Source organism: Diabrotica virgifera, chromosome 1 (assembly GCF_917563875.1).
Source record: "Diabrotica virgifera virgifera chromosome 1, PGI_DIABVI_V3a".
Classification (NCBI taxonomy): domain Eukaryota; kingdom Metazoa; phylum Arthropoda; class Insecta; order Coleoptera; family Chrysomelidae; genus Diabrotica; species Diabrotica virgifera.
In genome coordinates, this window is record NC_065443.1 from 132,168,614 (window position 1) to 132,301,115 (window position 132,502).

Below are 132,502 nucleotides of genomic sequence, written 5' to 3' on the forward strand. Positions count from 1 at the left end.
TACGTATACGGAGATGCGTACGTTACGTAGCAACAAAAACTCCCTTTTGTTGCTACGTAACGTACGCATCTCCGTATACGTAAAGCAACTAACGTGTCGTAGAGGATGAATGTTAAAATAAGGTAGTTTTTGTAACTGCCTTAACGTAACGTAAAGCAAATCGTAAAGTCATTTTTAAATTCCGTTGACATTTAAAAAAATAAAACAATGTTCACACAATATACGATTAATATACAAATGTAAAAAAAGATAAATGAATGATGAAATTGTATGGTTTTAATTGCTTCTATTTAAATATAAAAATATTATTTTTCCTTAGGTTAAAATTGTTTTATTTTTGTTTATACCTACTTTTTAGTTGTAAATTATTATATACCTACATCAGAATTCCAGTAGGTATAATGTAAATAGTGTGGTAATATTTATTTGAAAATTTTACTGAAACTAGGTCATTTGTTTATCTAGTTATTAATTGTGGTGATCACTGTATTTCTTAAATTAATACAAGATTTGTTTGTTTTGCTTTATTAATAGACAATTTAAAAACAATAAAATTTTAAATCTATTATGAAGCTCCAATTTCCAATTACAAACACAGAATAATTTTACTCAAATAGACTAAACCAGTAACCAATATAACCTTAAAATGTTTATAAACAGGTAGTACGCTGATGAAATGTTCATTTGGTAGGTAATCGGGCAAGATCCTCGTGTGCATTCGGTGACTTTCGGCTCGATAGGGATGCGTATGAACCTAACGTACCAGCCCGTAACCTTAGGTAATACGTATCGCGATACGGGAGTTCAACCATTAATGCGCAAGCGTATATGTCAAAAAGATGCGTTACGTTTACGTATTTGTGTGCACAAAAACTCCCTATTCTGGACATTACTACGGTTGCCTAAATCGACTAACCAATGAACATTAAGGGTGAGATTACGTCACGAGAGTTTACTGTTATTTGAATCGTAATATGATTTTTTTCGAATCCTGAGAAAACCAAGTATTTTAGACGGAGGATGCAAGATTACATTATTACCGAGGGCGGAAAGCCCTTTAGAATAAACAAGCAGATTTTATTGAATGAAATATTTGAAATTAAATATCGCACTTCTCTTTTATTTTCAGCCCTGTAACTTATTAAAATAAACATTATAGAAGTTTTCAGGGTCTTTCAGCCCTCGGTAATAATGTAGTCTTTCATTCTGAGTTTAAATTTTTCAAAAATATTTATTAGTTTTCTCAGGATTTGAAAAAAATGAATACAATTAAAACACATTGAGAATTTTGACATGCGTCAAAATTTTGCATTAACTCAATGTAAAATTCCGAACTGTTGAATTCCAGCTTCCCTTATAATTATTTTACATCAAAAGACATTAGAAACTATTTGTAGAGGATTGAAATCTGTATTGGAAATAACTGTTAAAATTGGTCTACGTAATTAAACATATTCCAAAATTTTGTAAAAATGTAATACATTTTAGTTTTCAGCCCAAACTTAGGCCACACACAATGCAATAATGTTCACATTTTTGAACTGTCAATATTTTTATTTTATCATCTATTGTTTAAAAACAATACAGTTGATAAGATACCCTCAGTTGCGGAGAAAGGATTAATAATAAAGATTTTTTATTCAGTCAATGGTGTGAGCACTATCAGTTAAATATATAGTAACGTGTGGCCTTACTTTTACACGCATACCTATTGTGGCAAATGTATCATATTTTTCAAAATTTTGGAATGCATTTAAATCGTAGAACAATTTTAATACAGATTTTAATTCTCTACAAGTATTCTCTCATGACTTTTGATGTAAAATAATTAGGGAAGCAGGAATTCAACAATTTAGAATTTTACATTGAGTTTCCTATGGCCCTTTTTACGATTCACCACCCGGTATAAGATAAAAATGTGCACTATTTGTCTTATTATTTCATAATATCACAAATAATACACATATATACACAATAACACACATTCAATGATCGAAAATCATTTAAAAATATGGGAATGTAAACTCTTGTGACGTAAAGTCAAAAATATAAGTCTCCCCACCACCGTCGGACAAGACAACCGTAATAAAGTCTAATAACCGTGAGACATAATATTCTTTACCTGCCATATCCGCGACGGAGGTTGGCAATCATCAATGCTATTCTGTTAGATGGTGCTGCTCTGAATAGTTCGGTTTAGATTGGCAACTCACTGTAAAAATTTGGTTCCTTTCGCCATTTGCGACCGGTGTGTTAAAACAGTTAAAACTAATCACCATTTGGCGGGAAATTCAAATGGACAAGCCTCACCCTCACCTATATTATATATTATTAAAATAAAATACCAGGACTTACTATAAGCTTGCTAAAGTATTTTATTTAAATAATAAGTAATACTCATAAATTATTCGGAATTCTCAAGTTACAAAATATGTTATTTTTGCGGTATCTCTCATTACGCATAACCTTCGCATAACATGGCCCAGGTGCAGCTTTGGTGCCTTGATTGTTTTCCAATATTTCCAGTCTTTTGTTGACTCTTCTCCTGACTTCGTTGTTTGTTACATGCTCGGTCTATGATATCTTCAGAATTCTTCGAAAAAATTCTTCAGGATTTTGCGAAATTGGCCGTCGCATGTCGTGTTAATTATACAGCAATGACGGTTATGCGTGAGTAGACAAACGAAGGTAGGGAACACGTTTATTTTATATTCTAAGAGGAACACGAAGAAGACTAAGTACCCTTTCAGACTAAAAGACACTGGTGTCTGAAATCGGTGTCCGCCACCGCCAGCAAAGCATTATTTTAAATGAACGACTACAGACGAGCCACTTTGATGAGACGTGTGGCTGATTTTAGTGCCTTATAACAATGCTTTGCTACAATCAAACAACGGCGTCTTGAAAGAACACTAACGGCCGGTTTCACAAAGTAAAGTTAACTTGTGGTTAAGAGATAACCTCAAAATTACCCCAAAATATGCGTTTCAGTTTCATAATTGTTACCCTTCTGGGTATACCCATAAGGGTAACCCACTCCAACCTCTGGTTAAAAATTCTGTGAGTTAACCATACTTCGCCGTTGACCTGAAACTAAAACGCATATTTTGACGTAACTTCTGGTTATCTCTTAACCACAAGTTAACTTTACTTTGTGAAACCGGCCGTAAATGGTTAACCGAGTCATACCACAAAGCGTCAAAATAGGCGCTTTAGAATTAATGGCTCATGCAAGATCCTTTTGCTACTACGCGTCAAAATTGCTGCTCAATGGTTTAGAGTAGAAAGTAGACCTCTGTTACTAAGCGTAAATTGTACCGTCGTATTCGAACTTTTGGACTGGTTTCATTTCGCCCACGACTAGTGTTTTCTTTGACTGCGAAACACTGTCATCAACATTTGAATTCATGCAGAGAACGGAAGCACTGGGCAGCAGAATGGGATGATAAGACACCGCCGTGAAGGGCGACTAGATATATCGGGTTTGCAGGACAGTTGGAGTTGGAGTATTAATTTGAGGGGCTATATGTATCTATTACCTATGGTAGCTGGATGACCACTATATGTGTTTATTCGAGGCAGTATGACAGCTGCGTGTTCTGTTGGTGACAACTTACAAACCACTGCTTACCTTATCTAGACAGCCGTTGGTACATACATTCTTTTTCTGCAAGATAACGCACGTCCCCATATTGATCGTCAAACTATGGACTTGTTCCAATAAACTGGAGTTAATGTTTTGCCGTGGCCACCCCGTTCACCGGATTGAAATCCTATCGAATATGTGTTGGATATAATGGGAAGGAGTCTGTCCACTTTGCACGATCCTCCACAGACTCTGGCACAGTTAATCCAAGAAGTTTAAGTTGCTTGGAACAATGTGCTACAAGTATTTAGACATCGATTATCTCATTTTGTCAATGCCTAGACATGTACAGGAGTGTATTCAGCTACGGGGTCGCCAACACATTATTTTTTTTGATATTACCCAAAATTCTTGTCCAAGTTATCGTTTCATAATTGATGTAAATTTAGGGCTTTTCAACGCTTCTGTCATATATGTCGTATAATCCGTGTATATTAGTATTATACACAGATTATACAACATATGACAGAGGCTCGAAACAAATGACAATCGTTGAAAAGTTATTATTCCTTCTGGGTGTAAAGTCGACTTTACACTACGTGATTTATCATATGATTTGACCCATCACGAGCCACAGACAGTGTCTATGACAAAACGAGCCGCATGCTAATGCTTACTTATGACAAATCACACAGTGTAAACATGTATGTACATTTCATTCCATGGCCAAATCATATGACAAAATCACCTGATAAATCATGTAAATTCGACTTAACACTTCTAATGTCACTAAGTGTACTATCACTAGTTCAGGAGAGTTACATAGATGTGTAGTGTTTGTGCTGAGTAAAAATCTTGATACTTAGTAAAGTCATTGTCTTTACAAAGAGACGCTTATTGAATCCGAACACCTGCAGTCCCTCATGTGAGTACCGATCCCACAAGAATAGCAATTATTTTCATTTATTAAATTTTTTAGTAAAGAAAAATTTACTACCCGCGGAGAGGTTGAAATAAGGAAATAATTTACACAAACTAATGATTATACTTATACAAAATTTATTTTCTGAAAATTTGTACATGCCACATACCAAACGCTAAATTTAAAAATCAAAATATATAAGGAATTTACAAGGCGATAAATCTTTTTACAACTAAGTATGTACATTCAGTCACATTTAAAGATGCGTACACATTTCGCAGAGTACTTCTTACACGGCCTGAATAAAAATATGTATATGTATTAACAAAATGTCGAAACCCAAAAGACTCCATTTTCAAACAAATAAATGTTTAAAAATAATAAAATCTTTGGATTTCTTAGTTCGGAAACAGATTCTCTCTTATACCTATTCCCATCCTTCTAAAAATTGCAAGGAAAAGGGTAATGAATGTATAGACATGGGGAGTCTACATAGTTGCACTCCACAACATATCAATTCACCGATGAGGTAAAGATCAACAAATCTGCTTCCTAGTACTCGATACGTGAGTAAAACCGTGGGTAGATAAAAGGCATTATATTTAATTTCGATTCAGAGATCACTACCATCTTTCTATGGACCATTTCGAACTCTTTTGTTCTCATCAGGAAAGCAACTGTAATGATGCTCTATATAATAAATATAATGACTTTTATCTATATATGTGTAAAAATAAAACTATGCTTATTTTTAATAAAACAACATTTCGATAATTTAGGGTATTTGTAGTTTTAGGAGGCATGACTCTATAATTGTAGTTTGTAGTTTGACTGACGTTTTGTAAATTATTTGATAGTTGTCAAAAACTCATAAGAAATAGCATTGTTCTTGATTCTCTTTTTTAGGTTTGTATTTTTAAGTTATTTTAGTTATATTAATGTTTTTAATCTATCTTGTACATATTGTAAATAAACTCTTTTTTAGATGAATTCATACAGCTATCTCTTACAAGAATAAGAGTATGAAACTACTCTTATAAATCAAGAACTTAAGCTTACCAAGCGAAAATAGTGATAACAATAGATTTTCAAGCCGTTATATGGACAAATTAAGGATGAATACTACATCGATGAAAATTTGTATTGCTGTAGAAGCAAGCTGTAGTGATAGTGAGAAGAATGTGTATAAATTTAAGTGGCTGCAGCCAACAGGGTCCCCTTTTTATTATAAACTGCCTGCTGAAAATCAACTTCAAGATGATCATTCTGAACTATTCCGTTTGAAAAAAGTTAAAAACATTTTAGCGTCTATGAAATCAAGTGGATGCTTTCGAATCTGTACCATTGCATTAGATGATAATTTGAAATTGATTTATTTTGATTCAGATGGTGATGTGTTTTATCAAAATGAGTACCTACAGCAGACCTTATTACCAGAGTATGAGAAGACAGAAGCGATTGAACAATCTCCAGCATTAGTCCAGTTGCCCCAAAATAGTAAAACAGGTATACTTAAAGTTGAAAAGAAAAACTATAAAAAAATAAAAGATGATTTTGTACTTCGAAATTTTAATGGGAAAGATGTTCCAATGAATTCATGGCTTAATACCTTCGAATCAGAATGTTCGCGATGTGAAGTGGATGCTGAAAAAGACAAGATTTTGATTCTACGTCTGTTTCTTGATGGAATAGCAAAGGAATGGTTTGAATCAAAAATAATAACATTAGGCTTAGATAACAGTTTTGAGGTATGGAAAATTAATTTTTTAGATAGTTTTTGTGAAACAGGTTGGCATAACCATAGGAAAGCGTATTCTTTTAAGTATATAGATGGTAGTCTTGTTGATTATGCATTTCGTAAAGAAAATTTATTGCTAAATGTCAAAAATGATTTTCCTAGTGATATACTAATCGATTTAATTGTGACAAATTTGCCAATTCATATACAAAATAATATTAATAGAGCTGACGTTACAACAATGGAAAAATTGATAGGTGAATTACGAAAATTGGAAAGTTCAGTTATAAGAAAGAAAGATAAATCACAGACAAAACCAAATTTTCAACAAATTTCAGAAGAAAAAAAAAGTTGTCAATATTGTGATAAAAAAGGATTCTCTGGGAGGTTTCACCCAGAGGCAATGTGCCGTTTAAAGCAAAAAGATATGAAAACAATACAAAAAAACAAATCAAATGATATTAAATATGTTACTAATATTGCTATACAGGAGACATTAAATGAAACGATAACCGACCAAAAAAACTGAATTTGCTGCCATTGATCAAATTAAAAGTATTCCTAAATAATAGAGAATTATGTGGAATCTATGACCCAGGTTCAAATGTTACTCTTCTGAATTCGAAGGTAGCAGGTAAGTTGGGATTAGTTATTCAGGAAGATAGGAATATGTTTAAAACGGTAAATGGCAGAACAAATTTTACAGGAAAACTAACTGCAAAAATGAAAATTAATAAGATCGAGAAAAATGTTAATCTTTTTGTAATTAATGATGAGTATTTCGAGTATGATATTCTACTTGGATTAGATTCTATTTTGAATTTTCAAATGAAACAAGATTTTGATTTAGAAATTTATCAAAGATTAGATGAAAATATTGAAGAGAAGATTGAAAAATTTAATCACAATATTAATATGACTGAATATACAATAAACTTTAATGAAGGAATTCCCACAGAGCTTTTTGAAGCAAAATTAGAACATGTACAGCCAGATCAGAAAAGTAAAATAGAAATATTACTAAATAAATATGACAATATTTTTGCAAGACATAAATTTGATATTGGGCAAGTTCAAAATAATGAAGCTCAAATTAAACTTTTAGAACATAAATTTGTCGCAAAGAAGCCATATAGATGCTCAATAGAGGATCAAAAAGAGATAGAATTTCAAATAGGACAATTGTTAAAAGCAAATTTAATAGAAGAATCATCTTCGCCCTTTGCAGCACCTGTTACATTGGCTCTTAAAAAAGATGAAGGATCTAAAACAAGATTATGCATCGATTTTCGTGAATTAAACAAATTAATTGTTCCCGAACCACAACATTTTCCATTAATTGACGAGATTTTGACCAAAACACGGAATGCTAAATTCTTTACTACTTTAGATATAAATTCTGCTTTTTGGTGTATTCCAGTTCGGAATAAAGATAAATATAAGACAGCCTTCGTTACACAAGATGGTCATTGGCAATGGAAATGCTTACCTTTTGGGCTTAAAACATCACCAGCAATATTTCAAAGAATTTTAAATAATATTATCAGAAAACATAATTTAAATTGATTTTGTATAAATTACATAGACGATATTTTAATATTTTCATTATCATTTGAAGAACACTTAGAGCACATTGAAAGACTCATGGAAGCCATTTTAGAAGAGGGATTTAGGCTCAAACTTCTAAAGTGTAATTTTGCAAGAAAAGAGGTAAAATATTTAGGACACATTGTGGGAAACAATTTAGTTCGTCCTTTACATGATAATTTAATATCGATCAGAAATTTTCCAGCACCAGATACCAGGAAAAAAATACGACAGTTTTTGGGAAAAGTTAATTTTTATCACAAATATATAAAAGATTCAGCCAGATTATTAGAACCATTACATAATTTACTTAGAAAAGATATTAAATTCCACTGGTCTTTAAACTGCCAAGCAGCCTTTAATAAGGTAAAGAGTATTCTCTGCTCTGAACCTATTCTAGCTATTTTTGACCCAAATGCTCCTACAATTATATATACCGATGCTAGTATTTTAGGAGTTGGTGCAGTTCTCAAACAAAAACAAGAAGATGGAGAAATGAAACCTGTGGCTTACTTTTCAAAAAAATTGAACAAATATCAGAAAAACAAAAAAGCAATTTTTTTAGAGTGCCTGGCAATTAAAGAAGCATTAAAATTTTGGCAATACTGGCTAATGGGAAGAAAATTTGTAGTTATTACTGATCATAAGCCCCTTGAGGGAAGAGAACTTCGTACAAGACCAGATGAAGAATTAGGAGATATGACTCATTTTCTTTCACAATTTGACTTCGACATTAAATATGAACCCGGAAAAGGAAATGTAGAAGCAGATTGCCTTTCTAGAAACCCAGTTTTGGAAAATATAGAAAATGCAGAAACATTTATAAAAACAGTGAACCTAGTGACATTAACTGAGATAAAACAAGACCAGAATAATAATCGACAAGCTATAGATAAAATGATAGGAACAATTTTCAACCAAGATGTATTCTATAAATTGAGGAAGAACCAGAAAAAAATAATATTATCCAAGGATTTTGGAGTGGAGTTAGTAACAAAAATTCACAAATTTTATGGTCATATTTGTGCTGGTAAAGTAATTAACAAAATTAGGAATTTTTACTACATTAAGAATTTGGATTTACTGGCAAAGGATATCTGCCAGAAATGCGAGATCTGCTGGAAAAATAAAACAAGAGTAGGTCCAAAATGTGGTCTCTTGTCACAATTAGGTCCGGCAAAAGAACCTTTCGAGATTATGTCTCTAGATACAATAGGAGGATTTGCTGGCAATCGTTCAACAAAAAAATACCTCCACTTACTTGTAGATCATTTTACCAGATATGCATTTGCAGTTACTTCCAAAAATCAGACGACAGATGATTTCATTAAACTAATCTCTAAAATTCAAGATAAACACCCCATAAAAACATTATTAACAGATCAGTATCCGGGAATTAATTCCAAAATATTTAGAAATAATATGAAACAGTTAAATATTCAACTGGTTTTTACAGCAGTGGACTGCCCATTTTCAAATGGTTTAAATGAAAGACTTAATCAAACATTAGTTAATAGGATAAGATGCAAATTAAATGAAACTAGAAGTAGAGCATGGACAAAAATAGCTGAAGAATGTATAGATGAATATAATAGAACAGATCATTCCGTAACCGGATACAGCCCAGAATATTTGATTTTTGGAAAAGCGGATCCGATTGTTCCCGAGGAACTTTGTGAAACAAGAAATTTGTCAAAAGATAAGCAAATAGCTTATAAAAATTCAGTACGACATCATGAATATAACAAAAAACTGTATGACAAAAATAGAAAATTCTATGAATTTAAAGAAGGAGATTGGGCATATGTGGAAAATAAATCCAAGCTAAATAGAAAAAAGCTTGATGAAATAAGACTAGGCCCGTTTCAAATAAAGAAACGAATTTCAAATACGTTATATGAAATAGATATTGGATACAAAAGGAACGATATGAATTATTTTCACATCTCAAAATTGATGCCTTGTGACCAACCATAGACTTTAATGGTTTGTCATACCTGTTGGTGGGGGGATGTAAAAATAAAACTATGCTTATTTTTAATAAAACAACATTTCGATAATTTAGGGTATTTGTAGTTTTAGGAGGCATGACTCTATAATTGTAGTTTGTAGTTTGACTGACGTTTTGTAAATTATTTGATAGTTGTCAAAAACTCATAAGAAATAGCATTGTTCTTGATTCTCTTTTTTAGGTTTGTATTTTTAAGTTATTTTAGTTATATTAATGTTTTTAATCTATCTTGTACATATTGTAAATAAACTCTTTTTTAGATGAATTCATACAGCGATCTCTTACAAGAATAAGAGTATGAAACTACTCTTATACAGTAAGTAAATCGTTCTGCTGGACATAGGGAATATACATCGAGATCATTGTGGCAACTGCGCTAAGCTGTGTTAGTTGAAACTTCTGTTCGAGTACGAGTTTCTGGTGCAATAGAGCTGTTATAATGAATAAAATGAGTGCTTTTGAATGCAAGGCAGTCCATAAATAAATCAAAAACGAAGATTATGACTTATGAATTAATAATTATTTTACTTTAATTTTTAAAATATCTTTTATTTAAAAATTAATTTTCAAATTAGACAGACACAGTTTTCCCATTAGATCAAAAATACTTCTACTACAATGTCATGTTTTGACGTTTATTTGTGTCACCCGAAATTAATTGTCAATTTTGAGGTTAATGCCCCTTAATGCTAACAACTATATTGTCATTGGGAGAGCGAAGTTGCCACAATTATCTCAATATAATACAATGTAAGTATTTATGTATTTAAATGTATACAATGTATGTTCCCTATGTCCAGCTGAACGATTTACGCACTGTATATGTATTAGTTGTAAAAGCGCGTCAATGCGATACATGCGAACGTGCCCTTAATATGTTACTTTTCTTACAATTTGTTGAAAATATAAAGAGGTTGATATGTGTCATTTGATGCAAATGTAACTCGTCTGCACCCCCTCACCCGAGAATTAAAATAAATATAAATTTAAATATTTGCATGTCTATGGCACTCCTCAAAAGTAGAAAACTGCCTTAATAGGCTACAGTAGCGATCAACAGGTAGCAACAAACGCGTTCCAGATTGCGGCTCAAATTCTGAATATTTTGTCGAGATATTTCGCACACATATTAGTAATAAAATAAAGAATGGCGGTACAGAGCCCAATTTCAGAAATATGTTAGTACGTGGAAATTACTCTATAACTAAATAAAATATTGAAAAAAGGAGCCTGTACCGCCATTAAGAAGAAAAAAAAACTTTCTTCAAATAAACTTTTTTATCCCATGCCTAGATTTTGTGTAATCTTGGAACTACTAAAATTTTTTTATTTCTAACAAGAAATCGAACATATTATAACTAAATAACTAATTAGGCAACATAGAGAAATTATCACTGTCAGTTTGACAAACCTGCGTCAGATTTTCTCTAATCTGTTCTGTCATCTTTATCGATATCTGTTCCATGCCCCGCTCACTCTAATAAAAAACGCTGTGTCTAGGTACACGCTAACGTGTACGCAAATAAAAAAGTTAGGTACACGCGAAACGTCATCAATTCAGTGACGTCACTATTTAGCGTGCACTGTTACTGGTTTTTTACATACACGTTAACTTGAGCCGCGAGCCACGAGTAAAGAGATTCTTATTTTTTATTTGTTTAGTGTTTTTTTAAATTAACTATGGAATGTGAACAATTATTTAGTTATTTTAATGAGTTTAACATTATTTTAAAACAGTATGAAAAAGATAGACAAAGACAAAAATTCATGATTAACGGTAGCAGAAGTATTAAGATAAAAGATACAGGCCGATTGATTAGTGTGATAAAGCTCAGTAGACCCGCTATAGTAATGGATAGCAATAAAAGTTAATAACAAAAATTGTAGCAAACTTCGAGCTTCATATTACAAAATTAGTTAAAATGTTACAGGGCGTTCGATAACATAGTGGCAGACCAAACTTATGTTTTTTTTTTAATGGAACACTCTATATTTTATTTTATGTTCGAAATCTTCTTAACTTCCCCATCACAAAAATATAAAGGTTTATTATGTTATATAGGGTATTTACAATGTTATAACATATTTTCTATGAAAATCGTAACAAGTTCAATTCCCTGTATAAATAGAAATAAACACAACAGCATTGGTTTATAGTTTATAAACTGGTATAATTAACTTACGTAGTAAACAAATCTTTAACAATATTTTGTACATTTCATGTCAACTAAAATTTATTTCGCTAACGTGAATATAATACTTTTATATACACATTGATTTATTACATTATTAAGTTTGAAACATCTGAATAGTCCTGCTTCCCTTCCCCTCTCCTTAATAATAAATATTTTTCTATCAAACAAACAATAAACATATCAAAATAGCGTGTACCAAAATATAAAGTCACTACGTATGCTAAATAATGACGTCACTGGCTTGATGAAGTTTAATTCGCGTGTACCTAACTTTTTTATTTGCGTACACGTTAGCGTGTACCTAGACACAGCGAATAAAAAACATGTAATCGTATTTATTTTCCTTCCATTTAGTCAGAGGCGCTGATGTCGGCCTTGTGATTGGTGGAACATGACTTTTGACAAATCCTGCGCTATCTGTGAATCTGTAATCTGTGTTCGTGTTCGTTCGTTCGTTGTCGTTCACTTATTTTATATGGTCGGTTATGTGATGTGTTTGTGTCACCATAAAAAGCTGATATTCAGTCTGTTTTTTGATATTTTTGTTATTTCATAATCGAGTACCTTTTTAAAGGTAAGTTTTTCTGATTGTAGGTACTGTTTATCCAACAGTTTTAAAATACACATTTTATTTCACGCTTTGTTGTTAGGTCTAATGGCTCCGTTCAGCTGTTGTGTGCAGACGGTGGAAAAATTCGACAAGTAAACATTTATTTAATCCAAATTACTCATATTTCTATGTAAAATGTCACATTATTGTTTAAATAAATAAGTAAGAAACAAAAGTTGTTTGTGTTTTACCTTTATTGTCCACATGAATAAATAAAATATTAAATATTGGAAGTACCGTATGGAGGCTATGATGTACATGATGTACCTAGCATGGAGGCTAGATTATACCACTCTTCCTATCCAATCGACAGCAAGAATGTTTAAAATTTCACACCTATCATGTAGAAGCTACAGACCACTTATGTGGAGGCCAGATTTGTAGTATCCTTCCAATTAAACAGGTGCTGAAATACGTGACATATTTTTTGAAGGGTAAGATCGCATTCTACCAAATCACACAACACTTTTTTCTATGATCTGTTCAGTGCAGTAGTGTGTTAATTTAAGAATTCGTTTTGTTGTTTCATAGGAAAGTAGTGTTTATTGATAGTTCATTTATTATATATTTGTTGTTGTTGTATAAGTTGTTGGCCTCTTTGAAAGAATAGATTGTTGTTAATTGTGAGTTTTAGTTATATGTAGGTAGGTATAGTATTTTTACTACAAAATGTGACTTTACATTATTGCCATGTTTATTATAAACATGGCAATAATCACATTCTAATGTTTTGAGAGTTCTCTTACGTCAAAAATTTTGACCTACGTAATATCGCTTTTGTAGTAAAAATACTATAAGTATATTTTACGTAAAAATATTTCGAATTCTAATCCGAGTAGGTATATAAAGTTTTAGGAGGATTTTTTATTATAAAAATATTATCAATAGTTTAACAAAATGAAAAAAGTAAATCAAACCAAAGAATAAAGTGAAACCTTCCAAGAAAAAGTCCATTAAAAACCGTGCCAAAATTATGCGAAAATCGAAATTTGTTTCGCTTCACAACAAAAAATGATTATTTATTATTTTCTTACTATTATATATTTCATGCAAATACCTTTCTAAATACCTATCTTAACATAAAATTTTCACCCATTTTGGTTTATTTTTATAAATATCTATTTATTAATAATAAAATCGTTTTCTATTACTTCCATTTAGCGCGACTATGATATTGTCAAAATATTAATCTTATGTCAAAGATTACCACAGTTGCCAAAGTTTATGATACTATCTCCCGAAGTTATATTTTATTGCTACCTGTTGATCGCTACTGTTTACTCTTAAAGCTCACCATCTTAACCCTAATTCTTAAATTAAAATCCCCCCCCACCACCCGATTCAGACACAATCTAAGTGTATTTATTGAAATTCAATTATATTTGGCATTTCTTAAGCTGGGTACACACATATGAGAGCGGAACTGTTTGCGAACTGCTCGCGCGTACAGTTAGTTGAAAATATTTTACAACGAACTCATCACAATCCATGGAAAGCGAATAATCAACTACGAACCAACAATTGTACAAAGTTTATGTAAATGATTCATTTCATTTGTAATTTTATCTCAAAGTCACGTTCTAAATGTAAATAAAGACAGTAATTATTTGTTTATCACTGTAAAATAAAAATTGATTATATTGTGTCCAACTCTGAATCAAATAAAAACAAAAACTGCCTTTATCTTTTTCATCTTAACTCAGATTTGAGTACCTGAAACTGTCTTTCGGTCCTTTTCCTAGACGAAAAGAAGGTAAATACGTGGCCAGTGTCCTTTATTTGCTTTCTTGTATATTCGTCGTCTCTTGTGCTTATATATTGTAAAAGCCGGAGATACAGGATGCAGCCAGAAAGCAGTTTCTTAACGAAAAGTCTTGTATTTAACATATTGTTTCTTATTTTTATTTCAATTATTCTAATTGTTTAAATGTAGTAAACTTTGTATCTAGGGCTTTTCGTCTTCCTCGTATTACGAGAGATGTCGCTGTTTTGCGTCTCAAAAGGTGGAATCATTTCATCGCGACGTTTTCCCTTAAATAGGCAGGGTAAACTCTTGGTTTAGAGTTGTGACTGCATAGCTCCACTGATGACGCATAGATGATGAAATAGCTATGTGGAGATGGTGATCCAACTCTGAATCAAATAAAAACAAAAACTGCCTTTATCTCTCTGATTATATTTCTCACATTTCTTATCTCTAGGAATAGGAACACCTCGTTCATACAATCTCGATTCAACAAAACGAACAAGATATTATCGCTATGTACGCGGTCAAAACTGAACTGCGAATACTCTTTGTGTTCGTCTTAAAAACCGACAGGCCATGGTTCGACACACGCGACGAACAGCTCCGAAAGGGTTAGTTCAGTTCGAAATTATACGAATATAACGTTCGCATACAGCTCGGCTCGCATATGTGTACCAAGCTTTACAATTACTTTAAAATATATGAGACACATGTAACGTAACAGGACCTCGATTTTTGACCCTTCGCTTCGTTATCGAACGTATTCGCTTAGTATGTTTAGTGTACAGATAGAGAATGATCGATAACGAAGCGAAGGGTCAAAAATCGAGCTTCAGGAGCTTTGAACTCACTACTTTGGTCAAAAACCATATCAAAAGAAAAGATAACACAGCTATATAATAGCATCTTTAAAAGCGTGGTACTATATGGATGTGAAACCTGGCAACTGAATAACTGAAGAAGTCCAACAAAAACAACTGTGTTGGTATGGATATGTACAAAGAATGGAGGAACATCGACTCCCAAAGCTAATAATGGAATGGCAACCTCCGGAAAGAAGGAAAAAGGGCAGACTGAAAACAACCTGGATAAGTGGAATCCAGAAAGCCATGTCTGGGAGAGATCTCCGACCAGGAAAATTGGACAGATCGATGCGGCTGGAGCCTAGGAACCGGAAAGCACAGGAGGCTATAAACCGGTGTTATATATACCGGGTGGTGAATTGGAAAACGGGCCATAGGAAATTCAATGTAAAATTCTAAACTGTTGAATTCCTGCTTCCCTAATTAATTTACATCAAAGGACATTAGAAACTATTTGTAGAGGATTGAAATCTGTATTGAAAAAATAACTGTTGAAATTGTTCTAACATATTTCAAAATTTTGTAAAAATGTAATACATTTTTTAGTTTTTCAGCCCAAAATTAGGCCACACACAGTGCAATAATGTGTCACAATGAAGTTATTATTTTCACATTTCTGAACTGTCAATATTTTTATCATTTATTGTTCAAAAACAATACAGTTGATAAGATACCCTCAGTTGAGGAGAAAATATTAATAATAAAGATTTTTTATTCAGTCAATGGTGTGAGCACTGTCAGTTAAATAGTAACGTGTAGCCTAACTTTTACACACATACCTACTGTGGCAAATGTATTATAATTTTCAAAATTTTGGAATGCGTTTAAATCGTAGAACAATTTTAACTTTTGATTTTAATATAGATTTCAATTCTCTACAAATATTCTCTCATGACTTTTGATGTAAAATAATTAGGGAAGCACGAATTCAACAGTTTAGAATTTTACATTGAGTTTCCTATGGCCCGTTTTACGATTCACCACCCGGTATTCGCGGTGTGCAAGTACTTGGAAGGGAATTGAGAAACGATCGTGCGCGAATAGCGGAGAAATATTGCAACTTTCTTAAATAATTCATATTGTCAATTGAAATTGTCAAATTGACATACATTTCATATCTACTGTCATTGAAGAAAAAAAATTATATGTTGCTCCACAATATTGATATGATATGCAATTATTATATAAAGGTAAATTTAATTAATTGTATTTTGCTCGCAGTACTGCATTTTAATAACTAATTTTATTTACTACATACAATTGTTTACGTTTTAATAACATAACCTGAATCTTATTTTTTCTTCTTATTATTTTTTTGGACTATGGCCTTGACAATTATCCAGTAACCAGACCTAATATAATTGGCCAATATAATTAAAAGTGCGAATAAAGTTGCAGAACGTAGAAATAGGTGTCGCTTTGCCGAACTTGCACGGTCCCAATATATGTAACGTAACATTGTCTGAATACCGGAGAGACAAAACACTCTCCGTCATAATTTCTACAATCATCAAATTTAGAATTTGGCCTTTAAACTCAGATCAACGCTGTTTCAATTCTGCTCCGTGTGCTTAAATATAGAGTAAGCGTCACGCTAGTAGACACACGGGCACCTAATTGCTAGGCTTGGGCTAATCCGGTCCGTTCTCACCTGTTACTTTCATGTCTATCATGTCATGTGACTGCTATGAAACTATTCAAAATAATTGTTTTTTCATACAAAAAATACTTTAATTAATAGTATTGTTACTCTGCTTTAAAACATTTTTATTCGAACACTAATAACAATACTACAATACTTTTATAATTTTACAATTTTATAATTTTACAATATATTTATAATTTTTACAGCACAATGTCAATTATAAACTTCAAATACAACTGTTCTATAAACGTATAAACTGTTAGCTTTCTATGTTTATATTGGTTTCTATAGATTTTATGACGTTCTAGATGTCACTAGACAGGCGCGGATCTAAAAATTCATAATAGGGGGGGGGGACAGACTTACCTCAAATACAGCGATGCCACAGTCACCGATTTTTCGGTAGCTCTACCAAATACCTGTCAAATCTACCGATCTACCTAATTCTCCTATTCTGCTATTCTCTTATTTTCTACCGAAAAATCAAAATTCTTAATTTTCAAATTAATCTGCCGATTTTTTTTTCTACCGAAAAATCAAAATTATTAGAAAATTTTTTTAGCGGATAGATTTGGCAACGGAGTTTGGTCAATTTTCAAGAATTCATTACTTTTACTAGCTTGTGACACAATGTGCTAACCACGGATACGGATTTACCGATATTAATTTTATAACCAGTCCTTTGTCCTTTTATATTATGATTTTGGGAGTAAAATGTATCTACCTGAATCTGAATAGTGAATACTGAAGGATTGTGGCTTATTTTGATATAGAAGATAATTCCAAACTAAAAATAGTATTTATATTAAAATCTTAAAACAGGAGAAATTTATTTTGCACCTTTTTAACTTACAGTATTTCTACATACTTAAAGCACATTAAAACATTTTCTCGTTCTCAATTGCTTCAATATCCGACATTGTTTTGTTTTTAAACGATTATAAAGTGTAAAAAATCATGTTTTTGCCTATAAAACATTCCTTGTAGATTTTAGAGAAAAATGTTTCAAATAAATATTCTAGATCTTAATAGTTTCTAATTTTAAATACATAAACAATTGGAGATAATTGCAAAAATCCCTTATTTTTGCAGTAATTTATAAATGTTAATAACTTATAACTATTATTTATTATAACAAAAATTTCAACCGGGTTCCACCGGTACCCAAACAAATGCGCCTGCAGATTATTTTTCAGAGAAGGGTGTTTTATTAGATTTTATGGCTTCTTTCGATTCTTTGGAAGCGGTTTTCATGTAATTTAGTGTTGTACTGATGGCTTAAAGCTTAGAGCTAACAGAAAAAAATAATAGATAATAAAAAAATACTTATAGACTAAATACAATAGGGGGGTCCATGGACCCGTTGACCCCCCCGTATCCGCGCCTGTCACTAGACATAAAAGTAAACAAGTGAAGGGTCCATGACTGTCTTAGATCAATGTACCCGTTGTCTAGTAGCGTGGCTGTTACTGCATATTAGATAATTATTAAAATGTACCGTGAGTATATTTAACATGATTTCTTAAAGTATGAGGTCGTTTTGTCTTAAAAGAACACATTTTGCACTTGTACAATTGCATTTTCGATGAATCCGCATGTTTAACCATATGCTGCTTGAGATTCATTTTTCTAATAGTTTTATATTCCCAATTGGCACAATAAAAGAATTCCTGTTGTTTCATATGAATTCTGGTATGTAAAATGAATTTGCATTTGTTGTAACTTTTATATTTGCATGAATAACACATGTAGACCTTCATTTCACCTTGCTGATGGACATGATACAGATGACTAACTAGACTAACTTTAAAACGATAAACTTTTGCGCAAATTTCACATACATATTCTTTCTTTTTCGGCTCTTCTTGAAAATGCTTGGCCTAAAAACATTAATTAATAAAGATTTTGATAGAAAGGAACGATTTTTTTTCGTTAAAGTAACGATTGCCCAATCAAATCATCAATAGCTCCTCACATTATCGAGATACTGGGCGATTAGCCCAGTATCGACAGGGTTACAGATCTTCTTTATTAAGAAAAATTTTAAAAAACTTTATAGGAACTTTTAATAGATATATTATGGACGGATTCAGTGACGTACAAAAAACTTTTTTAGGGGGTCTCGCTAAGGAAATATAAACCATACTTATGTTTTTTTAAATGGGACACCCTGCATATTTTGACATTTTTCGTTTACCTTTTTAATTCTCTTTCATCTGATATGACATATCATATATCTATTTTCAGTTGTTGGAGCTACCGTGCAAATAAATTGTTTATAGTTGACGTCAGGTTAAAGGCACTTAAAAATAAAACACTCGGTAACGTATTTTAACATTTTAATATTAGGGTACCAATCCTTGACAGTTTTATTAAATTTATTTATTATAAATAAAATCAGTACCTACCTAACTTGAAAATAAAGTAAATACTTAACTGCTTATTATTGGTTCAAACTGAATTTTTATTTTTAAATTGTTGATTCCATATTTTATAAATAAAATTATCACGAAATAGAATACATTGTATTTTATTACCTTTTTCGTTTCCATTTATAATTTTTTTACCCAATATATTATTATTGCCTTGTATACTTTCTATCTAAAATGACATATTGTTACAACTTATAAGAATGTTCATTTCATCAAGTAGGCTTTGGTAATGTTGGCATGGAAAATAAAACAAAACATGTGTCATCTGTGTTATTTGTCAGAATTAATATTGCCACCTAAAGTACTGTCAACAAAAACATGAATTTTGAAAATTATGTTAAATACGATATGCATTTAGCATATATTGAATGTCAAAAGAATGTTATTTCTGCACCTGAATTATATTTTCAACAATATCCAGAAAGAAGGCAACCAGACAAGAGAATTTTTAAAAGTCAAATTTATTACAGTATGGATGTTTCGTAAAACCACGGCGTCAGTATGAAAAAAATAATGAAGCGAGAGTTTTAAATACGTTGGGTAACTAACCTGACGTTAACTACATATAAACAATTTATTTGAACGGTAGCTCCAACAACTGAAAATAGATATATGATATGTCATATCAGATTAAAGAGAACTAAAAAGGTAAACGAAAAATGTCAAAATATACAGGGTGTCCCATTTAAAAAAAACATAAGTATGATTTACATTTCCTTAGCAAGCCCCCTAAAAAAAGTTTTTTGTACGCCACTAAATCCATCCATAATATATCTATCAAAAATTCCTATAAAGTTTTTAAAAATTTTTCTTAATAAAAAAGATCTGTAACCCTGTCGTTTTCGATATTTTTCAATAATTGTCCAGTATCTCGATAATGTGAGGAGCTATTGATGGTTTGATTGGGCAATCGTTACTTTAACGAAAAAAGAAGTCATGACATCTTAACTACTTTTCTCTCCTCTAGTTTTCGGTATACACTGCAAAACATACCAATTTGGGACACCCTGTACACTCTGTTCCAACGAAAATTTGACCCCCCCCCCCCCCCGGAAACTCAGAAAGTAAGAATTTCTTAAAAATTAAAAAAAAACACTTCAATTTGTATTTGGAGGGGGACGAATTTTCATGCAAAATTCACGCCCTCACATGTAACCCCCTACTGTCCCGCATCAACCGCTAGTTTTTTTAATATAGCAAGTGTGGTGGAGTAGCACATCATTTGAAAGGTATTTTTTTCTCTACACGACACTGTATTTTTTTAAATGTACGGAATAACTTTGAAGATAATTTTGGATTTAACTAATTTATTGGTATAATTTATCAGTAAAATAGGAGGTGATTTCAATGCACATGTGGGCCAAGCCAAGGCAGGATACGAAGCAATACATGGGGGATTAGGCTTTGGAACTACAAATGAAGCTGAAGATGATTTGCTTGAATTAACAACAGCACTACATATGGCGATTGTTAACACATTCTTTAAAAAGAGAGAAACTCAACTTATTTGTTACAAAAGTGGACAACATCAATCCCAAATAGACTACTTCATGATAAGGAAAGAACACATACGTGAATGCAAGGACTGCAAGGTAATAGTTAGTGAGACAGTAAGCTAACAACATAAGCTGCTTGTTCTGGACATCGAAGTAAAAAGTGAAACTAAACCAAAATATCGGAGAGGACCACAAAAAATCAAGTGGTGGATGCTAAAAGATGAGAAAGGTCTATTCAGGGAAAGAATAGTAGAGAAAATATGTTGGAACATGAAAGGAAACCCTACTACAATTTGGAGAAAAATGGCCAGTAGTATTAGAGAAACTATTGAAATACCGGGGAAAACGCCAGTAAAAAAGTTTGAGGATAAAGAGACTTGGTGGTGGTCAAACGAAGTTCAAGGAAAAATAAAAGGGAAGGGAAAATTATATAAAAAGTGGCAAGAAACCAGATCCAACACAGAGTTTCAAAACTATATGGTCGCGAAAGTAGCAGTAGCAAAAGCTAAAGTAGAAGCGTATTCAAACCTATACGATCAACTTGATACCAGGGAAGGCGAAACGAAGATATATAAAATAGCCAAACAGAGAGCAAAGAAAGCAAAAGATTTTAATCAGATTAGATGTATCCGAGATGAAAATAAAAAAATACTAGTTCACGAAAAGGATGTCAAAAAGAGATGGAGAAAGTACTTTGACAGCTTATTAAATGAAGAATTTGACAGACAGCCTGTAGAGTCAACGGAGACAGTAGCAGCAGTGGTCACCAAAATAACAATCGAGGAAGTGGCTCAAGCGTTTCAAAAAATTAAGAAAGGAAAAGCGGTAGGACCAGATGACATTCCTGGGGAAGTATGGAAAGCATTGGGAGAGACAGGAACAAGGTGGCTAGCAGGTTTATTTAATATAATTATGGAAGTTGGACAAATGCCAGATGAATGGAGAAGCAGTATACTAGTACCTCTCTACAAAAACAAGGGAGATATACAGCAGTGTACAAACTACAGGGCTATAAAACTGCTTAGCCACACCATGAAAATATGGGAGAGAGTAATTGATAGACGGATACGTGAAGAGACCGACATATCCGAGAATCAATTTGGCTTTATGCAGGGCAGATCAACAACAGACGCAATTTTCGTTATAAGGCAGTTGATGGAAAAATACAGGAGTAAAGAAACAAACGCTCATATGGTATTCATTGATCTTGAGAAAGCATATGATAAAGTTCCTCGAGAGATTCTGTGGTGGGCACTCAATAAGAAAGGAGTCCCTGGTGCATATGTAAAGATTGTGAGGGATATGTATGAGGGAGTAACGACTAGTGTTAGGACAGGTGTGGGAGAGACTGATAAATTTCATGTGAAAGTAGGATTGCACCAAGGCTCGGTGCTTAGTCCGTATTTATTCTCATTAGTTTTGGACCAGATAACAGCGAAACTACAGGGTAACATTCCATGGTGCTTAATGTATGCTGATGATGTCGTGGTAGTAGGAAATAGTGAAAGAGACTTAGAACAAAAACTGGAACAGTGGACACGAGCTCTGGAGGAAAAAGGTTTAAAACTTAGTAGGACAAAGACAGAGTATTTGGAATGTCCATTTAAAGATGGAGTTATTACAAATAAAATGGTATCTTTGGATGGTGAACTGATTGTAAAAAGCGATAGTTTTAAACTACCTGGGATCGGTATTACAGAGTAATGGAGAAATAGATGGAGATGCATGCGGTAGAATTAGGGCTGGAATGCTGGATGGATGAAGTGGAAGGAAGCGAGTGGTGTGTTGTGTGACAGAAAAGTTCCAATGAAGCTGAAAGGAAAATTCTATAAAACAGCCATAAGACCGGCTATGATGTACGGAACTGAATGTTGGGCAGTGAAAAAGAAAGAGGAACAACGAAAGAGATGAGAATGCTTAGATGGATGAGTGGAGTGACAAGAAAGGATAAAATTAAAAATGAGTATATTAGGGGAAGTCTAGGTGAGGCACCAATTGATGCCAAAATGAGAGAGCATAGGTTGAGATGGTTTGGTCATGTTCAACGTCGAGACGTTAATCATCCAATACGAAGAGTAGCTGAATTGCAGATTCCTGGAAGGAGTAGGAGAGGAAGACCAAAAAAGACGTGGGGGGAGACGATTAGGCAGGACATGTTGGTAAATTGGATTAATATTGATATGACCCAGGATAGAAATGTGTGGAGAAATGCAATTAGGGAAGCCGACCCCGCATAGGGATAAGGCAAAGAGAATGATGATGATTGGTATAATTGATCAGTAATAACAAAAAACATAAAATTTCATCAAATTAATCAATTAAATGTTCGAAATGACCTCCTTTGACCTCCATACAATAATACAGTCTATTTTTAAAGACTCTTCGTACATTTGCAAATCAATTCGGTGTCAATAATCGTCATAATCGGCATTCTGCCACAATTCCTTTGTCGTAACTCTGCAGTATATGCAGGCGAAGTGACGTATATTTTTGATTTTAGGTATCCAAAAAAAAAATCCAAAGGCGGAAAACCCGGTGATCCGGCCGGCCACTAGATTTTGAATCTACGTTTTCCAGGGCGTTGGATTGGCAGAAGGGATCGAATAGAGTGGTCGGCCCGATCACCGGATCTTCCGCCTTTGGATTTTTTTGGGATACGGATACCTAAAATCAAAAATATACGCCATTCCACCTGCAGATCTTGCAGAGTTGCGACAAAGAATTGTGACAGAATACCGATTACCACCGGATTGATTTGCAAATGTAGGAAGAGTCTTTGAAAATACACTGTATTATTATATGGAGGTCATTTCGAACATTTAATTGGTTTTGTTCTGAAGCTATTTCCTTGTGGCATTTTTATAATGAACTATTTTAAATGGGAAATAAGCCACAATTTTACCAAAAAAAAAATTAATTTATTAACGTTTCGACGCCCAAGTCGGGTGTCGTTGTCAAAATACAATATATATAGTGGTTTGAAGTTTCAGCAAATTTCACAACTATAACATAGTACGGTCGAAAATATTTGTACAAAATATATATATATATATATATATATATATATATATATATATATATATATATATATATATATATATATATATATATAACAAGGAGAGGTTAGCGCGAGTTAATAGATATCGGCATGGCTCGCAATAAGTATGAAAAACAAAATATGCACAAGATGGAATGCAACCATAGACACGTGTTTCTGACTTATTAGTCGTCATCAGTATGATATAGCTAAACAGGAGCAATGCAACCAATTTGTGGCTGTAATGTTAGAAGACCCTCAGGATTCGAGAGCAACAACTAACAAATCCACGGAGGAAGCTACAGCTACCTGAGGCAAGGAATGCCAAACGTTTAGAACGTTTTAAACAATCAAACAAGGAGAGGTTAGCGCGAGTTAATAGATATCGGCATGGCTCGCAATAAGTATGAAAAACAAAATATGCACAAGATGGAATGCAACCATAGACACGTGTTTCTGACTTATTAGTCGTCATCAGTATGATATAGCTAAACAGGAGCAATGCAACCAATTTGTGGCTGTAATGTTAGAAGACCCTCAGGATTCGAGAGCAACAACTAACAAATCCACGGAGGAAGCTACAGCTACCTGAGGCAAGGAATGCCAAACGTTTAGAACGTTTTAAACAATCAAACAAGGAGAGGTTAGCGCGAGTTAATAGATATCGGCATGGCTCGCAATAAGTATGAAAAACAAAATATGCACAAGATGGAATGCAACCATAGACACGTGTTTCTGACTTATTAGTCGTCATCAGTATGATATAGCTAAACAGGAGCAATGCAACCAATTTGTGGCTGTAATGTTAGAAGACCCTCAGGATTCGAGAGCAACAACTAACAAATCCACGGAGGAAGCTACAGCTACCTGAGGCAAGGAATGCCAAACGTTTAGAACGTTTTAAACAATCAAACAAGGAGAGGTTAGCGCGAGTTAATAGATATCGGCATGGCTCGCTATATCATACTGATGACGACTAATAAGTCAGAAACACGTGTCTATGGTTGCATTCCATCTTGTGCATATTTTGTTTTTTATACTTATTGCGAGCCATGCCGATATCTATTAACTCGCGCTAACCTCTCCTTGTTTGATTGTTTAAAACGTTCTAAACGTTTGGCATTCCTTGCCTCAGGTAGCTGTAGCTTCCTCCGTGGATTTGTTAGTTGTTGCTCTCGAATCCTGAGGGTCTTCTAACATTACAGCCACAAATTGGTTGCATTGCTCCTGTTTAGCTATATCATACTGATGACGACCAATAAGTCAGAAACACGTGTCTATGGTTGCATTCCATCTTGTGCATATTTTGTTTTTCATACTTATTGCGAGCCATGCCGATATCTATTAACTCGCGCTAACCTCTCCTTGTTTGATTGTTTAAAACGTTCTAAACGTTTGGCATTCCTTGCCTCAGGTAGCTGTAGCTTCCTCCGTGGATTTGTTAGTTGTTGCTCTCGAATCCTGAGGGTCTTCTAACATTACAGCCACAAATTGGTTGCATTGCTCCTGTTTAGCTATATCATACTGATGACGACTAATAAGTCAGAAACACGTGTCTATGGTTGCATTCCATCTTGTGCATATTTTGTTTTTCATACTTATTGCGAGCCATGCCGATATCTATTAACTCGCGCTAACCTCTCCTTGTTTGATTGTTTAAAACGTTCTAAACGTTTGGCATTCCTTGCCTCAGGTAGCTGTAGCTTCCTCCGTGGATTTGTTAGTTGTTGCTCTCGAATCCTGAGGGTCTTCTAACATTACAGCCACAAATTGGTTGCATTGCTCCTGTTTAGCTATATCATACTGATGACGACTAATAAGTCAGAAACACGTGTCTATGGTTGCATTCCATCTTGTGCATATTTTGTTTTTCATACTTATTGCGAGCCATGCCGATATCTATTAACTCGCGCTAACCTCTCCTTGTTTGATTGTTTAAAACGTTCTAAACGTTTGGCATTCCTTGCCTCAGGTAGCTGTAGCTTCCTCCGTGGATTTGTTAGTTGTTGCTCTCGAATCCTGAGGGTCTTCTAACATTACAGCCACAAATTGGTTGCATTGCTCCTGTTTAGCTATATCATACTGATGACGACTAATAAGTCAGAAACACGTGTCTATGGTTGCATTCCATCTTGTGCATATTTTGTTTTTCATACTTATTGCGAGCCATGCCGATATCTATTAACTCGCGCTAACCTCTCCTTGTTTGATTGTTTAAAACGTTCTAAACGTTTGGCATTCCTTGCCTCAGGTAGCTGTAGCTTCCTCCGTGGATTTGTTAGTTGTTGCTCTCGAATCCTGAGGGTCTTCTAACATTACAGCCACAAATTGGTTGCATTGCTCCTGTTTAGCTATATCATACTGATGACGACTAATAAGTCAGAAACACGTGTCTATGGTGCATTCCATCTTGTGCATATTTTGTTATATATATATATATATATATATATATATATATATATATATATATATATATATATATATATATATATATATATATATATTGATGCACGTTAAGTTGTGACTTCCGGTATACAGAAGAGGCTGTCCGACTTCCACCTTTTCTACTAGGAATTATTTTTTAAAAATTGTGTATTTGGTAAAAGGGGGGCTTATAAAATGGGTCTACCTATTGAGGGGAAAGGATTTACCTCCTATTTTGAGCGTAATGTGTGATCTTTTGAAACTTTTACTGTGAATACAGTTGTCTGTGTTTTAAAGTTGTCTATTTAAATTAAAATATTGATATTCTTTTGATTATACAGGTTTACAAAAAAATACATTTCGGACTATTTGACGAAACCATATGACTAGGGGGGTTTTTGGGGTCGCTGGTTACGAATCCGGGGTTCGCTAACCTCTATCACGTCAGGTAAAGGATATTTCAAGGACAAATCAAGATAAATCGACAGTCGCTCTGAAAAAGTATATTAGGAGGGTTTTGGGGTCGCTTATAACGAATCCCGGATCCGCTGACCTCTATCACGTGTAGCTGAAGGTCATTTCGAGGTCAAATCAAGATAAATCAACACAATCGCTGTGAAAAAGTATATTAGGGTGTTTTTGGGGTCCCTGATCACAAAACTGGGGCCCGTTGAGCTCAACCACGTCAGGTAAAGGCCATTTCAAGGTCAAATCAATTTTGTTAACTCCTCCTGATTTGAACTTGAAATGACCTTTACATGACGTAGTAGAGCTCAACGGACCGCAGTTTTCATGATCAGCGACCCCAAAACTCCCTATACTTTCAGAGCAATTGTGTCAATTTATGTTGATTTGACCTTAAAATGACGTTGAACTAGACGAGATAGAGGTCAGCGGACTCCGGATTAATCTTCAGCGACCCCAAGAACCCCCTAATATACTTTTTCAGAGCGACTGTCGATTTATCTTGATTTGACCTTGAAATGACCTTTACCTGACGCGATAGAGGTGAGCAGACCCCGGATTTGTGATCAGCCACTCCAAAAACCCCCTTGTCATATGGTTTCGTCAAATTGTCCGAAATTTAGTTTTTTTTGTAAACCTGTGTTATTTATGATAATATGATTGATATTTATTTTAACAAAAATACTAATATATTATTATTGCTGTAAAATGGATTTATTGGAATTAATTAAAAAAGTGTTAATAGTAAGTCATTTATTTATGAAAATTATATCAAAAATGTTAATAAATAAATTTGAACTTATAGAAAATTTTAATATTTTAGATTTTATTACAGGCACCGTCCTTTTAATTTTTGATGTACCAATAATAATATGTAATAAAAAATTAAATGGCTAAACCCTCCAGGTGGGGATTACCCGCTAAAAAGCTATCTAGATCCATCTTTTTCGAGCAGATTTTTCCCAATCTGCTACTCGATACTATTGACTATGCTTCTCCATTTCTTTCTATCCTCTTTTGTTTTTCTACTAGTCTCTAATTCCTGCCCTATATAAATCTTCCTTTAATTCCTGTAACCATTTATTCTAGTTCCTCCGCGTCTCCTTCTAACTCCGGGTCTCCATTGTAAAATTGAGTTTATAGTTGTTGCGCTACCTGCTCTCCATATATGCCCCAACAATCCAACTCTGTGCCCAAATCTGAAAATCTGGAATAATATCTACCCGGGTCGAAACATTTTTTTTTTAATATATGAAAATAGTTATTTATGAAACGGAGTGAGTGCTATACATCGCGTAAGTTCGCAAAAAGTACTTCACGCACAATTTCATACAATATTTTATCTACGATAAACAAATAAAAATACTGTAACTCTTCGTCACTGGAATTCATTTCTATTCTACAATTCTTAGAACTGTGACATATAAAAATTCTAATTTCTTTCAAACCACAAAACTGTCAAATTTTTTTTTTGTAATTTATTGCTCATTATGTCATCACCTCTCTTGTGCTCTGCACAAGAGATCTAAGGTTAGAGCTAAGAATAAGGTTGGCTAGGTGCTACGTTTTCTCGACTCTGTTTTACGGAATGGAAGCTTGGACCTTGAATGCGGCATCAATGGAAAAACTGGAATCATTCGAGATGTGGGTATATAGAAGAATTCTAAAAATATCATGGACAGAACACGTCACAAACAAAGAGGTTCTGAGAAAGGTGAATAAAGAACTGGAAGTCTTAAATACAATTAAAACCAGAAAATTGGAATATCTCGGACATATTACACGTGGAGAGAGATACAACTTGCTCCAACTCATTATGCAGGGAAAGATTCAAGGAAAAAGAAGCATAGGGAGACGCAGAATATCGTGGTTGCGCAACCTGAGAGAATGGTACGGATGTACATCAAACGAACTTTTCAGAGCAGCCGTCTCCAAGGTCCGAATAGCTATGATGATTGCCGACCTCCTTCGCGGAGATGGCACTTGAAGAAAAAGAAGATGTCATCACCATGAAACGCGAAAGTTAAGAAAGAATATTTAATTATACGAAAGTGTGTCAAAAACAGTGAGAAAAAGTAAATCCCATTTAAAATACATTGTTACTTCATGCTTACTTTAAAGCACTGCTATCTATAATGACAGTTTTCACAAACTAAAAATTTATATATTATAATATGACATAGAGTAGATAAAAGTCATTTATTAATTATTAATTGATTATAGTCAGAAGAAAATTAGATCATGCACCCCTTGTTTTTTATAATTGTTAACATACTAAATTACATATCCAATAATTATTGTTATCCATTAAATAGATCGATGCAGATCGGCCTTATATCGGATCCTCTTCTATTAGTCCGTTCGCTGACGGTAAAATATTGCAAAACCCATAAATTTTAAAAAACCACTTAAGATTGACATGAAATTTGGCATACACATAGGTAACATATCAAAGAAGAAAACTGATTTTGTGCCGATGTTTTCTTTTGCCAAGCAGACATTCCGTTAACATTTTTAGTCACAACATAATATCAATGTTAAAGTATTATTAGAGCAACGCGTTATGGTGTCACATTTCTTTTAATGACCGACACACAAAATATTTTAATGACGGATCCCACACTAGAACCAGATTTTTATTACCTACTGCTGATAAGGTAAAGAGTTATCAAATATCATTCGTTGTCATCTCTGTGTTAATTTGAAATAATAAAATATAAATATTGTAGTTTTGTATTCTAAAATATTTGGAAAAAATATCTATGTATTTTTTTTTTCATTTAGGTACACATCATTTTAAGGGATTGTCCGGAAGAGTACAGGCTCAGTATATCGGCAAATGAATTTTGTTTTAAATACCGTCCGTATAGAGGAGGTGCTCGTTGGGGATAGGCGCAAAATTTTAGTCCAGTGCTAATTAAATGCATTAATTTTTTTCGAATTCTGAGAAAACTAATAAGTATTTTTGAAAAATTTAATCGCAGAATGGAAGCTTACATTATTACCGAGGGCAGAAAGTCCCTGAAAACTTATATAATGTTTATTTTAATAACTTATATACCTAATATATGTTTATTTTAATAAAGATAATGGGATGAAAAAACAAGAGAAAAGTTAGTGTGATTTTTAATTTCGAATATTTCATTCAAAAGAAACTTTTTTTTATTCTAAGGGACTTTCGGTCCCCTGTAATAATGTTATCTTTCATTCTGGGTGTATGTTTTAAAAAATATTTATTAGTTTTCTCAGGATTCGAAAAAAATAAATGTATTTAAATAGCATTGGACAGAGATTTTGCGCCTACCCCCTTAAGAGAGAGTTTACTGTATTTTATATTATTACTAGAATTTATTACTTTAAACTTTTTATCGCTCTTGATTCATTTTATCGTGTATTTAATTCCATTCAATTGTAATTGTACATTCAATTTTTTTGTAATTTTTACACGTTTTATTACTTTCGAAATAACAATAACTATAAAATCAATTTTTCAGCCTACTTGGGTCAAAAAAATACACAATTTTCGGAAATTTCGTTAAATGAGAACATTTACCTACATTTCTTGTATTTAAGCTTTTAATAAGATTTTTAAAAATAATTTAGATTATTTAATAGATACATTCACCGGCACGAAAAACGGGCACCCCAAAAAATGGGTCATTTTTGATGGCTCGTATCTCCTAAACCTATTCTCCGATTTAAGTATTTCTTTAATATGTTATAGCCTTATTCTTTAACTATATCGCTGTAATAATATTGTTTCTAGACAGGTAAATTATCATTGTATACTGGGCGTACCAATCAAACTGGTTTTTTTTTTTTCAATTTTCACAACACTCTGTGGAATATTCTAGCCTTTATACAATATTGAAATTAAAACCCAACTATAGCCCCAGGTTTTCTTAATGTTCTGTTTGTTATTCATTCGCTTATGTTGGATAATAAAAAAGTTAGGGACTTTAACAATTAAACATGTTCTTTATCAATACATGGTGTTTCTAAATAAGTGCGACAAACTTTAAGGGGTAATTCTGCATGAAAAAATAATGATCGTTTACTTGATAAAGCTATGTCCGCAAATGCTTGCAAATATAAAATTATTTTGCCAAACGATCATTATTTTTTCATGCAGAAATTACCCCTTAAAATTTGTCGCACTTATATTTAGAAACACCTGTATCGATAAAGAACATGGCTAGTTGTTAAAGTCCTTAACTTTTTTATTATCCAACGTAAGCGAATGAATAAAAAAACAGAATGTTAATAAAACCTGGAGCTATAGTTAGGCTTTAATTTAAATATTTTATAAAGGCTAGAATATTCCACAGGGTGTTGTGAAAATTGAGAAAAAAACCCAGTTTGATTGGTACACCCGGTATACAATGAAAATTTACCTGTCTATCAACAATGTTATCATAGCTATATTGTTAAATAATAAGGCTATAACATATTAAAAACATTACTTAAATCGGACCAAAGGTTTGGGAGATACGAGACATCAAAAATTACCCATTTTTTTAGGGTGCCCGTTTTTCGTGCCGGTGAGTGTAGATTAAATTAGAAGTTCATTGTAAAAAAGGAAGTAAACAAAAACACGAGAAAAATGAATTTATATAAGTAAATAGGTAAGTAAATATTATAGATTGAAATAAGTACAGAAAATATATAATTATAGAGATATATAATCACTTATTGTACCTTCATTTAAGGCTAACTTTAAAAGTAAAGCAGATCTGCTATTATTCATGTTTAAAAACAAAAGGCACACAAAACACTAAGTACGATTAGGACCGCGAATCTACAACAGATAAATGTCTGGAAACCGTTACACAGGGTTGCCAAAAAACGGAAGTCACACCGAGCGGTGTGGTATACGGAAGACGCTACGCGTTGTGTACATAACCTGTATAGTAGCACGGGAGCGACACTAGCGCTGGTGATATACCGTCGAACTAAAATCTGATCTTATGAGTATGTTAGATACGATATGACTTCCAGCGAAATTTTTAATATAAGCCTTCTGATCCCATCTAGTAGCCAAATTCGTAAAAATATAGGCAAAACGTTGTGACTTCCGAAATCGGAAGTCATAACGGTATATATGAAGTAACAACGTATTACGAGAATCTACTTTGGAAGTCACATGGATACATGTATCAATATATATATATATATATATATATATATATATATATATATATATATAAAAAAGTACTGAGATAACAGCTGGGAAAACCCTGGTACTGAGGAAGCAATGAAAGACTGGTGCTTCAAAGTGAGTGCCTTTTATTATATATATATATATATATATATATATATATATATATATATATATATATATATATATTAATTAAACGAAAAGATCCGCTACGGAAAAGATTTCTTCTGTATACCAGAGAAATCTTTTCGTTTAATTAATATAGATGTCGTACCAAGTGTACTGAAGTCTGGTTATTTTATTATTACCAGAAAGGCCAAAAGCATTTTCTTACACCTCGACCATCCACCTAGATGTTCCTGACGAGAGCTTGACATGAGCTCGAAACACGTCGTGTAGAATATCGGTGGTGGTCGAAGTGAAATAAAATGCAATTGCCGTTTCCTTTCATATATATATATATATATATATATATATATATATATATATATATATATATATATATATACAGTCGAACCCGCTTATTAGAGTACCGGTTATAGGAATATCCTGGTTTATGGAATATAAATTCGAGGTCCAGAAACGCTTCCATTTACTCCTTAATAAATTTATCCGTTTATTGGCATACGTATTCATAAGACAATACCGTTTAGTAGAATAATATTTCAGGTCAACGAATAAATTTTTACCTATAATTTTGAAATTCCTAAAAATTTAAATTTTTAGCCAAGATTGACTGTAATACAATTTTTAAGAAACAGTTCGCCCATCCTAATACCCTGTAAAATTATAAAACGTTTTCGGGGTGGCCAAACCATTGTAAATTTTTCTAATTTTTAAAATTCAGAGCAACAAAAGTGACTAGTATTTTATGTAACAAGAAAACAAGCTACAATTACCGATTATTTTTCAAGACTAAATAAGTAATTTTCTTATTAAGTATATTATGTATTTTAATACGAAAATATTTACATAATCTATATATTGCATACATTTCATATTAATTACTGTATGCATCAACATAATATAATAATGTAATTTGGTTTTTTAATAAATACGTTACGCCATTGTATTATTGACATAAAAAGACCTAAAACCATATACATGTACATATTAACATAGTATGTACTATTATTACGTATATTCGCTACACTTATTACGGCCAGCCACCAATGATCGGTTATTAGAATATCCCGGTTATAAGAATATTTTTGCTTGGCACGAAGGCTATTCCAATAAGCGGGTTCGACTGTATATCCAATCCTGTTACTCCGTGAAGGAACATAGGGCATCCACGAAGCTTCTCCATTCTCCTCTATTTCTGGCCATGGTTGCTATTTCTCCCCAGGTTTTCTTCATACTTTTGTGGTCTTCTTCAACGGTACTCCTCCATGTTTTGGTCGGGCGTCCTCTGCTTCTTCGTCCTACTGCATTCCATTTGAGTGCCTGTTTTGTTATGTCTGCATTTTCTTTCCTCAGTGTGTGTCCCAGCCAGTTCCATCTTTTCCTCTTTATTGTTGTTCTGATGGGTTCTTGTTTGGTTTTTTTCCATTGTGCTACATTTGTTATGATATTGGGCCAGTATACCTTTAGAATTTTACGTAGACATCTATTTACAAAAACTTGGATTTTATTTACATTTCCGTCAGTTATTGCCCATGTTTCACTCCCATAAAGTAGCACAGTTTTCACGTTACTATTAAATAGCCTTATTTTAGTATTTTGGCTGATCTGTGTTGATCTCCATATATTTGCGAGGTTTCCAAAGGCTTGTTGTGCTGTTCGTATTCTTTGTTTAATATCTGATTGAGCTCCACCTTTTGCACTGATTATACTGCCTAGGTAGCAAAATTCTTGAACCAGTTTTATTTCTTGTTGGTTGATGTATAGTTTGTCACAGTTAGTTACTCCTATTCTCATCTCTACTGTCTTGTTCGTGTTGATTTTAAGACCCACTTCTGCCGATTTCACCTCTAGCTTCCTTAACATGCTCTTCATATCATCTATTGTGTTCGCTATGAAACAGATATCATCTGCATATTCCATATCTGCTAGTTTCTTGTTCTGAAGGTAGTTCCAAGGGATCCCATTTTTTCTTTCAATTGTTTTTTCCAGTATATGATTAAGACATATATTGAAGAGCAAAGGTGACAGTATGCAACCTTGTTTTAAATCTACTTCAATTGGTATTTTATCTGTCATTTGCCCTTTATGCAATACCTGACATGTTGTTTGCTGATACATCATTTTGATTATTCCAATGATCTTTGGAGGTAATCTATTTAGTCTTAAGATTTTCCACAGGGCTGTATGTTTTATGCTGGGAAATAAGCCATAATTTTACCAAAAAAAAATGAATTTATTAACGTTTCGACGCCCAAGTCGGGTGTCGTTGTCAAAATACAAAATAATACTAAATAAACAAAAATGTTGTTGCTTAGTAAAAAATTCTTCTAATAATTTATTTAATCTGACTCATTTATATCGGCAATTCAGGCATGTATTATACATTTTAAAGTAGAAGACTTTAAAATGATATTGCCAATATTGATGAGTTGCGTTCCTGGGACGACTTTACTAAAAGATAGTTCATTCCATTACATGAAATCAACCCCAACTCAATAATATCCGCCACAAAAAATCATAGCATGTGATCTGTCTTTAAAAAGACAACAAATGCAACGATGGCAGTAAAATTCTCGCGCTAGAGATTCCATAGTAAATCACGAGGGAAAACCAGGAAAAAAAACCTCGTGATACTATCAACGACATATATATACAACCACACCCGACTTGGGCGTCGAAACGTTAATAAATTCATTTTTTTGGTAAAATTGTGGCTTATTTCCCATTTAAAATAGTTCATTTAATTGGTTAATTTGATGAAATTTTATGTTTTTTGTTATTACTGATGTTCAACCAATAAATTAGCTAATTCCAAAATTATTTTAAAAATTATTCCGTAAATTAAAAAAAAATTCAGTGTCGTGTAGAGAGAAAAAAATTACCTTTATAATAAGGGGCACTCGACCACACTTGTTATTTAAAAAAACTGAGGGTTGCGCGGGGCAGTACGGGATTACATTTGAGGGCATGAATTTTGCATGAAAATTCGTCCCCCTCCCAATACAAATTGAACACACTGTATGTATATTATACAGTATGGTGCAAATGTTTTGGAATAAATTCGGTATTTCGTAAGCTGGCGACTACAAGGAAAAATCTTGAAACAGGTCGATTTTTATTTTAAAATTATGAGTTTTTGGCACATATACCATACTAGTGACGTCATCCATCGGTGTGTGATGACGTAATATATTATTTTTTTAATGAGCATAGGGGTCGAGTGCTAGCTTATTTGAAAGGTTATTCAATTTTCTGTTCAGCAATACAAACATTAACACAATTAATTTTAAATTAAAATTTTTTTTTAAATTAAATTAATTCACATAAAAAGAAGAATATGTGTAATTTATTTAATTCAAAATAAACTTTATTGCTACCAGAGAACAGAAACATGTTTATTTTACAAATAAACATTACTTTTCATTTAAATTTAATGTTCAAGCTAACACCTGCCTCTTGGCAGTTTGAACATTTAATTTAAGCGAAAAGCAATGTTTATTTGTGAAATAAATACTTTTTTCTGTTCTCTGACAGCAGTAAAATATATTTGGAATTAAATAAATTACATACATACGTTCTTCTGTTTTGTGCCGATGAATGTAATTACAAAAAAGTTTTTTTTCGGACATCCTGTAAAAATAATTATGTTAATGTTTACATTACAATACCGGATGTCCACTTATATTTTCCACCATTTTAACTGCCTATAACTTCTAAACGGCTCAAGATAGAAATATGCGGTTTTCGCTGAAATGTTTTATTTTAGTAAAAGTTTTGTCTGAATGGATTGAATTTATTATATCGCTTTCAAATACGAAAAGAAAAATGGCGGATTTTTGAAAAAACGTTGTTGACTTTTTTTAATGGAACACCCAGTATATTTTTTGTAAATTGAAAGAAAGGACATTCACCTATCCAGATATATAAAGTTTTTCAAAATCGGTTGTCAATTCACTGAGTAATTAATTTTTAAAATGAGAGGTGCAACGTGGATTTCACATACCTAAATAGCATAACTAAGCAAATTGATATTATGTTATGTGATTTCCACATTGCATCTCTCATTTTAAAAATTAATTGCTCAGTCATTTGACAACCGATTTTAAAAATTTTTATATTGTTGGATGGTAAATGACCGTTTTTTCAAGTTTTTAGGTAAATGACCATTTTTTATATCGCTTTTAAATGAAAAATGGCGGGTTTTTGAAAAAAAAACGTTGTTGACTTTTTTATTGAAACGCCCAGTATATTTTTTTGTAGTTTGAAAAAACGGTCATTTACCTATCCAGCGATATAAATTTTTTTAAAATCGGTTGTCAAATGACTGAGCAAATAATTTTTAAAATGAGAGATACAATGTGGAAATCACATAACATAATATCATTTTGCTTAGTTATGTTATTTAGGTATGTGATATCCACGTTGCACCGCTCATTTTAAAAATTAATTACTCAATGATTTATCCACCGATTTTGAAAAACTTTATATGGCTGGATAGGTGAATGACCTTTCTTTCAATTTACAAAAAAACATACTGGGTGTTCCATTAAAAAAAGTCAACAACGTTTTTTTCCAAAAATCCGCCATTTTTTTTTCGTATTTGAAAGTGATATAAAAAATTCAATACATTCAGACAAAACTTTTACTAAAATAAAACATTTCAGCGAAAACCGCATTTTTCTATCTTTAAGCCGTTTAGAAGTTATAGGCAGTTAAAATGGGGGAAAATATAAGTGTACACCCGGTATTATAGAGAATAGGGATGTTCACTAATTTTTAAATATAGTTAAATTCAATAGATTACAAGGTATATAAAAACGTAACAATCATAAAACTGTTTAAAAATGTATATTTTTTAAGATAAATGAGTTCATAATGTTGATTTCCTTGGAGGCTAGAAAAACGGTACCCTGCAGCGAGGCTACGGTCTGTGACGTCAGCAGTCGTAACGTATTTGATCGACGGCTAGTTTTGTATACTTATTTACTCAGTGTATTTGAATGTGCGCCGTTTTTTACGTATTTAATTATACAAATAAAGCCAAATAAGTGGTGTTTTGTTCCTGGGTGTGTAAATACATCAAAAAACAGTTCTGACAAGATTTTTATTACCGTTCCAGCCAATTTAAAACAGAAAAAGAAATGGTTTGTTGCAGCTAGAACTTAAAATAACTAACTTAATAAAATAAACATTATAGAAGTTTTCCAGAGACTTTCGGCCCTTGGTAATAATGTAATTGTTCTTTCTGCATTTACATTTTTCAAAAATACTTATTAGTTTTCTCAGGATTCGAAAAAAATGAATGAATTTAAATAGCATTGGACCAAGATTTTGCACCTACCCCCTTAAAGAGTAAATGAAAAAGTATCGGGACCTCAAATTTGTATTCCTTAAACTGGGATATTCCTAAAAACGGGATTTTAATAATACATACAGTAAAAGTAAACCTTGAAATAACTACATGTGGATGTAGGTATGACTTTATATTATATTAAAATCATTAATAATTTAGTGAAAAGATTGGTTGAAATGAAAATGTATAATACCCAAGTTCAAAAATATTTTTTACCTTGGAACAGTTGTCAACTCGAAATACGAAACAACCGAAATAAGATCTAGAGTTGAAAAGGACATAGCAACATTTAACAACATGCATGAGAAATATTTTCACCCATTGCGACATAATATCTCTCCCACTAAAAATGCGGCTGCTAAAATGTTATTATTTCCGGTCTTGCTATATGGCGCAGAGGCCTGGACAATATTGGAAACATTAATGAAAAAGCTAGAGGCATTCGAGATGTGGGTGTACCCACGTATCCTCAAAATATACTGGGCGACCCACACCAACGTACAGGTATTGCGTCGAATGGGAAAACAAAAAGAAATCTCTTTTACAATTAAGAAACGAAATCTTAAATATTTCGGTCATATCATGAGGCATGATAAATATCGTATACTCCAACTGATAACGCAAGGTAAAATAGATAGCAAACGCGGACCCGGAAGAAAAGACACTCATGACTTAAAAACTTACGCCAATGATTTGGACAAAAATCGATCGAGTTATTCAGAAACGCCTCAAATGAAATTAAAATTGCCATGATGATAGCCAACGTCCACAACGGACAAGCCACATGAAGAAAAATAACAATATTTTTAATACACCTAACCAAGGTAAAGTAATAATCAGCCAATGTATGTATACAATATGCATGCGTACAATGCATGCATACAACTTTCTCTATTTTTTTTGTGGAGTATTAAGCATTTATTTTTTTAGCTTAAAGAAGACATGGAAAATTATATGGAATATACACTCAGTAAAGCTGTGGTAGATTTATTTTTTTACAAGATGCCAATAAATCATACACCACTGTTACATCTACACTACAGTCGGTAGTTTATACGAATCGGCTTTCTGAAAACCTTCTTCCATTTTATTTGTTTATTTTTGTAAAACCCAAAATATGTCCTTACAAACAGTCTATCTACTTTAAACTAAACAAATTCACTATAAAACTCCACTTTAACCCTGATAAAACAAGAAGAGAACAAAATAAAATGACCTGAAACGTCAAACAGGTAAACAGTAACACTATGAGAATGGCGCGCGCTTGGGGTATGCAACTAGTGACGTCAGGCCAATAGAGAAGCGTTCTTGAAATTTAAAATAATGCTAGATTTCTAATAAAGATTTTTTATAGAAAGGATTTTTCAATTTTGTTGAAATTTTGGACAATTATTCCTAGGGTGTTTCTTAATCGTTTTACATGTTTGAAATGACTTTTTAATTTTTTGTGAACATCCCTATTGAAGCTATCTCTTTGTGGCATTTATGTAGTTCACTATTCTAATTAAGTTAAAGTTGATTTCATGTAATCGAATGATCTATCATAAAGTCGTCCCAGGAATGCAACTTATAAATATTGGCAATATCATTTTTTTAAAGTCTTCTACTTTTAAATGTATATGTCTGAATTGCCAATATGAATGAGTCAGATTTAAATTATTAGAAGAATTTGTTACCCAGCAACAAAATTTGTTTAATTTATTAATATTTTGTATTTCGACAACGACCTCCGAAGTGGAAACGTCAATAAAATCATTTTTCAATTTAAATTGTGACTTATTTCCCAAATAGAATAGTAAATTAGAGAATTAAATAACCTTTCAAATGAGCTAGCATACGACTCCTATTCCCATTAAAAAAAAATCATCGATTAGGTCATCACGCCCAGATGACGGCGTCACTAGTATGCAATATATGGCAAACAATCGTATTTAAAAATAAAAATCGACGGTTTCGGGATTTTTCCTTAGCCGCCACACGTCACACTACTGTGGCATATTAGTTCAGAGAAATAAGGAAAAAAAAATATCCTGTTGGTGACACAACCCCCTCCAGGCCGAAACCAAATTTTTTGAGTAGCATGGACATCTATAATAATAACCTATATGTTTCCTGCAGTCGATTTTGATGATATACATAGTTATAAACAAATGAAGATCAAAAAACCGTAAATTTTCGCTTTTTTCGTCTATTATCAAAAAGATAAGCGTTTTAAACAAATTTGAGAGTAAGAAACTCATAAATCGTATAAAAAACTTCAATATGGCGTTCGCTGAATATGTCTATCCTTATTGGTTGCTTAGAAAATTGCAAAATAAATCATAAATTTTGAGTTTTTATAAATATTCATAACTTATGTAAAAATTAACTTAGAACGTTCTTATTACACGGAATGCTGAGACTTCTGGTGCTTAAATCATACCCTAAATTTCAAAACAATTGGTCAAATAGTTTAAAAGGTATTTAATTTGTTTATTTCAAATTAATTTTTTTTTGCAACGCTATAAGTCAGAAAATGATGAAGTTACACAAATACTTTGAATAGTTTATGAAAGAAGAAAATTTATACTATTAATTTAATTAAAAAAAATGACAAAAAATAATTCTAAATACTGCAAAATTATTTTGCAAAAACATGTGAATTAAAAAAGAGGGGGGGCTAACTTCGTCCCTAATTTTCCTAGGACAATTGAAATTCTTTCTAAATATGTATAAAAATTCAGTCTTTCCAAATATTAAAAAATAATTTTTCTACGGGTAACGGTTAAAAAGTTATTCTAATTGTTTATAAGTAAGCAAAAAATCGACGTGTTTTTGCAAAATAATTTTACACTCTTTAAAATTACTTTTTGTCATTTTTTTTTTAATTAAGTCAATAGTATGAATGTTCTTCTTCCATAAACTGTCAGAAGTCTTACTGTAACCTCATAATTTTCTGACTTGTAGTGTTGCAAAAAAAATGAATTTGGGATAAATAAATTAAATATCTTTTAAGCTATTTGACCAATTGCTTTGAAATTTAAAATATAATTTAAGCACCAGAAATCTCAGAAATTCGCGTAATAAGAAGGTTTTAAGTTAATTTTTACATAAGTTATGAATTTTTATAAAAACTCAAAATTTATAATTTATTTGGCAATTTTCTAAGCAACCAATAAGGATAGACATATTCAGCGAACGCCATATTGAAATTTTTTAGACGATTTATGAGTTTCTTACTTTCAAATTTATTAAAAATGCTTAACTTTTTGGTTATAAACGAAAAAAGCGAAAATTTACCGTTTTTTGATCTTCATTTGTTTATAACTATGTATATCATCAAAATCTGCTGCAGGAAACATAAAGGTTATTAATACAGATGTCCATACTACTCAAAAATTTTGGTTTCGGCCTGGAGGGGGATGTGTCACGAGAAAAATCTTATTTCTCTGGACTATATGCATTGATAAAATGATTAATCATGAAGAATTATTACACAACAATTATATTGGCAAAATGTTTTCTTTCTTTATACTTACTCAGCATATTCAATCTATGTTTATTTAATTGTTAAAATGTACCGTGAGTATATTTAACATGATTTCTTAGGGTATGAGGTCGTTTTGTCTTAAAAGAACACAATTTGCACTTGTGCAATTGCATTTTCGATGAATCCGCATGTTTAACCATATGCTGCATCAGATTAATTTTTCTAATAGTTTTATATTCGCAATTGGCGCAATATAAGAACTCCTGTTTTATATGCACTTTCGTATGTGCAATGAATTTGGTTCTGTTGGAACTTTTATATTTGCATGAATAACACATGTAGACCTTCAAGTCACCTTGCTGATGGGCGCAATACAGATGTTGTATTAAAGCAGGTTTAAAAGTATAAACTTTTGCACATATTTCACACACATAGTGTTTCTTTTCCGGCTTTTCTTGAAAATGCCTGGCCTAAAAGTATTAATTAATTAATAAAGATCAGAACAATTAATCACATGCTAATACAAATTCATTTTGATATTGTACTGAAGCTATTTTCTTGTCGCATCTTACTGCAATTTACTATTTTAGTTGAAAATAAGCACAAGTTTACTTTTAAATTGAGTTTATTTGACCTTTCGATTCTCCCTTCGCAAACCGTTATCAAAATATAAAATATTAATAAATTAAACAAATTTTGTTTTTGCTGGGAGTGAAAATGTTCATTTTTCATATTTGGTTACATATCTTCTTGCATATTTATTAATCAGCAGTACAACGGAACGGGGCGACACCGGTGACGTGCGCCGTCTATTGTTCTACGGCACGTGCCATCTACGTCCCTTCGTAAGATAAATTGGGCTTAAGAGTGTAGGCGCAAATATTTCACGGCTATCCCTACTTTTTCTTTCTTTACACAGCAAATTACGTGTAGTACAATTCTGACTGGTATGGAGATGTAAATATTATTTGACAATGAATAAATTACATACATTCTTACTTTTGTGTCAATTAATTTAATTCAAAAATTTTTTTTTGGGCACCCTTTATAAATAATTATATAAATGTTTATATTAGTGAATAGAGCATTGAATAAACTTTCGAGTGAGATATCACACGAATCCTATTATCATTTAATAAAAATCATCGATTACGTCATCATGCCCGCCCATTCTCGAGAAAATGTAATGTTGTTGTAATATATTCGTGGGTACATTTTTTTTCAATTTATCTAACAATAAAACACTGAAAACGTGTGTTTTCTATACGTCCACAAAATTTTCAATTTTCAATTTTGTGTGACATATTTACAATTTTTAATTTTATTACCTAAGCCTATTTAAAATCTAAATTTACTGGACGTTACATATTCGTACAGACAATTTAACGTCTGCTTATTGTTTGAAAAAATAATTTCATTTAAATTAATAGGTAATGGACAATTTAGATCAACTAACTTTTCATACATTATTTTAATATTAACACTCCAATATGAGGTGCTGTAGATCTCCAATTCCACCACAGTCGCAATATGGGTTATCATTGATATTGTCCTTTTCATGAGCATTTTTCAGTGCGAAACAAATGATAGGAAAAAGGGTAAGTCCGTGATAATCCACATTTATGACATTTATTCTAACATGACATTTTAGTTAAATCTGACAGTTGTCACATTTTATTTTCAATTTGGAATAAAAACAAATCAAATGTGTTTCTTGCATTTATAAAATGGTATTTTCTTTGATTTGTATAGTCTTATAAATTATACAGATTATATTTGTAATATTATTATCTAATTAAAAAAATATTTTTTTTATTATGGCGCCATCTATCGACAACTAGAATAACCACCAAACTAGAATAATTACCAAAGTAATCACCGACGTGCCTTTTTTTCTGTCACATACAATTAATTGCGTTAGAAAGAAATCGAAAAACTGTGACGCACTGAAAGATGATCATGAGAAAAAGAATACTTATGCTGTGTTTGTATGCTGGGGTTAGTCCGTGATTTGATCTTATTCTATTTATTGTTTTTATAAATAACCTATTTGTCTCATGTTCAAACCATCTCTCATTGGGAATTAGTGGTTGGCAATTTCTAAAATTTAATCCCTTTGGACTTTGGTTGTATAAACGTTGCCAATTTTGTTTGCAATTATTTTTACTGATATTATCTATATCGGTTACTGGTAGGAGTACGTTGTTTATGTTATGTGTGCTTAAAACTGCAGATTTGCTAATTTGTCGACTTCTTCATTTCCTAATATTCCAGAATGTCCTCTAACCCAACAAATAATCATTAAACCGCCCGCGCCCGAGGATGTAATATCATAATATAGACTCTTAATTTCTATCTCAATGTGATTTAGGTTTTTGTTGATCCAATAGAAGTGAGTTTGTCCACAACGCTTCTACAATCGGTGAAAATGATATAACTATCCATACCAATAGAGGCTATATATATTTTAACGCAAGTACTAAAGCTGATAATTCAGCAGTATATATTGAAGCTTCATTAGGCAGTCGAAATGATTCTTTGTATTCAGAATTCCAGTGATATATTGCACAACCCGTTTTATTTTGAATTTTGGAGCCGTCAGTAAAAATATATTGAAACATAGGCCACCTGTCTTTAATTATTTTGTTGATAATACTGCCTGGAAGATTTGAATCCATTTAATATGTTTCCATTACCCTGGAAAAGGGAGTATATTTGTAAATTGGTGGTATTTTATTTTGTACATTTGGTCTTCATACATTGTCAATTTCCTGTAGCTTTCAAGGTATATGGGAGGTTTTTTAGTACACCGATATTTGTGGCTTAAATCTAATATATTCAAGTTACGAATATTTCTTAAGTAGCTGAAGTTTTTTGAGATAGTTCTAGCTACAAACCTTAGTTATATTTGGATCTATACCATATTCCTCGCAATAGATCATACTATCTTGTTGTGTCCTGTCGTCCTCAAACAATTCTTGAACGTATTCTCTCCATCTGTTTAGTTTGTCTTTGATATCAAACATTATTTTACCATTCGTATCAACCAGGGTGTTACTATTGTTGGATCGTCTTATACCTGCTAATTCTTAAATTTTTTTGTTCAATTCAAAACTATATGATTTCTCTGTAGTTCTTCTTTCTGAACATTTATCGTTGTACGACTTCTCTTCAGCTGCCCGTATTTTTATTCTGATCTCTTTGTGTGTGGTTTTGTATTCGTTTACATTTTTGTGTAATCTTATTTTGTCCATTAGTTGCCGGATCTCGTCTGTCATCCATGGAGTCTTAGCTTCATCGATTTTGTGATTACTCAGCGTTTCTTTAATTGTCCTCATTAATGGGTTCTTAAATGTTTCCCATTTTTCGTTGGAATACTCATTTTTAATGAGCATTTTTTTGCTTAACTCCTCGTTAATTTTCGACGTTAGTTCTTCTTTTATATTCGGGTGTTTTAGCAAAGTGCTTATTTGTTCTGCCTTTTGTTGGTTTTTTATTTTCTTTAAATGGATTCGAATTTTATGATTACGGGATTGTGATCTGTTGACACATCTGTTCCTTGATATGTTTTGCCGATTTGATGGAGTTACGGCATCTCTTATTGATAAGGATATAATCTATCTGGTTTCTGATACCACCACTATAACTTATTAGAATACACATTGTAGAAGTTTTCAGGGCCTTTCACTCTCGGTAATGATGTAATCTTTCATTCTGCGTTTAAATTTTTCAAAAATACTTATTAGTTTTCTCAGGATTCTAAAAAAATAAATGCTATAAAAGGTAAGCTCCACATAGGGTGCTAATTATTATAAAATATACAGCGCCACGATGGGTTCAAATTATAAAAGGTACAAGTGAGCAATAGATGACGAACTTATTACATAAATATATTGGGTAGCCGAATACATGTATGTAATGTTACTAATAATAATTAATCTCAGGTTTAGGGTTGTTTACAATGAAAATCATGATAATCGATCGAGCTGTGTATTTCGTTTTTACGATACAAAATCTGAATTAGTCCAACCATTTTTAATTGAAGGCGACTCATCTACAAATTGAGCTGAGAACTATCGGCAACAATGTTAAATTTTAAAACTAAATTTATACCGGGGGCATTTTTATTGGGTATGCCTTGCCAATGTGCATAAGGGAAAAAGGAAGATGATTTCATAAAATTTGCCCCGGTAACAATATACCTCCGGTCTATGGGTCATATTTACGAGCGACTAAGTTGAACAAATTCCTTGAACACTGTGAATCATTGGTAACCTTATCAATACTTCGATGGTCTATATATTTACGTCCAAGGAAGGGTGAGAATCCAAGAAATATTTTACTCGTCAACAGGTGTCCTTATCTGCATGGACGTAGACGTTGGGTGTTTTTTTCTTGTGACATGGGATCAAGCCACAATTTAAGTTTTAAATTAAACGTATTTGACGTTTCAATTTCCAACTTGGAAATCACTATCAAAATACAAAACTTTAATAATTTAATCAAATTTTGTTTTTGATGCTTGGTAAAAAAATCCATTAATATTGACAATTCAGACATAATATTTATATGTATGTACATTTTAAAGTAGATTTATTTAGTAAATCTTAATCTTAGATTCATTGTCTTCACTCTTGTTCGTATTCTCGTTTTTTCTTTCTTTTACTTGATTAAAAAAAACTCCACCATGTTTTTATTTTTAATAGGCGTGTAAATTGGAAATACCGGGTGTCCACTTATATTTTCCCCCATTTTAACTGCCTATAACTTCTAAACGGCTCAAGATAAAAATATGAGGTTTTCGCTGAAATGTTTTATTTTAGTAAAAGTTTTGTCTGAATGGATTGAATTTTTTATATCGCTTTCAAATACGAAAACAAAAATGGCGGATTTTTGAAAAAAACGTTGTTGCCTTTTTTTAAATGGAACACCCAGTATATCTTTTTTGTATACTGAAAGAAATGTCATTCACCTATCCAGCGATATAAAGTCTTTCAAAATCGGTTGCCAAATCACTGAGTAATTAATTTTTAAAATGAGAGGTGCAACGTGGATATCACATACCTAAATACAATACTAAGCAAATTGATATTATGTTATGCGATTTCCACATTTGACAACCGATTTTAAAATTTTTTATATCTCTGGATAGGAAAATGACCATTTTTTCAAGTTACAAAAAAAATATACTGGGTGTTTTAATAAAAAAAGTCAACAAAGTTTTTTTTTCAAAAATCCGCCATTTTTATTTAAAAGCGATATAAAACTTCAAAAAACGGTCATTTACCTATCCAACGATATAAAAAATTTTAAAATCGGTTGTCAAATTACTGAGCAATTAATTTTTAAAATGAGAGATGCAATGTGGAAATCACATAACATAATATCAATTTGCTTAGTTATGTTATTTAGGTATGTGATTGTGATATCCATGTTGCACCTCTCATTTTAAAAATTAATTACTCAGTGATTTGACAACCGATTTTAAAAAACTTTATATCGCTGGATAGGTAAATGACCTTTCTTTCCATTTACAAAAAAATATACTGGGTCTTCCATTAAAAAAAAGTCAACAACGTTTTTTTTTCAAAAATCCGCCATTTTTGTTTTCGTACTTAAAAGCGATATAAACAATTCAATCCATTCAGACAAAACTTTTACTAAAATATTACATTTCAGCGAAAACCGCATATTTCTATCTTGAGCCGTTTAGAAGTTATAGGTAGTTAAAATGGGGGAAAATATAAGTGGACACTCGGTATTTTCTGATCTTTTTAAAACTTTGGAGCAAAAATTGCAGCGAGTTTGTTCTTAGTTCATTAAAATGAAACCAAACATTGCTTTTTGTTGGTGCCATTTGCCATTATTCTTTCACGTTTTAATATCTGCAAAATAATATTCACGCGGTTCCCAAAGATCAAGGATAGTAAATAAAACTCAATACTTATTATAAACACACATCATAATGATAATTTGAAGTGAAAACTGACCTTGAAATACTGTATACTGCCGTGCTAAGCCCAAAGGCGGGAACTGATTTTTTATCGAAAATGAGATTTTTGTATTTTTAGGTAGAATAGGGTATTTAGTATATATTCATAAAATTTTTGGAGTTGTAGAAGCATTATATTTTAAATAAAATTGCAATTTTGTTAGCGGTATCTACACTTTTTAGTTAAAATACTAAGCCATTTGGCGGCAAATGTTAAATACTATGGCGTTTTGACGGTATCTGCTACAGTTGCCGTCCATATACCTTAGGATATTGCACTTACCGCTAATTTACTTTCAAGAATGCTACGCCTACATTTAGAAACCGCCAAATCGCCTTAGTATTACATAGTGAATTCGGCCTAACTTTACAAGGTTAAATTATTAAAAGAGTTGTGTTAGTAAAAGAAATAACTAGCGAGGATGGTAAGAACTTCTCGAGGGCCGATTTCGCAATTTTCAAAATTTTCAATCGCTTATATAACAAAAACTATTAACTTAAGAGAAAAATCACTAAAGACGTTTTCTGTTTAGAATGTATCAAAAAACCTAAAAAAAATTGTTCGATGCAAAAAGAATAATTTTAGGAAACACCCCTAATCTTTCCCCTCGCCTGGCAAGGTCTTATGCTCTTCAGAATCGCGTGTCATTGTACACATTTCTTCTAAATGGCTTACGCAAACACATAATTAAATTTAAACCTTACAGGAGAAAGTTTATTTTACCCCCTAAATTTGCACTTTTCGATTCACCTGGTAGATACACGTTCACCGCTGAGGCCTGCCAGGTCATGGTTTTTAGCCTTGGTGTACTATGAATTATCACTAGAAAGATTTCTAGCCTTACAGGACGACCGTTAGTCGGAGGGTTCACTAGCTCTTAGACTATAAGAGTTGTGACACACGAGGTGAAACCACTGAAGACAATATTGTAGAAAGAGAAAAATTTATTGTAAAGCAATTACAAGAGGTGGAAAAAAGTTATGTTTAGCCTGTACAGGCGCAAGGTTTGTTTCATTCTTAAAGTTGTCTGTATGTTTAAACCCTTTCTTGGTCGTACATGGGATTAGCAGTCCCATTGATTGCATTTTTTTTGTTTAAATACAAGCTATTATCATTGTTTAACTAGACAATGTCTAGCAGTCTAGTTATACAATGCTGATATAGATACGGGATTGTAGATTTGCGATATCTTTACTTAATCTTTTGAGAATCCTTTACTAAGTTTTATACAAAAATGCTGGTTTTATTTCTTTATAAATTTTCTAAGAATGCGTCAGGTAGGCACCTGGATAATGATCCAAAAATTTGTTTGCATATTTTAAAAATCTTTATATACCATAATTAGGTATTTTTCGGTCTAAAAGACAATGCCATCATATTTTAATCATAATATATAACTAGTTCGTACAACTAATAAAATGTTAGAATTTGCCCTAATTACTGTAAGTAATGGTTTTTTCCGAATATAATATTGTGAAATACCCAATAATATAACAATGCATAATAATATTAGGGTAAGTGTCGGCCTAAAAAGTGTCATAAAAAATCTTTAAGCTGTATAATACCATATCGTAAAATAGCAAGCCTTTGTCGCTAAGAAAGAAAATAAAAATAGCTGAGAAAGTCAAAAGTATGGTTTACAATCACATTCACAGTTGAAGAATTCTTTAAAACGCTTAACATCAAGATGTTTAAACATCTATAACAATCTGAATGGATTCTGTTTTTTCGTATTATAAGTACAGTTCTGCCCAAATTATTAGACGCACTACAAAATATTGTATAAAAAATGTAATTATGAGGTAATACCATTGTAATACTAAATAGGTTTTGTGTATGTACCAGACACAAGGTATGTTGTTCGGTTGTCTATTAAATTGTCTATATTGAATCACAAATAGAACATTAATATTAATGAACCAATATGTATTTATTGACTCTTGAAAGAAAACAGATATAACGACAACTAAATATTGTCAATTTGTTGTTGTCATATTGTGGCTCAACAAAATAATAACATTTAATAGTACTTTAATTCTTTCAATTTAATAAACTGTAATACACAGAAAAGATTTTTATTTCATATCAATCACAACTGTAAACCACATACCGCTAATAGGCTTAGTTTTATAGTAAGTTTTGATAAAACGTTTTAGCGGTATCTACCTCTTTTTATATAAAACTTTGTTTTAAAATATAATTAATGGTTCCCTTAATAAACTGGGGCATATATCCATGCATAAAAACTATTAGCTAGTCCATAAATCCCTAATGGGGCAAAATTTTAGCATTCAATTTTGAAATCGATTTTGCCACCATTTTGTCAAATGCTAGTTACCGCCTTTGGGCTTAGCACGGCAGTATAGATAGGTACTCTCTATTAATAAAATTTTACTTTATTTACTATTTTACTTCGAAAATAAGCCGCACTTTAAGTTGAAAATTCAATTTATTTGACGTTTTGACTTCCACTTCGGAAATCGTTATCAAAATACAAAATATTAATAGGTACGTATCACTTTCAGAAGTGGAAGTCGAAACGTCAAATGAATTGTTTTTTCAACTTATATTGTGGCTTATTTTCCAAGTAAAATAGTGTATAATCATTAATATAACTAATATTGGATACAGTATGGTGCAAATGATTGGAATAAATTCGTTCTTTCGTAAACCAGCGACATTCAGGATAAATCCTGAGACAGGCCGACTTTTAGTTTTGAATTATGATTTATATCATACTAATGACGTCATCCATTTGAGCGTGATGACGTAATCGGCGAATTTTTTAAATGAGAATAGGAGTCGTGTACTAGCTCATTTGAAGGGTTATTTATTCAATTATCTATTCAGTAATATAAACATTGATATAATTACTCATACAGTGTTTCTAAGAAAAATTATTTTTAATAAATTAATCGACGCAAAAAGAAGAATGTGTGTAATTTATTTAATTCAAAAAACATTCTAATGCTTTCAGAAAATGGAAAAAATGTTGTTTATTTCACATATAACCATTGTTTTTCGCTTAAATTAAATAATGTTTAAACTGTCAAGGGGCAGATGGGTGGCAGCTCGAACATTAAAATTAAGCGAAAAGCAATGTTTATTTATCAAAAACCATTTTTTTCTGTCTTCTGACAGCATTAGAATGTATTTTAAATTAAATAAATTTCATGCATTCTTCTTTTTTGAGCCAATTTAATTCAAAAAAAAAATTTCTTGAACACCCTGTATAAATAATTATGTTAATGTTTATATTGCTGAATAGAGAATTGAATAACCTTTCAAGTAACTATCACACGACCCCTATTGTCATTTAAAAAAATGATCGATCATGTCATCACGCCCAAATGGATGACGTCACTAGTACGATATATGTCTCAAAAATCATAATTTAAAAGTAAAAATCGACCTGTTTCAGGATTTTTCCTTAAAGTCGGTGGCTTACGAAATAACGAATTTATTCCAAACATGCATCATACATACTGTACGTAATTGCATAAGATGCCACAAAGAAATAGATTCAGAAGAATATTTACTTTATTTTGTTAGAAAACTAGAAAATACCTGTCAAAACATACATGATAATTTAATAATTACGTAGATCTTAGATTTAACTATTACGTAATTACTTACCTACCTGTTTATATAAATAATAAATAAAATATTATTTTGGTACGCCACTGCAAAGCTGACAAGTGAACTATTGGTGACTCGTTTTAAGTGCGATGTTGCCAATGAAACACCTTCAATTAAAAATAGTTGAAGTATAACTAACTACCCTACTATAGTATTTTTACTACAAAAACGTTATTACGTAGGTCAAAATTTTTGACGTAAGAGAACTGTCAAAACATTAGAATGTGACTTTTCATTATTGCCATGTTTATTATATATATGGTAATAATGAAAAGTCACATTCTAATGTTTTGACAGTTCTCTTACGTCAAAAATTTTGACCTACGTAATAACGTTTTTGTAGTAAAAATACTATAAGAACAGAAACTAAGAATATTGTCTGTTTGTCTATTCACATCTGCTAAACATTAAAATACGGAACAGCGGTCAGAAGACCACACACACGATATACAGGTCACTTCCCAGAATACAGGGCTTTTGCAAAACGATGTGTTGGGGTTTGACGATCATAATTATTACAGTCACCCTCCAGTGGCGTAGTGTAAGGAATTAGTTTGTTGTTACAATGCATTCAAATATCATTGGAGCTGAAAGTTTGCGCCTATCCCCTTAATGTGTTTATTTTCTAAATAAAAAAAAACAAAAACTTACTTTATGGCGTTGCAGACTATTTTCGCGTGTATATAAAGCATTACAAATATCACATTTTAACGCTTCATTAGTTACATGAATCTTAAAATGTCTTTTTATACGTGATATTAAATGTGAACTGTAAGAACATTTATCGCAAGTATAACGTTTATCAGATTCCACTGGATGCTTAGAGAGTCTGTGTCTTTTTAAGTAAGTGGACAACGTAGTTGTAAAATCACATTCATTACAGTTATATTGTTGTCTATCTTCCATACTCTTGTGGGTATTTAAGTGATTTTTGAAATTTGTATTTCCTGCTGTTGTATATTCACAAAGCTTGCATTTTAAAAGACGGTTACCCTAAAAAAAAATAACAAATAAAATTAACTAAGTATTGAACTATTCATTATTTTAACCCACCGGTGGGCGCGCTATCGGCCCTCTATGCCGCCTTTTTACTAATTTAAAAATTCCGTAAAATATTATTAGTTACTTCCACTTATTTATCTCGCTATTCCCAAATAACTACAGGGTGGGGCTGATTCAGATCCACCACACCCATCTTATGGAAAATATAATGTAACTCAAATTCAATAAAATTTACATGACTAGATTCGTCTTGAAATTACGCTCGTTTTTTAACATTGCGCCAACTGTATTTTGCTTAATTAGGGCGGTAATTGTATTTAAAGTTTAGCGAAATTACATTTTTGAAGTCCATAAAAAAGTGTCATTCATAAATAATATTAGTCTAAGGGCTATTCACAAGGGCTTACCCTGCTTGAGTTAAGAGGACTAGAGGAACTAATACTTTTGTACGCCTGGTCAAATTATACCTACTTTATTATCTATAATCCTCTGCCTTAAAAATTTATAAAGTGGCGATCCCGAAAATCTTTTTTCTCTCTTTGACTCATTTAAATTCCCATTTGATTTTAGATTTCCGCCGTAATTAAGCAAAATACAGAGTTGGCGCAATGTTAAAAAACGAGCGTAATTTCGAGAAGAATCTAGTCATGTAAATTTTATTGAATTTGAGTGACATTATATTTTTCATAAGATGGGTGCGGTGTCCTTTAAAATGATATACGCCAGTCAATGGGAGCAAGAATAGGATATTACCTCCGAATTCTATCCTACTGCAAGGATTTTAATGAAATTTTGGGAATAGCCTCTACTTATCTCCTAATTCAAAGTCTACCCTATGCCGATGTGTGCTTTTATCTTGGGGGTGGTTCCCACCCCTTCTCAGGGGTGGAAATTTTTTTGTAAGATAACCACGGAATTCTCTAGAGAACCTAATTCTAAGCAAAAACTGTTCTATAATTTTTTGAAGTTATAATTCTTTATGCGCGATTTCATTAAGAGGGTGAAATTTTATTGGATATACAGTATGGAGTTAGTTACTAAATGTTTTAATTTATGTATGTATCAGTCCAGAAAAGGTGTGGAAAGAATATATTAGTGTTTTTAAATATATTTTTCTCTACAAACGTGTTAAAAATGCAATTTATAGCACTCCATAGGAACGTTAAAAATGCTACTTTAAAGCACCAATGCTTTAAAAATTTTAAGGCACTGCAGTTAAAAGTGAATTGTCAAATTGTGAAACGTCAAAATATTTATATGTCATTTATTAACATTAATATTAATAATACAACTTGCGCAATTTGAAAAAGGTGGTTTAAAAGGTTTTTTAAAATTTAATTTAAACTGTATTATGGCATTTTTAACACGTCTGTAGAAAAAAACTATTAAAATTTGTTAGAATATACAAAAATAAAAGTAGATGTTATTATAATTTACGTATTGACAATATATAGGCAGTTTTGATGTAATGTCAAGAAAAATATAAAAATGGAATGTCAGTCAAGTTCAAGTAAAAGTTTTTGTAGGTATTATCCTGTAATTGAGAATGAATAAATTATAATTGTTGATATATAAGACGTTTGTAGAAAAAATATTGTATGATATAGGTACGTGTAAAAAGTATATTTTTAAGGCATTGATGTGAATTGAAGAATGAGCGAAGCGAATCTTTCACACGAAACTTTCACATATGTGCCTTAAAATTGTTAACATTTATATATTTAACATTTATATCATAAATAGGTAACTATTATTATAATTTTTGTGTATTTGGACTTGTCTACCTCGGGAATAAGATAATAAGTAATAATATTTAAAGTAGGTATTTTATAATTCACTTCGTCTGTTTGTCATTATGTCTGAGAAATCTTGTAGCCCGGATAAACAAAAGGGTATAGCTCAGTGGTAGAGCGTTGGACTAGAGATCAAGAGGACCCCGGTTCGAATCCTGGTGTTTTCTAATCTTTTTTTAATTTTTCGTATTGTTTTAATAAAAATTTTTGGAAAGTAGTAAGTAAAAATTAATTTAATCTTTAAATAAAATACAAATAAACTGTCCAAATGTATATTTATTTCACTAAAATCATATTTAGAAGTATAACTTCTTACGTGCGTACAAAGTACACACACATTCTTTTTTTTTTAACTCAATACTTTTTGAGTTATTCGTGGTTGAAAGTTGGCCATTTTCATTGAAACATAACACCTTTTCGAACGGTTTTTTTTTTCAATACTTTAAAAAATATGCATCTAACTAAAAAAACGGTATAAAACATTTTTGTAGGTTATAAAAAAACAAAGATACACTCGCCTTCATAAATTTTCTAGTTATAATACAAAAGAGATATGGTAGGTGAAAAGAGTTTGTTTTTTTTTTTGCTACATGCTCAAATTGGTGTATTCAACTTGAAATAACAGAGAAACAGTCGATTTTATGTGTATAATGCTACCAGTACCTTTTGTAGTGCTTGAAAAGACCTTTAAAATGAGCAATATTAAAGGTAAGTTACATTCAAACTAAGCGAGATATCTTGCAAACGAAATTAATGTATATTAAGAACAAATGAGAAGTAATTTTAACCCCCATCCACCAGAATGTAAATGCATCATTTTCCGTCTACAGTACCTTTTATTATAGTGTTATTTCTATGTTCAAAAAGTTGGACGAGTTTAAAATGAATGGTTTTTGAAAAAAATAAGATCAAATTATAGAACAAATTTTTAAATTTTCTTAAAAATCTTCCTTTTTCTCCATGTAACTAGAAAGTGATAACAGATACAGTAATGAAAAATAAAAACGAAATGTTTTTCTAAAAAAACTCTACATTTTCGTGTTATATCTTTTTTCTGTATCTCTTGTAATTTTAGAGTTTCATGGAGAAAAAGGAAGATTTTTAAGAAAATTTTAAAATGCGCTCTATCATTTGATCTTACTTTTTTCAAAAATCCTTCATGTTAAACCTCTGTCCAACTTTTTGAACATAAAAATAACACTATAATAAAAATTATTTTAGAAAGAAAACGATGTATTTAAATTCTGATGGATGAGGGGTTAAATATACTTCTCAATTCTTCTTAAAATACATTAGTCATCAATTTTTTGCAGCATATCTTGTTTATTTTGAATGTAATCGACATTTAATACTGCTCATTTTAAAGCCCTTTTCATGCACTACAAAAGTTGTTAGTACCATTATACCGTAAAATTAACCGTTTCTCTGTTATTTCAAGTTGAATACACCGATATGAGCATACACCAAAAAACAAACTCTTCTCACCTACCATATCCCTTTTTGTATTATAACTAGAAAATTTATGAAGGAATTAATCTCTTTGATTTTTTATAAGCTACAAAAATATTTTCTATAGTTTTTTTGTTAGACGAACAGTTTTAAGATATTCGCAAAAATCCGTCCGAAAGGGTATTTTTCAATGAAAATGGCCAATTTTCAACCACGAATAACTCAAAAAGTTATATACATATAGAGTTTTCAAAAAATAATTATGGAACAGTTTTTGCTTAGAATTAGATTCACTAGCCTCTTCCATGGCTTTTTTATCCAAAAAAAATTTCACCCCTAAGAAGGGATGAGAACCGCCCCCAAGAGAAAAGCGCACATCGGCATAGGGTAGGGTAGTTTGTTTCTTGAGCTATTCCCTACTTACTATGAAAATATCAAGTAAATCGATCTAGTAGGATGGAATTCGGAGCCAAATACCCTCGTTGACTGCCCTAATAGTACTTTATTTAAATCGACACTTGTATCCCGGGAGAAATACAAAATAATAACTAGCTCTTACTGTTAGTGACAATGAATGAATGAACAATAATCATGATAATCTGAAGTCACATCTTGACAGTTTGAAATGATTCGAAGGAATGAATATGAATGTACGCTTTTCTTGTGACAGTAATTTTTCTGGGTCAGGCCCAAGCGTATTATTTTATTACCAAATATTAATAAGACAAAGGATATTAATTGTCAGCATGTGTGTAATCTTCCAAAATATTGTTTATGATTTGTTCGACGACAATAATGCAATTATACAATAACAACTTAACTAAATTTAGGCTATACACGCCAGCTTGTGACAACATTATTTCGTTAGTTCCCTATACAGGGCGTTTAACATATTGTTTAATATTCGGATATGAATTATGAAAATTTGATATTAAACATACTGCCACGCGACAAGAATATAGAAAGAGACGAACTGGAAATAGTAATGTAAAATATCGATACATTTTTGGCAAAGTAACGTAAGTGACATTTTTGGCAATCATATTTTTCCATTAAACTAACGCAATTATTGTTTAGAAGGTACTGCCAAAGTGTAGTAAGCCATTATGTTTAAAAAGTAATTCTAGGCTTACTACACTTTGGCAGTACCTTCTAAACAATAATTGCGTTAGTTTAATGGAAAAACATGATTTTCACCAAAAATGTCACTTACGTTACTTTGCCAAAAATGTATCGATATCATAAACGATATGTATAAATATCTTGGAGTAAATCAAGCGCGAAAAATTGACCATAAACAAATGAAAACAGAGATAACTACTGAGTTTATACGAAGGGTAAAACAGCTGCTTCGCTCACACCTGAACAGTAGAAATTTGTTTAAGGCACTAAACACCTACGCATGTTCCGCGCTTAGCTACTCATTTGGTAATGATAAGTGGACAAAAACAGATATAGAAGCTCTTCAGCGAAAAGTACGAACACACCTCACAAAGGCACAAAAACACCATTCTAAAAGTGCAGTAGAGACAACAACATTACCACGGAATCTAGGAGGAAGAGGATTTATGGATATAGGTGAGCAATTAGATAAACAAATTGCTAATTTAAGAACTTATTTTCAGATGCAGGCTGAGACATCTACTCTACATCGCGCTATCTGCGCAGTAGATGACACAACACCGATCAAACTGAGGGAACCAGAAATGCGCATAAACCACCTTACTAAGGACGAAAAAGTGCGCGCCTGGATGGGTAAACGTCTGCACGGGCGACATCCCAATGAGGTCAGCCAAGATTATGTCGACAATATAGCGTCGAACTACTGGTTGACATCAGGAAAGATGTTCCCTGAAACGGAGGGTTCATTACTGGCCATTGAGGATCAGGTTATACCAACCAGAAATTATCTGAAATATATAATCAAAGACCCTCAGCTCAAAACGACAGATGCCGATATGGATGTCAAGCCCAAGAAAGCATCCAACATCTAACAGGGGGCTGCCAGGCATTTGCTGCAACTGAATACAAGGAATGGCATGACGCAGTGGGAAAAATCCTTCATCAAGAGATAGCTATCAAGCTGGGACTTCTCCAAACAGACCATCTCCCGTATTATCAATACGTCCCTGAGAGTATGCTTGAGGATGGCAACTACAAGCTATACTGGGACCGCACTGTGCTCACAGATCAAACAGTGGCACATAATAAACCAGATCTCGTACTAGTTAATAAATTAACAAGACAAACAACAATAATTGATGTGGCGATACCTAACAACAATAATTTACGTAGTAAATTTACTGACAAGATCGCCAAGTACAGAGATCTAGAAATTCAAATACGAAGGCAATGGAGAATGCAAAGTACTCAGACGATACCGATTATTATGTCTACTACTGGAGTCATTCCGAAGACCCTCCTCGAAAGCATAAAAAAGCTGGGTCTGAATGAACATCTTTATAAGACCATGCAGAAAGCTGTACTACTCGCGACGGCCAGATGCGTACGAAAATTTCTGGGAGATACACCTGCATTCCAAGTCACCTAGGCCTCGATAACACGGAAAGAGTCCCACCAGAGCTCAATCCTTTTGATACCGTAGGTATCTGGGATGAGTCAATTTTCCCCTTAGAGGGAGTGTGAGCCGTATGGCTAAATCTGGTCTTTGAACAACTCATCAATCCTCAAAGAATATATTTAGAAATTGAATTAATGATGTCATGTAATAGCATTACACATATACATGAACATTACACATACACATCACACAATGTAATAGCATGACATCATTAATTCAATTTCTAAATATATTCTTCCATAATATATTTTTTGTTCTTAATGCAAGTTGGGGCCTTATGAATAGGATCGTATCCAACTTGGTGTCTATGCATTTTGGATGTATCTTATTTACGCGTGACGTTGCGACCCTTACAGAAATGGTGGTGACATCTGGTGACTTTCTCAATTAGAATCAAATAAATATTGGGCTGTCCAACTATTACTATATAAACAATGGTAATATATAGGTACGTAAAAAACTTATTAAGGTAAAAGTTGGGGTACAGTTAGGACCATAACATCGGAAAAAAAATACATATTAATCTAGACTGCTCCTTAATTTATTAATATTAGACGAGGTATCAAAATACCTACGTAGTTAAGATTGCTGGTGCGTAAAATATTAATAAAACATACAATATTTTACCTAGTTCGCTATGACACCAAATTTGCTTAAAAATTTGACATCATACTATTTTTATAGTTCCAGTTGCTTTATTATCATTGTAGTTGCAAACTAATATGCATTTTTCCCATTGTTTCCCTGGGGAACGAATTCATCTGATGAAATGTCAGATACGTATCGACATACCAGGCGAGCATCGCGGCGAGATGCGAGGCTTCACTATATTTGTACGCAAATGCTCTTTTTTATTTTTTAAAATACCTAAAAGATAATATAACTTACCATTACGTGTTCTTTATCTGGATGCTCTCTTATAATATGGTTATCTAAAACTGTCCTCACTCTAAACTTTTTTGAACAAAATGGACATTTAATCGTATACATACAATACCGATTCACATGTTTATAAACTTCTCGTAGGTCACAGGTTTTTTCGTTACATGTCTTACATTTATACGGCTTATCTTCTGTTACTTGTTTTTCAATTAGTATCATCCTTTCGTGATTTTTATGATATTTATCTGGCCAATATCTATTACATAATTCACATATTACATCATTATCTAAAATTACAATAAAACATTGCTTATTATTACTCAAATGTGAAATTTTCCTTGTCTTATAGTCAGGGATCTCAGGCCTATTTTCACCATTTACTACTAACAAGCCAATTTTTAGTTTCGTTTTTCATTTTGACGAGACGCCCAACTTTTTTCCTTACAACAATAATTTACGTATGTGATAGATAACAAAGATAGCAAGGATAGGCCAGTCGGGTTAGATGAATAAGAGGAATAACCTTGCATGACGAGCTGCCCCAAATTTTATTTTTCTAATCTTTACGGAGGGTCAATAGTAGTGTAAATTTAAAATCTCGACTGAATTCCGCCGTTGCGTCAGCCGTCATTTTGATTTTACACGGGAACCATTTTGCTCAATATCTCCGCCATTTTCAATTTCTCGACAAAAAGTCACCTTAATTCTCTTTGCCTTATCCCTATGCGGGTCGGCTTCTATCTTGAGTCATATCAATGTTAATGCCCTTTACCAACTGTAGCGATCACGCTACTAATTAAATTACTTTAATTAAAATTGGATTAAAATATACCCCTCTACAAAATCCTTGGGTGACGCCCGCGAAGATCCAACTACGATTTTTCGGTGCACAGGCGCGCCAATAGAAAGAAAATCGATGATTGTCGATTTCTAGTTTAGTTGGTCACGAACTCAGAAAGAGGCAACACATCGTCATTACTTAGGTGACGGAGTTTGGGCAAAATTGGGAAAATATATAACTAAAAGACCTCGAACATCAGCCAATAACCCATACTAATAATAATCAAGCAGTAGTTATATCTGGAGACTTATTTACAAGAAAGGAAAAAGGTTATAATACCGCCGATGTGTTGCTTTGCTCAAGTGAGTATATTGATATATTTCTCTTTATTTCTTCATTATAAAATCAAATTCACCATCCTAGATATCTCGTTCGTTATCTGTAGATATTAATTTCAGTTAAGAAATAATTTAAATGTCACATTATAAGTTATATTACGGTAAGGATATTCATTTCCATTTGCAAAGGAACAGTCAAGGCCATATGTTTTAGTGCTAAAGTTAAATTCCAATTTCTCATTAGACTTTTTGCTCTAGGTTTTTTTGAGGTAATAATATAAAAAAAGTTTTAACGAATATCAGACATGTCATGCGCATGTCCCTGCCATGTCTGATTTGATGATTTGAGTTAGTTTCAGTTTGACATGACATATGTATACCTAACCTGAGTTTTTTTGTTTTGGTTTCCAGTGCAGTGACCCTGTGCTGTCTACACATAGTGTTATAAATAATGTAATTAAATTGATAAAATTTATTTTAGATTCCGTCCCGTAGCTACTTGTCACATAGACACTTAGCCTAGTCAATTTATATAGATTGTATCATCATTTAATGTGCCATCATATAAATATGTGCCAGTTACTGTAAGCAGCTAGGGTATGGGTTACCCCTAGAGTTACTTTTGATTGGATTGGATAGTACCTATTTCACAACATCCAGGATTGGATTTATCACCACAGCAGCCCACTAGTTTTTGCCGTGCCAAGAGGAAATTCATTCCTATCTGGACCTTTTTAAATAGGACTTGTGGTTAAGATAAGTTGTTTAATCTTATTATTTACATATTTTGGGTACTCTATAGTTGCTTGCACTGTAAACTTCTTGTATGCATACAATTGAGGTAAACTAGGTACATATTTCTTGATAGATAGGGTTTTAGGTCGTTGGTTTTTTTTTTAATTTAATAGAAGTAGTAGTTTCCAATAAATAAAATTAGGTCTTGTTCAATAATCATTATAAATAAAAATTGTAGCTTAAAAATTTGATCGGGAAGGGGTCGTTAAAGGTTTGTCGCGGATTTCAAATAGGGAATATGTCTTGTAGGTTTTTACATTGTATATAAAGAGTAACTGACCAACTCATTTATACAACTCATTTATATCACTCATTTATATAACTCATTTATATAACTCATTTATATAACTCATTATATATTTACTTATTAGTGTTTTTGCTAGGTGAGATCTTTATTATTTTTGGTAACCGTAGCGTTCTTGTTGTGGATCTCACTCTAGCGTAGTTCAATTTAGGAAATAATTACTAACTTTTTAGTTGTAAGGACTTAGTGCTATTCTGACGGACTTTTGCTTTGGATTTTGATTTTAATACCTTTGCTTGGCCAGTGATAGTGGATAATTGCTTGTTAAGTGGCCTTTGCGGTCCTATTTGATCTTTTCCCCATCCACTATCACTGTTATCACGTTGCGTTATATGTAAATTGTTAGTATTTAACATTTATTATTAATATATTTGTATGTATTAAGGTTGGTGTTTTATTTCAGTCTGTATTACCAGTATATAACATAGCAAGACAAGATCAGTATTTAGTATTTTGTATTTCAGGTGGTTGTAACCAGTGTCATAGAGTTCCCGTTGTTCGTTACTTCAAAATCTCGAACCTGTCCAACTTCTTGGTTGTGAGAGCCGAGTTGTTCGTTCGAGTTGGCGCCCTTTTTTCTTCTTCTTTCTTTGTTGTAACTCGATATTATTTTATCTCTAGCATTCTGATCTATTTTCCTTCCATTTTTGTATTAACAGTCTCATTTTCTTCCTAGTTACTATCATTTCATTACCAAATTTTCTTCTCATATCTCCAAAGCCAATATTCGGTATATTGAAGCTAGCCCGAATACTCACTTGAGATTTAGTGTCTCTCTGCCCTTTTAATTTTTTTTTTCTCCTGAGCTAAGCCCCTCTTCTTGTCGTCTTAAATCTCTTATCATTTATTTTACCCATCTTTATTCAGTTCTTCTCTTCAAAAATCTCTATACCCAGAGTAAAGAGGTTTCAATTGGCTAGACCCAACGTGTGGCTTCTTTTACATTTTTGGCTGTAAAAATATTTTCTTTAACTTTTGGTTTTATCTTGGTGGTTTCAGTGATTGTGTTTTTAGATTCTCACTTTAACGTTCAGTGTTGTACTTCAATTTGGTTTTTTTTGGAGATTATCTTATATCTATATCTTGTATAAACTTGTTTTGCTATAGTATACTGTGTTGACTGAATAAATCGCTTTGTTTTGATTGGTTAAAGAACTATTTTGGTATTAATAATAAATTAAATTAAAATTAAAAATTTAAATATCTTGAATTTAACAATCTCATCGATGTTTACAAGTCCGGAGTAGCATTAATAGTGAATCACTACCTTGAATTAAAAGTATTATTCAATTTTAGGTTTATCGGGAGTGTAGCAGTACATTTCATCGGATTTCACGACTGGACCAAACAAATAAACATTGCTGGTATAGGTATCGACTCAGAACATTAACTTGAGGATAGAGAGTAAGTTAAACTTTACCTACTTACATTTTATCTCATTCTCGTGTTTACTTCCCAGTGGTGTGTAATGGCATCTTTTAAGGCAGAACATCTGTCAACCCCTGAATTGGATTACGAGTTGAAAATTCGTCAGTTAGCTGATCCATCGCTAACTACTGATAGGGCTAAAGTTATCGTTTTGACAGGTGCGTTAAAGCAAGCTTCAGCAAATCGGAGTCATGCTGTTCTGTCAGCTTTCCAACTAAATTTTAGTGATGAGGTCCGTGAAATAGAAGCTACCCTTGCAGATTTGAAGACCCAAATTAGCTCTTTTGTTGGCTCCCATAGTGATGTTTTATATGGTCGCTTGACTTCCCGTTTAGGTCATGTTTCAGGTAGGGTTCATTTGTTAGAGTCAGTAACCGAGGAAGAGGATGCCATCAAGAAGTCTCTTAACTTCAAGATACTTAATCTGGAAGGAGAACTTGAGTTTAAAGTAACTCCACAGGCTCACTCCACTCCTCATAACCCTAGTGTTTCGGTTAATTCATTTCCTTTCTTTAAGTCAGCTCCAATTCATAAATGGGGTGTACATTTTTCTGGTGGTTCGAATGAAAATGTTGTTAGTTTCTTAGAGAAAATAGAATGTCTGCGTCTAGCGCGTGGGAACAGTGAAGATGAGTGCTTTTCATCAGCAGGTGATCTTTTTAAGGATTCAGCCTTTACTTGGTACCTCAATAATCGAGGTAGTTTTACTTCATGGCAAGAGTTAGTTGCCAAACTTAAGTCTGATTTTCTTCCTTACAACTATGAAGACAACTTATTAGACGAAATTAAATCCCGGAAACAAGCTCCCCAGGAGAAAGTCACCATCTTCATCAATGAAGTTGTCAGTTTGTGTAAACGTTTGGAAGTCCCTCTTTCTGAGTCCCATATAGTGAGAATCATTAAGAAAAATTTGTTGCCGTCTTATCATCCTAGTCTGGCACTCACTGACATTCTCTCGATTGCTGACCTTACAGAAAAATGTAAGAGGTTAGAAGAAGTTTTGTCATGGTCTTCTGAACCTATATCTAGTGTCCCTAGTCGGTCAAGCGTTAGAAACAACGAATCTTCCTATTCTGGTAGGCCAAATTATTCCCGGTCTGGTAATGTCGCTACTTTTAACTCCAGAATTACCTGTTGGAATTGTCGTCAGCCAGGACATGGGTATTTTGACTGTTCTGAACCGAGAGGGTTGTTTTGCTATGGGTGTGGACATCAAGGAGTCCGTAAGTTTGAGTGCGAATTCTGTTCGGGAAACGACAGAAGGGGTGGGTCGTCTCCCCTGGCTCCCACTCCTCATCAAAATACAGGGAATACCCTAGAAAATCCTCAAAACCCAGGAAGCAGTTCCTCGAGTCAGGAGGCCCATGCCTCAACCACCCAAACATCCCAACCTCCACCGAAAGACAAAAGACCACGGAACGGCAGATACCAACCGAAAAGAGGACGTTAGTTGACCATGTCCTTTGTGATTCTTCTGTAGTTTCTCCAAGTAATCCCTTATCTTCCCTCATTGATATTGACATTAATTCATTATTAGTTAGAAAAAACAAGGATAATCGTCCATACCTTGAAATATCTATCTTAGGACATTCTTATTTAGCTTTACTGGACACAGGGTCCAATATCTCTATTTTAGGTTCTTTAGGTCTGGAATTTCTCCAGAATTCTAATGTTAAGATAGGAATGGATGAGAGTTTGCAAGTGACTACAGCTGATGGTCAGGTCCAACCAATTTTAGGTCAGTTCACAACTGAGATTTCTGTTAGTTCATGTAAAAGGATGATTACATTTTTTGTTATACCTTCTGTTAAGAATTCAGTTATCCTAGGGATGGATTTTCTGAAAACTTTTAATAGTGAATTGAATTTTTCTGAATTTTCGTTATCTGTCTCTTCTTTTAATATCTCTTGCGTTGATGCAGGTAAAGATATGAGTAGACTTAATGCTCAGGAGTTAGAGCAGTTGAATAATGTCATCAGATCCTTCTCTTCTATCTCTTCAAAGAATCAGTTAGGCAGAACTCATCTCATCGAACATCACATTGATGTGGGTTCGTCTAAGCCCTTCAGACAATACCAGTATCCATTGCCTCAAGCCTGGCATGAGAGCTTAGTTAAGGAGGTGGATGAAATGCTTAAGCTTGGTATTATCGAGCAGAGCTCGTCTAGCTTTTGTAGTCCCTTATGGATGACAAAGAAGAAGGATGGGACTTTTCGTGTCTGTTTTGATGGACGTAAACTTAACAGCATTACGATGAATAGGGATGCCTATCCTATACCTCGTATAGATATCATCCTCACCAAGCTACAAAATGCTAAATACATTTCATCCATCGACTTAAAGAAGGCATTTCTACAGATCCCATTAAGCGAAGAGAGTAAGAAACTTACGGCGTTTGCAGTAAGTGGCAAAGGATTGTACCAGTTTACTACAATGCCTTTTGGTCTGGTGTCTGCTCCCCAGACTATGTGTAGATTAATGGATTTGGTAATAGGTCCTGCTTTAGATCCCTATTGTCAATATTATCTTGATGATATTCTAGTCATTACTCCTGATTTCGACACTCATATCTCTGTATTGCAACAGTTGTTTCAGCGTCTCAAAGATGCAAATTTGACTATTAACTTAGATAAAAGCAGCTTTTGTCGTGATTCTATTAAGTTTTTAGGATATGTTGTAGATTCTCATGGCTTACATACTGACCCTGACAAGGTGTCAGCTATTCGTGATTTTCCTGTGCCTAAAAATACCACCCAGGTCCGTCGATTGTTAGGAATGGTGGGCTATTATAAAAAGTTTGTTAAGTCTTATTCTACCTTGTTGTCCCCTATCACTGATTTGCTTCAAAATAGGAAAAAGGGACAAAACATTGTGTGGACTCCTGAAGCTAATGAAGCTTTCATTAAAATCAAGGAGGCTCTCACCAACTCCCCAGTTATGGTAGCCCCAGATTTCACTAAGCCTTTCTATTTGATGACTGATTGTTCAAACACAGCATCTGGTGGTGTACTCTATCAAATTGTCGATGGAGAGGAACACCCTATAGCCTATACAAGCAGGAAATTAAACAAAGCCCAGAAAAATTATACTACAACCGAAAAAGAGTTGTTAGCTATAATTACTGGTATTGAGCATTTCAGATATTTTCTGGAAGGTCGTTCGTTTACGGTCATAACTGACCATAGTAGTTTGGTGTGGTTACAGAGTATGAAGAACCCATCTCCTCGTTTGGCTAGGTGGATTTTAAAATTGGCACAATATGATTATAAAATTGTTCATCGTAAAGCTGCAGGTGTAGTAGTCGCTGATGCACTATCTAGAACTTTTGATATTAACTTGTTAGATTTATCTACTCTACAACCAGATGACTGGTATCGAAAAATGTTGGATGATGTCCAGAATGTTCCAGGTAAATTTCCTGATTTTAAAGTTGAGCATGGTGTTTTATATAAACATGTTTTAAGTTCTATGGATGCCCTTACGGGAATGTCTGAATGGAAGATAGTCGTTCCAACAGCAAATAGAGCAGAGGTTTTGGCCACTTTTCATGACCATCCTACTGCAGCTCATTTTGGCTTCTACAAAACTTACTGTCGTATATCTGAACTGTATTACTGGCCGAAGATGCGTCAGACTATTCGTAGTTATCTCGCCCGATGCAAAATTTGTGCTACGTGTAAGTCGACAAATCTTCCCCAACCAGGTTTAATGGGTAGTTATCGACGGATTGATTTTCCATTCCAACTTATATCTTTAGATCTTATTGGTCCTTATCCTAGGTCGTATAAAGGTGCTCAATATGCCTTAGTAGTTGTTGATTACTTTACAAAATTTCCTTTGGTGCATACTATGTCTAAAGCAACTACTTCAGCCATTATCAAGTATCTAGAGAATGAAGTTTTCCTAATTTATGGTGTTCCACAGATCGTGTCTTGCGATAATGGACCCCAGTTCACAGCCAAGGCTTTTCGTGATCTCATGTCTAAATATAATGTACAAAAGATCTGGTACAATGCGAACTATCATCCTCAAATTAATCATACTGAAAGAGTAAACAAATCTATCGTTACTGCTTTAAGATCATATTCATTTCCTGATCAGAGAGCTTGGGATACTCATATCCACTCTATAGTACAAGCTATCAGGACTTCTTCTCACGAAATAACCAAATGTCCTCCATCATACTTAATGTTTGGTCGTCATGTTCCTCTTTCTGGTGATTATTTTGGTAAAATCTCAGAAAATGCCACTAATTTTCCTGCAATATCAGATAAGTTACACCGCTTAGAAGATATTCAGCATCTTCCTGACATATATGTGGATGTTCGCAAACGTTTGAAAGCATCTTATGACAGAAATAAGTGCCGTTATGACCTGCGAAAGCGAGCCTTATCGTTCAGAGTCGGAGATTCCGTTTTGAAGAAAAATTTTGTCAAGTCAGATAAAGTGAATTTCCAATCTGCCAAGTTGTGTCAAAAATACATACCTTGCACTGTTATTAAGGTTATCTCTCCTTTGATTTATGAGTTGAAGGAAACTTCCACCGGCAGGAAACTAGGAAGGTTTCATGTCAAAGATTTACTTGAGGATAAGACTGTAGGTCCACATAACTTGTCTGACAATTCAGATGGTTCATCTTCAGATGAAGATTAAATTGTGAGGGCCAGTTTGTTATTTATGATCTGTTTATCTATTTTGTTTACCTGGTTAACATCTGGTGTTATGCCTTTTATCTTATTTTATCTTATATTATCTTATCTTAATGTTGGTTAATATCTTAGTTTATGGACTTGTTCATTTTGCTGTTGGTTGTCTCTTGAAAGTCCAAACTATATATCATAGGAGTGCAGGATGGATAATGGGAATTTTCTCCATCTTGAATTCTGGGTTAGATAGATATTTATAGGGATAGTTAGGAAACCGTTTCTATAATATTTTCTTTGATTGACGGTTGCATGAGCTTGTGGACCATGGCCATAAAGCTTATGCATTCACTTACTTACTGTGTCAGGGTTTAGCGTGGGTTCAGGACTGATCACCCTGGACTTGGGCACTTCACTTGGCTCAAAAATATATTAATATCTATAAGTTGTTCCTAGAGTATCTCTTAGGTTGAAATTGGAATGTGTCATGTAGAATTGGATCGTTCTGATATTCAGCAGTAAGTCAGTCTGTTTAACTTGGTTGTCATCTCCTATGCTGTTATCTTTTTAAATGATTTGAGTTTTAACATATCTTATTACCGTAAGTTTGGTTACCTGTCTCTACCACTTGCTTGGATTAGTGGCTGTGAGTATGTGAGTTACCTTATTTGTCTCCCTACTGAGCATTATGTTGGTAGATGTTCTTCTGCCTTAAATATGAAAAGGTAGATGTGAGTTTATCTTTACCTTTACCTGAAGTGAGTTTATCTTTACCTTTAGTTTGAGTTTATCTCGTACCTTTACCTTGATGAGTTTATCTCTTATCTATATCTTGATTGAATGTATATCTTATCTTTATCTTGATTATTATAAAGTCCTAAGAATCTGTCCTTCTCTGTTCTTGTCGTGAATATAGAATTGGATCACGTCAATAGTACAGTTTAGGTATTACAGTTAGGATTTTTATTACCTTTTACCTTTGTGCATACCACGAGTAGATGTGGGCTTGCAATTATCTCTTTTACCTTTTAGCATACCCTATACTATGCGTATAGTGCGCTTGCTAGTATCTTTACCTAGATTGTGTCTTCCTATCGCTACGAAAGCAAGTAGACGTTATGAATTATCTTTTACCTTGAGTTTTAGATGTTGATATCCGGAACCATATCATATATGTTTAGGTTTGTAGTAATGTAGTTTTAACTGGTCCTAATGAATTAGTCCCTCATTGAATTCTGGGGTGATTAATAGAATTTGTTCGCTCTAGTGTCAATGTTGGGTAAAGTTAATAGGATGCGTTTAGGTTAATTGTTGTTTATGGTTCTTAGTTATATTGTGTTGGGGGTTGTTAATACACACCTGTAATTTAGTTTTAATCATGGGTTTACTAACACTTGAGAATGTAGATAGTAAGTAGTGTTAAGAGTTAACTTACTCTATAAGGTTGTATAATTATATTTAGAATGTTAGTGATTAATGCGTAATTATTTGTTTTTCTCTATCTTTGGTTTTACTAAATTAAAGTAAATTATCTTGTTGAATAACTTATGTCAGTCAGTTACGTATGTCGGTTAGTTACACATCCCTTCTATGTTCTATACTTTCTGCAAGTACCATTAAAGATATCTCGCGTGGCCTCTATACTGTCTGTATGACTTCGTCCTGATTTTTGTTCTGTCTCCTCAGCAAATAGTATGGCTGTTGAGCCTACCAAAATTATGGTTTTATACCACAACGTTTCTCCTTTACCGTGTCCATCCTCAGGTTCGCCTAGCGTCAGTTAGTTTTGGAAAATAAAAAAAAAGGAAACTTGTAGAGTTTTCCTTTTTTTGCTGGAGAAGAGGGAGAATGTAGCGATCACGCTACTAATTAAATTACTTTAATTAAAATTGGATTAAAATATACCCCTCTACAAAATCCTTGGGTGACGCCCGCGAAGATCCAACTACGATTTTTCGGTGCACAGGCGCGCCAATAGAAAGAAAATCGATGATTGTCGATTTCTAGTTTAGTTGGTCACGAACTCAGAAAGAGGCAACACATCGTCATTACTTAGGTGACGGAGTTTGGGCAAAATTGGGAAAATATATAACTAAAAGACCTCGAACATCAGCCAATAACCCATACTAATAATAATCAAGCAGTAGTTATATCTGGAGACTTATTTACAAGAAAGGAAAAAGGTTATAATACCGCCGATGTGTTGCTTTGCTCAAGTGAGTATATTGATATATTTCTCTTTATTTCTTCATTATAAAATCAAATTCACCATCCTAGATATCTCGTTCGTTATCTGTAGATATTAATTTCAGTTAAGAAATAATTTAAATGTCACATTATAAGTTATATTACGGTAAGGATATTCATTTCCATTTGCAAAGGAACAGTCAAGGCCATATGTTTTAGTGCTAAAGTTAAATTCCAATTTCTCATTAGACTTTTTGCTCTAGGTTTTTTTGAGGTAATAATATAAAAAAAGTTTTAACGAATATCAGACATGTCATGCGCATGTCCCTGCCATGTCTGATTTGATGATTTGAGTTAGTTTCAGTTTGACATGACATATGTATACCTAACCTGAGTTTTTTTGTTTTGGTTTCCAGTGCAGTGACCCTGTGCTGTCTACACATAGTGTTATAAATAATGTAATTAAATTGATAAAATTTATTTTAGATTCCGTCCCGTAGCTACTTGTCACATAGACACTTAGCCTAGTCAATTTATATAGATTGTATCATCATTTAATGTGCCATCATATAAATATGTGCCAGTTACTGTAAGCAGCTAGGGTATGGGTTACCCCTAGAGTTACTTTTGATTGGATTGGATAGTACCTATTTCACAACATCCAGGATTGGATTTATCACCACAGCAGCCCACTAGTTTTTGCCGTGCCAAGAGGAAATTCATTCCTATCTGGACCTTTTTAAATAGGACTTGTGGTTAAGATAAGTTGTTTAATCTTATTATTTACATATTTTGGGTACTCTATAGTTGCTTGCACTGTAAACTTCTTGTATGCATACAATTGAGGTAAACTAGGTACATATTTCTTGATAGATAGGGTTTTAGGTCGTTGGTTTTTTTTTAATTTAATAGAAGTAGTAGTTTCCAATAAATAAAATTAGGTCTTGTTCAATAATCATTATAAATAAAAATTGTAGCTTAAAAATTTGATCGGGAAGGGGTCGTTAAAGGTTTGTCGCGGATTTCAAATAGGGAATATGTCTTGTAGGTTTTTACATTGTATATAAAGAGTAACTGACCAACTCATTTATACAACTCATTTATATCACTCATTTATATAACTCATTTATATAACTCATTTATATAACTCATTATATATTTACTTATTAGTGTTTTTGCTAGGTGAGATCTTTATTATTTTTGGTAACCGTAGCGTTCTTGTTGTGGATCTCACTCTAGCGTAGTTCAATTTAGGAAATAATTACTAACTTTTTAGTTGTAAGGACTTAGTGCTATTCTGACGGACTTTTGCTTTGGATTTTGATTTTAATACCTTTGCTTGGCCAGTGATAGTGGATAATTGCTTGTTAAGTGGCCTTTGCGGTCCTATTTGATCTTTTCCCCATCCACTATCACTGTTATCACGTTGCGTTATATGTAAATTGTTAGTATTTAACATTTATTATTAATATATTTGTATGTATTAAGGTTGGTGTTTTATTTCAGTCTGTATTACCAGTATATAACATAGCAAGACAAGATCAGTATTTAGTATTTTGTATTTCAGGTGGTTGTAACCAGTGTCATAGAGTTCCCGTTGTTCGTTACTTCAAAATCTCGAACCTGTCCAACTTCTTGGTTGTGAGAGCCGAGTTGTTCGTTCGAGTTGGCGCCCTTTTTTCTTCTTCTTTCTTTGTTGTAACTCGATATTATTTTATCTCTAGCATTCTGATCTATTTTCCTTCCATTTTTGTATTAACAGTCTCATTTTCTTCCTAGTTACTATCATTTCATTACCAAATTTTCTTCTCATATCTCCAAAGCCAATATTCGGTATATTGAAGCTAGCCCGAATACTCACTTGAGATTTAGTGTCTCTCTGCCCTTTTAATTTTTTTTTTCTCCTGAGCTAAGCCCCTCTTCTTGTCGTCTTAAATCTCTTATCATTTATTTTACCCATCTTTATTCAGTTCTTCTCTTCAAAAATCTCTATACCCAGAGTAAAGAGGTTTCACAACATATCTTGCTTTATCGTCTTCCCCCGGGTGTTCTTCTCCTACTCCTTTCAGGAATCTGCACTTCAGCTATTCTTCGTATTAGATGATTAACGTCTCGACGTTGAACATAACCAAACCATCTTAACCTATGCTCTCTCATTTTGGCATCAATTGGTGCCACACCTAGACTTCCTCTAATATACCCATTTCTTATTTTATCCTTCTTTGTCACTCCACTCATCCATCTAAGCATTCTCATTTCCGCCACATGCATTCGTTGTTCCTCTTTCTTTTTCACTGCCCAACATTCAGTTCCGTACATCATAGCCGGTCTTATGGCTGTTTTATAGAATTTTCCCTTCAGCTTCATTGGAATTTTTCTGTCACCCAACACACCACTAGCTTCTTTCCACTTCATCCATCCAGCCCTAATTCTACTGCATGCATCTCCATCTATGTCTCCATTACTCTGTAATACCAATCCTAGGTACTTAAAACTATTGCTTTTCACAATCATTTCACCCTCCAAAGATACTATTTTATTTGTAGTACAGTAGAACTCCAATTATCCGGATCGCCAATTATCCGGATCAGATTGAGAAAAAGAAAAAATCAATTTTGTAAAAAAATAATTCATTTTCCTGCGATTCAGTATTGTGTGTCAATATAATGTAAACTTTGTCATTTACATATTGTTGTGTATACTATATTGTTTTTCATAATAAAACCGTATATGTTCTCCGTTGTGTTTTGCTGCAATTACGTTTCTTTCCCGGAAAAGGCCTTTTTCGAGAAAAATCCAATTATCCGGATTTTTGATTATCCGGATCGGGTCCGGTCCCCATTAATCCGGATAATTGGAGTTCTACTGTAACTCCATCTTTAAATGAACATTCCAAATACTCTGTTTTTGTCATTCTAAGTTTTAAACCTTTTTCCTCCAGAGCTTGTCTCCACTGTTCCCGTTTTTGTTCTAAGTCTCTTTCACTATTTCCTATTAACACTACATCATCAGCCTGCATTAGGCACCATGGAATACTACCCTGTAGTTTCGCTGTTATCTGGTCCAAAACTAATAAGAATAAATAAGGATTAAGCACCAAGCCTTGGTGCAATCAATCAGTCTCTCCCACAGCTATCCTAACACTAGTTGTTACTCCCTCATACATATATCTCTCGCAATCTTTACATATTTGCCAGGAACTCCTTTCTTATCGAATGCCCACCACAGAATCTCTCGAGGAACTCGATCATATGCTTTCTTAAGATCAATGAATACCATATGAGCGTTGGTCTCTTTATTCCTGTATTTTTCCATCAGTTGCCTTACAATGAAAATTGCATCTGTTGTTGATCTGCCCTGCATAAAACCAAATTGATTATCGGATATTTCGGTTTCTTCACGTATCCGTCTATCAATTACCCTCTCCCATATTTTCATGGTGTGGCTAAGTAGTTTTATATGTAGTTTGTACATTGTATGTCTCCCTTGTTTTTGTAGACAGGTACTAATATACTGCTTCTCCATTCGTCTGGCATTTGTCCAACTTCCATAATTCTATTAAATAGACCTGTTAGCCAACTTATTCCCGTCTCTCCCAATGCTCTCCATACTTCCCCAGGAATATCATCTGGTCCAACTGCTTTTCCTTTCTTTATATTTTGAAGCGCTTGAGCCACTTCCTCGTTTGTTATTCTGGTAACCGTTGCTGTTACTGTCTCCGTTAACTCCACAGACTGTCTGTCAAAATCTTCATTTAATAAACTGTCAAAATATTTTCTCCATCTCTTTTTGACATCCTTTTCGTGAATTAGTGTTTTATTATTTTCATCTCGGATACATCTAATCTGATTAAAATCTCTTGCTTTCTTTGCTCTCTGTTTGGCTATTTTATATATCTTTGCTTCGCCTTCTCTGGTATCAAGTTGATCGTATAGGTTTGAATACGCTTCTGCTTTAGCTTTTGCTAGTGCTACTTTTGCTTCCTTTTTGGCGACCATATAGTTTTGAAGATCTATGTCCGATCTGGTTTCTTGCCACTTTTTATATAACACTAGTTTACAACGTTTTTTACCTAGCCATGGAACCAACGTGTATAAGTAGTATAATCAATCCTAAATAAGGTTAGGTAGTGAAAAAAAATCAGGACGTCAAGTTTTTTTATATTTATTTTTTAAGTTTTTCATAATTATTCATATATGTTAAACAAAAAAAACTTCAGACTTACTGTTTGAAAGCTGCAGGTCTCTCACAAGATCATTTAGTTCACTCTGTGAAATCATATGTGCTCCTTCATCTCCAGTTCACATCCACTAAGCACTCCATCATCAGATTCATCCAAATTAATGTTAGGAATCGAAATCGGGTTTTCTGTCTCAGTTTCCATATACTCTGGTTCATTTTCTCTGCAAGAACTGCTAAGTAATGACGGGTAAGGAACTCCGTCTGAATGCAATATAGGCTCTGTCACCGATGCAACATCAGGGTATTGTATATACTTTTTGTTTTTGTTGTTAAAGACTCTTGTTTTTGTAAGGCAAAAGTAACAAGTCCGTGGCGTGATTTGTTGGTTCTCTCCACAACATTGGAACTCCGAATTGCAAGTATTTTTTATTACCTGCAGCCCAGTTCGTTAAAATACTTCTACAATTTTCACATAATACACCAGGAACCCATTGTTTATCAAGATTTTTTATCGATATTTGGAATTAAGTATTGAAAATATGCCTGTTTTACTGCTTCTGAGATCGGTCTCTTCTTTTTTGTTAGGATTATTTTACCACAAACATGGCAAAAGTTGTTTGGGCTTAATTTAAACTCCTTTAATGACATTTTGAAATTAATTTAAATGTCAATAATCACTTTAACACAACAACAGCGAAGGTCAAACTGGACGCAAGGAAAAAATTACTGAAAAACTTCATGGGGGAATATCGCAAAAACTTGACGTGATAAAAATTTGTGAGATAGGTTTTAGTTATACGAGGGCAGTCAGAAAACAAATTATGTATGAATTGTTTTTGGGTAAAAGAAAAATATATATTTGTAAACTAGTGATAATTTTCCCTTCTCTTTTATTTTTCCTTGTACTTCATTTGACCACCACCAAGTCTCTTTATCCTCAAACTTCTTTCCTGACGTTTTCCCAAGTATTTCAAAAGCTGTCTCTCTAATAATATTGGCCATTTTTCTACAAATTGTGTTAGGGCTTCCTTTCACGTTCCAACATATTTTTGCTACTATTCTTTCCCTGAATAGACCTTCTTTTTCATCTTTTAGCATCCACCACTTGATTTTTTGTGGTCCTTTCCGATATTTTTGTTTTAAATGGCATGGACTTTATGCCATTCAGCCAGTCACAACATGAGGTAGGTACTTAGTGTCATGTGTAGTGTGTATGTATGTTGAGTAAGTGTCTTGTTACTTTGCAAAGTCGACGTCATTGTCTTTGCAAAGATACGCTAATTGTATCCGAACGTCTGCGGTCCCTCCGGTGAATACCGATCCCAAAAGGACAGAAATTTTGTTTAGTTTCGCTTTTTTACTTCGATGTCCAGAACAAGCAGCTTATGTTGTTGGCTTACTGTCTCACTAACTATTACCTTACAGTCCTTGCATTCACGTATGTCTTCTTTTCTTATCATGAAGTCGTCTATTTGGGACTGATGTTGTCCACTTTTGTACGTAATAAGTTGAGTTTCTCTGTTTTTAAAGAATGTGTTAACAATCGCCATATCCAATGCTGTTGCTAATTCAAGCATGTCATCTCCAGCTTCATTTTGAGTTCCAAAATTTCTCGACAAAAAGTATGAGAACTAAAATTGTTGAAAATATGATATTCTATAATTTCCTTCATTGCAATTTTTTCGTGCGATTAATATTTTCAGAGTTATGGGAGGAAAGAATAACTGTCATTATTAACATTATAAAAAGTTGAAAATGGAGGATATATTGAGCAAAAACGGTTTCCGTTTAAAATCAAAATGACGGCTAACGCAACGGCGTAATTCGGTCGAGATTTTAAATTTACACTGCTATTGACCCTCCCTAAAGACTAGAAAAATAAAATTTGGGGCAGCTCGTCATGCAAGGTTGGGCCTCTTATTCATCTAACCCGACTGGACTATCCTTGCTATATTTGTTATCTACCACATACGGAAATTGTTGTAAGGAAAAAAGTTGGGCGTCTCGTCAAAATGAAGCTACCCACGAAAAATTAGCTTGTTATTAGTAAATGGTGAAAATACGACTGGGATCCCTGACTATTAATATAGTAGCCTAATTAAAATAAAAAGTTTATCTTGCTTTAAAATAAGAATTAGTCCTGGACTCCGTGTACCAAAAAAAGCTGATTAATAGCAAGCTGAAATTTTGTTAATAGCTTAAGGGTGTCTAGTAGGACAAACTTTAATGTATGGGAACACTGGAACAGGGAAGTGATAAACGTGTCATTCTGAAAAGTTTATGATTGTGAAAACTAGCATTTTAAAACGCCATTTAATTGAGAAATAAATTCTTACAAAGAATGGCTGTTCTTGGACAAAAAATAATAGGTAGATTTCGTAGTCAGACAATTTAAAAAAATAATTTTTAAAATTTCAATAACGGTCACTCCATGTCTGAAAATTTTAAATGAGAGAATTTAGAATAATAGTATGATAAAATTGATTCAAAAAATGACATAACCCAGACATCCAAAGTGAAAGTTATCCTCCAACAGCAAATTGTTCTATATGGTCCACATAATGTTCAGAAAAAAGTCACACCTTTTTGAGCGTTGGGTTTGGGGGGGGGGGGAGGGGGAGAAGTCGGTAAATTCGTAGTTTTTTACGTTTTTCGACAATATTTCTAAAACTATGAGGTTTAGCATGAACAACCATCTATCTATACGCTCTGAGCTTCGCTGGTGTCGCTCCTAGCGAATTACTAATTCAACTTTCACCAGTAATTTTTAAATTTATTATTTAATTGTTATCGCTTAATATTTACAACGCAAAAAAGTAATTAAATTGTAATCGATTTTTTTAAGATTTTGCTAATCATTTTGACGTTCTATTGATAAAATATGAATTTCTTACTTCGGATACTTTCATAATTATCGTGTAGATGGCGCTAAGATTAATAGATTAATTAATAATTACATATTACGGAACATTAAAAAAAACTTAAATTCAGTATTTAAAACGTAAGTATATTTAAAGTAAAAATATATACCACAACGTTGACCAACTAATATTTTTTATAATTAATGTTTTTAATTTTAATTTTAAATTAATCACTTTGACATTTCTGTCAAATTTCCGGTAAACGTTTACAGACTTGTCACTACTGGCTCTAGCGAATTTGTAAATATCCCCTCTACGTACGAGCTCACAGCGTATACAAAAATGTTCTACATTAAATTTGAAATAAAAAGGTCATATTCGCTCTGAGCTTCGCTGGTGTCGCTCCTAGCGGATTACTAATTCAACTTTCACCGGTAATTTTTAAATTTATTATTTAATTGTTATCGCTTAATATTTACAACGCTAAAAATTAAATTGTAATAGATTTTTAAAGATTTTGCTAATCATTTTGACGTTCTATTGATGAAATATTAATTTCTTACTTCAGATACTTTCACAATTATCGTGTAGATGGCGCTAAGATTAATAGATTAATTTATATTACATATTACGGAACATTAAAAAACCGTAAATTCAGTATTTTAAACGTAAGTATATTTAAGGTAAAAATATATACCACAGCTTTGACCAACTAATATTTTTTATAATTAATGTTTTTAATTTTAATTTTAAATTAATCACTTTGATATTTATGTCAAATTTCCGGTAAACGTTTACAGACTTGTCACTACTGGCGCTCGCGAATTTATAAATATCCCCTCTACGTACAAGCTCACAGCGTATACGCTCAGTATATCAATTTTATCGCTCTAAAGCAGATTCTTCTTTTTTCTTTTTTAAGTATGTAGAAATGTAAGATGTAAGTTAACTTAAGATTTAGTAATCATAAATGCCTTAAATTTGTTAATGCATAAATAGTGAAAATAAACTTGAAATAATCAAAATTTTGTAAAGATACATTAAAACAGTACAAGATTCTACATAATTCTGCGACTAATGTTTATTAATCTTAAAATATATAGTAAGAAGATATAGAATCACTTTGGTTTAACTGTCTATGCATTGCTGGCAGTTGATTGAATACAAAAGTAGAAAATGACGCATATTACATGATTCTGGCGATTGTTGAGTATGTATGGGCGGTTATCCATAAGTAATTCTTATTAATTAAATAATCAGGTTCTGAATATTGTACTTCATAAAGTGTATTGGTAATCAGCATTTTCAAAAGTATCTTATAATATAAAATTTTAAACAAATATGGGTTTAAAATAAAATTTTAGAATTTCTTTCGGCCATACTGGAACCGCCATTTCGTTTTAAAAAATGGCGGTAATATTTTGTAATCAGCGACCTTCTACAAAATTTGACAAAAAAATTGCGATTTGATTGATATTTTCAATTTCTCTCCGCCACGTTGGATCCGCCATTTGTTTTTCAGAAAAAATAATGTCAGATTCGCAATCATCGATGCCAAAAACTCTTATAGACGACAGTAATTCCCATGTGTATAAACAATATACTTAATCTTTTAAAGGTTCATGACCACGTTTTCGGCATTTGGAACCGGAACCACAGTGCGTACCACAATTACAGCTTCCCTAGTTCTAGTGTTTCCATACATTAAATTTTGTCTGACTCAACACCGTGAAGCTATTAACAAATTTTCAGATTGCTATTAAATAAACTTTTTTAGGTACGCGGGATCCAGGACTAAATAATCAATTTAGAAGGTACTTACCATTCCCCATATATTCTTTACAGCTTTCCCGTAGAATTCTTTGTTTTTCAATTTCTTCTGCATGCTTATCTTTTTTGTGACTGTCGAGATCTTTAAGATTTTCGGAAGTAAAGGCACAAAAACTGCAAAATATTCCTATATCACCATGTATCTTTAAGTGATCATATATTTCATCGGGGTCAACTAATTCGATCTCACATGTCTTGCACACATATGGATTCCTTCCATATTTGCTTCTAATATGTAACATCTTCTCATGTAAATTATGATTTCTGGTTGGCCACAATTCGTCACAAAGTTTGCATTTATGAAACACTTTTGGCTTATGAAACTTATTTTTATGGGTTATATACTGGACATGCCAGAAGGTCACAAAATTACACTCGACACATCGATAATAATCCTTGTCTTTAGAATGAAGTTTCTCGATATGCTCCAAAAAATCAGAAAATTCTAGCAGAATGCAATCGCATTTATAGCACCTGAAACTATTAAGAAGAAATTTAAAAAGGAATATGGATCTTTTCGTGAGGATTTTTCATTGCATCACAAATGATAGAAAGTCCGTGAGTAAGTCCGTGATAATATATAGGGTGAGGCAGATTACTGGCCTATTAGAAATATCTCGAGAACTAAAGGCAACAGAATCATGAAAATTGAAATAAAGGGGTTTTGAAGGATGATCTATCAAATGAAAATATTTTCATCTCTTTGCAACTTCTGGTTATACCGGAAGTTGCTTATAACTTCGTTTTTTTTTAAATGGGACACCCTGTATATTTTTACATTTTTGGATTCTCTTCGATGTCTTCTTTCTTAAAATATGAGGTTTTGTAATATTGCACAGGGTATTTTAAAATAAATTTTTTTATTAATTTCGTAACAATATTCACACCCTGTAGAATTGTAGTAGTTTGACATCTAAAACTCTACTTACGTTCAAATAATTTTTAATATCCTCTACTGTTGTTAAGAATCATTAGTATAGCTAAACTTTTAATTTTAGTATACAGGGTTGGTCGAAACTCGGAATGAGTATTTTCTGAGTTTTCTTAAATGAAACACCCTGTATTTTTGTATTGTAGTGAAAAGATATTTTGTAGTACTTTTTTATTTCTTAAGCATTCCCTATTGGGATCGTGCAAGTTCGGAAAAGCGACACCTGGTTTCATAGCTCGGCAACTTTTTTCGCACTTTTAATTATAGTGACCAATCATATTGGTCCTGGTTACTGGATAATTGTCAAGGCCATAGTAAAAAAAATAATATGAAGAAAAAATAAGATTTAGGTTATGCTATTCAAACGTAAACAATTGTATGTAGTAAATAAAATTAGTTATTAAAATGCAGTACTGCAAGTAAATACAATTAATTAAATTTTCCTTTATATAATAATTGCATATCATATCAATATTGTGGAGCAATATATAATTTTTTTCCTTCAATGACAGTAGTTATGAAATGTACGTCAATTTGACAATTTCAATTGACAATAAGAATTATTTATGAAAGTTGCAATATTTCTCCGCTATTCGCGCACGATCGTTTCGGGTATCCCTTCCAAGTACTTGCACACCGCGAATACCTAACTGCTTTAATTTGCGAGTTATTGGTGATTCAAACTAAACAAAAATACGTAAAATTTTATTAGGTTGGCCGTGAAAATACTCAGTCCCAAATAATCTTTCAGAAATAAATACATAGTAATCCAGCCTGGTTCTTAAAATTACCAATAATGGTTTAGCTATCAAAATACCTACGTAGTTAAGATCGTTGGTGCGATTAACAATTAAGCACAAATTAAAGCAGTTAGGTATAGGGAATGCTTAAGAAATAAAAAAGTACCATAAAATATCATTTCATTGCAATACTAAAATACAGGGTGTTCCATTTAAGAAAACTCAGAAAATACTCATTCCGAGTTTCGACCAACCCTGTATACTAAAATTAAAAATTTAGCTATACTAATGATTCTTAACAATAGTAGAGCATAATAAAAATCATTTGAACGTAAGTAGAGTTTTAGATGTCAAACTACTACAATTCTACAGGGTGTTAATTTTGCTACGAAATTAATAAAAAAACGTAATTATCTTTTAAAATACCCTGCATAATATTACAAAACACCATATTTTAGGAAAGACTACATCGAAGAGAATCCAAAAATGTAAAAATATAAAGGGTGTCCTATTTATAAAAACGAAGTTATAAGCAACTTCTGGTATAACCGGAAGTTGCAAAGAGATGAAAATATTTTCATTTAATAGATCATCCTTCAAAACCCCTTTATTCCAATTTTCATGATTCTGTTGCCTTTAGTTCTCGAGATATTTCTAATAGGCTATTTATTTGCCTCACCCTGTACATTTATAACATTTATTCTAACATGACATTTTAGTTAAATCTGACAGTTGTCAAATTTTATTTGCAATTGGGCATAAAAACAAATCAATTGTATTTATTGCATTTATAAAATAGTATTTTCTTTGATTTGTATAGTCTTATAAATTGTACAGATTAGATTCGTAGATGCATGTATTATATAAATAGTAAATAATTTTTTTCTATTATAGCGCCATCTATCGACAACTAGGATAATCACCGAACTAGAATAATTACCAAAGTAATCACCGACGCGCCTTTTTTCTATCATATACAATTTAATGTGTTAGAAAGAAATCGAAAAACTGTGACGCACTGAAAAATGCTCATAACAAAAACCATATGTTTGTACGAGGGTGGATTGATATAAAACTAGTGTTTGATAGAAAAATCAAGTTTTTTGGGATTAAGTCGATTTATTTCTCAACATAGACCCCTTTTAGCTCGATCCACTTAGTAAGACGATGGTCCAATTTTTTTTATCCCATCCGAATAGTACTTTTGCTCGAGCTCTTTAATGTAGTCCGAAGTTTCAGCGACGACTTCATCATTTGTTGCGAAACGGAGTCATCCGAGACATTTTTTCAAATGGGTGTTCAACCAATTCATTGCCCAATTCGTGTAATTTGGACATGGCGACTGCCGATCGGTGAGCCGGTACGTTGTCTTGGTGAAAGAGCACTTTTTTGCGTGCCAAACCGGGCGTTTTCATAGTTCTGCTTATATAGGCATATAAACTTTTATCAATTCTATACGAGGTATGTTAAAAAATATGAATTTTACAGTTCACAATATTTCAATTAGAAGAATGTAATTGCATATTCAAACATAGCTTTTAATTCCGAACAACTTTTTATAAAACATTTTTCGATATTGTTTAATATAAGGATACTTTACTGTTGGGCGAAATTTATATTTTTTGACATACCTCGTATAAAATTCACAAAATTTGAATCTGATGGTTGCATCTTATATTTTATACTATTGAGCATTTTATGAAGAATAACTTTTTTTCGTAAAATTGATAACAAACAAGTTTCCAATTGCATTTGATTATTTTTCCAATACCAATTCATTTTATTATTTTTGCTGGTGGCTATTCTCGGCCACCAGTTGCCCGTGCTCACAATTTGGTGGGCCCACTAGTTGCGCCACCAGTTACCTAGACTAATAGAGCCGTTTCGATTCAGATGTGTTCATCAGTGCCGGATTTAGGGTACTTGCGGCCCTAGGCAAAATTACCCCGAGCGGCCTCCGATAACTTCACGAGGATGTAACTAAAGTATAAAACACATTTCATATTAATACATAACGTTTATTTTAATTTTTAAAATTGGTACAAAATACAAAGCAAAGTATACATCAATAGAAATGCCACTAATGTTCTATTTGAATACGGTACATAAAAATGTTGTATTCACTAATTAAATAATCTTGGTTTACAAATGTGGATAAAACCCCAAAACAGCTCTAATAATACAACACAATATTAAGAATACAACAAATAAACTTCTAGATCGTTCAATTCTCATATTATTTTCTTATACTGAAAAACGTCAATGTCATGTTCTTAATTTGGATAAAGTTGGATTAGTGATTAACATTGACACTCACTCCACTCCATACTCATAATAAATCTCATATCTAAACTCTAAACACTCACTTTTCTAGCTTTTTTGGCTGCAAAATCTTTAATCAAATCAAAGTCTAAGGCTTGAAAAAGCTCCGCATTTGAAACAAAACTAGTCAAAGTAGACAATCTAGAATCTTCGTCAAAAGTCGAGTTCCTCAAGTAGTTTTTGATTATTTTCAACACGCTGAATGATCTTTCTCCAGACGCATAAAATGTCATCATTTATACGCAAAATGCGCATGAATGACGAATACGCAAAACCGTATTCGGAAATAATGTTGTTAACCGGTTTTCACGAATGAGTTTCAGATACTCCAAAAGTGTATTCCTCGGAGGTTTGGTAATCTTGTTATAATAAGGTTCTCTCTCTTCATCAAATATACCTTCAACAAAGCCTTTGAACTGTACATACTCTTCTCCAAAGTCACCATCTACATATGTCGATTTGATACTTTTTAGTCAAAATAGAAGCTTTTCCCCTGATTTCTTTATTGGAAATTAACGTTTTTTTAAAATCCAAGTTCTTCATTTCCAGTTTTTTAAAAATCCAAGTTTTTCATTTAATTCTGAATAAAGCTTGTCAATAACAACATTGAATGTAATAATCTTTAAGTCTTCTTTGCCATTAAAGTTAAGTTCAGTGGATTTATCTTCTTTGTCTTCGCTAGGGAGAGCTTCTTTGCGGGCATCTCTTTATTTCAGGAATGTAGGTTTAATTTTTAAGCAACTCTTTTCCTCTTTTTTTCATAGAAATCAAAGTTGTCTCTCAGACTCAATACGTACTCCTTTAGAGATTTGTATATGTTGCAAAACACATTCAAGTCTGTAGCAGTATTTTGTAATGTTTTGCTACTCTTGTCAAAACGTTGTAAAATACCATACCACATGTTCAGTAGAATAGCATTCTCGAATTTGAAAAATTGTTTACTGGTTCCATTAGCTTCAGCTCGGCTCACATTTATTTTCCCTGTATCCGCTGATATTTTTTTTATAGCATCTTAGTAGCTCCAGTAGTGAACTAAAATAGCTTTTACAGCATGCCATTTGGCATCTTGTAACGTTTACTCTTTTTGGAAGGAGTTTCTTTTCGTTATTGCTATTTTTGACAATGTTTTCCAACACGGCTTATCTTGAAGTAGATGTACTCATGAAAACGTAAAATTCTTGAATAAACATGAATAATTTTGTTAGTGCCAAACAACAATCAGTCGCATGTATGCCTACTAGATTCAATGAATGAGCGGAGCACGGAACATGCTTAGTTAAATTGTTATGTTCTTTTATTAGCGCTTGTAAACCTATATATTTGCCTGATATATTCGAGTCATTATCATATGACTGGCCTCTCATATCGCAATTTTGGAACACAAAAATTCAATTTTTTTACCAAAAAACGCTGCGGTCCCTTTTTGCTTGCGGCCCTAGGCCGCGGCCTGGTCGGCTTAGTGGTAAATCCGGCACTGGTGTTCATGTAACTCCACTGAAGACGTCTGGAGAGACAGAAACGTACATATGGGGATGGTGCATCACCTCTGAACCGAATTGAAATATAAGCTATTTTCTAATTTTTCATTTTACTCATATTTTGAGTACAAGCAATCAACTTTCGTTGAAATTTTTCACAGACGAATAGACGAAATATGACTGCATATTGTAGAGTCCCTTTCGTCTTCTTTATTCGTCGTTTCCTTGCATTATAAATAGTAAAATTGTAGAGATTAAGGATGTTACCAGAAAGTGGTTCCACGAGAAGTTTCAGATTTATTGTTTAGATCTGGATGTATAATCTTCGGGCTCAGTGGAGGATGATCTTCAGTTTATTGAAACACCAATGGCACTTAGCAATTTTATTGAAATCGACTGACACCAGGGTAGTAAACCCTACAACCCCGAGAGACCGTTTGATGTACTGGTATGTTGCTTGTACGCGAATTAGTTTTGAAGACTCTATTTGATGCCACATCTTGATTTTAGTGAATGAAGTTAAAGGCACCTCTGGCCTGGTTGAAGTGATTCTTGAGAATGAAGTTAAAATGTATTATCTCTTGTTGGCAACATGAATTGGGTCATAGCCCACACGACAAAAGGAACAAAGGTTTTACTTTGTCAGCTAAATTAATGTCCATTGCCAAAATATTGTTTATAAATTGCAGCAATTAAAACAAATGAAATATCCCGCACATGTTTAAATATGATAACAAATTGGTTCGTGTGATGTACGGGGTGATAAAAATATACTGTTCAATATGGGATATTAATTCTGAATAATTGGTATTGGACACTGGGACTTCTCATTTCTCTATTATGAACTTACCTATCTTTGTCATGCAGGGACAAATGAAATAAGGCTATCGTAGGATTAAGAATCTTTATGCTACATATAGCACATTCATATGGATTTGATTGATTTAATGGTTTGGTTGTAATACGGATAAAATCTGCGTGCAAGTCATGTTTTTTGTAACAAGATTCCACATTACATTGTTCACACAAATCTGTAACAAAGAAATACTGTTAAACTAAAATCTTAAAAATTATTTGACACGTTCGGTGTCTATCTTGAACAAGCGCCACTTGGCTGGTACCACGTACTTACATCATTCATTTAGTAATACAGCACTACTGGTACCACTTATGCGTCATCGGTACCTTTGCTAAAACCTTGCGTCATGGGCACCGAACGTGTTAACAATAAAATACTGAGTTTTTAATACTTCCATAAAATTTATTATAAATTAATGTTACTACAGCTGTTCTGCAGTGTGTCTTTCTCAAGTGATCTGTCTTTACGATGCATCTACACTTTAGTCTTTAACTGAATAAGTTGAGGAGTGGGGAGCTGTTTGTCTCCAATTGGTCACTCAGAATTATATCCGTATTTTTTAAATTTATTGAATAAACCCATAATCTGATTGAATGTTGTTTAACATACATAATCTTATTGAATCCATTATCTTTAAATGCAAATGACTTGAAAACTGCTTACGAGTACTCCATTGCGTTGAGATAAACGGATGATATTTACATAAAAAGTAATGAAGAAACAAAAAAAAACACTCTGAAATGATTATTACTACAATGAAGTAGATTGTAAGGGAAAAAAGGAAGTATATAACCCTACAGCACGCCTCTGGCAACAGAGGAAAACTATATTTTAATACTAGTTAAAGTATCCTAACATGTGTAAACTGTTTGTCAAGTTTGAACAAACAATATTGGGAAGTGTTAAAAAATGGGCTCAAATCAATTTAGAATATTAAATTTGTAATAAAACACTCTGTATCTCGGCACAGTATAAAGAGGGACAGTAAAACCTCTTCTATGTCGGCACTTTGATCTCAAGAAGTAATATCGACAGTACGCAATTGGTAATTCACCAGTCGTGGATGCGGGTTTTCCTGTTAAAACCCGTACGTTTCTATGCGACTAGCAATGCAAGAGTGGTGGTCTAGCGACTGGGAACGTTGCCCGGTCGCCATGAGCGTTGAAAGATTTTACTTCCAATTTTTCAGAGAGAATCTACTGTCCCTCTTAATACTGTGATCTCGGTAAGGAGGAATATTTTATTTAAGTGTTTTAGGTTAAATCTTTGTTCAATCAATTGCCAGATGACGCTAGTTACCTAATCCATACACGTCAGTTGCAATGTGGGGATAAGCTTTCATGGTTGGTCACTTCGAGTATGGAGCAGCAGGCCTACGCCTCTCCGATGATGACTCCATTAAGAGTCGAATATCGTCGATTCAGAGTGCTGGACTGCGCTCCGAATTCTAAGTGAAAAATAAGATTGTTTTGCCTTCGCATTGCAACTGAATAAAAATGGTATACATTTTTATTAAATCTTAGTATTTTGTGCTAAGGTTTCTCTAGTTACTAATGGACCATTTTTAATGAAACACCCTGTTTATACTTCGATTAGTATGCGCATTTACATAAGACCGCCAGAAAGAAAACCAAATATTAATGGTTAAAATTATAGAAACTGTGCTATTTTTCTAAAATTTTGACATTGTATGCTTTACAATACAGATACAAATAATTATTATAGTCCAGGAACCGAAGATTTTCACCTCGCAATTTTTACAGAATGGATCGATTTGCTTGAATATTTGAGAATAAGTAGTGGATAGTCCAAGGATCAAAATCTATATGATGCCGAAAGGCGCTTTTACCATGGGGGTGGTTGCTACCCCACCTTGGAGGTGGAAATTTTTAATTATATTTTGACCGCAAAAGTTGATGAAAACATTCATTTTAAGCAAAAAATGTTCTATACATTTTTTTGATAAAATTAATATTTTTCGATTTATTCGCTATCGAAAGTGTTAGTTTTATATCGAAAAAATCAATGTTTTTCGATATTATACTCATTTACGATTCACTCAATTTTTGCCGCCAAAAATTTTTTTTCAAACCAAGTTCTTGGGCTTTAAATAACCTACAATTTCATTTTTAAACATTTTTTCGTATCTCTGATGCTAATCTTTCTATTCTGAAGAAAATGGCATTTTTTACCAAACTACAAAAATTCGTTATTCGCTTTTACCTCCAATTTTTTTAAAACTAATCATTCTAAGCCAGTTAAACTTCTGAAATCTATTACCAATACATAAATAAAGAAGTATGAATAAGACCAATGACTAAAAACACCGCTAACTTACATTATTAAGCTTCCAATTGGATTTCTCCTTTTTTTTTCAAAAAAATATATTGATTTTATAACCGTTACTTTTTATTTTTTATACTAGAAAGATTGGTAAAACATAATTTTGTAGGTCTCTACAAGATCTATAAGGCTATTAATATTAAATCCTTTTAAAATCGTAAGTCGCAAAAAGGGGTGACTGTAAAAGGGTTGGTAAAGGTGGTTTTTGCATGTTTTACAAGTTTTAATTTTCAATAGCTCACTCAGTTTTTGCCATAGAAAAAATTTTTGCTAACTCCGTTCTTGGGAATTAAATTAGCTACAATTTTTGATTTACATATTTTTTCGTATCTCTGATGCTAATCTTTTTATTCTGAAGAAAATTGCATTTTCTACCAAAATACAAAAATTCGTTATTCGCTTTTAACTCCATTTTTTTAAAAACTAACTATTCTAAGCCTCTCAAACCTATAGAACCTATTAATAATACATAAATATAGAAGACCAAATAAGGTCAATGACTAATTTTAATTAGGGTGGTAAGTAGGGGAAAGTTTCCGATCACTTTTTCGCTGAAAAAAATAGGGACTGACATTCTTTTTATTATAAGTCACTTAATTTTTGAGCTAGGGACTACTTTTTTTATTTCAGGAGATAGACATTTTTAAATACTTTAAATTAGTTTGAACAAGTTATCCTCGAAAAATGCATAGTTTTCTTGTCTTTTGACTTTGAAACTACAATATTTAGCATTTGACGAAGAAGAGCTAACATATAATAAAGTATAGCTCGATTAAAGAAAATTAATAAAAAAGGTTTTGCTTAGGTATTTTTTTTAAAAGGTACATTTTTGTTAAGCAAAGTTCTTTTGATAAAACGAAAACTTTTTGAGTTATTAGCAGAAAACTGATTAAAAACATTGATTTTTTCGATACAAAACTAAGACTTTCGATAGCGAATAAATCGAAAACTATTAATTTTATCAAAAAAATGTATAGAACGTTTTTTGCTTAGAATGAATGTTTTTACCCACTTTTGCGGTCAAAATAAAATAAAAAATTTCCACCCACGACATGGGGCGGCAACCATCCCCGTGGTAAAAGCGCCTTTCGGCCGCATATAGATTTTGATCCTTGGACTATCCACTACTTATTCTCAAATTTTCAAGCAAATCGATCCATTCTGTAGAAATTGCGACGTTTTATCCTATTTTAGGCTTCATTACTTGGACTATTAATAAATAAATTAAAAGATACTCACATGATTCCTTTGATTCAGGTTCTTGACTAAAAATAAATATAATTTTTATATTTTGTTATATTAGTTTATATTAGGACTAACATAAAAATAGGTACAATAGAACTATGATTATTATCTGTACATGGATCATCTGGGCTGCGTATTGAGCATTGAATGAGGAATTTGAAGAATGGGGTTTGATAATGAACATGGAAAAGACGGTGTACCTCTGCGTAGGAGAGGAATCTACTGACCTGCAACTGGAAAACAATAAAACGATGTGAAGACTGTAAATATCTGGGAATCAATTTTAACAAAGAAGGAACAGATGATACAGAGATAAACAGTAGAATAAATAAAGCTAGAAAATTAATTAAATCTCTGAATGGAATTTTATGGAGTACCTACTGAAATAGGAAAACAAAGAAAATTGAGAATATTCATATTATGACACAATGATGAAAAGCACACTGCTTCTGAATCTGAAACTTGGCATCTGAAAGTACATCAAAAAAGGAAAATAGAAGCCACAGAAATGGATGCACTCAGATGAGCAGCTAGAAAAACAAAACTTGATACGGTTCGAAACAACACAATTACATACATACAACACAACTGCATAGATAGAAAACAGAAGAAAGACTACCAAAGAAAGTAGCAAAATGGATACCACCGGAACACAGGAAACGAGGAAGACCAAAGAAATCGTGGATGGAAGGAGTTCGAAGATCAATGAGCGAACAAGTATTGACAGAGGACGATTGTAATCATAGGATGCAATTGCAATTGGGCATCGGACAATGTCACAGGACGTTCTCCCACGAATCTATACAGGGTGATTTATTAGTAGGGTAAAGCTCAATAGCTCCGCTATAGTAATAGATAGCAATAAAAGTTACTAACAAAAATTTTAGCCACCTTTGAGCTTCACATTACAAAATTAGTTAGAATGTTACAGGGTGTTCGATAACACAGTGGCAGACCTAACTTATGTTTTTTTTAAATGGAACACCTTATATTTTATTGTATATTCGAAATCCTGTTAACTTCTCCATCACAAAAATATAAAGGTTTGTAATCTTATACAGGGTATTTACAAAGTTATAACCAATTTTGTATGAAAATCGTAACAAGTGCAACTCCCTGTATAAATAAAAATAGGCACAACAGCAATGGTTTATTAATGCCATATTTTTTTATTTATTGTCAAAATTTTTAAAAATTATTGATATTGCTAATTTTCTTTATATCAAATACAGGGTGAGTCAAAACGCAAGTACATTATTTTCTCAGTAATGATAAATGGAATGGTATTTTATATCATTATTGAAAAGTAACATTAACATACTTTAATTTTTATATAACATTCCCTATGCCCAAATTTATTAGTTTTCGAGATATTTTCATTTTTCAGAGCAAATTATTTTAGGTGTTTAAATTTATCTAAATTTTAAGTAAGCCATGACTGAATTGACAAATGAAGATTACCGATTACCAATCCGGTAATCAATGTAACACTGTAGCAAATAAAGAAATAAAAATAATTTATTAGTTATACATTTTACAAACAAAAACACAACCACTACATGCAACATATTTGAAACTATTAAAAACTATATTTTTATGTAAATGCAACAAATAAACAAAGAAAATTAGTAATAAATTTTACAAAAAAACACACAAACACAAAATACAATATTTTGTGAAGACAATTAAACACTACTTTTGTATGTAAATGTAACAATGTAACAAATAAAGAACGAAACATAATTAACCAGTAATACATTTTGCAAAAAAAACATATTTGAAAAAATTAGAAGCTACTTTTAATAAAATATTTTTAATATTTAGTTACATAAGGTGTTCAAAATAATCTCCTAACACATTTTTGTAGGCCTAAAAACGATCATTGAATGAGCTACTTACTCTACGCAGCATTTGTAAATTAACACATCGAAATACACTTGGTATTCTATTTTTCATCTCATCCCTTGTTGTTGGAGGTATTTTATAAACTTCATTATTAACGTAACCCCCAAAAAATCAGTTCAGTTTATTAAATTCTAGTGATTTGGGTGGCCACGCTACTGGTCCATTGAAAAATGAAAATATCTCGAAAACTGATAAATTTAGACATAGGGAATGTTATCTAAGAATTAAAGTATGGTAATGGTACTTTTCAATAGTGATATAAAATACAGGGTGTTCCATTTACAATTATTTACAATTACTGAGAAAATAATGTACTTGCGTTTTGACTTACCCTGTATTTGATATAAAGAAAATTAGCAATATTGACCATTCTAGAAAATTTTGACAATACGTTAAAAAATATGGCATTAACCGCTTAACGTGCGTACCCGAGTTAACTCGGTTTTAAACTACGTTTCTATTTTCGCTTAACCGAGTTAACTCGTGTTTAAAATATGTGTACGATATATAAGGCGCCTACGCGTTTTAACTCCTCTAGCGCTAAATAGCGGTATCCCCACTTGCATGGGCACCCGTACCTATGGGCAGGGGGGGCGTGGCCCCCCTAGCTTTTCGGGTGCTTTAAACTATATATGGTTATCCAAAGTATACGAAATGTAATCTGCAACATCTTCACGTCTGGCCCCCACCTAAAAATTTTTATATGGGCGCCCGTGCCCTCTTGTTTTCTCGTTTCTAATTTTAAACTTTCTACGATCGACTGCCGACTGGGGTGGGATCACGATGAGTAGAATTCTATTTTGCTGACGTTACATTCTGCCCTGACTGTGACGTACCTCTGTGTGTAACCCCTTGTTTTAGAGTGTATCACACTGTTAGCAATATTTAACAGTATTATACTTGAATAATTGCGATTTTCTTCTCTTACTTGTAGTATTTTTTGTATGTAAAAAGTTACAACCGAGTTAACTCGGGTGAGCGCATGAGGGTATTTGTTATCTTATATTTTTCTAATAAAATATGCGCTTTTTTACTTTAGATTATATCTAGTGACAATAGTCTTGTTCGTAGTTTATTTTACTGTAATAAAATAAATAGGTAATTTTTTGATGTATTTTTGCAAATAAATGTGTGCGTTAAGCGGTTAATAAACCATTGTTGTTTTGCTTATTTTTATTTATATAGGGAGTTGAACTTGTTACGATTTTCATATAAAATTGGTTATAACTTTGTAAATACCCTGTATAACATAACAAACCTTTAAATTTTTGTGATGGAGAAGTTAACAGGATTTCGAATTTAAAATAAAATATAGGGTGTTCCATTTAAAAAAACATAAGTTTGGTCTGCCACTGTGTTATCGAACACCCTGTAACATTCTAACTAATTTTGTAATGTGAAGCTCAAAGGTGGCTAAAATTTTTGTTATTAACTTTTATTGCTTTCTATTACTATAGTGGAGCTATTGAGCTTTACCATACTAATCAATAACCCTGTATACAGTGCGTCCATAAAGTAACACATAAATTCATTATTTCGCAAACCAGCGATATTAAGAAAAAATCCCAAAACAGGTCAATTTTTATTTTTAAATTCCGATTTTTTGGTATATATATTATACTAGTGACGTCATCCATCTGGGCATGATGACGTAATCGTTAATTTTTTTAAATGAGAATAGGGGTCATGTGATGGCTCATTTGAAAGGGTATTTAATTCTCTATTCACTAATATAAACATTAACATATTTATTTATACAAGGTGTTCAAAAAAACATTTTTTTAATTAAAATAATTGAGACAAAAAGAAGAATGTATGTAATTTATTTAATTCAAAATACTTCTTACTGTTGTCAGAAAACCGGAAAAAAATGTTTATTTGACAAATAAATATTGTTTTTCGCTTAAATTCAATGTTAAAGCTGCCACCCACCTGTCTCTTGGCAGTTTGAACATTTCGTTTAAACGAAAATCAATGTTTATTTGTCAAATAAAATTTTATTCTCTTTACTGACAGTAGTAAAATGCATTTTGAATTAAAATAAATTAACATATATTCTTCTTTTTGCCTCACTTATTTTAATTAAAAAATGTATTTTGAACACCCTGTATACATAATTATGTTAATGTTTATATTATTGGATAGAGAATTGAATATCCTTTTAAATGAGCTATCACATGACCCCTGTTCCCGTTTAAAAAAATCATCGATTACGTCATCACGCCCAGATGGATGACGTCACTAGTATGATATATATGCCAAAAAAATTGTAATTTAAAAATAAAAATCGACCTATTTCGTGATTTTTCCTTAAAGTCGCCGGTTTATGAAATAACGAATTTATGCGTTATTTTATGGACGCACTGTATATAAGATACATGTATCCACTTAGAAATTAGAATATAGAGGTTAGAATAGCATGGACACAGATGAAAATGAATACCAAGGTATTGCGAGAAATGAGCAAAGAATACGAAATAATAAACACACAAATATGAAAGTTACAATATCTGGGACACGTAATGAGGGGACAGTGATATGAAATGCTAATACTGATAATACAGGGAAATATATGAGGATGAAGGAGTATCAGTAGGAGAGTGTCGTGGTTGTAGAATTTAAGGGACTGGTTTAAATGCAGTTCTATAGAACTCTTCAGAGCAGCAGTAGATAGAGTAAAGAATAATAAAGAATTGACAAAAAAATGGAGATACCTTTCTTCTAAATCAGACAGTTCATTTTCAGAAAACTCGATAACTTCTCCCACAAATTCTAATTCCTCAACTTCATCTTTTATTTCACATTGTTCAACTTTTGGCTGGATAGAAAATTGAAAGTCTATGGCTTTCCCACTGAAATTGTTGTCAGGAGTAGAAACATCATCATTAAGACTTTCAGTTTTTACTGTGTTGGATAATAAATTCCTATCATCCTTTGGGCCAGACTGTGCCATATTGTCTTCCTTCTGCTTTTATAATAAATAGTAAACAGTATAGTATAATCAACTGGTAAATATGTATTTGCTACATTACAACATTTTTATGTATGAATATATTTCCATCTTAGTAGATATTCAGATCTCTCATGAATCACTATCACTACTGTACTGTAAGTAAATATGGCCACAGTATAGGAGAATTCCTCCTATACTGTGATATGGCACTTGCCATGCATATGCATAATTTTCTTTTTCTAGGACACCACACAAAAGGTTAATAGATTAAGGCACCTATTAACCTTGATATTATGAACCTATCTCTGAACCTTGCACCACACACACCACATGAATTTACTTTTACTTACAATCAGGGTTGTTAACAACGCAACTGAATATTTCCGTAGAGGGCGCTTCAAAAATCCGTAGAAATCCGTAGTGCAGAAATCTGACAGAAAATGACACTTGGCAGACCAAAAAAAGAAGAAGAATGACAATCGACAGACAAAAAGAAGAAGAATAGTGCTTGATAGAGCAAAAAAAGAAGAAGAATGATACTTGACAGACCAAAAAAAAGAATAATGACACTTTATAGACCAAAGAAGAAGAAGAATTGCACTTGACAGACCAAAAAAGAAGAAGAATGGTACTTGTTAGACCAAAAAAGAAGAAGAATGACACCTTAAGAGTAAAAAAATCCTCATTTTAGCTTCTTGATGGCTGCAGCTGAAAAATCCGTAGAAATGTGGTCGATATCTGAAAATCCGAAATAATTTCGAAAATCCGTAGATCTACGGAAAAATCCGTAGAGTTAACAACCCTGCTTACAATGCAAATGCAAATCCTATTCCAGTTTTCACATTTTAAATTTCAATATAACGGAATCGGACTACTACCAACAGCTGATACGGCGTTGCCATTCTTGTTTCACGGCTTCTAAACTTCATATTTCAGGTGGCTGTGGATCCAAAATCCAACCGAGTTTGACAACTGAACTGCATGACAAATGACAACTGTTTCGAGCTGTCACAATGTCACATGTATTTGTTTTGTTTAAAAAAAAAAATTATTCCTCTTTTGAGTTTAAATTACATTTAAAAACTTTACAAAACTTTTAGTAATTTTATAAACCTACAAATCTTAATTTACTTTAATTTTTTATTTTGTTGTTTCTAACCTGTCTATAATAACCTGACTTTTTATAACTGGAAAGGTTAACTGCACTAGATCCTTCCTTTGCTTTAGTGTTAGTGGTACATCCTTGGATCCATGATTTTCGTTAGCACTAGCTAGTGTAGCGTACACTCAACTACACTCGAGGGTACTACACTAGAAAACAAAGAAACGGACCTATTATTAGTGGTTTGTGGTGTGCTCCTCTCTCTACAGTCACACAGTCCTGCTCGCGCTTATTGTCTTTAAAATCGCCGATTATGACTAGGAGCCATAACATTTGTGCAGCTAGAAATTGTTGTAATAACGCTGAAAAAAGTTGTATCAGCTTTTTTTCTTTTCCGAGAGATGTTAAAAGGTGAGCCTTAAATTAGGATTAGCCCTTAACCAGTGACATGCGGTATGTGATACCTTGACAGTAAATTTTGTTGTAAAACATGTTTTATAAAAGATTTCTAGAACACCATCTTTGAGTGGTGTGTAATTGTACCTACTCCCAACTGCTGCAATCTTAGTATATATTTGAGCTAAGTTGATGTAAACTGCATGTTTATTTTTCTATGGTTAAAAGCAGTCCAGTGTATTCTTTTTCTATTAGTATGGCAGCAAGTTCATCCAGTTGCTGTACCTTCAAGTGGAAAGCACTATTGTACTATTTTTGAGTTACCAATACTCAGGTTTTTTTGTAATTCAGTTTATAAAGGATTTTTTTATTTCCATTCTCATACTCCACTTCCATTTTCATACTCCACCATTTTTTTAACATTATGCATTTATTCATAATTTTCTTGAAAAGATAGTTTATTTTATTTGGAGCAGTATTATATTCTACAGCAGTGTGGAAAATCGTACCGTAATTGTAGGGCTGGAAAAGAAGCCAATATCCACTTTTTATGTTTCGAGAAATTCGCACTTAATTTATAATTTGTACTATAAATCACTGTATCCAAATAGAAAGAAGTTTTGACGATAATATGAATAGTTCAAGTGCGAATTAAATATAGAATTTAAAAAAAATTTAAAAATTAAAAATGAAATAGTTTTTTTTTTAATATTTTGGCGTTTGGTTCTTTTGATATGTATAGGAAAATGAGACATGGATCTTTTTGTAAACAATTTTTATTTTAAAAAAAAATGACAATAATATAAAAGTAAAGCGCCTCTCTCGCAAAACCTCAAAATATGTGGTAATATCAATGAACTGTCAGCACTGATGGAATGGCCCCGTCCCATTCCAACAGTGAAGTGAGATAGGCGCCAACATACAAGAGAGAGGTTCTAGCACTTCTAGAGAGACATGAGAGAGACAGAGAATTTTCAGGTAAAATTTGCTACAACTACAACGTACCTGACTAGCACTGTCCGATTATCTTCCCTCCTTTACCTGATTATCTTCTATCTCATCCTGGCGCCATTAACTTCGTTTTATGGCGATTCCATCAGTGTTGACAGTTCGTTGGGTAATATACCTATTCTAATCTTATTCTCCGAATTCAAAATCCACTTCATCACCAAACCCATCTGTGTTATCATCGAAATTTCTATGTTGAAGATTTTTATAAAAGTCCTGAATATCTTGGGGAATAAGAGCTAATAAACTTTTTATATCAGCTAGTTTTTTGTCGGAAATAGCTTTTCCTTTTGGATAAAAAAGTTTGAATTTTGAAAAAAAATTTTTTGCATATATTCTTGCTGTCTTCCTGTTATGCCTTTTTTTTATATTAACCTCTTGAAAGGCACCCTCTTCATCAATTGATTTAAAACATATTGAAAAGGGTTTATCTTTAATAATTCTAATTACTCTGGCATTTAACCAGCTGACTTTTTTATCTAGTATATCTACTTTTCTGTTAGTAAAATTTCTCAATTTCTTTACTGCCTAGGATAACTTCTTTACCATTTCTTGAACGATAAACTTACGCTTTTTTGAACATTCTACCACCACATCCTTAAACTCTTTAAGTGTGTAGATTCTAATTTGTTTTTTTTTAAAGCACTTTCAGTCTTTGCAAAATTAGATTCATTGGGTAAGTAACTATGGCCAGGCATCAGATATTCAAAATTTATTGCTTTCAATGATTTATGTGTTTCTAGTACACTTTTGAGAAAAAGGACAATTTTTAGGTTCCGGTTCTGACCACCACAAGAATCAGACCATAAATTTAGCTCTTCAGTTTCAGCTCTACACTACTAGTCTCTTTCACTACCATCGCTAGTTTTTTTCCTCTTAAAGACATTTTTTTCTCTTAACCCTTTAACAGGCAAGACCGTCTTAAGACAGTCTTTGCATTTTAGCTTATAAAACTTATACCGAATGGTTTTTGCTGCCACAGTAAGGACATGCATCTTTAAAAAACCTTACTTGACGTTATTCGATACAAATAAACACATTCTGGCATCGCGATTACGTTATTATCGTTAGTCAAGTGCTAACATCCCATAAAATGGCAGTAAAAATTATTTCTTCATAAACATTATTTTTAAATCGTCAAAAAACACATTTAGATCAAAGTGATCAACTTTATAATTTTATGGTAAGTAGATTATATTTCATGTCTCAGTAATATAATAAGATTTTAGTAAAAACTATTGTGTAAATAGGCTTTATAAACAAAAATACCAAGACAGTCTCAAGACGGTCTTGCCGGTTTACATATAAAAAATGTCCCCTTCAGTATGAAATTTTGTTATCTTTTTGTGCGTAGGAACATGCTCATTTTCCTGTTGTTCTATTATTTTTCTTTTCTGTGATAGATGCATCGTCTAAATCGTAACTATAAGAACAAAATCCATTTGGAAGAATAATTGTCTGATGAACAATTATTCGACTTTATTGATTCCGTTGAAATCGACGATAGCATTTATAGTAGTGACGATAGTATTGTGGATCCCGACTATGTTGATTGAGCCTGAAAAGCCTTCAAGTCATTTATTCATGTCAATATACAAAAGTACTTACATACGTCGAAAAATAGTATACAACTTTGGTTCACAGATATAAAATACAAATATAAAAACACAAGATATAAAATACAAGTATAAAAACACAAGGCATAATATGAAATAATACACACATCAATTAAGACAGACACTTTCTGGGTTCCTAAGAATAAACAAAGTACAATTCAACAATTCACAACCCAGTTCCAAACATTAAAGTTAAAATTTAAAAATTCATCACTGCTGTAAAATGCCTGGCCTATGAGAAAATTCTTTAGTTGTTTTCTAAATTGTAAAATTCAGTAATTTCAGTAGGCAACTTGTTGTAGAATGTTAAACCATATGAGTTTGGTCCGTCTCTACTTCTTTGGAGCCTGGTGTAGGGCAGTATTAAGGCATGCTTATTTCTGGTTTCATATTGGTGTACATCCTCATGTCTTTGATGACAATCTATATTTTGTTTCACATGAACAAGACTCTCCAGAATAAATAGCGAAGGCAGAGTCAGTATGTGCAGTGCAACAAATGCTTGCCGACATTCTTTCTGATAGGACAGGCCAGCAATTATCCTTACTATTCTTCTCTGAATACGAAAGACATCTTTGGCTCCAGCACTGTGACCCCATGCCAAAATTGCATAGCTGATGTGTGAATGACACAGTGCAAAATAGGCCTGTTGTAAAGTGAACTGAGATACACACTCAGAAAGTCTTCTAATCAGAAAAGTTGTAGTTCCTAACTTAGCAACAAGGGACCGTGTATGAGCCTTCCAACATAATCCTGCATCCAAGTAAACTCCCAAAAATTTTATTTGTTTGTCTGCATCTCCGGATGGAAGCTGTCTTGTTGAAAAAATCAAAGACTTGGTTTTATTGATGTTTAGAAGCAACATATTTGCCGCAAACCATTGTTCTGCATTATCTTGTGCTTGCTTTGATGCCTCTATTGCTGCCTTACAATCCCAATCTTTGCAGGTAATAGTAGTATCATCAGCAAAAAGAGTAAATGAACTGGTAAGGTCCATCTGTGGAAGATCATTAATATAAATTAGAAACAAAAGTGGTCCCAATATTGAGCCTTGAGGTAATCCAATATTTATAGCTCTCTCTGCCGACCTCACTCTACCCACCTGCACAGTCTGCTTTCTATCGGAGAGATAGCTGGAGATCATTGCAATGCTACTATCTCCAAACCCATATCTCTCCAATTTCCTGAGAAGCAGTTCATGTGAAACACAATCAAAAGCTTTGCTCAGGTCACAAAATGTAGCCGACAGATAGCAACTCTGCTCAAAAGCCTCTTGAATCTTCATCACTAAGTCCATGATGGCTTTTGTCGTATTTAGACCCCTCCTAAAACCAAACTGACTATTTGTGAACAAATTTTTGGATTCAAAGTACTTAATAATCATTGCTGCCATACATTTCTCAAATACCTTTGATATTATAGGAAGGAGTGATATTGGCCTATAATTGGATGGGTCGTCATTGTCACCCTTTTTATAGATCGGTACCACCACTGCTTTTTTGAGCAGATCAGGAAAGATGCTTTCCTTAAAGCAGTGATTTATAAGTGTTGTTAATGGACCAGCAATGAGATGTTTCACTCCTTTTATTATGTTAACCGAGAATCCAAAGTAGTCTCTACTTTTCTTGTTCACCATATTTGTTAAAATGTCTCTGGTTTCAACGAGAGAAACATCTTGGAAGAAAAATTCTTCCCCAAACATGGTGACATTAAAATCCAAGGGATTGAAAAAGGAGGGTTGAATCTGGGTTTGCAAGTTACAGGCGACATTAGTGAAGAAGTCATTAAATTCATTAGGTGTAATTTTTGTTTCTAACTTACTTTTAGACTTGTTTCTGTGTTCATTGATGATATCCCACATACACTTAACTGGATTGGATGCAGTTGAAATAAGGTTATCATTGGCCTTTTGTTTAGCAGATTTTATTGCTAATTTGTAATCTTTTTTGTGATTTGCTAATAGAGTTTTCTGAGCCAATGTAGGAAACTCATCATACTGCTCCTTTAGTAAGTAGAGTGTTTCCCTCATGGACTTCAAATCATCGTTGAACCAGTTTATTAGTCGACTTTGATCTCTACGTTTTTTATAGGATTTTTCAGGAAAAGAGTGTAAGAAAGCCTTACTTAATTTATTATGAAATGCAAAGAATTTAGCTTCAGCAGACAAGTCAGAATCTTTTAGAAACTCCCATTTTAAACCTTCAACATATGAGAAAAAAGAACATTTACCCTTTTGTGTAATTGGTCTAAAAACAGATCTAACAAGTGCTGGATCATTACCACTAGTAGGCACAAGAAAATCCAGAAGCTGGCCACAATGATCAGAGAGTGCAGTCTCAACAACCTCCAGATTACAGTCATGATGATCCAAACTCAGAAATATATTGTCCAGACAATTATTCCCCCTTGTAGGTTCAAAGACCAACTGGGATAGTCCAAAAGAGGAAAACAAGCTAAGCCTTACAGCCTATCCAAGGTATCAGAGGCTAAATCACAAGTTATTGACGACTGCATTCAAGAAATGCTTGAAGCTGAGACAACTGATGCATTTGTAAATAATATAAATTTGCCAATGGATATTAGTAATGTTGATCAACCAGCAGCTTCTTCAACATTAGTTTTGGATGATGTAGCGACCAAAACATCACGCAATTGATGGGTGGAGTCGATTTGATGGATGGCCTTATGGGTCGATATGACATTCGAGCTAAAAGCAGAAATATTATGATACGGATATTCTATCATTTTGTCGACATGGCCGCCACAAACGCATTCATACTATATAAATGTATATGTGCCGAAAAGGAAAATAATTCCAGTGATTGTTGCGAAGAGGAGAGGCTTCTATCTCTTTCACAATTCCGTGAAGAGATAGCATCTGGCCTTGTTTCGTTCAAGAAAAAACGAAATGTAGGTCGACCCATCATCAGCTCGAAATGGTGAACCTGGTTCTTCTAGTAAAACTAGATCATCTGGTGTTGAAAAAAGAGCGGTTCATCAAGTTGCTGATGTACGTTTTGATGGTGAAAACCATTTTCCAGTTTGGGTTGATCGAAAAGGCAAGAAAAGGTGTAAGCTGTGTAGAAAATCTGATACGCAGCTTGTTTGTTTCAAATGTGACCTCCATTTATGCGACACAGTCGGTAAAAATTTTTTTTGGGATTACCACCATCAAAAATAACATGTTATATACTTATTTTTCTTAATAAAACTTGTTTTATAATAAACATCTACCAAATTTATTTTTTACTCATAACTCGACAAGACCGTCTGTAGACGGTCTTCACTATTTCTCACTATATATATTTACTTGAAAAAGAAATATCAACTTCAACAGATAATTTTTACGATTTGGCCTGTTAGAGGGTTGAAACTTAGGAAAACACTGGGACGTTAAATGTGTCATAAACTGTCGTAAACTATTTAAAACGGTCCAGGCGCTAAATCTTAATAAAAAGCATTTATTTACAAAGAACCAACCACCGTCTGTCGCTTGGATCTCTTTTAATAAACACGTGAACGCTGTTATGTAAGTTTGCCAGTTGGTTCGACAAGCGGTAGAGTGAGCTAGAGTATATATGTGGGTTAGATCTTTTGCCAGTATTTAAATATAGTTGCTTGAAGGCGCTTAGTATTTTTAATGCAAATTTTAAGATTTTGGCGTTTGGCTCCTTTGCCTGTAACACCCTTCAATTTATGTAAAAAACAAAGACAGTGATATAAGAAAAATTCATATTGAAAACTAAGGAGAATAGGCAATGGTATGACATATCACATGTCCTGAAACATCCACGTCTGCAGTAAGGGTTCATGTCGATTACAGATATTATATTAACCTTTGAGTGGTAACGTACGGTCCCTGACACCGACGTAATGGATTTTTCGTGGTAAAACTCAAATGCGCATACTTTTTTGTTCGCGCAGCCAGGTAGCTTTCAAATCCTCATCACACTATTCAGTCTTGAAAAATCTGTGGCCAAGTGTGGATAGTTCATATGTTATTTGACCTGACGGTGTGAGAGACCGAGGTTACCATTTGTGTTATACTTAACGGTAAGTTTTTGTCGTTTTTGGTCCATAGTCAGTTTAAATAATAGATATTAATTTTAGGAGTTGTATGTGAATATTGATTACGAAAGAGAACAAGTCCGGTTGCAACAACTTTTTGACGAAATTGTTGCTAATTCCAAACCAGAACCGTACAGTGCGGTGCAGTGGAGTGTATAAGAAAATGAGGAAACAAACGGACAATAATTTCAGTTTGTGTTTGACATTTGTTGAATAATTTTTTTTTGTGACATTTCAACCCTTGTCGATATGCTTGTTGATATTTTGTATTCAAAAACTTGACATGTTTTTGTCAATTAGGTTAGTATCTAAAAGAAGCCAATTTTTGTAATGTGCATTTTTTTCCCGAATATAAATAAATATTGATAATTTCTTACTATATTGTTATTTAAATATAGTTATATTAAACATTTAGTCACGTCAAAATATTAACAGAAAATCACCCGTGTTGAGCTGGCCCCCCCCACTTGCAAAAATTAAAAAACAAATAGCCCTGATTTATGAGCTATTTATGAGCTCTCATATCCCGCAAACTAAAAATTTTGAGCTCGTTCCACTGAGCAGGAATTTAATACCCTAGTGGGGGGGGGCTGAGTCAGCCCCCCCCACTACTTAAAAATAGGAATATTGAATCGGTTTTTGCGGCAGAATTACGAGCTATTTATGAGCTCTTGAAATTATATAGTTTCGATTTTTGAGCTCATCCCCTTCACCCCCAAACAACCCTTTAATTGATTTAACTTAAGAGAAAGATGCTGAGAAAACTTAAAATATATCGTATTGCGGATATGATTCATATAGCTTATATACTCTAAGAATAAACTATTAAATCCAGAGCATTTCGATTATTGAGCTACAACCCCTTCGCAAGAAAACCACCCTATCTTCCCGGCTTAAGAGAAAGTTGTACTTAAAATGCATTAAACTAATTATTTGGCGACTACATATCATTTAATAATTTATAAGCTTCCAAATTACGCGCATTTAGATCAGTAGATTGCAATTTATTTTGTATAGTGCAGTCACTGAAGGTAAAAATCAACGATTACCTTCAATTTCGGTGAACCTTCATCGATTTTCACGAAAATTGGTCAGTAGTTAGAGGATACGTCAAGAAACAAAGGTGACATGGTACCACCTTGCGCCTTTACCCTGAGGGTGGATACCGCCCCTTCTCGGGGGTGAAAATTATTTTATAAAAAATAAATGCACAAATCAATAAAAGAACAAATTAAAAGCAAAATTTATTATATAAAGTTAATAAAATAAGTCAATACTTTTTAAGTTATTAAAGATCAAAGATTTTAATTATTTGTGAAAAAAATGCATGTTTTGAAAAGGTTTTTTGTAAATCACTGAAAAACTTTGTTTTTACAAAAAAGTTAATAGTAGTTTAATTCGTATAGCTTATATTCTAAGAATAAACTCTTAAATCACGCGTCTTTCGATTATAGAGCTACAACCCCTTCGCAAGAAAACGACCCCATATTCCCGGCTTAAGAGAGAGTTGTTCTTAAAATAATTTAAATTAATTATTTGGCGACTACATATCGTTTAATAATTTATGAGCTTGCAAAATATACGCATCCCAATTATTGAATTGCCATTTTCTTTCTATAGTGCAGTCACTGAAGGTAAAAATCAACTAGTACCTTCGATTTCGGTAAATCTCCATTTATTTTCACGAATTGACAATAACAACTTGGGGTTTTAGCATGGGGTATATGTCACCCCTTCTCGGGAGTGAAAATTACTTTATTAAAAATAACCCCACAAATCGAGAGAGGGACAAAGTGTAAGCAAAATTTGTTATATAATGTGATTAAAATAAATCAATACTTTTTGAGTTATTAAAGATCAAACATTTTAATTTTTGGAAAGAAAATGCATGCTTTAGAGCGATTTTTCATAAATGACTCAAAAACTGTAAGTTTTTATAAAAAAGTTTTCATCACTAAAATTGAAGCTAATAAAAAATATAATAAATTGCTTACTTGAAAAACCCTTTAATGTTAATTTAAAGTAAGTTATTGGTAATTAAATGTATATTTTTTCCGCGACTGTTAAAATCTAAGGGTTCAAGCTTAAATAACGGGAAAGAGATGCATTTTATAACACTTAGGTACTAAATACTTGTCAAAGTACTTAGAAATACCTATGAAAAATAAGATGCAGAAAAAGTTGATAGTATCAAAATCCGCTCACCAATTTTCGTGAAAATGAAGGGAAATTTACCGAAATCGAAGGTACTAGTTGATTTTTACCTTCAGTGACTGCACTATAGAAAGAAAATGGCAATTCAATAATTGGGATGCGTATATTTTGCAAGCTCATAAATTATTAAACGATATGTAGTCGCCAAATAATTAATTTAAATTATTTTAAGAACAACTCTCTCTTAAGCCGGGAATATGGGGTCGTTTTCTTGCGAAGGGGTTGTAGCTCTATAATCGAAAGACGCGTGATTTAAGAGTTTATTCTTAGAATATAAGCTATACGAATTAAACTACTATTAACTTTTTTGTAAAAACTTAAAGTTTTTCAGTGATTTACAAAAAACTTTTTCAAAACATGCATTTTTTTCACAAATAATTAAAATCTTTGATCTTTAATAACTTAAAAAGTATTGACTTATTTTATTAACTTTATATAATAAATTTTGCTTTTAATTTGTTCTTTTATTGATTTGTGCATTTATTTTTTATAAAATAATTTTCACCCCCGAGAAGGGGCGGTATCCACCCTCAGGGTAAAGGCGCAAGGTGGTACCATGTCACCTTTGTTTCTTGACATATCCTCTAACTACTGACCAATTTTCGTGAAAATCGATGAAGGTTCACCGAAATTGAAGGTAATCGTTGATTTTTACCTTCAGTGACTGCACTATACAAAATAAATTGCAATCTACTGATCTAAATGCGCGTAATTTGGAAGCTTATAAATTATTAAATGATATGTAGTCGCCAAATAATTAGTTTAATGCATTTTAAGTACAACTTTCTCTTAAGCCGGGAAGATAGGGTGGTTTTCTGGCGAAGGGGTTGTAGCTCAATAATCGAAATGCTCTTGATTTAATAGTTTATTTTTAGAGTATATAAGCTATAGGAATTATATTCGCAATATGATATATTTTAAGTTTTCTCAGCATCTTTCTCTTAAGTTAAATCAATTAAAGGGTTGTTTGGGGGTGAAGGGGATGAGCTCAAAAATCGAAACTATATAATTTCAAGAGCTCATAAATAGCTCGTAATTCTGCCGCAAAAACCGATTCAATATTCCTATTTTTAAGTAGTGGGGGGGCTGACTCAGCCCCCCCCACTAGGGTATTAAATTCCTGCTCAGTGGAACGAGCTCAAAATTCTTAGTTTGCGGAATATGAGAGCTCATAAATAGCTCATAAATCAGGGCTATTTGTTTTTTAATTTTTGCAAGTGGGGGGGGGGGCCAGCTCAACACGGGTCAGAAAATCACAACCTAAGATATTCATTATTAAAAAAGTTGGTGTCGTAGACCGACGTTACCAACTATGTTACAAGAATTCACGTTACCGGCGGAAGGTTAATTATTATTAAAAGTGGATTTTCATCTTTTATTAAATAAATGTTTGTATTTAGGGCAACAATTTGGTTAATGGCATGTGGACGAGAAGATTTATTGGATCAAGCAGAAAATGTACATAGAGGTTATCGTCTTTGTGGTATTCATTTTGATAATAAGATGTTTCTTAATGATCTGAAAAATCGATTAACACCTTCTGCAGTTCCTACAAACTTTCCTTTACTGGACAGCACATTGTCTGAATATTTTGATCATACTTATTCTGCAGTAGTCCAGAACGTGTCTCTTCCAAGATGTCCTATTAATCAAGGTAAATAAAATAAATCTTACTTACAAACAAATCTACCCAAATATCAGCATATGCAGTAAATATAAACATAATGAACAGAACAAAGAAGTCAGTGGAAGAAACCTACGTTGAGTTGAAACAGAGTGCAGAGGTTGTAGGGCCGGTAATAAATACAAATAAAACAAAACTACTCATAGAAACCAGATCAAATACACAGGCGCAACAACAAAACTTTATACAGTGATGAGCGCGCTAATAACTGGCAAAATAGCACAAAAGATGGAAAACATATTAAGTTGTGAGATAAAAAGAAATGAAACTAGTCGAGCTGGGACATTTAGCGATATTAACCTATAAATTTACATTATATTGACTGATTCCCATCTTTACACGTATCAGAGGAGTATGTCAACTAAAGCTGTCACTGTGACAGTGGTAGTTTCCAAACTCGTGCGATACGTCTAAAGGTGGGAAACATTCCATATAATTTAAATGTACAGGTTAATATCGCTAAATTTCCCAGCTCGACTAGTTTCATTCCTTTTTATCTCACAACTTAATATGTTTTCCATCTTTTGTGCTATTTTATTTGTAGAACACGTGAATAGATACCTACTTAGGAATGGACCTGGTCACAAATAATGAAGAAGAACCATAATGAAATAGGAGGCTTATGTTGGCAAATAAAGCCTATTTCGCGATGGGCCACATATTCAAATTGCGAGACATACACTAGAAAATAAAACTCCGGGTCTATAAAACAATAATCAGGCCCGTAGTAAGTCATGGGTGTGGAACATTTATTTATTTATTTATTTATTTATTTACGGGCAAGCCCAATTCAGAAAAGATTATTACAAAAAAAATATTACAAAGACAAAAGCAAAAACATAAACAGTGTCAACACAAAGAACAAATATTACAATATGTATTGGATAACAAAGCTATTAAGTTAAAAGAAAAAACGCTGGACGGAAGGGCCGCCCGAGAACTTTATCGTACCGATCTATTATCGTTATCGTACTAGATACTGCCATTCTATAAAAATAACAAAGTTACTCGTTATTTTGATATTTTAGAAACACCTTGTATACTTGAAAATATTTTATGGTTCTACGCATCATTAATTCCCGCATTTGAGAAAATGTTCGGGGACACACTATAGATTATTGCATAAATCAATAGAATATTAGTCATACTTTCATTTCAAATTAGTCCATTTTTCTGAGAAATTAATAGTTTACAATATTTGCATTTTACTGCATGGATTGTAATGAAATTTTGGGAGTAGCACAAAGCCCAATCACCTAATTCAAAGTCTATCCTATATACTATGGCGCTTTTATCGTGGGGGCGGTTCTCACCACTTCTCGGGGATAGAACATTTTTATTTGCGAATTGCATGGAGCAAAAGGAAGAATTTTAAGAAAATTTAAAAATGCGCCCTATAATTTGATCTTATTTTTTTCACCCGTCCAACTTTTTGAAAGTAGAAATAACACTATATTAAGAGGTATTGCAAAAGAAAAACAATGCATTTAAATTCTGGTGAATGAGGGGTTAAATGTATGTACTTCTCATTTTTCCTTAAAGTACATTAGTCATATATTTTTTTGCACCATATCTCGCTTAGTTTGAATGTAACCGACATTTAACAGTGCTCGTTTTAAAGGCCTTTTCAAACACTACAAAAGCATGAGCATTTTGAGCATGCACCAAAAACCAAACTCTTTTTACCTACCATATCTCTTTTTGTATTATATATAGAAAATTTACGAAGGAACGAATCTCTTTGTTATTTATAATTAAAAAAAAATTTATATAGTGTTTTTAGTTTGATGCATAGTTTTTAAGGTATTCACAAAAAACCGTCCTAAAACGTGTCATTTTTAAATGAAAATGGCCAATTTTCAACTGCGCATAACTCAAAAAGTATTGAGTTCTCAAAAAAAAGTATAGATCAGTTTTTGCTTAAAAATAGGTTCTCTAGCCACTTCCATGCTTATTTTGACCAATAAATTTTCCACCCCCTTGAAGGGGTGGGAATTGCCCCAAGATAAAAGCGCCATAGTATATAGGGTAGATTTTGTTTCTTGAGCTATTCCCTACTTACTGTGAAAATATCAAGTACATCGATGTAGTAGGATGGAATTCGGAGCCAAATACCCTCATTGACTGCCCTATAATAATGCTCTGCTATGATCGCGTGAGAGGACACACACAAGATTCTAGCAAAATTTCAATTTTCTGTAACTTTTCGAGTTTTTGAGTTACAGCAACGAGTTTTATGTCATTGGAAAGATAATTTTACATTCTTTCAAAATATGTAAAAATATACAGGGCGTATGTAAAAAATTAAGATTTATTTTTCATTTCCGGTTAAACCGGAAGCCATATTGTGGGTAAAATTTATTGTGCTAATAGATAATAAAGTACTATATATGTCTGCCAAATTTCAAATTTTAGTTTCTATTACAGAGGTAGTTACGGGCACTCGAATATTTTTTTATAAAAAATTCATAACTCCCCTCCTATGAGGAGTTAAGAAACCTGACTAATGTTATTCAATTTACCGATAGGATATCAAAAATATATCAAAAAATAAACAAATTCCTTGGAGTCATTTTTGAGAAAATTTAGTTCAAATTTATGTCAAATTTTGACCCCTTAAATATAGGCAACCCATAACTTTTTCTGAAAAACGATAATATTCTTGTTATAGCCCCATCTTTAGGCTATATAAATGTTTTTTCAAATTAAATTTATCTTAAACAAATTTTTAGATTGGTAGGGAAATGTGTCGGGTGGGCGGTCGGGCATGCTGGCCGCCATTTTGGATTTGGAAATGTCAAATTCCGTATTTCTATTTATCTATCGATGAGCTAACTTTAAGTTAAATTTCATTCGTTTCGGTCAAAATTTGCAAAAATGGGCCCCAAATAACCCCCCTATTTCGGCCCCCCTTTGAGAGGTTTTTTTCAAAAGCTTAGTTTCTCGACAAAATTCTCTTAAACTTACTCATACCGAATTTCATCGAAATCGGTCCAGTAGTTTTTGCTGGGCGGTGGCGACATACGTACGTACATACGTACGTACATACGTACGTACATACGTACGTACATACTTCCGACATGTTTTTTTTATTTGCTTTTTAGACTCAGGGGGACTCAAAACGTCGAAAAAAAGTGAAATCTGAAAAACATTTTTTTGCACGATCCTATAACTTTATCTATTATACTCATACTGCGTATGTAGTACGATAAAGTAAAAAGAACATTACGATATAAAAAACAATCTAAAGTTTAAGCTTAAACATTGTTGATAGAAATGGTATTATTAACATCTAGTTATATTTGTATGTTCAACAAATGGTTTTTAAATCTATCCAAGGAATTGCAGAATATATTTAAGTAATTTAGAGATTTCGCAAGTCTAAGTGTTCATGGTAAAACATTGTTGTAAGTATAGTTATATCTATGGAAGCTTATGTGAAAAGTTTGATTTTGTCTTGTTGACCGAGTAGGAACAAAAAGACTAATTTTTGACAGAAGATCGGGACAGCTACTATTACCATTAATAATGTTGAATAAGATTGTCAGATCTTTTCTTTTTCTACGGGTTTCTAATGAAGTAATATTCAATAATAATTCAATATCCGTGTAGCTACGATATACCTATATGTTTTTTAAAAGCTACGTATCTGAGGAAGATATGCTGAACTCTATCAAGTTTATTTTTATGAACTAGATAATTTGGAGACCACACAGAGGAACAAAAATCAAGATGAGATCTAACAAGTGAGCAATATAAAATTTTCATTGAATTTATAGCTGTGAAATCACGAGATGTTCTTTTAATGAAACCAAGCATTTTCATAGACTTTTGGGCAACGGTACTAATGTGGTGTTTAAAGCTGAGTGAAGAGTCTAATATTATGCCTAGGTCTCTGATTTGTGTGCATGATTCCAATGCTTGATCGTTAATAGTATAGTCATGTTTTAGCAAATGGTGCTTCCTACAGAAACGTATAATATAACACTTACCAACATTTAATTCCATGCCATTAAGAGAGCAACCACTGGGATAATTTATTAATATCTGATTGTAGTCCAAGAGTATCATCATAAGATCTTATTATCGTAAAGCACTTAAGGTCATCAGCGAAAAGGTGAGCTTTTGTATGGGAAAAACAAGTGGTAATATCATTCATGAATAGATTAAAAAAAGTAGCGGCCCCAGATGTGAACCTTGGGGAACACCTGAAGTTACAGGAAAAATGTTGGAATAACAGTGATTTACTCTAACCATTTGAGTTCTGTTTTTTAAATAACTACATAACCACCTAAATACCAGACCGTCAATACCATAAGAACGTAATTTATGTAATAGAAGGTCATGGTTTATCTTACCAAAGGCTTTAGAGAAGTCAGTGTACACTGAATCAACCTGCAAACTCTCCTCCAGGGCTTCAGATAGGTAGTCAGTATAATTAAGTAGACTTAGCTCAGCAGATTTACCGGAAGAAAACCCAAACTGTGAGTTAGTAATAACACTAGATCAGTCGTAAGTAAGAAATTCAGTTATAATGCTTTCAAATACTTTAGGGATAGTGCTTAGAATAGATATGGGCGATAGTTCTTAATATCAGATTTAACACCTGATTTATAAATAGGAGTTACATAAGATTGTTTCCAGAAGTAGGGAAATTCACCAGAATCGACAGAGGCATTGAAAATATGATAAAGTGGTCTAGACAGTATAAAGCTGCATTCTTTTAGAAGAATAGGAGGAATCCCATCGGGTTCCGGTCCCTTATTAATATTCAGTTGTGACAATCTATCATATATTTTTGATATTTGAATGTGGTAGGAAGATACATTAACGTTGAAGTGGATTTGGTTATGGTAATAATTTAGTCTTTGGTTAGTATACACAGATGAAAAATGATTAGCAAATAAATTGGATATATCATTTCCATGAGAGGCAATATAATCATTTAGTTTCATTGTGTCAGGTGTTATGTTGTTTTCTTTTTTGCTATTAACGTAACTGGAACATGGGTTATATTATAACACAGAAATTAGCCAATGCATTAGATATGCACGAAAGAAAATATTATGTAGGATACTGGGCCCAATAAGTGAAAATAACAACTAGCACCTTAGATATAATAAAGAAATCTACAAACAATACAGCGAACCAACACTAGCACAATACATTAGGCTGCAGAGATTATGGTGGGCAGGGCACGTGGTCAGCATGCATGTGAACAGAATCCCCAGAATGTTGAAAGACCAATAAAGAGATGGGAAGACGAAGTAGATGAGGATGCCAAAAACTTCCTAAAAACGTATTCATAGAAAAGAACAGTAGTAAATCGAGATGATTGGAGAAGCTTGCTGAAGGAGGCCAAGGCCTGGTTTGGACTGTAGTGCCATTGAATGGATGGAAATAAAATAATCTGGCTATGTCCTTCCAAAACGAAAACTACGACGATGGAAAGAGTATATCGAGGAACTATTTCATGCCCAGAGAGAAGCTAGTACATCCGTAGATAGCCAAACGGGAGATGTAGGCCCAGAGATAACCAAAGCAGAGGTTAGTCAGGCAATAAACTCTATGAAAACCAATAAATCTGCTGGTCCAGATGAATTGCCTAGCGAGCTGATAAAGTTGGTCAACGAGAAAAACCTGGACATAATAGTAGAACTGTTCAACGCTATCTATACTACAGGAATCATCCCTAGAGAAATGTTGACATCAGCCTTTGTGTGTTTGCCAAAGAAGGTGAATGCAAAAGAATGCAGTGACTACCGAACCATAAGCTTAATGTCACATACCTTGAAAATTCTATTGAAAATTATCCACGCCAGAATACACTCTAAACTGGAGCTGGATATTAGTGACACTCAATATGGGTTCCGCAATGGCATGGGTACCAGAGAGGCATTATTCTCCTTCAACGTGCTGACACAGAGATGTTTGGATGTTAACCATCCTCTTTACGTCTGTTTTATAGACTACAATAAGGCGTTTGATAAAGTAAAACATGATCGACTCATGGAAATCCTAAAAAATAAAAATCTAGATGAAAGAGATTTAAGACTAATAACACACCTCTATTACAATCAGCGAGCAATAGTAAGAATTGAAAAAGAAACATCTGAAGAAATGGAAATAAAGAGAGGAGTCAGGCAAGGCTGCATACTATCACCTCTATTATTTAACGCTTATTCTGAAGAGGTAATGCGAGAAACTCTGGAAGATGAAACAGTCGGCATAAGAGTAAATGGAGTCTTAGTTAACAACATCAGATATGCAGATGATACAGTAATAATAGCCGATAGTTTACAACACCTGCAAAGACTCATGAGTAAAATAGTAAGGTGTAGTAGGGAGTACGGACTCTCTCTCAATATCAAAAAGACGAAGTTTATGAAAATTAGTAAAAACAACCATAATACTAACGAAATCTTAATAGTAGAGGGCCAGCAGATCGAAAGAGTAAAAAAGTACACTTACCTAGGAACACTTATAACAGAAAATAACGACTACACTGCAGAAATAAAAGTCAGAATCGAAAAAGCACGTTCTAATTTTATAAAAATGAAAAAGGTCCTATGTAGCAAAGATTTAACATTAGCTCTTAAAGTACGCCTAACAAAATGTTACGTCTACAGTGTTCTATACTATGGAGTGGAATCATGGACGTTAAATGTAGAAACAATGAGACGACTTAACGCCTTTGAAATGTGGACCTATAGAAAAATTATGAGGGTTTCCCTGGTAGATAGAGTTACAAACAATGAAGTACTGAGAAGAATAGGTAAAGAAAAGGAAGTTGAACTTACAATTAAAGAAAAGAAGCTACAGTATCTCGGACATGTGATGCGGGGCGAGAAGTATGGCATCCTACGACTCATAATGCAGGGAAAGATAGATGGCAGAAGAAGCATCGGAAGAAGACGAATTTCATGGTTGAAGAACCTGAGAGAGTGGTTTGGATGCAGCTCGAAACAACTATTTAGAGCTACTGCCTCAAAAATTAAAATAGCTATGATGATTGCCAACCTCCGTAGCGGAGATGGCACCTGAAAAAGAAGAAGAAGATGTCCTTCCATTCAGATCTCTTGTGCCCTTCTCCTCATTGTCTTATATATTCATGGTTTTCAGGTCGTCTTCCACGTTATACAACCATCTCATTCTGGGCCTTTCTTTTTTCGTCTTCCTACTGGCTTCCAAAAAGCATTTGATACAGTTCAACACCGAAAAATGATGGACGTTCTAACAAAAGCCCAAATGGATGATAAAGACCGGCGTATAATACAAAATTTACACTGGAACCAATCAGCCACAATAAGAACGAATCTTGGAGGTGAACCAACGGAAGCAATCCAGATTCTACGAGGCGTTAGACAAGGTTGTATACTTTCATCTATATTATTTAATCTAAATTCAGAGGAAATATTTAGTGAAGCCTTGGAAAATTGCGAACATGGAATAGTTCTAAATGGAGAACGCCTAAACAACATCCTCTATGCAGACGACACCGTTATTTTTGCAGACAGTTTGAACAGTTTACAGCAACTAATAAACAAAGTAAATCAAGTAAGTGAAAGATTTGGATTCCAAGTAAATATATCAAAAACTAAATTTATGATCATCAGCAAAAGTAAAATTAGAGACGCCCAACTACTTATCAATAATACACCAGTGGACCGAGTAAAACAGTATAATTATCTTGGAACAATAGTAAATGAATAATGGGATCACTCACAAGAAATAAAATGTAGAATAGAGAAGGCTAGGAGTGCATTCAATAACAAGGCCAAACTCTGTAAAAGCCATAACCTTAATCTGGAGATAAAAGTAAGGCTCCTACGATGTTATCTCAATATTGTATTACGGAATTGAATCCTGGACACTAACTGAAGTAATGGAGAAAAAACTTAAAGCCTTCGAGATGTGGCTATACAGGCGAATCCTAAGGATATTATCGACGGACAAGATAACCAACGAGACCGTATTACGAAGAGTGCTCAAAGAAAGAGAGGTGATGTATACCATTAAAAGGAGAAAGTTAGAATATCTCGGACACATAATGAGAAACGGCACTAAATACAGATTACTCCTTATTAGGATAGCTTTCCTATTCGGAAAGCGAGGAACACAACAACAACTAATCTATTTAAATCATCAGTTAATAAAATAATTATAGCCAGAATGATAGCCAATACTCGAAACGAATAGGCACTAAAAGAAGAAGAAGACCAGCTTCCATTGTAATAGTTTCTTTGTCGTTTTTGTATCTTCTTGTCGCTGAACATGTCCCAGCCATGACAGTCTTTGACTTTTCACAAATTTTACAATATCATACCCTTCATTCAGTTCATTAACCTCGTCGTTTCTCCTGATTCTCCATGTGCTGTCTTCCTCTTGGAACGGAGCCAGATACTTTCCCAGTATCTTTGTCTCGAATGTTGAGCTTCATCTTTTTTGTCATAACCTTTTTTTTGTGCTTCAGGATCAATTCCCTTGAACGTTTCCATTAATAGTGTCTTGCTTCTACTAAAAATAGCGACATCATCTGCATATGCAGTAATTTGCACTGTTTTGGTATTTATACAGTATGTCCCTGTAAGTTGTATCCATATGGAAAACTTTTTTATGATTAACTTTACGAAAAAAAGTTATTCTTCATAAAAAGCTCTGCATGGTCCAAAACCTAAGATTTAACTATCAAATATCAAATTTTTGAATATTATACGAGGTATGTCAAAAAGTTTGAATATCACTCAAGAGTAAAGTAGCTTTATTTTTCACAATATTGAAATTTGCTATTATGAAAAGATGTTTGGAATTAAAAACTATATTCTAGCATGCAATTACATCCTTCCATTTGATTTTTTTTTTGAAAAATTATGGATTAACATTATTTTCAGATATGTACAGTAAAACCTCCGTTAACCGAAATAATTGGGGGGAGGCTGTTTTGGGCCGAAATAATTGGGGAGAGGGGAATTGTTTCCGTTTTACGATAAAAATTTACTTTTTATTGACGAATGTTCGCCGTTTCGGTTAAACGATGTTTCGGTTAAAAAGGTTTCGGTTAACGAAGGTTTTACTGTGTTTCAATTCAGATAACTCTTTTATAATTAATTTTACGAAAAAAAGTGATTCTTAATAAAAAGTTCTGCATGATCTGAAACCTACAATACAACCGTCTTATATCAAATTTTATCAATTTTATACGAGGTATGTCAAAAAATATGAATTTCGCTGAAGTGTAAAATACGTTTATTTTTCACAATATCGAAAATTGTTATTATGAAAAGTTATTTAGAATTAAAAACTATGTTTCAGTATGTAATTACATCCTTCTAATTGAAATATTCTGAACTACAAATATACTTTACTTTTGATCTAAATTTATTTTTTTTTGACATACCTCGTATAAAATTGATAAAATTTGATATAAGATGGTTGTATTTTAGGTTTTAGACCATCCAGAGCTTTTTATTAAGAATCACTTTTTTTCGTAAAATTAATAATAAAAGCGTTATCAAAATTGAAATAACTGAAAATAGTGTTAGTTATCCATAATATTTCAAAAAAAAAAATTTTAATTAGTGGGATGTAATTGCATATTAGAATATAGTTTTTAATTCCAAACAACTTTTCATAATAGCAATTCTCAATATTGTGAAAAATAAAGCCACTTTACTCTTGAGTGAAATTCAAACTTTTTGACATACCTCGTGTAATATTCAAAAAATTTGATATTTGATGGTTAAATCTTAGGTTTTGGACCATGCAGAGCTTTTTATGAAGAATAACTTTTTTTCGTAAAGTTAATAATAAAAAAGTTTTTCATATGGATACAACTTACAGGGACATACTGTATAATAAATAATAATATCGTATTGCATTTTTGCCGAGGAGATCCTTTCGGACAGGTTCCGCCACCATTTACATCTTTAACCCTGTTTCAAATAACTAGTGTCGATGTACACACTAGCCCAGGGGGACCGACGGCTTAACGTACTCTCCGAGGCACGGTGAACAGGTCGTATCATTTTTAGAAATGAAAATGGATTGTCTGTGCCGGGGCTCGAACCCGGGCGCTCTGGCTTATGAGTCCAGTTATCATGCCGCTGCGCTACGGCTGTTCACTGGTATTTACGGTTACATTGGTTTTCCTGATGACTGCCCCAAGGACTAGGTTGAACAGCATGGTTGAAAGTGTGTCTCCCTGTCTCACCCCCATGTTGATGTCAAACAGGGGAGACAGTTCTCCATCTAGTCTTTATGAGGTTGATATATTTTTTAGTATACCTAGATTAAGAAGGTCTTCCAGAATTTTGTCTATTTTCACACTCGCAAAGTCTATATACATATTGTATAGTTCTATGTCGTATTCATAAGCCTTTTCTTGTATCGTTCTTAGTATGAATATGTTGTCTGTAGTGGCTCTATTTGGTTTGAATCCATTTTGATAATCACCAATTATATTTTCGGAGGATTCTGACAAATAGAGGTTAGTAATAGGGAACTTGCACTAAAAAATTTTTTGCATAAAATTGTTAATTTATGTTTAAAAATGTTATATTCAAAATATTACGTCTTAACAATGAATAGTGTATGTACAACATCTGATCAAAGTTCCGCACCTAAAATTTCCGTTTCAAACAACTTCAAAAGCGCGAGCTTGGGTCTGACGTCACAGGCCACATTTATCGTTTTCGCCCGTTTGCTTTGAATGCAGTTTGCTATTGCCAGTTGTGCGTGTCGAATAACTGTGACGTTTGCTCGGTATTTATGTTATTGTATTTAGTGTAGTTTAATGTATTTAGTGTGTGATATACTTTATCAAAATGGAAAACAAATCTGCGCAATATAAGTACTATATAGTGCCTGGATGCATCAAAAAGTTCTTTTTTATGAAATTACTTTTGTCGTTTCTTGTGTTGAAAAAAGAAACACGTAACTTAAAAATAAACAAAACTTAGTAATAAAAGTAAGAGTAACTAAAAAGTATTGGTGCTACTATAGTATGCGATCTACAGTCATGTTTCTACTATAGCTTGCGGTCTACCGAGGGATGCTGTGTGAGTATACCCTATTCCACGAACATACGCCTGTTTTGGATTACTTCGACAACGAATATTTTACTGTGCAAAATAAGAAGAACGAAAGTAAATTGCAAATTACATTGTTGTTTATTGGAATAATTATTAGCGCCATTTACTTTCGTACTTCTTATGTTGTACAGTAAAATATTCGTTGTCGAAGTAATCCAAAACAGGCGTATGTTCGTGGAATGGCCCATATAAGCTGAGATGATAAAGATATTAACTTGTAAAATTACAATAATGATTCTTCTTATTTATGCGTATTATTAACTTTGTAAAGAAGGGTTTTGTTGGCTATCGGTACGTCTGATAATCACCATAATCTTTTCTCAGAAGGCTTTGAACACAATAATGAAAGGCTCCAGTAGGTACTAATAAACATTACAATTAAATATAATAAACTTCATAAAAATTTAGTTTCTTTATTATTATGCAAATTACACCGTAATCTTTTCCAGGATATACGAAATCCTTCGATTAGAGTTAGGTAGATGAAACCCACGGGGAAAACCGTTTACTATAATACATATAATGGTACCAATTTCAGTTTGAAACTAAGCTGATTGGGGAACTACTTACAATATATAAGATCAACATAAATAATACGTAGGAATTTTCAATTAAAGACGATTAAAATGAACTGTTGTACTTAATCGCTTTCTTTTGAAAACCCCTCGTGAGTAATAATACTTATACGTTATAAACACATTAGTAATTTCTAAAGATTTATAAATTTGACTTTAAAGTAAATAAACTGATTGTAGAACTATGGAAGAATACAAATAATAGCTGGTAATATCCATTTAAATACGATTAAAATGTAATACACCCGTAATACCTAATCGTAGACGTAGATGACTGTGGCCTCTGACGTCAGACCAATAGAAGGACGTTCAAGAGCATCCTAAGATATTTGAATTTTATAGCATTTTCAAAGCGCCCTAATTAGCGTACGGGTTAAAAATATTTGTTTTTTTCGCATGCAAGCGTTTTAAGATCATGTTACCTTATGTTTTTTAATATTATTTTAATATTTAAAAATTTATGCAAGTTCCCTATTTCGAATAATAGGAATAATTTTATTTGGTATATTTTTAGCTATGGAATTTAAAGCTGAAATTCAGGAACAGTTCGTTGAACATAACCAAATATACGAAGAGGGCAATCCATCCACGTCAAGAGATTTTAATGCCGTGAAAAGTGAAATAAAAATTGAAATTAAAAAAGAGTTTGATGAATGTGACCAAATATATGCAGATAATCAGCTATCAACATATACAGATCTTGGTGATTTAAAGAATGAACTGGAGGAAGATATCTCAGGTGAGAATAAAAATATTCCTAAATGAAGTTTAAGGAATTTCACCAATGTAATCTAATCACTATAACCTGCAAAGTAATGCTGAATTTTCCATAATTTTGATATCATATTGTAGGTTCTCTATGTAAGGTACCTACATATATGTATCTAATTATTTTCAGTAAAATTAAGAGATCTGTTCAAAGCCTGGTTTTTTCTTTGTATTTTGTTATACATGACTTTTCAGAGTTTTACTGTTGGTAATTTGTATCTTAGTGTTTTGATTTTTACTTTGGCGATTTCATCATCATGACCTATACTAGATTATTGTCAATTATTGTGTGCTTTGCTTTCTTGTCAACTCAGTATCATTATCATCTTATTTTTCATGTGCCTTGTCCGTTGCGGATGTTGGCTATCATCATAACAATTTTAATTTGGTTTGCAGCATTTCTGAATAACTCAATCGATGTTAGTCCAAACCATTTGCGTAAGTTTTGAAGCCATGAGTGTCTTCTTCTTCCGGGTCCGCATTTGTTCTCTATTTCACCCTGTATTATCAGTTGGAGTTTATGATATTTATCATGTCTCATAATATGACTTAGGTATTCAAGTTTCCGTTTCTTGATTGTGAAAGATTTCTCTATGTTGGTGGTGTGAGTCGTCCAGGATATTTTGAGGATACATCGGTACACCCACATTTCGAATGCCTCCAGCTTCCTCATTAATGTGTCCGTTATTGTCCAGGCCTCTGCGCCATACAGCAAGACTGGAAATACATAGCATTTTAGCAGCCATATTTTTAGTAGGGGAGATATGTCGCAATGGGTGAATATATTTCTCATGTTGTTAAATGTTGCTCTGGTCTTTTCAATTCTAGATCGTATTTCGGTTGTTTGATCCCATTTCGAGTTGACGACTGTTTCAAGGTATATTTACGAGTCAACGTGTTGAATTAATTGGTTTTTTATTTTCAATGATCTGGCAGGTTTTTGAGTTTTGCTGACCAGCGTCCATTTTGTTTTATTTATGTTGAATTTAAGTCCTCTTTCTTCACTCGCTCTTTATCTTGTAGTTATTTTTATTGCACATTTTACTGATTGGCTCATGAAAAAATACATTTGTTCTTGTAAGTTTTTGTGACTAGGATATAGCTTTTTTTTAAACATATCATTAAGTAGAACGTCATATTATTATTATATTATTGTTTATTACTACATGTGTTTTTATGTTAGTTATGGTAGTTTTTATGTTCATTATGCAGTTTCTGCATTAAGTTTTTGCCGTTTTTACAGTTTTATTTTGATTTTAGGTTTTTCTGAGAATAATACAACGGAAATAGCACATTCATGTAATAAACAACAAGAGAAACAAGACCCTGACGAACAAACATTAAAACATATTATTTCTTCTGAAGATTTTTCTTGCAAAAATAATGTAGTGGAAAAGATTGACAAAAGATCTTACAAATGTGACATTTGTTTTAAGAAGTTTCCCCAAAAAGGTAATTTGACAGATCATTTAAGAACACACACTGGAGAAACACCGTACAAATGTGACATTTGTTTTAAGAAGTTTTCTCTTCAAGGTAATCTGAAAATACATTCAAGATCACATACTGGAGAAAAGCCACACAAGTGTGAAATTTGTTTTCACCAGTTTTCTCATAAACAGAGTTTAAATATACATATGGGAAGACACACTAAAGAGAAACCTTATAAGTGTGAAACTTGTTTCAAGCAGTTCACTTCAGTAAACTATTTAAAATCACACCAAAAAACACACTCTATAGAAAAACTTTACAAATGTGAAATTTGTTTAAAGAAGTTTTCTCATAAACAGAGTTTAAATATACATATGAGAGCACATACTAAAGAAAAACCTTATAAGTGTGAAATTTGTTTTAAGACATTTTCTCATAAACATAATTTAAATGTACACATGATAACACACTCTAAAGAAAAACCTTACAAGTGTGAAGTTTGTTTTAAGTCATTTTTTCAAAAAAGTAATTTAAAAGTACATTTGAGAACACATTCTGAAGAAAAACCTTATAAATGCGAAATTTGTATTAAGCAGTTTACATTATTAAATCATTTGGAAAGACATGTCATAACTCACTCTAAAGAAAAAAAATACAAGTGTGAAGTTTGTTTTAAACCATTTTTTCGTAAACACAATTTAAATGATCATCTGAAAACACATTCTGGAGAAGAACCTTATAAGTGTGAAATTTGTTTTAAGCAGTTTTCTCTTCAAGGTAATCTGAAAGTACATTTAAGAACACACACTAGAAAATGTCATGTATTGAGTAGTGTAACGTTATAAACGGCATGTTGTTATTATTTTATTTTTAAATAATTATTTTACTCTATTTTCTTTAATAATTTATTAATAATAATCTGTATTTGTTTTACTCATTTCTCGTTAAAAACTCAGTTGGCGCCTGTTATAGGCAACTTTCTTCATTTATAATAACTTTTGATTATATTCTAAAACATCTGAATCATGATACGGAGCATACTTATTCCAACTTTCTATTCACTAGACACTGTCAATGTCACCCCATCGTCATTATCCCTACTTTCAATATGGTGTGAGAATTTAGGAATTTTGTTATTTAAAAGAAATGTAGCGGATAATAAATCATTTTTTTTTATTTCAAACAGACGATTTCCAGTTTATGTAACGAATAAAGCACGTTGGGTGCTATTCGTATAACGACAAATTACCACAGAGAATTGAAATACTATTGTAAAATAATATTTCAATCAACTATGATAGTTGTCGTTTAGTGGCTTTAGCTCAGTCTCTCAGGTTGTGAGTACGCCTTGCCTTCATCAAAAGATATGAACGCTGAAAATTTAGATGGAAGCAAACAAAACAATAAGTTAACTAATTAGGTTTCATTTCATTAAAAATATAATAAAAATGTGATGTATTTGATTCAATATTACAATATACAAATTCTTGCCGAAGAGCTAACAATTTTGGATTATACTTAGGCTTATGTCGTCATTGGACCATGTGAAACAAAAAATTCCAAAATATTTTATTAGCATATGATTTTCTAGGGGCAGTGCTGCCAGTTTAATGTTCTTCGACTTTTTGGTATCACTCAGAAGTTAAAATAGTGACATTTTTTGGAAAAAAGGGTGAAAATCAACATACTTATTATTGTTAAACAAAAAATACGCATAAAACAGACAACATCTCGGGAGAATTACCTCACGAGATGTCTAAATAAAATCTATGCAAAGTCATTACTTAGGTGGACACAAAATACGTTTGTGTATTTATTTTTATAGCATGTGTACTGTAACTCAACGGTTGTAGTAACTAGAACACTGCCCAAAAAATCTTGTATATTTGCCTAAAGTACTGATAGCTCAGGTTTATGAAAATATAAATTATTTCTCAATGTATTTTCGTTTATTATAAATAATGGAAATTCCAAACACATATTGTACATATACCAATATTGTAATCTAAGGAACATATTTCATGCAGTAATGTATATGTATATCTAAATAAATTGCTGTTCACGCTAGTAGTCTTTTGTTGAGTTTTATTGAACCATTCTATATTTACACTATTACAATGTATTCTATTCTCACGAATAGTAACAATGGGAAAGAAGACGAGTAGATAGATGAAACGTAACAATGGCCTTTCAAAGGGTCTCTCCTTGCCCCTTTACTTTTCAGCCTCTATATTGCTGCCATGCCTGACACCGAATCTGGGAAGTTTGGATATGTTGACGACTGGACCCTTGCAACAAGACACCAATCTTTAGAAACTACAGAAATGACTCGCACGAATGACTTATCCATCCTCAGCGAATACTTTAAGAAATGTAGATTATAACCAAGTACTACAAAAACTGAAGTATGAGCTTTTCATCTAAAGAAGAGGCTGGCAAATAGAGAATTCGAGTGTATTGCGATGACAAACAGTTGAAACCCAATAAATAGCCGAAATACCTTGTGGTTACTCTATAAAAACGCTCACATTCAGAGAACCCCTGACGACAAAAATTGCAACAAAACTAAAAACACGTAACAATATAATACATAAACTCTGTAGTGTTACTACATGGAGGTCTACAGCATCGACCTTAAGATCCTCTTCTCTTGGACTGATATATCCAGGGGCAGAATACTGTGCACCAGTGTGCTTAAATCCGCCGGAAAAATAATGGCCACCATTTTCTGGGATTCAAAAGGTGTGGCCTATACCCACTTCTTAGAAAAGGGCAAAATGATCGTAGGGCTTTAATATGCCGCATTATTGGCCGGATTTCAGAAAAAACAGCCCCATTTGGGAAAGAAACAATGCTCTTTCACCATGACAATGCTCAGGCTCACCATCGCCATGGCCAAATTGGTCGAATTGGGCTACAAACTGCTGTTTCATCCAACGTATTCTCCATATTTGGATACTGTGATTTGGACCTGTACGACTTCTTTTTGTTTCCAAACTTGAAAAAGTCACCGGGCAGAAATTTAAGTCGTATAAGGAGTTCATGCTGACAAAAATGAAGAAGATATAGAAAACTTTTATAGCGAACTTTAAAAAACATTACATCTCACAGCATCTAGAGACATAACAGTGATTATGGGTAATTTCAATGCAAAAATTGGCGAAGGAAAATGCTACCCTAATGTATCAACTAGGGCTTACAATACCGGGATCCCGGACGATTTTTGTCCGGTATTAGATACCGGTATTTATAATAAAATACCGGTATTTCGGTATTAGCCATCTATCCACAGTTCGAAAAAATGTCTTGAATAAAAGTTACTTACTTTTACGTAACCAATCCAAATCTGCAAGAAAAACTAGGGGTTTCTATTTGAGATTTTAAAGTTACCCCCCACCCCACCGCCAGGGGGTGTAGTGGGGGTTGGTGTTTGGTGTCATTGGATAGATTTTTGAAAATGATTGAACACATATTTTTCAGTTTTTCGATCCGATGTTTAGTTCGCGAAATATTCGACCGTTCCACTACTTTTGGGACACTCTGTGTATTATTTAATAACAAGTCGGTATAACAACTGCGAGGATAGTATAATAAGGTGTATATTTTTTATTCATAATACCGGTTTTAATACCGGGATCCCGGTATTTGAAATTTTAAATACCAAATACCGGTATTGAGATTTTGGCTCGGTATTGTAAGCCCTAGTATCAACATATGGGCTTGGGGAACGAAACGACAGAGGGGATCGCCTAATAGAATTTTGCCAGGAGCATAATGTTGTAGTCGCAAATACATTCTTTAAATTACCTAAGTGACGCCTTTATACATGAAAATCGCCAGCTGACAAAGACAACAAAATCGTCAGAAATCAAATTGACTACGTCTTAATAAAGCAGAGATATCGAAACTCAATTCAGGCAGTAAAGGCATATCCAGGAGCGGACGTATCTTTTGATCACAGTCTTCTTATTGCTAGGTTTCAACTTCAACTAAAAAAAAAAACAAAAAAGCAAAAAAGCCGCAACAACAATAAACTTAACATACAGAAACTAAAGTCAGAAGAAACAAAAGAAAATCTGAAACACGAAATTAACACAAATCTAGACAGAGACCCAGGAAATAATTGCAACGTAGAACAGCAGTGGCAATTCTTCAAAACCTCTATATTAGAGCCAAGTAATAAAGTACTTACAACAACCAAATGTAAGAAAGAAGAATGGATGACGGAGGAAATTCTAGAGTTGATGAATGGAAGAAGAAAAAACAAAACCATCAATAAGACCCGCTATAAACAGCTTCAAAACCAAATAAGAAGAAAAATTAGGGAGGCTAAAGGAACCTACTTCTCTGAAAAATATAAAGAAATAGAAGAACTGCAAAACAGATATGACAACTTCAACCTACATAAAAAAGTCAAAGAACTAGCCGGAATAGGAAATAAAAGAACCTCAAATATATTGCTCGATAAAAATGGAAATATTGTAATGGAGACAGAACGAAAACTACGACGATGGAAAGAGTACATCGAGGAACTAGTTCATGACCAGAGAGAAGCTAGTACATCCATAGATAGCCAAACCGGAGATGTGGGCCCAGAGATAACTAAATCAGAGGTTAGTCAGGCAATAGACTCTATGAAAACCAATAAATCTGCTGGTCCAGATGAATTATCTAGCGATCTGATAAAGTTGGTCAACGAGAAAAACCTGGACATAATAATAGAACTGTTCAACGCGATCTATCTATACTACGGGAATCATCCCTAGAGAAATGTTGACATCAGCATTTGTGTGTTTGCCAAAGAAAGTGAATGCCAAAGAGTGCAGTGACTACCGAACCATAAGCTTAATGTCACATACATTGAAAATTCTGCTGACAATTATCCACGCCAGAATACACTGGAGCTGGATATTAGTGACACTCAATATGGGTTCCGCAATGGTATGATACAGTAATAATAGCCGATAATTTACAAGACCTGCAAAGATTCATGAGTAAAATAGTAAAGGTGTAGTAGGGAGTACGCACTCTTTTTCAATATCAAAAAGACGAAGTTTATGAAAATTAGTAAAAACAACCATAACACTAACGAAATCTTGATAGTAGAGGGCAAGCAGATCGAAAGAGTAAAAAGAAACACTTATAACAGAAAATAATGACTGCACTTCAGAAATCAAAGTCAGAATCGAAAAAGCACGTTCTAATTTTATGAAAATGAAAAAGGGGCCTATGCAGCAAAGATTTAACATTAGCTCTTAAAGTACGCCTAACGAAATGTTCCGTATACAGTGTACTATACTATGGAGTGGAATCATGGACGTTGAATATAGAGACAATGGACGACATAACGCCTTTGAAATGTGGACCTATAGAAGAATTATGAGGGTTTCCTGGTTAGATAGAGTTACGAACAATGAAGCACTGAGCAGAATAGGTAAAGAGAAAGAAGTTGAACTTACAATTAAAAAAAAGCTGCAGTATCTCGGACATGTGATCCGGGGCGAGAAGTATAGCATCCTGCGACTCATAATGCAACGAAAGATAGATAGCAGAAGAAGCATCGGAAGAAGATGAATTTCATGGCTGAAGAACTCGAGAAAATCGTTTGGATGCAGCTCAAAACAACTATTTAGAGCTACTGCCTCAAAAATTAAAACAGCTATGATGATTGCCAACCTCCGTAGCGGAGATGGCACCTGAAGAAGAAGAAGGAGTTCATCATCGCCACGGAAGCCTACTTTGCAGACCTGGAGTAAAGGTATTTTTCAGACTGGTTAAAGAAGGTGGATCATCGCTGGGTCAAGTGTACCGAGCTAAAAGAAGACTACGTTCAGAAACAGTGGCGTACCCAGGGGCGGGGTTTTGGGGGTTAAAACCCTTCCCAGGGCATATAAAAAAATATAAAGAATAGTAAGAGAATGTAACTTATCTTTCAGAAACAATACAAAAAGATTTCGGTGCCCAAGCGAAGCTAGGACAAAAAATCCCCAGACAAAAAATCCCCCGACAAATAATCCCCAGACAAAAAATCTCGGACAAATAATCCTCACAAATTTTTTTGGACAAAATATCCCCACAAAAAATCCCGGACAAAAAATCCCCAAGAAATATAATATGCTGCCGAGTTCTCTAAAAATTATCACGTGAATGCAATCGACTCAAAATGTTTTTCAGCCTCAGTGCGCGAGAGCTATAGCAATCGCCATGAAACCGCTTTTCGGCACGAAAATAATGATTAGTAATTAAGATTAAGCATTGAATTGTAATTTCGAGTACCAAATTTCGAATTTCAATTCCATCCCGAAAACTTCAAATTTTACATGACAAACGAATGTGAGTTTTTTCAAAAATCGTGGAAGATATGGGAAATGCGCTAAGGCTGTGGGAACCATGTTGTAATTATTCGCTTAAATCTTTTACTCACTCTGCTTTGAATAACTATGTTTAAAACATTGCCAGCTCGTGATGGGAACTGCTGGTCCTGAAAACGATAATCTTGATTGTAATGCAAAAAACCTGTTACTTTTTGTAAATTTAAAGTCGAAATCACCCCTCTCCGTGGGAAGTCGTGTTTGGTATCATTCGATAGATATTAAAAAAATATTGAGCACATATTTTTTAGTTTTTAGATCTGTCATTCGAATATTTTGCGAAATGATTATTTCGCAAAATATTCGCTTTTCTTGTGAAAGTTTTGGCTCACCCATTTCCTTACGCCCGGCCCAAATCGTCAGATTTTTTAAATATACACTCTCTTGCATGTACTTAGCTTACCTTATCTTAATCTGACAATTTCGAGTATTTTTAAGGATAAATTTTTTTTCGGACCCCCCTTAACGAACTCCCCTGTGTTTAGAGCCAATATATGGTAGAGGTACATTTGCAGGGTACAAGGTTTCTCCCCATGTAATAATCTGACGCGCTCGAGTAACTACAACAATCCCCGCTTGGGCTCCCTTTCCATAATATCAAATTGATTCGATTTAGTCCTTTTTATCGTTTCATTACCTCAGTTAGAAAATATCCACTACATATTTAAGTATGATTTTTGTTCATTTTGGAGAAGGCTTTTCAGCACTAGGCCGTGAAAAGATATATTTGGACATTGCATTTGCAATCAATTAATTTTTATTTGTGGTAAGCCCGTTAAATATTAAACTTTTGCATTTGCATGGAAATGGACCAATCAACATCGTATTTTATAATTAAAATTAGCTTTCCGTAGTAACCAACAATTATTATAACAAAACAGTTTATTCGTAAAACAAATTAGAGAAACATAACGAGTATTTGTGTACTTGGATAAAATGTTATTTCAAATGGACAGGCAAATCGTTACTTCATAATATAAAGCTTGTAGGTATGTTTAATAAATTGTTATTATTATCAAAAAGGTTTAAAATGCACTAAGGAAAACATTTGTATTGATATTATGTGAAAAAAAATGTTATTAAATATAATTATCAAAAAAACATTGGAGTTAGAGTTCTATCAGAACAAGCTAGATTTAGATCCGCATATAGCACTTACGACCACTTACTGCTAATAAAAAAGAGAAGTCTGCAGAACAATACAAACCATTTTCACTGATATTTGTGGAGTACGATAAAGCATTCGATACCATAAACCAGTACAAAATGTTAAAAACATTAACAGAATGCTGAATAGACCATTTCTACACTAACATGATCAAATATATCTACCAAAATTCAACGGCTAGCGTAAGACTATCTGAACAACAAAAAACAAATTCTGTATACAGCAAAGAGTACGGCAAGGAGACACCATCTCACCAAAGCTATGTACAACCCTTTTAGAGCACACTTTTAAGAAGGCAGATCTGAACGAATATGGTGTCAACATAAATGGAGAGAAGCTCAGTCATTTGAGTATCGCAGATGATATCGTCCTTATAGCCGATCGTATGGATGATGTAATAATAATGTTAAACCAATAATTATATCACGCTTCCTTAGAGGTCGGACTAAAGATTAACATCAGCAAGATGCAAATAATGACTACCCTGGTGCTAAATCGTAATATTTTTGTTGATGGAATGGATATTGAGCAGAGTGCATCTTATAAGTACTTGGGACATGAAATTCGGTTGGGAAGAGATAACCAGACGTGCGAGCTTCCACATCACATAGGATTTAGACCAGGGCGGATCTGTTTTGAGGTGGATGTGAGAGGTGGCATTCGGATTTTTGCAGATAAAGTTAGGTGACAACTTCAATAATTATTGTTGTTCTGAAGCTATTTCCTTGTGGCATTTTTATAATTAAGTATTTTCTATGGGAAATAAGCCACAATTTTACTAAAAAATGAATTTATTAACGTTTCGAAGCCCAAATCGGGTTTCGTTGTCAAAATACAAAATACTATTGATTTTGTTGTTTTGTTTTTTAAATTTTTTTTGTCAAAAAAAATTTCGTTGTCAAAATACAATAGTATTTTGTATTTTGACAACGAAACCCGATTTGGGCTTCGAAACGTTAATAAATTCATTTTTTAGTAAAATTGTGGCTTATTTCCCATAGAAAATACTTAATTCAATAATTATAATTGACTTATGCTCCTTCTCAAATATGCCCGGAACATTATTAAAAAAATTTAAAAATTTCGAAAAATATTGATTTTTTTTTATTTTCATTACTTATAACTTTAAAACGATTCATTTTGGAACAAAGTCTTAAGGAAAGAAAATAAAGATAATTGAATTTTGTAAGGGCCATTCCACGAACATACGCCTGTTTTGGATTACTTCGACAACGAATATTTTACTGTGCCACATAAGAAGTACGAAAGTAAATGGCGCTAATAATTATTCCAATAAATAACAATGTAATTTGCAATTTACTTTCGTTCTTCTTATTTTGCACAGTAAAATATTCGTTGTTGAAGTAATCCAAAACAGGCGTATGTTCGTGGAATGGCCCATATAATATACGACTGGTTTAAAATGTCTTAAATAATTTCCCTTTCTGCAAAATAGCAATAAAGAGAAAATAAGTGGGCCAAAAAGACTGTTTTTATTCAATGTTTTTCAAGCACTTTGGTTGCACTTAGAACCTTCATAATTTGTTTAGAAAATTCTAACCACATACTTAAATCGTTCACCAAATTTCTTAAAATCGACCTAATAGATTTTGCATAATAATTTTGCAATCTAAATTTTTTTTAAAAACCTTTTTTAAAAACCTCCCGAACAAGAAATAGACCGTTTAGAAGTTTGCTAATTTCTTTACATACCTATAAAGATGTTGTTATCTACCTATCTAATACACTTTACAGAATTAAAATCGGATTATTTAAGCGGCCTCAGCACTGTTTTAAAGTTATAAATAATCTTTTGCCGTATAAACAAATACAGTGACGACGTTTGAGTTGGAATAAATTAATTTTCTTGAGAATGGGCGACTCTGGAGATAAATCCCGAAACAGATCGATTTTATTTTTAAATTATAATTTTTTGACATAAATATCATACTAGTGATGTCATCCATCTGAGTGTGATGACGTAATCTGAATATTGGAATTAATTCAATTCAAATTTTTTTTTTAATTCAAACTCTGAATAAATTATTATGTTAATGTTTATATTACTGAATACAAAATTGAATAGCCTTTCGATTAATTGACCTATCAGGTCGATTCTAATGAAATTTGGTGAACGATTTAAGTATATTGTAAGAATTTTCTAAGTGAATTACGAAAGTTCTAACTGCAAACAAATTGGTTGAAAAACATTGAATAAAAACAGTCTTATTTTGCCCCCTTATTTTGTATTTATTGCTATTTTGCAGAAAGGGTAATATGTAATTTAAGACATTTTTAACCAGTCGTTTATCACACAAAATTCAATTATCTTTATCTTATTTCCCTACGACTTGGTTCCAAAATAAATCGTTTTAAAGTTATAAGTTATAAGTTATAAGTTATAAGTTATAAGTTATGTAAAGACTGGATTATATGCAAAATGCATATGCATATATATGCTGCATATTTCTCATGTTTTTCATAAATGCATATGCCTTGCATATTTGGAGATTTAAGAGCATATAAATGCATATTTTGATGGGAATTTACTCTACCCCATTTAAAAATAAGGTATATATTAGTAACATCAACATCCATTAAAATAAAATGTGAAAGTAAATATTTTGCTGTTAAGCTCCTTTGTTGTTGTACCCATAAACATAATGGGCGTTATTTATAGCTGCAGGTATCATTATCCGGATATTTAAGATTTATAGACTTCTCAGAATTTACAAATTACCTAAGTAAATACCGATTATATTTTGAATAACATTACAAATATTACCTGTACTTTCTGCTGGTGTCGGCCAACTATGAATTATTCTGGGAAAACCAACCAAAACGAAATTTTAAGCATTTTAAGGGTAGGATAGATTATTTTATTTTATGAATGGTTAGTCTTAAATCAATCGCCGATTATTCAACTTTTGTGATTGCAAGTTATTGACTATACTGTGTAAAAAAATCATTTTATTATTATTGTGAAAATGCCTAAAGTAGCAAGGGAAAAATCAAGTCTTCTCAGAAGTTGGATTGGAAGTAACAATCATCTAAAAGTTATCGACAGTGAAAGTATGTTTTGCACCATTTGTGATAAAAAGGTAAGTTCTCCACTTCAATAGATTTTTAAACTTATCAAACTTCTTTGCACATCTATGTGTCTGTCTATTCTAAAATGACAAACCGTCCCATTTCTTCAAAAACTGTTTTTTAAAGTTCGCAACGGTTTGGCTTATACAGAGCGAGGTGTTGAGAGTGGCCCACCCTGTATACTACGGTACACTGACTGTACTTTATTGTTTGACGATTTCAATTTCACTTTGAGAAATAAAAAAAAATTGGGGGAGGTTTAAAAAGTTTGATCATTTTAATGTAGGTATCTATTTACGAAAACATCTAAAACATCATTATCATTATATTCCAGATTCCATGTCAAAAGAAATTCCAAGTAGTTCAACACATAAAAACTTCACTTCACCAAACTAAGCTATCAAAAAATGATAATAAACCTCGCCAGCAGATTCTACAGAACAGTTTGCAGATTCAGAATACGTCAGTTGGGCAAGAAACCTTTGCAAAGGATTTATGCCATTTTTTTTTGAACTGCAATATCCCTCTGCACAAGTTAGAACATAAATCGTGTCAAAACTTTTTAAAAACTTATTGCAAGATTAAAGATAAACCAGCTCAAATACCAAGTTCTTCAACTCTTCGGAAAAAATATGTCAGTGCATGTTACAAAGATGTGATGACGAGTATTAAAAATCAGTTAAAAGCCGAATATCTTTGGATTTCCGTCGACGAAACAACGGATACAAAGGGTCGACAAATTGCGAATCTAATTGTTGGAGTTCTTAACGACTCTGGCGATTTTAAAAACTCATACTTAATTAGTGTAAAATGTTTGGAAAAAACAAACTATGCTACAATAGCTAGATTTGTTAACGAATCCCTAACAAATTTTTTTTTACCTGATCAAGTACCATTTGAAAAAATATTATTAATGCTTAGTGATGCCGCCTCATATATGATGAAAGCTGCATCCAATCTTAAAATCTTTTTCCCTAATTTAATTCACTGTACATGTTTGGCGCACGGCCTAAACAGAGTTGCAGAGAAAGTTAGAATTGAATTTCCCAATGTAAACACCTTAATAAATAATGTAAAAAAAGTATTTCTGAAAGCACCACTACGTGTACAGGTATATAGGGAGATGCTTCCCGATATTCCTTTACCACCAGAACCAGTATTAACCAGATGGGGAACTTGGCTTAAAAGTGCTATATTTTTATCTGAACACTACGACGACATCAAAAGCGTTATTTCAAGTTTTGATCCGACTTGTACCGCTATTGATAACTGTCAAAATATTTTTAAAGAAAAGTCTATTAAAAATCAATTGTTGTATATAAAATCGAATTCCGATATCATTGAAAGTTCAATTACAAAATTAGAGGCTCAAAATTTATGTCTTCACAATAGTATGTCTATTGTTGATTCGGTTAAACAGAAAATAACAAATCTGAATGGGGAAATTGGAGTAAAAAATTAAAGATAAACTTGATGACGTTTTAAACAAAAATGAGGGTTTCACTTTATTGCGTTCAATAAATAATATAATCAATTTTGGAAACTTCGATGAAAATATTAATATGGATCCGTCTCTAATAGCAAAGTTTAAATATGCCCCAATTACATCTTGTGACGTTGAGAGATCTTTTTCTGCCTATAAACAAATATTAACAGATAGAAGACATAATATTAGTTTAGAAAATATGAATCAATATATGATTATTTATTGTAACAATAAAAATATGTAAATTTGTTTTATTGTACTCTTTTTATAATATTAGTTTAGAAAATATGAATCAATATTGTAACAATAAAAATATGTACATTTATTTTATTGTACTCTTATTTATCTTGTGGTGAAAATAAAATATTTTGCCGTTTTATTTGTCACAAAACCTGAAGTTAAAAAAATATATTAAGAAATAATAATACAATTTGGTTTAAATTCAAACCTATTTATTTATTTTTATTATTTTTTATTTATTTATGTATTTAACGTAAACCATAAAATTATTCATATAAAAATAAGTGCATATATAAATGCATATTTGCATGTTAATTGTGCATATTCAGCTTGTTTTAAAATGCATATTGCATGCATATTTTAGACATTTTTTAGTGCATATTTTCCAGTCTCTAGTTATAAGTTATAAGTTATAAGCAAAGAAAGTAGAAAAAAAAAAGAATATGCGTGTACTTTGTACGCACGTAAGAAGATATTCTTCTATTATATAGGTAATTTAAACGAAGTAAATATACTTAACAGGTTATTTGTATTTTATTTAAAAATTAAACTAACTTTCTTACCTACCACTTTTAAAAATTTTTTATTAAAACAACCAAAAATAAAAAAAATATGAATCGCCAGGATTCGAACCAGCCTCCTTACAATCTCGGAGCTAACGCCCTACCAAATACTCCAGCGAGGTCCTTGTAATTGACATGTAAGTTTCGGATATAATTACACAACACGGCGACAAATAGTGTAAAAATGTTATACCTACATAATATTTTATTATTTTACTACAGAGAAACACAAATCCAAAAACACAAGAATTATAATAAATAATACATTTACTAAAAACACTAATATATTCTTTTAATGACTTATTTGCACGGTTACAGATACATACATACCTATCTTGAAAAATTAGCAATGAACTACATACTGTCTGTGTGCGCAGGCGCGCAGATTTATGTACAATTTTACCCTCAATCGAATCGCGCCTAAAGAAGAATATCTTCAAAAATCGATTTTTTTTCGAAATTTTTAAATATTTTAATTTTTTTTATTAATGTTCCGGGCATATTTGAGAAGGAGCATAAGTCAATTATTATTTATTTTTGAAGTTGTCACTTAACTTTATCTGCAAAAATCCGAATGCCACCTCGCACATCCAAAAAAAAGACGTTTTTCACAGATCCGCCCTGGTTTAATTAGCCTGGGCAGCTTTTAGTAAACTGAACTACAGTCGGAAATATGAAAGAATACCCATGAACGATCACATCAATCACTTATTTTGTATTTGCTGTCTTTTTGTATAAATAACAAACGTTTGTTATAAAAAAGACAGCAAATACAAAATAAGTGATTGATGTGATCATTCATGGGTATTCTTTCATTTTTTCGACTGTACGTATTCAAATCGGTCTACCCATATGCCAGAAAAGGAAAATTTTTGACCAGTGTGTGTTGTCTGTACTCACTTATGGAGAGGAAAATAACACTCACAAAAAAGGTAGTGAACAAGATTCGAGTAACTCAGAGGGCGATGAAGCACCAGATGTTGGGTGTCTCCCTGAGAGACCGAATCCCAAACGAAGAAATACGCCGTAGAACAAAAACAACAGACGCTGTCGAAAAAATCGCATCGCTAAAGTGGAATTGGGCAGGATATGTCGCCATATTGTCAGACAACCGATGGACAAAGCGTATTGTCAACTGGAGGCTACGAGAAGAAGCACTACGGATCAGAGGACGTCCACCAACCAGATGTACCGACGATCTGAAGCATCTAATTGAATCTAAAGCATGATCTGGATGCAAGCCGCACAAAACAGAGACAGATGGAAAGAGCTGAGGAAGACCTACGTCCAGCAGTGGATGCGTA

At 32.9% G+C, this 132,502-nt stretch overlaps 3 protein-coding genes and 1 non-coding gene across 6 annotated transcripts; 3 read left to right on the forward strand and 1 right to left on the reverse strand.

Annotated features, from left to right (window-relative positions):
- Window positions 1-4,628: 4,628 nt before the first annotated feature.
- Window positions 4,629-92,689, reverse strand: LOC114327024 (zinc finger protein 845). 2 transcript variants are annotated; one of them, XM_028275520.2, is made up of 8 exons: window positions 92,090-92,683; window positions 87,465-87,490; window positions 83,874-84,054; window positions 77,545-78,032; window positions 58,210-58,490; window positions 51,148-51,489; window positions 40,914-41,334; window positions 18,617-18,784 (listed from the first exon to the last, which is right to left on the reverse strand). In XM_028275520.2, the coding sequence occupies exons 1-7, from the start codon at window positions 92,326-92,328 to the stop codon at window positions 40,945-40,947; spliced, it is 1,947 nt and encodes a 648-aa protein (XP_028131321.1). In that variant the 5' UTR covers window positions 92,329-92,683; the 3' UTR covers window positions 18,617-18,784; window positions 40,914-40,944. The 2 variants fall into 2 exon arrangements, with proteins under 2 accessions (XP_028131320.2, XP_028131321.1); XM_028275519.2 differs by lacking the exon at window positions 40,914-41,334 and having other exon boundaries at window positions 4,629-18,784; window positions 92,090-92,689.
- On the forward strand, window positions 53,387-53,458 carry Trnas-aga (transfer RNA serine (anticodon AGA)). The gene has a single exon. It is a non-coding gene; the product is annotated as a tRNA-Ser (tRNA).
- Window positions 58,986-70,166, forward strand: LOC126893087 (uncharacterized). Of its 2 annotated transcripts, none has more exons than XR_007701078.1 (2): window positions 58,986-59,346; window positions 69,166-70,166. XR_007701078.1 is itself a non-coding variant. In XM_050663035.1 (2 exons), exon 2 carries the CDS (start codon window positions 61,890-61,892, stop codon window positions 63,297-63,299), a length of 1,410 nt encoding a protein of 469 aa, XP_050518992.1. In that variant the 5' UTR covers window positions 58,986-59,346; window positions 59,804-61,889; the 3' UTR covers window positions 63,300-63,843. The 2 variants fall into 2 exon arrangements, 1 of the variants encoding a protein (XP_050518992.1); XM_050663035.1 differs by lacking the exon at window positions 69,166-70,166 and adding an exon at window positions 59,804-63,843.
- Window positions 92,690-93,342: 653 nt separating the features above from the next.
- Window positions 93,343-120,328, forward strand: LOC114327022 (zinc finger protein 73-like). Its single transcript, XM_028275516.2, has 4 exons — window positions 93,343-93,841; window positions 104,133-104,386; window positions 116,596-116,820; window positions 118,110-120,328. The coding sequence occupies exons 1-4, from the start codon at window positions 93,744-93,746 to the stop codon at window positions 119,123-119,125; spliced, it is 1,593 nt and encodes a 530-aa protein (XP_028131317.1). The 5' UTR covers window positions 93,343-93,743; the 3' UTR covers window positions 119,126-120,328.
- Window positions 120,329-132,502: the final 12,174 nt, after the last annotated feature.

Bases quoted from the DNA above. Each gene is read 5' to 3' on its own strand.
- LOC126893087 (XM_050663035.1), top strand. From the start codon at position 61,890: ATGGCATCTTTTAAGGCAGAACATCTGTCAACCCCTGAATTGGATTAC.
- LOC114327022 (XM_028275516.2), top strand. From the start codon at position 93,744: ATGACTAGGAGCCATAACATTTGTGCAGCTAGAAATTGTTGTAATAAC. The intron at 104,387-116,595 runs GTAAATAAAATA...GTATATTTTTAG, and splicing joins AAGATGTCCTATTAATCAAG to CTATGGAATTTAAAGCTGAA. The intron at 116,821-118,109 runs GTGAGAATAAAA...TTTTGATTTTAG, and splicing joins ACTGGAGGAAGATATCTCAG to GTTTTTCTGAGAATAATACA.
- LOC114327024 (XM_028275519.2), bottom strand. From the start codon at position 92,328: ATGGCACAGTCTGGCCCAAAGGATGATAGGAATTTATTATCCAACACA. The intron at 87,491-92,089 runs GTATCTCCATTT...ATTTATTTTTAG, and splicing joins CTGTCTGATTTAGAAGAAAG to TCAAGAACCTGAATCAAAGG. The intron at 84,055-87,464 runs GTGAGTATCTTT...TCTTTGTTACAG, and splicing joins ACCTGAATCAAAGGAATCAT to ATTTGTGTGAACAATGTAAT.